Source organism: Salvelinus namaycush, chromosome 2 (genome assembly GCF_016432855.1).
Source record: "Salvelinus namaycush isolate Seneca chromosome 2, SaNama_1.0, whole genome shotgun sequence".
Classification (NCBI taxonomy): Eukaryota; Metazoa; Chordata; class Actinopteri; order Salmoniformes; family Salmonidae; genus Salvelinus; species Salvelinus namaycush.
The window spans coordinates 52,971,148-53,115,326 of NC_052308.1; the positions used below are offsets into that span (position 1 = coordinate 52,971,148).

Genomic DNA, 144,179 nt, shown 5'->3' on the forward strand with positions numbered 1-144,179 from the left:
GCCTCAGCATACGACACCTTCTGTACTACTCTGATCCTGGCAACCGGCTTGAACTGCCTTTCTCTCACCGGACACTCCAGCACCATGGATAACCCTACAGTTAACACATACAGCTTTTTCTTCTCACATATAGGAATCTCCCTTCTACACACTGATGCTTGTCACATATGGATAGGTGCAGTGACAATGCGTTGTTTTTACAGGGTCAGCCATAGTAGTACGGCGCCGCTGGAGCAAATTAAGGTTACATGCCTTGCTCAAGGGCACGTCAACATTTTTCACCTTGTCGGCTGGGTATTCAAACCAGCAACCTTTCAGTTACTGGCCTAACATTCTAACCGCTACCTGCCACGTTATGGCTTCATAAAATTAATCCCATACATCATGCACTTCTAGTTCAAACACAACCTACAATGTTTTAAGTTTTGTTAATCCTGTGCAGTTTATCAGACAAGTGTAAATTGATAAAACTTCAATAATTAAATCACTTTGATAAATGATTTACTCATGAAAGGACAGATATATCATTTATGATGTGTCTGTATGTCAGGAGGTGTGTCTGTAAACCATATCTGCAAATGTGGGAAAAGTCACAGTCCCAATACACAGCTCTGTGGTGCACCTATTTAGGTATCCCCCTAAACAATTGTCACTTCATGTAGTGAATTCATAACATGCATGTAACACAGGTTTACTTGAAATAACAAAAATTACTAGCCCTCAGCAATATTCAAACTGAGTGTGGAACCATCTCCCAGTGATACACATACCTGAAGTGTATATATATAGCCAGAGGGCTGGCTGTCACTGGAGCAAGAGGACCTATTACTTAACACTGTCACTATCTCCCTGAAGCACATAAGCACACACACCCTCCAAGGTACACTACATGACCAAAAGTATGTGGACACCTGCTCGTCGAACATCTCATTCTCAAATTGGTCCCCCCTTTGGTGCTATAATAGCCTCCACTCTTCTGGGAAGGCTTTCCACTAGATGTTGGAACATTGCTGCAGGAACTTGCTTCCATTCAGCCACTAGATCATTAGTGACGTTGGGCACTGATGTTGGGCGATTAGGCCTGGATCGCAGTAGGCATTCCAATTCATCCCAAAGGTGTTGGATGGATTTGAGGTCAGGGCTCTGTGCAGGCCAATCAAGTTCTTCCACACCGATCTCGACAAACCATTTCTGTATGGACCTCACTTTGTGCACGGGGGCATTGTCATGCTGAAACAGGAAAGGGCCTTCCCCAAACTGTTGCCACAAAGTTGGAAGCACAGAATCATCTAGAATGTCATTGTATGCTGTAGCGTGAAGATTTCCTTTCACTGGAACTAAGGGGCCAAGCCAGAACCAGTCCCAGACCATTATTCCTCCTCCGCCAAACTTTAAAATTGGCACTATGCATTTGGCCAGGTAGCGTTCTCCTGGCATCCGGCAAACCCAGATTAGTCCGTTGGACTGCCAGATGGTGAAACGTGATTCATCACACCATAGAATGCGTTTCCACTGCTCCAGAGTCCAATGGCGGCGAGCTTTACACCACTCCAACCATGCTTGGCATTGCGCATGGTGATCTTAGGCTTGTGTGCAGCTGCTTGGCCATGGAAACCCATTTCATAAAGCTTCAGACGAACAGATCTTGTCCTGACATTGCATCCAGAGGCAGTTTGAAACTGTGTTGCAACCGAGGACAGATTATTTTTATGCTCTTCAGCACCCGGCGGTCCCGTTGTTTGAGCTTGTGTGGCCTATCACTTTGCTAGCCGCTGTTGCTCCCAGACATTTCCACTTCACAATAACAGCACTTATAGTTGACCGGGGCAGCTCTAGCAAGGCAGAAATTTGACGGACTGACTCGTTGGAAAGATGGCACTTATGATGGTGCAACATTGAAAGTCACTGAGCTCTTCAGTTAGGCCATTCTACTGCCAATGTGTGTCTATGGAGATTGCATGGCTGTGTGTTCGATTTTATACACCTGTCAGCAACAGGTATGGTTGAAATAGCTGAATCCACTGATTTGAAGGGGTGTCCTCATACTTTTGTATATATAGTGTAGCTCTGGTCCAGGGAGGTAGTGTGTTCCTCTACTGTCTTAGAAGAGGAGTGTGCTCCTACGCCCTTGACCAGAGCTACCACCAAGGTATTCTCAGTCCAGCCCATTAGACTGTATCCACACACACCTTCCTTTAATATCTTTTTTTATTATTAGTAAACCCTTTTAGACATTTAGCAACTCACTGCTAACAAATGTTTTCAGGCTTTTTATTTATATTTACAATCATTATGAGAAGTATGAAGGCCAAATGTGGCAAAATACTAGTGGAATTATTTATACTGAACAAAAATATAAATGCAACATGCAAACATTTCAAAGACTTTACTGAGTTACAGTTCATATAAGGAAATCAGTCAATTGAAATTAACAAACAAAAATAAACTAAAATTGCATTTGTCACGTGTGCCGAATACACCAGGTGAAATGCTTACTTACAAGCCCTTAACCAACAATGCAGTTTTAAGAACAACAAGTGTTAAGAAAGTATTTACTAAAATAAAAATAATATTTATCAGTCAGTTTTCTCTGCGGTAGCTGTTAAGAAGCCCTTTGAACCTAGACTTGAAACTCCGGTACCTCTTTCCGTGCGGTAGCAGAGAGAACAGTCTATGACTAGGGTGGCTGGAGTCTTTTAGGGCCTTCCTCTGACACTGCCTGGTATAGAGGTGCTGGATGGCAGGAAGCTTGGCCCCAGTGATGTACTGGCCCATGCAGCTGTAAGGATCTGAGGACCCATGCCAAATCGTTTCAGTCTCCTGAGGGGGAATAGGCATTGTCGTGCCCTCTTCATGACTGTCTTGCTGTGTTTGGACCATAATAGTTTTTTGGTGATGTGGACACCAAGGAACTTGAAACTCTCAACCTGCTCCACCACAGCCCTGTCGATTAGAATGGGGGCGTGCTCGGTCCTCCTTTTCCTGTAGTCCACAATCATCTCCTTTGTCTTGATCACATTGATGGATAGGTTGTTATCCTGGCACCACACTGCCAGGTCTCTGACCTCCTCCCTATAGGATGTCTCATCGTTGTCGGTGATCAGGCCTACCATTGTTGGATCAGGCCTAATGATGGTGTTGGAGTCGTGCTTGGCCATGCAGTCATGAACAGGGAGTACAGGAGGGGATTGAGCACGCACCCCCGAGGGGCCCCGTGTTGAGGATCAGCGTGGCAGATGTGTTGTTACCTACCCTTACCACCTGGGGGCGGCCCGTCAGGAAGTCCATGATCCAGTTGCAGAGGGAAATGTTTAGTCCCAGGGTCCTTAGCTTAGTGATGAGCTTTGAGGGCACTATGGTGTTGAATGCTGAGCTGTAGTCAATGAATAGCATTCTCAGGTAGGTGTTCCTTTCATCCAGGTGGGAAAGGGCAGTGCGTGGAGTGCAATAGATTGCATCATCTGTGGATCTGTTTGGGCGGTATGCAAATTGGAGTGGGTCTAGGGTTTCTGGAATAATGGTGTTAATGTGAGCCAAGACCAGCCTTTCAAAGCACTTCATGGCTACAGATGTGTGTGCTATGGGTCGGTAGTCATTTAGGCAGGTTACCTTGGTGTTCTTGGGCACAGGGACTATGGTGGTCTGCTTGAAACATGTTGGTATTACAGACTCGGTCTTGGACAGGTTGAAAATGTCAGTGAAGTAATTCATCTGGCCCTGCGGCCATGTGAATGTTGACCTGTTTAAAGTTCTTACTCACATTGGGCTACAGAGAGCGTGATCACATAGTTGTCCAGAACAGCTGATGGTCTCATGCATGCTTCAGTGTTGCTTGCCTCGAAACGAGCAGAAGTAATTTAGCTCGTCTGGTAGGCTTGTGTCACTGGGCAGCTGTGACAGCTGCGCGGCTGTGCTTCCCTTTGTAGTCAGAAATAGTTTGCAAGCCCTGCCACATCTGACGAGCATCGGAGCCGGCGTAGTACGATTCAATCTTAGTCCTGTATTGACACTTTTTCTGTTTGATGGTTCGTCGTAGGGCATAGCGGCATTTCTTATAAGTGTCCGGGTTAGAGTCCCACTCCTTGAAATTGGCAGCTCTACCCTTTAACTCAGTGTGGATGTTGCCTGTAATCCATGGCTTCTGGTTAGGGTATGTACGTACGGTTACTGTGGGGACGACATCATCAATGCACTTATTGATGAAGCCAGTGACTGATGGGGTGTACATGTTCCAGTCTGTGCTTGAAAAACAATCCTGCAGCTTAGCATCTGTGTCATCTGACCACTTCTTTATTGAGCGAGTCACTGGTACTTCCTGCTTTAACTTTTGCTTGTAAGCAGGAATCAGGAGAATAGAGTTATGGTCAGATTTGCAAAATGGAGGGTGAGGAAGAGCTTTGTACTTGTCTCTGTGTGTGGAGTAAAGGTGGCCTAGAATTTCCCCTCTGGTTGCACATGTAACATGCTGGTAGAAATTAGGTAAAACAGATTAAAATGTTCCTGCATTAAAGTCCCCGGCCACTAGGAGCGCCGCCTCTGGATGAGCATTTTCTTGTTTGCTTATGGCCTTATATAGCTTGTTGAGTGCCGTCTTAGTGTCAGCATCGGTTTGTGGTGGAAATAGACAGCTATGAAAAATATAGATGAAAACTGTCTTGGTAAATAGTGTGGTCTACAGCTTATCATGAGATACTCTACCTCAGCAGATACTCTACCTCAGGCGAAACCTAGCGACTTCCTTAATATTAGATTTCATGCACCAGCTGTTATTTACAAATATACATAGACCGCCACCCCTTGTCTTACCGGAGGCAGCGGTTCTATCTTGCCGATGGACCGAAAACTCAGCCAGCTGTATGTTATCCATGTCGTCGTTCAGCCACGACACAGTGAAACATAAGATATTACAGTTTTTAATGTCCCGTTGTTAGGATAGTCTTGATCGGAGCTCATCCATTTTATTATCCAATGATTGCATGTTGGTTATAGGACTGATGGTAAAGGCGGATTACTCACTTGCCGTCGGATACTTACAAGGCTCCCCGACCTAAGTCCTCGATATCTCCGTCTCTTCTTCATACGAAAGACAGGGATTTGGGCCCTGTCGGGTGTCTGAAGTAAATACTTTGTGTCCGACTCCTTAAAGAAAAAATCTTCATCCAGTACGAGGTGAGTAATCGCTGTCCTGATATCCAGAAACATTATGTACAACATAAGTTACTAATAACGTGAAAAAACACACACAGTAGCACAATTGGTTAGGAGCCTGTAAAACGGCAGACATCTCCTCGGGCGCCATTCAAATGTCCCAAATCCCTAATTAGGCCCAAATGTATGGATTTCACATGACTGGGAATACAGATATGCCTCTGTAGGTCACAGATACCTTAAAAGAAAATGGGCCTCACAATGGGCTTCAGGATCTCGTCACAGTATCTCCGTGCATTCAAATTGCCATCGATAAAATGCAATTGTGTTCGTTGTCTGTAGATTATGCCTGTCTGTGGTTGTGAGGCCGTTGGAAGCGGCTTAGGGTAGAGAAATTAACATTAAATTCTCTGGCAACAGCGCTGGTGGACATTTCTGCAGTCAGCATGCCAATTTCATGCTCCCTCAAAACTGGAGAAATCTGTGGCATTGTGTTGTGTGACAAAACTGCACATTTTAGAGTTTTTTATTTATTGTTCCCAGCACAAGGTGTACCTGTGTAATGATCATGCTGTTTAATTAGCTTCTTGTTATTCCATACCTGTCAGGTGGATGGATTATCTTGGCAAAGGAGAAATACTCACTAACAGGGATGTAAAAAGATTGTGAACAAAATTTGAGAGAAAGGCTTTTTGTGTGTATGGAACATTTCTGCGATCTTTTATTTCATCTCACAAAACATGGGACCAACACTTTACATGTTGCGTTTATATATTGGTTCAGTGTACATGTGTTTGTCTATCTATGCCAGGTCTAGCATCTCAGACAATGTACAATAAATTATATTCAATCTTACAGATGAAATAGTCATTGCTTTTTGTGCAATGTACTGTACATGTTTGGTGGTATCTACATTGAAAAACAGACAATTTAAACATAGATTTTGCAGCAACACATTCCCAGGACCAGCTCAAGACTTGGTATTTTTCAAAAACATAATTCATGTAAAACTGCAGGTCTTTCTATGATACCCCCTAAACACTATAATGCCTCATATAATATGCCAAATGCAGTAACTTTATCTTGTCACATACCAGACATAATCAGTACAATTTAGACATTGCATTGTTATTTATGTATTACAAATACCCACTTTTCCAACCGTTAAGCATTAGAACAAATGTGAGCAATGAAATAGTGATATTATGATGTGCTATTAAAATGACTTTTTAAAATTTTAATTACTGCTGGAATGCAAAGGCAGCATGTTATGCAATGGCCTTACAGAAACAATGAATCAAGTTGATTAACTCAAACATTGCAAGATGTATTGGGACTTGTCTGGTTAGTATTTTTCAGATATATGTTTTCTTCAGAAAAATGGCAATTAATCGACTATTATATATAAATATATATATTTTTTATCTAGGCAAGTCAGTTAAGAACACATTCTTATTTACAATGACGGCCTAGGAACAGTGGGTTAACTGCCTTGTTAAGGGGCAGAACAGATTTTTACCTTGTCAGCTCGGGGATTTAATCTAGCAACCTTTCGGTTACTGGCTCAACGCTCTAACCACTAGGCTACCAGGAATAATATACCTGAAACGGGATAGGTTTTGGTGCACAAATCAATACGAATACTTGATCTGAAAGTGCAGTTGTAGAAGTACCAGAGCTATAATAAATTTCCCTTAAAAAAAAATGCATTGTCCTTGTGAAATACGATATCATTTCAAGTGGAAGTCATTGAGGAACACTTTAAAATTCCACAAAATCATTAACATTGAACTTTTAAAGGCCTTTTGAAGAATTGATGATCAGAAATCAACACATCACACCTAAAAGTAACATATAACCATATTATAAATCTCCTTGATCCCTAGGAATTCTTGTTTGTCACATTTGAGTAACCCTTGCCATAAAGACAATTATTGCACTGACATGGTTGTTAAAACAAATTCCTGAAGAATGTACAGTCTACCCTGCTATTTACACAACTCACTATCAACGCTTATTAGAATGCACAATGGTCAATAAAAAAAACAACATGTTGAGTAAAAAGGAAAGGACACAAGCCACTAAGACAACTTAACCTCAAGAGACCCACCTTGCATTCCAATTATCGGTCCACTTATTATTATCGGTGTGCACTTGTATACTCCTCCACACTCATTTAAATAATTGAATTAGATTGGTGTACAATGCATACAAAGAGAGTTTCCAACACATTTCTTAGACCAGTCATTAAATCCATGATGGGAAGTGAACAAATACACACATTAGGAGAAAGGACAGACAACTGGGAGGCATAGTGGCCAGTTTACAACTGGAGTTAAAATGTGGCCCATTTCTGTATTTTTGGCATGAGGGAAAGCCACTAAGAGGAAATCAAAAGGAAAGGGGAACAATTCCATTGACAACTCTGTGCTAAGTGTTATCCCTAAATTGCCAGTCAAATGGCAATAGCAATGGCTCATGAACTACTGTAACATGCGAGACCTAACATTAATGTGCTACACAGAGGAGCAATTTAAGACATAGTGAACATGTTGCTCATAGTGTTCTTTCAATGATTCTCTGTATTTCTGGACAAGGTGTTCCAGTTCCACTCCATATTCAAGCTCGACTTGATTGCTTGCATCACAGTGGATGGAAGGAAAGGCAGCCGGCGCCGGAAAGAAGGGGCGAGGGGAACGAATGAGACCGGTCTACAGAGTACAGCATATAATTCAGAGAGGAAGAGAGAGCACGGTTTGTTAGCGGGTCAGCATGTCAACAGAACGCAGTGCCTGGTTCTCTTCGTGTATCCTTTTCTTTAGAAAGATCTAAGCTCGAAGAGTGTAGTCAAGTTCTTCCCAGAACAAGTCAAGTTTCTAGATATGGCCCTTTTTTATCTCAGGCCAGGTAGTAAAACTACATTGGATGTGTGAGCCAGTGCTTATTCTGTAAAAGAATGAGAAAATAAAGTTGAAAAATGTTTATGGGACAATTAAAGAATTGGTAGGACCTCACAAAATCACTCTCCTGTAAAACGGTCGTAAAAGAGAAACAGCAAGAGATCAAGGACGGACGGAGTTGCCAACTCACACAAACAGTTAAAATGCCATTTCAGAAACATTGAAACACAATGAATACTGTAAAAAGGCTGGCAGTATTCTCCAAGCACTCCAGGGCAATTCATTTACAGAATTCCAGCGAGTGGCTCATTTGCTCTAATATTAAAATGTAAATGTGAGCAGTTTGAGAAGTTATATCGCACACTTAGTGACTGCCAGTCTTGTTAGCACTCAAATAGGCTGGCCCGTTAAGAGACGACCACAGGGCCCTAATCATGAACGCCTTCCAATCAGGGGTGTAGTGGAGGGTAAACGCAAGTAAACACAGTTTACCCAACTTTTTGTGGAAAAAATGCATTAAAAGTATAGGGAGTGTTACTTTTTTCACCGAGACTGGCGATAAGAGTTTACCTACTTTTTTTTTTTACCACTACATCACTGCTCTCAATGTAGAGGTCAGCCATAAAAGGACTGTTCTCTCCTTTTCAGTGGCAACAATCAACAAGCTTCGTTACCATCACAAAACCCATTTACCCTCCAAAATGTTGAGGCTAAAACAGATGGAATGAAAGTGACAACGATATTGATGAATACAAAATTGTAACAGAGCAACAAGACACAAAATACATAAAAAAAATAAAAAAAATGACTCCCATTGGGGATTTTCATTACTGTAGCATCAAACGGTTTGGTAAACACCTGCCTTAGTTGGCCATATGCTGCAAAGCACTGTGTGAGGGCCATTATAGGTCAGACTACACAAATACATTTCCCTTCATGCACTTCTGACTCATCAACCTGGATCACAATGATTAGATAGATCCATACAGGTGTTAATATTTTCAGACTGAAGTGGCACTCTTTGAAAATAGTTGGGCAAACCTGACGGAAATGTAAAAGAAAATGTTGGTACGCTCCAGATTAATGAAACTGTTGTTACTTAGGCCAGCAGCATACCACCCTGCATCCCACTGCTGGCTTGCTTCTGAAGCTAAGCAGGGTTGGTCCTGGTCAGTCCCTGGATGAGAGACCAGATGCTGCTGGAAGTGGTGTTGGAGGGCCAGTAAGAGGTACCCTTTCCTCTGGTCTAAAAATGCCCCAAGGCAGTGTTTGAGGACATTGCCCTGTGTAGGGTTCTGTCTTTTGGATGGGACGTTAAGCGGGTGTCCTGACTCTGTGATCACTAAAGATCCCATGGCACTTATTGTAAGAGTAGGGGTGTTAACCCTGGTGTCCTGGCTAAATTCCCAATCTCGCCCTCATACCATCACAGTTACCTAATCATCCCCAGCTTACAATTGGCTCATTCATCCCCCCTACTCTCCCCTGTAACTATTCCCCAGGTTGTTGCTGTAAATGAGAATGTGTTCAGTCATCTTACCTCGTAAAATAAGTGTAAAAATATATATATACTTAGACTTACTGTAGTTGATTTAGTAAGAGATTGGTATTAGTCCATTTAGAGGTGGAGAAAGTACATCTATACATGCCTACCTAGCCATTTTTTAAGAAGAAACTGAAAATATAAAGGTATGTTAAAAATAACCTCCATATTGTCTCCGGTTACAAAATAGACCCTGTAGCCATTGCAAGAAAAGAATCACAGCATGCTGTAAACCCGATGATGCCAGGACCCGTGTAGAGGTTTACGAGATCGAAACAGAAATAAAATCTGTGTTAACGTTCTTCTTCTTTTCAGAAGTATTACAAGACCTATAAAAGACAGGCAGGAGGGAGCGCTTATAACTTGGGCAAATCATAGCAATTGCTGTGGCTTTGGACTGCTAGATTAAGACATTTTACGTTGAAAACCTTTGAGGATGCATCTCAAATGGCACCCTCTTTCTCTATATAGTGCACTACTTTTGACCAGGGCCCATAGTGCACTATATAGGAATAGAACGAAGTGAACACAGCAAGAGAGCGGGTGATACTTCCATTGACCTTCTTGAGGAACCTAAAGGCAAAATACTAAAGGCTGTGAACTTTGGTTGAACCTTTTGGGGTCTGGATAGGGAGACAGGAAACACAAACCGACAGCTTCACAAAATCCAAGCCAAAGCAATACCCCAGTGAATTGCAATAGGCTTGCTCTTTAGAGTGGAGTATTAGATGGAGGAGACAATGGCTGTAGGAGTCAGTGGTCCCCGATGGAGGAGTGGTATTCTGTTGGAGGGACGATGGAGGCTGTAAGCAGAGAAAGGTCATTGCGTCAGGGGTCAAGAATCAGGGTGGGACTAAGATCAAAAGACCTCATGGATGTTAATGGCGTTCTTGGTGCTGGTCTCCACAAAGATGGCATGGATGGAGTCTGCGTAGTCCTTGGCATCCTTCTCCAAGACCTCCCTGTAAAAAGAGTGTTCAAGTCTTAAAACAGGGTGCATCTCAATAGTGGAGAGAGGTGCACTGATCTGAAAACACAGGATAGGTAACAGCAATATGGCGGACGTGAGCCAAGAAATCGTTGTTGCTTGTCCAGTTGTTTAACATCAGTGCAAATGAAAAAGAGGAGGCTCCAGGACACACCCCTTAAAAAATGTGACGGACCGGACCCAAACGGGAGATGAGCAGAAAAGAAGAGAGAAAGGGACCCATGCCAGCACCTCCCCACTAGGACTGACACAATTATGGTATAACCGTGTAACCAACGTTTATGGATGAAGACCGTCATGAAAATAAAATAACCAACATAACTGTAAAAAATGTAAAATACATGTGGAACGAACAGCTGATTGAAGATGGGACAATAGCTACTTTTCTATTAGAATGTACTTTTTAAGTAACACTGCATACTAGAATGGACTCTAACTACATGTGTAATTATCCTACTGTTTTCACCAAACAAATGTGAATGGGCATTTGTGCGGTTGAGTCCATTTCTGCGGTAACATGGACTCTAAACATGATGAAACTTAGCTCCTCGCTGAAACAAGCAAGGGGTTGTATTATGCCATCATTGACTTGAATGGGGATGCCTATTCTATCAATTATATTCTTATGGCAGCACATGCAGTCAGGAGCAGAGGAGAGGAAAACCAACCACGTGACGGACACCGATGTCTGCTCCCAGACAAGCTAAACAACTTCTTCGCGGGCCACTCCCGAGGACTGTGAGCTCTCGTTCTCCATGGCCGACATGAGTAAGACATTTGAAGCGTGTTAACACTCGCAAAGCTGCCGGCCCAGGTGGCATCCCTAGCCGTGTCCTCAGAGCATTTGCAGACCAGCTGGCTGGAGTGTTTACGGACATATTCAATCTCTCCCTATCCCAGTCTGCTGTCCCCACTTGCTTCAATATGTACACTATTGTTCCTGTACCCAAGAAAACAAAGGTAGCTGAAGTAAATGACTATCGCCCCGTAGCACTCACTTCATGCATGAAGTGAGTTGAGAGGCAAGTTAACCAGCATGGCTACCACAGCATTCTGCAGCGATACATCATCCCATCTGGTTGGCGCTTAGTGGGACTATCATTTGTTTTTCAACAGGACAATGACCCAAAACACACCTCCAGGCTGTGTAAGGGCTCCTTCAAGACTGTTGGAAAAGCATTCCAGATATAGTTGGTTGAGAGAATGCAAAGCTGTCATCAAGGCAAAGGGTGGCTACTTTGAAGAATCTAAAATCTAAAATATACTTTGATTTGTTTAATACTTTTTTGGTTACTACATGATGCCATATGTGTTATTTCATCGTTTTGATGTCTTCACTATTATTTTACATTGTAGAATATAGTAAAAATAAAGAAAAACCCTTGAATGAGTAGGTGTGTCCAAACTGGTACTGTATGTATGTATGTATGTATGTATGTATGTATGTATGTATGTATGTATGTATGTATGTATGTATGTATAGTGCATGAGTCAGATGTATGTATGTATGTTATTGTGTGTAACAGTGATAACACCAAGTAAAACTGAAATAACTTAAAACACAAAATATAAATATCCATTAACAAACTTCTTATAGCTTAGACTAATTTCCACTTCCTGAACACATACTACTTAAATAAAAAACATAGCCTTTTCTTAGTAAAACACAAAAGTAAAAATGAAATAATACAGTAGTCTTTCAACCATATAGTCATGGTGAGTCATGGAGAGTATTCAGACACCTTGACTTTTCCAGCCTGATTCTAAAATGGATTCAATCGTTTTTCCCCCTCATCAATCTACAAACAATACCCCATAATGATAGCCATATATATATATATATATATATATATATATATATATATATATATATATAATTTCATAGTTTTGAAGTCTTCACTATTATTCTACAATGTGTAAAATAAAGAAAAACCCTTGAATGAGTAGGTGTCAAACTTTTGACTGGTACTGTAATAATGGACCTCCCGAGTGGCGCAGCGGTCTTGAGGCGTCACTACAGACCCGGGTTCGATCCCAGGCTGTGTCACAGCTGGCCGTGACCGGGAGACCCATGAGGTGGCGCACAATTGGCTCAGCATTGTCCGGGCTAGGCTGGCCGCGATTTCCTTGTTTCATTGCGCTCTAGCGACACCTTGTGGCGGGCCGGGCTCCTGCCAGCTGACTTCGGTCGCCAGCTGGATGGTATTTCCTCCGACACATTGGTGCGGCTGGTTCCTGGGTTAAGCGAGCAGTGCGTCAAGAAGCGGTGCGGCTTGGCAGGGTCATGTTTCAAAGGACGCATGGCTCCCGACCTTCGCCTCTCCCGAGTCCGTAGGGGAGTTGCAGCGACGGGACAAGACTAACTACCAATTGGATATCACAAAAAAGGAGCATCAGTGTAGTTGAGGTGTTGTTGCCTACGTTGACCACCCGGGGGTGGCCCGTCAGGAATTCTAGAACCCAGTTGCACAGGGCGGGGTTCAGACCCAGGGCCCTGAGCTTAATGATGAGCTTGGAGGATACTATGGTGTTGAAGGCTGAGCTGTAGTCAATTAATAGCATTCTTACATAGGTATTCCTCTTGATGATTGTGGACTACAGAAAAAGGAGGACCGAGCATGGCCCCATTCTCATCGACAGGGCTTTAGTGGAGCAGGCTGACAGCTTCAAGTTCCTTGGTGTCCACATCACCAACAAACTATCATGGTCCAAACACACCAAGACAGTCGTGAAGAGGGCACGACAAAGCCTATTCCCCCTCAGGAGACTGAAAAGATTTGGCATGGGTCCTCATATCCTCAAAAAGTTCTACAGCTGCACCATCGAGAGCATCCTGACTGGTTGCATCACTGCCTGGTATGGCAACTGCTCGGCCTCCGACCACAAGGCACTACAGAGGGTAGTGCGTACGGCCCAGTACTTTACTGGGGCCAAGCTTCATGCCATCCAGGACCTCTATACCAGGCGGTGTCAGAGGAAGGCCGTAAAAATTGTCAAAGACTCCAGCCACCCTAGTCATAGACTGTTCTATCTGCTACCACACGGCAAGCTGTACCAGAGCGCCAAGTATAGGTCCAAAAGGCTTCTTAACAGCTTCTACCCCCCCTTTTACGCTGCTGCTACGCTCTGTGTATTGTCGATGCATAGTCACTTTAACTCAACCTACATGTACATATTACATCAATTACCTCGCTACTGTTATTTTACTGCTGCTCTTTAATTATTTGTTACTTTTTTCTTTTATTTAACACTTATTTTTCTTAAAACTGCATTGTTGGTTAAAACCTTTCTGGACTCCCCATCCCGGATCCGGGATATTTGTCATCAAAAACCCTGACTAGCATAGCGCGAACGGTATATAATAAAATATAATTTCATGAAATCACAAGTGCAATATTGCAAAACACAGCTTAGCCTTTTGTTAATCCATCTGTCGTCTCAGCTCAACAAAACAATAAGAACAGCTAGCGTCAGGTAACTTGGTAACAAAAATCAGAAAATCAGAAAAGCAATCAAATTAATCGTTTACCTTTGATGATCTTCGGATGGTTTCACTCACAAGACTCCCAGTTAGACAGCAAATGTTCCTTTTGTTCCATAAAGATATTTTTTATATCCAAATACCTCCGTTTGTTTGCTGCGTCATGCCCAGGAATCCACCGGAAAAAGCGTTCGCGACAACGCCGGAAAAAATTCCAAATTATATCCATAATGTCCACATAAACATGTCAAACGTTGTTTTTGATCCAACTTCAGGGTGTTTTTCAAATATCTATTCGATAATAAATCAACCGGGACAGTTGGCTTTTCACTAGGACCGAGAGAAACAATGGCTGCCTTTCACTTTGCGCAAAAATCACTCGGAGAGCCCCCACCTATCCACTTACGCAATGTGCCCTTTCACGCTCATTCTTCAAAATAAAGGCCTGAAACTATGTCTAAAGGCTGTTGACACCTTAGGGAAGACATAGCAAAAGAAGTCTTATTGATATCACTTTATATGGGCAATAGGAATGCATTGGAACAGAGAGGTCTCAAAAAGAGGGCCACTTCTTGGTTGGATTTTTCTCAGGTTTTCGCCTGCAATATCAGTTCTGTTTAACTCACATACACATTTTTTACAGTTTTGGAAACTTCAGAGTGTTTTCTATCCTAATCTATCCTATTATATGCATATTCTAGTTTCGGGGGCTGAGAAATAAGCAGTTTCAAATGGGTACGCCTTTTTAGCCCAAAGTGAAAACTGCGCCCCCTAGTTAGAAGAAGATTTATTAAGGGCTTGTAAGTAAGCATTTCACTGTAAGGTCTACCTACACCTGTTGTATTCGGCACATATGACAAATAAAATTTGATTTGATTTGTCCAGATGGGATAGGGCAGTGTGCAGTGCGATGACAATTGCATCATCCGTGGATCTATTGGGGCAGTATGCACATTTCAGTAGGTCTAGGGTGTCAGGTAAGGTGGAGGTGATATGATCCTTATGTGCCTTGAATTCTAAATAAATCACTGACAGTGTCACCAGCAAAGCATCCCCACACCATCACACCTCCTCCTCCATGCTTCCCGGTGGGAACCACGCATGCGGAGATCATCCGTTCACCTATTCTGCGTCTCACAAAGACACGGCGGTTGGAACCAAAAAACTCACATTTGAACTCATCAGACCAAAGGACAGATTTCCACCAGTCTAATGTCCATTGCTCGTGTTTCTTGGCCCAAGCAAGTCTCTTCTTATTATTGGTGTCCTTTAGTAGTGGTTTCTTTGCAGTAATTCGACCATGAAGGCCTGATTCACGCATTCTTCTCTGAACAGTTGATGTTGAGATGTGTCTGTTACTTGAACTCTGTGAAGCATTTATTTGGGCTGCACTCTGAGGTTTTTGTGACTGCACTTGAATAAACTTTCAAAGTTCTTGACATTTTCCGGATTGACTGACCTTCATGTCTTAAAGTAATGATGGACTGTCGTTTCTCTTTGCTCATTTGAGCTGTTTTTGCCATAATATGGACTTGGTCTTTCACCAAATAGGGCTATCTTCTGTATACCAACCCTACCTAATCACAACACACCGATAGGCTCAAATGCATTAAGGAAAGAAATTCCAAAAATTTAGATTTAACAAGGCACACCTGTTAATTGAAATGCATTCCAAGTGACTACCTCATGAATCTGGTTGAGAGATTGCCAAGAGTGTGCAAAGCTGTCACCATGACAAAGGTTGACTACTTTGAAGAATCTTAAATATATTTTGATTTGTTTAACACTTTTTTGGTTACTACATGCTTCCATATGTGTTATTTCATAGTTTTGATGTCTTCACTATTATTCTACAATGTAGAAAATAGTACAAATAAATAAAAACCCTTGGATGAGTAGGTGTGTCCCAACCTTTGACTGGTACTGTATATACAGTGCATTCAGAAAGTATTCAGACCCCTTGACTTTTTCCACATATTGTTACGTTACAGCTTTATTCGAAAATGGATTAAATACATGTTTTTCCACAGCAATCTATACAGAATACCCCATAATGGTTAAGCAACAACAGGTTTTTAGACATTTGTGCAAATGTATAAAACATATCCATCAACAGCAACTTCGCACAGCCATTGAAGAGGAGTGGACAACATTCCACAATCAACAGCCTGATCAACTCAATGCGAAGGAGAGGCAAATGTCGTACTGCATGAGGCAAATGATAGTCACACCACATACTGACTGGTTTTCAGATCCACGCCCCTTGTTAAGGTGTCTGTGACCAACAGATGCTTGTCTGTATTCCCAGTCATGTGAAATCCATAGATTAGGGCCTAATGATTTTATTTCAATTGACTGATTGCCTTATATGAAGTATAACTCAGTAAAATCTTCTAAATTGTTGCATGTTGTGTTGATATTTTTGTTCTGTGTACAGCTGAAGTCGGAAGTTTACAAACACTTAGGTTGGAATCATTAAAACTCTTTTTTCAACCACTCCACAAATGTCTTGTTAACAAACTATAGTTTTGGCAAGTCGGTTAGGACATCTACTTTGTGCATGACACAAGTAATTTTTCCAACAATTGTTTACAGACAGATTATTTCACTTATAATTCACTGTATCACAATTCCAGTGGGTCAGAAATGTACATACACTAAGTTGACTGTGTCTTTAAACAGCTTGGAAAAATCCAGAAAATGATGTCATGGCTTTAGAAGCATCTGATAGGCTAATTGACATAATTTGAGTCAATTGGAGGTGTACCTGTGGATGTATTTCAAGGCCTACCTTCAAACTCAGTGCCTCTTTGCTTGACATCATGGGAAAATCAAAAGAAATCAGCCAAGACCTCAGAAAAGCAATTGTAGACCTCCACAAGTCTGGTTCATCCTTGGGAGCAATTTCCAAACGCCTGAAGGTACCACGTTCATCTGTACAAACAATAGTACGCAAGTATAAACACCATGGGACCACGCAGCCATCATACCTCTCAGGAAGGATACGTGTTCTGTCGCCTAGAGATGAAGGTACGTTGGTGCGAAAAGTGCAAATCAATCCCAGAACAACAGCAAAGGACCTTGTGAAGATGCTGGAGGAAACAGGTACAAAAGTATATATATGCACAGTAAAACGAGTCCTATATCGACATAACCCGAAAGGCCGCTCAGCAAGGAAGAAGCCACTGGTCCAAAACCACCATAAAAAAGCCAGACTACGGTTTGCAACTGCACATGGGGACAACGATCGTACTTTTTGGAGAAATGTCCTCTGGTCTGATGAAACAAAAATAGAACTGTTTGGCCATAATGACCATCATTATGTTTGGAGGAAAAAGTGGGAGGCTTGCAAGCCGAAGAACACCATCCCAACCGTGAAGCACGGGGTGGCAGCATCATGTTGTGGGGGTGCTTTGCTGCAGGAGTAACTGGTGCACTTCACAAAATAGATGGCATCATGAGGCAGGAAAATTATGTGGATATATTGAAGCAACATCTCAAGACATCAATCAGGAAGTTAGAGCTTGGTCGCAAATGGGTCTTCCAAATGGACAATGACACCAAGCATACTTCCAACGTTGTGGCAAAATGGCTTAAGGACAACAAAGTCACGGTATTGGAGTGGCCATCACAAAGCCCTGACCTGAATCCTATAGAATATTTGTGGGCAGAACTGAAAAAGCGTGTGTGAGCAAGGAGGCCTACAAACCCAACTCAGTTACACCAGCTATGTCAGGAGGAATGGGCCAAAATTCACCCAACTTATTGTGGGAAGCTTGTGGAAGGCTACCTGAAACGTTTGACCCAAGTTAAACAATTTAAAGGCAATGCTACCAAATACTAATTGAGTGTATGTAAACTTCTGACCCACTGGGAATGTGGTGAAAGAAATAAAAGCTGAAATAAATAATTTCCTCTACTATTATTCTGACATTTCACATTCTTAAAATAAAGTGGTGATCCTAATTGACCTAAGACAGGGGATTTTTACTAAGATTTGTGAAAAACTGAGTTTAAATGTATTTGTCTAAGGTGTATGTAAACTTCCGACTTCAACTGTACATACAGTATATATTTTTTGAGCGGTTATTACGGTGACTGCGGTCATTTGGCTGGCCAATTACATCATCCAAAATTCCATGACCATCACAGCCCTACTCCCCACCAGTATCACATCACTCATCTCTACTAGACTTATGTGTTGCATGGGGCTTCCCCCAGTACTGCTATACCTTCATTCGATCCAGCTAATGCTCATCATATTACAATGAACTACACATGATGGAAGCAAACGAGCATCGTAAGCTGTGTTTCCACAGGGGCCCACTCTGATCGGAAAGCAATAGCATATACATGTTTCTCTTTATGAACTAGACCTGTGCTGTGTCCCATTTTGAGGTACAGTCATTTCAAATAATTGCTTAGCGAGTCAATAATGACTAATACTAATGGATGGACAGTAGATGGGAGATTATTTTAAGCATCAGTTCTTTCCACTGCTCCAATGCAATTAGGCTAGTCTAGTAGTTAAAGTCCTCTCATCTAAGCGAGCATGTTTGAGTGACATTACATACACATCCTCCAGTGTATCTCCAACAGAGAGCCGCAATGGCCGGCAGTTACTGTTCCATGGTATGTTCACATTGTTGGAGCCAAAAGTTTGAAGATACACGGTTGGCTCGGCCGTTGACGTCCCTTGCGTCGGCGAGTCATTTAATCTTCATTAGAAAATGTAGTACAAGCAAATCTCATGTCAACGATTCAGCGATTCGTCTGGTAAAATTACTCTATAGCGGCCATGCTGCTGACTTGTAAAAAATAAGCCAATGTCTGCGTCCCAAATGGCATCCTATTTCCTATATTGTGCACTACTTTTGACCAGGGCCCTGGGACTTGAGGGATTTATTTACCTGGCATCGGACAGGTCACACTTGTTGCCAGCGATGGCTACCACGATGTTGGGAGGGCCGTGTTGGCGAAGCTCCTTCACCCAGTTCTTCAATGCCTGGAACGAGTCCTGAGAAACACGGTTCAAGCTATTATTAATAATAAATAACTTATTCAACATTTATAGCGCTAATCATTTCATAAAGAATCCCAAAGTGCTTTAAAGCAACATAAAAATACATGAAATTTATAAAAAACATCACAACATGGACAGTCATTAGAAAGTTAATGGAGTGGTCATCTGAGGGAGGTGGTCAAGCTGGGAGGGAAAGTCCGGGGGCAGGCAGGCAGCACGGTCTCATCAAGGTGTCTCTCTGTCTCTGGCTTGTCCGTAGTAGGAATCAGGTTTGAGCTTAGCCAGTGGCACTGCAGTCCATGGACGCCATAGTAGGTAGCTAGCTACTCCTTCACTACTGCCAAAATGAAGCAACTTGGATGATGCTGTGTCAGTCACGTGGCTCCAGAAAGCACACGACATTTCAATAATTATTCAAGATTAGCCTCACCGCACCGATCTGCCGTCTTGCTTTCGGACTTCTCTCCATCCTCAACCTCTGGACACTAGCTTGCATTTCGAATCAAACAATTGCCAGCTAATGTTAGCTTGCTTGCTTGCTAGCTAGTCAAACAAAGAAATGAAACAACTTCACCTTCAGTCTTAATGCTGTGGTTGATTCTGATGATATTAATTAGTTATATTAATTGTTCATTCTTAAAACACAAAGATTATACAAAGAAATGCCTTAATTCATTAATTACAAAATATTTACAAATGTACAGGAGCTCTCTGCTTATGCTGCTACTAGGGTGCCATGGCAACTATATACTATAAAGTTATTACTACTTTATAGTATACATATAGTAAACATCTTACATTGGCATCCCACTGGTCACTTTGAGTCAAATATAGGCATGTCCAGTAAACATATACTGTCCATACTCATGTGTCTGCATGTCCTGTTCACATCTCCTATGTTTCACGCCTGTTTAAATCCCACACGCGCACACAGTTATGCGTTGCATAACATTATCTCAAACTCTAATATCTAACATTAAATAGTACCCGCAAAACACCAGTCTCAACGTCAACAGGGAAGACTCCGGGATGCTGGTCTTCTAGGCAGAGTTGCAAAGAAAAAGCCATATCTCAGACTGGCTAATAAAAATAAAAAAAAGATTAAGATGGGTAAAAGAACATGGACACTGGACAGAGGAACTCTGGCCTAGAAGGCCAGCATCCCGGAGTCACCTCTTCACTGTTGACGTTGAGACTGGTGTTTTGCGGGTACTATTTAATGAAGCTGCCAGTTGACGACTTGTGAGGCCTATGGCTGACCCTGTAAAACAGCACTTTTCACTGCACCTATCCGGTGTATGTGACAATAAATCATATTTAAAAAATAAACAAAGTCTTTGGACTAGGCGAGACAGCGATTCATACTTTGGTTTAATTTACCTGGCTGTTGTCACTAAATGCTAACCTTACCATGCTTTCCCAAAAAGTCCATATCCCCAAATTAGGATGTTATAGACTAAATTACCTGCACAAAGTATCTTCATTCACAATAACTTTCAGACACTAGGCTACGTGTCACGCCCTGACCGTAGAGATCCTTTTTATGTCTCTATTTTGGTTGGTCAGGGCGTGAGTTTGGGTGGGCATTCTTTGTCTGGTGTTCTATGTTGTCCTTGTGTTGTATTTCTGTGTGTTTGGCCTGGTATGGTTCTCAATCAGAGGCAGCTGTCTATCGTTGTCTCTGATTGAGAATCATACTTAGGTAGCCTGTTCCCGCCTGTGTTTGTGGGTGGTTGTTTCCTGTTTAGTGTTTGTTTCACCTTTCAGGACTGTTCGTTTGTCGTGTTTGTTGTTTTGTCAAGTGTTTCATATTTTAATTAAATAGTATGAACACTTACCACGCTGCACCTTGGTCCTCTTCTTCTCCTCCAGACGACAAGCGTTACACTACGTTTACACAGGCATCCCAATTCTGATATTGTGCCCAATTATTGGCAAAATATCTGAACTGATTGGTCAAAAGACCAATTAGTGGAAAAAATATCAGAATTGGCCTGCCTGTGTGAACGCAGCCTTTGGGATGATTTGGGCATGTATATTTGGGTAGAAACGCTGCAATGTTGAATATTGAACTCAAGTATTTGCTGTTGTTGAAAAGGCATGCAGTATATGTTTCATTTGGTATGATTGTAATAATTTATACTGACAAGTAACAATGAGTGACATTCAGACCATCAACTGTATGAGATACAAAAGAAATCTGCAACAGAGACAAGTGAAAGGCAACGCACCTGTCATTAGTTAGACTACCATTTAGGGTCAGTCCTTCTACATTTTAGGATAATATTCAGCATAACTCTTCAAACATAATTAGCATATTTAACCATGATGGGAATAATAATCAGGCATGCCACATATTAGTTAATGAAATAAAGAGATTAGCTTTAAAAACAAACAGTCAAACGTTGACTTGGAACGACCCGGCCTTTCCCACCAATTCCCATTTTCCGTTACAATAAAAAGGAATAAACTATCCCGGCTTGGAATCACACAGTTACCTCAGGAAAAGCACACATTCCGTGCAATTACAGTTGTTACTGGCCCCGAGACTACCGGAGGGAGTCCAATTTGGGATACTTGGCAGATGGCGGGAACTGGATGCTGCCTGTCTGACTAGCTAGCGCTGTGTTGCTAGCTGCAGTACAGCCAGTACCTGACAGCATAGACAGTCTTGTGTGGAACCCTCGCAAAAGTGTGCCCTGGGAGCATTTTGCACCGAGAGCTAGACCAGACCAAAAAAGCTTCCCTTATTTTGCTAAGCGTGTGCAGGTTAATTACTGAAATGATGAGCCTGGCACCCAATGAAAGGTGTCTGTCCTTGCCAGGGAATGCAGAGAGCGAAGGGGAACCCAGCTTCTTCCCGGGGGGGGGGGGGGGGGGCATCAGAGATTGTGTAGTAGCCTAATCACAACTCTTTCTCATTCCATCTCCATCAGCTGCTCCTAAATCTCTCTACCGAACTCCACTAACTGTTAATATACCAACTGGTTCTGATGTCCACAACTTCTCAAGAAGTGATCAGCTTAGAAATAGAGCTGCTGCCTCTTACAATAAAGGAAAACAACTGCCAGAAATGTTGCTACCTTCTCGTTCACAGCTGTGGAACACTTGGTAGACTGGGAGAGACAGAGTGTGTGAAAGGAAGAGTCCCAGTTCGTTCCCTACCCCTTCCTCTTGGCCCTACCCTTTGAAAACTGTAGCTCTGTAAACCTAAGCAATATGGTGTAGGCTCTACCACTACCCTGAATAAACCTATCCAGAGAGAGAAAGAGTGAGAGAGCGAGAGAGGAAGAGAAGCAGGCAGGGACAGTGGCAGTGGATCAGTCAGGACTGGGGAGCAGGCAGAGACAGCTCGGGTTTCATCAGTCTGTCTTATCTTAAACAAAGCTTCATTTCATTTTACCTCAACGCCATGGCCCCGGGCAAGCTCAGAGAACAGAAGACAAACACTGTTTTATCTCACCCCTCTCCAGTGGACAACAGATGTCACGTTCGTCGTAATGTGGAAGAGAGGAGGACCAAGGCGCAGCGTGATATAAATACATTCTTCTTATTTATTTACCGAAACGAAGAACACTAAACACACTATCAAAATAACAAACGAACGTAACGCTATATAAACAATAAGTGCAGACACAGGCAACTTACACATAGACAATAACCCCCAACCCACAATACAAAACAGGCTACCTAAATATGGTTCCCAATCAGAGACAACCCAAAACACCTGTCACCATATCAGGCCAAACACATAGAAATAGACAAACCAGACATACTACATAGAATGCCCACTCAGATCACACCCTGACCAAACAAAACATAAAACATACAAAGCAAACTATGGTCAGGGCGTGACAACAGAGGGGAATAGACCATTGTACTAGCAGGAGATTGTAGAAGAAAGGGCACACACAAAATAATAACAGGGCAGGATTATGAGCGGTACTGTTTAAAGCCTACAACTAGCCTGGTCCCAGATCTATTTGTGCTGTCTTGCCAACAAATTTGCCTCAAAGACCCATAAAGTCTACCATGATGGATTTTCCGCCATTTTGAATTTTGTGAAAAACACTTAAATGACATCTCCTCCGGAACAACTGGGACGATCTTGGTGAACATTGACATATGGCATCTATGGACCAAGGTCTCTCAACGCAAATTTTCCAAGACTAGTATGTCAAAATACATTCATATGGGCGTGGTCTGGCACATGAATGCATATAAATCAGACACAGATATTTGTATTGTATCCAAAGTTGGTACACATGTTCCAAACACTGTCAAAACTCAACATCTGCAAGCACATTCAGATCCACCACACAGTGGCACTAAAACCGGCATATGTTTATATAGATCTGTTTGACTCAGAGTGATGAAATTCGGCACACATGCTAAGAGATACGAGTCAAGCTAATCTGTAAAGTATGGGAAAAAATTATTGGCTTATTGAGACCATATTGTTTGAGCAAGAGTCTTGAAGATGTGCATCCATAGATGCTATGGAGAAGAAGACATTTAAAGTAGTCAACATCATTGAAAATAGTCCAAAATATTCATATTGCATGACCGGTTTAATTTTGAGTTGTGATATTTGGCAAGTGTGGTAAGGAGTACAGAAGTACAGTGCCTTGCAAAAGTATTCACCCCCCTAGGAGTTTTTCCTATTTTGTTGCATTACAACCTGTAATTTAAATGGATTTTTATTTGGATTTCATGTAATGACATACCCAAATATGTCCAAATTGGTGAAGTGAAATTTTAAAAATTACTTAATTTCAAAAAATTGTAAAAATTAAAAAACTGAAAAGTGGTGCGTGCATATGTATTTACCCCCTTTCCTATGAAGCTCTTAAATAAGATCTGGTGCAACCAATTACCTTCAGCAGTCACATAATTAGTTAAATAAAGTCCACCTGTGTGCAATCTAAGTATCACATGATCTGTCACATGAACTCAGTATATATATATATATATATATATATATATATATATATATATATATATATATATATATATATATAAATAAATATATACACCTGTTCTGAAAGGCACCAGAGCCTGCAATACCACTAAGCAAGGGGCACCACAGAGCAAGCGGCACTATGAAGACCAAGGAGCTCTCCAAACAGGTCAGGGACAAAGTTGTGGAGAAGTACAGATCAGGGTTGTGTTATAAAAAATATATCCGAAACTTTGAACATCCCACGGAGCACCATTAAATCCATTATTTAAAAAATTGAAAGAATATGACACCACAACAAACCTGCCAAGAGAGGACCGCCCACCAAAACTCACAGACCAGGCAAGGAGGGCATTGATCAGAGAGGCAACAAAGAGACCAAAAATAACCCTGAAGGAGCAGCAAAGCTCCACAGCGGAGATTGGAGTATCTGTCCATAGGACCACTTTAAGCCGTACACTCCACAGAGCTGGGCTTTACGGAAGTGTCCAGAAAAAAATAAGCAAACATGTTTGGTGTTTACCAAAAGGCATGTGGGAGACTCCCCAAACATATGGAAGAAGGTACTCTGGTCAAATGAGACTAAAATGGAGCTTTCTGGCCATCAAGGAAAACGCTATGTCTGGCGAAAATCCAACACCTCTCATCACCCGAGAACAACATCCCCACAGTGAAGCATGGTGGTGGAAGCATGGTGGTGGCAGCATCATGCTGTGGGGATGTTTTTCATCGGCAGGGACTGGGAAACTGGTCAGAATTTAAGGAATGCTCGATGGTGCTAAATACAGGGAAATTCTTGCGGGAAATCTGTTTCAGTCTTCCAGAGATTTGAGACTGGGACGGAAGTTCACCTTCCAGCAGGACAATGACCCTAAGCATACTGCTAAAGCAACACTCGAGTGGTTTGGAATGGCCTAGTCAAAGCCCAGACCTCAATACAATTGAGAATCTGTGGTATGACTTAAAGATTGCTGTACACCAGCGGAACCCATCCAACTTGAAGGAGCTGGAGCAGTTTTGCCTTGAAGAATGGGCAAAAATCCCAGTGGCTAGATGTGCCAAGCTTATAGAGACATACCCCAAGAGACTTGCAGCTGTAATTGCTGCAAAAGGTGGCTCTACAAAGTGTTGACTTTGGGTGGGTAAATAGTTATGCACGCTCAAGTTCTGTTTTTTTGTCTTATTTGTTTGTTTCACAATAAAAAATATTTTGCATCTTCAAAGTGGTAGGCATGTTGTGTAAATCAAATGATACAACCCCCCCCAAAAATCTATTTTAATTCCAGGTTGTAAGGAAACAAAATAGGAAAACTGCCAAGGGGGTGAATACAGCAAGCCACTGTAGCTCCTCCTATGTGTGAAATTTGTCCTGATGGTGGCACAGTGGGGCCCCAGCATAAACTCCGGCATTGCTGCTTGGAGCTATATTTCTTTATACTTATTTTATAAATCCTTAGCCCCTCATATGAAGGCATAGAACGCCTTCATTGTTCCCCACTGTGTTTGGGTTAGTAATCATTTGTAGAGTGGCTCTATTTGCCTAGGGCATGCATTTTTTCTCTACGGTCTCGGTCTCAACTCAGTCTCGTCCCCCCACACCCCACCCCCCCTCTTCCAGTCTTGGTGTTGACTCCGACTCTACTTGCTCCGGTCTTGGTCTTGAATCGGTCTCGCTTCAGGTGGTCTCGAAAACAACACTGGCTAGCTCTAATTGGCTGTATCTGCACGAAAACTCAGATATTTTTATCCTATAGCTTGTTCTCCATCTTCTTTTTAAATAGTGAGACAACATGTTTTCAGCACTTTTATTTCCATGACTCAAAACTCATTTTCTCATGCTCGCTCTCCTCTCACTGCAGCAGACCTATAGTGAGCAATATGTTTGGAACATCAAATTGCAATAAAATCGCAGTATTGTATCTCTATACATACACTGTGCCTTCAGAAAGTATTCATACCCCTTGACTTTTTCTACATTTTGTCAGGTTACAACCTGAGTTTAGATTAAATTTAGATTTTTGGTCACTGGCATACACACAATACCCCATAATGTCAAAGTGAAATTATGTTCAGACATTTTTACAAATTAATTAAAAATTAAAAACGGAAATGTATTGAGTCAATAAATATTCAAGCCCTTTGTTAGGGCAGGCCTAATTTAAGTTTAGGAGTAAAAATGTGCTTAACAAGTCACATAATGAGTTGCATGGACTCACTCTGCACCTATTGGTAGATGGGCAAAGCATTTCAAAAAGCAGACATTGAATATTCCTTTGACCATGTTGAAGTTATTAATTACACTTTGGATGGTGTATCAAAACACCTAGTCACTACAAAGATACAGGTGTCCTCCCTAACTCAGCTGCAGGAGAGGAATGAAACCGCTCAGAGATTTCACCATGAGGCCAATGGTGACTTTAAAACAGTTACAGAGTTTAATGGCTGTGAAAGGAGACATTGACAGAGTGAAAAGAAGGAAGCCTGTGTAGAATAAAAATATTCCAAAACATGCATCCTGTTTGCAACAAAGCACTACAGTAATACTGCAAAAAATGTGGCAAAGCAATACACTTTTTTGTGCTGAATACAAAGTGTTATGTTTGGGGCAAATCCAATACGATACATTACTCAGTACCACTCTCCATATTTTCAAGCATAGTGGTGCCTGCATCATGTTATGGTATGCTTGTAACCGTTAAGTACTGGGGAGTTTTTCAGGATAAAAAAGAAACAAAATGGAGTTAAGTACAGGAAAAAATCCTAGAGGAAAACCTGGTTCAGTCTGCTTTCCACCAAACACTGGGAGAATAAATCACCTTTCAACAGGACAATAACCTAAACCACAAGGCCAAACCTACACAAAAGTTGCTTACCAAGGAGACAGGGCATGTTCCTGAGTGGCCGAGTTACAGTTTTGACTTAAATCTACTAGAATATTTATGGCAACATCTGAAAATGGTTGTCTAGCAACGATAAACAACCAATTTGACAGTGCTTGAAGAATTTTGAAAAGAATGGGCAAATGTTACACAATCCAGGTGTGGAAAGCTCTATAGAGACTTACCCAGAAAGAGACTCACAGCTGTAAGCATTGCTAAAGGTGCTTCAACAATGTATTGACTCAGGGGTTTGAATACTTACAGTACCAGTCAAAAGTTTGGACACACCTACTCATTCAAGAGTTTCTTTATTTGTACTATTTTCTACATTGTAGAATAATAATGAAGACATCAAAACTATGAAATAACACATTGTTTTAACCCCCCCAAAAATTCTACAAATCAAAATATATTTTATATTTGAGATTCTTCAAAGTAGCCATCCTTTGCCTTGATGACAGCTTTGTACACTCTTGAAATTCTCTCAACCAGCTCCATGAGGTAGTCACCTGGAATGCATTTCAATTAACAGGTGTGCCTTGTTAAAAGTTAATTTGTGGAATTTCTTTCCTTCTTAATGTGTTTGAGCCAATCAGTTGTGTTGTGACAAGGTAGGGGTGGTATACAGAAGGTAGCCTTATTTGATAAAAGACCAAGTCCCTATTATGGCAAGAACAGCTCAAATAAGCAAAGAGAAATGACAGTCCATCATTACTTTACGACATTAAGGTCAGTCAATGCGGAAAATTTCAAGAACTTTGAAAGTTTCTTCAAGTGCAGTCGCAAAAACCATCAAGCACTACGATGAAACTGGCTCTAATGAGGACCGCCACAGGAAAGGAAGACCCAGAGTTACCTCTGCTGCAGAGGGTAACTTCATTAGAGTTACCAGCCTCAAAAATTGCATCCCAAATAAATGCTTCACAGAGTTCAAGTAACAGGCATATCTCAACATCAACTGCTCAGAGGAGACTGCATGAATCAGGCCTTCATGGTCGAATTGCTGCAAAGAAACCACTACTAAACGACACCAATAATAAGAAGAGATTTGCTTGGGCCAAGAAACACGAGCAATGGACATTAGACCGGTGGAAATCTGTTCATTGGTCTGATGAGTCAAAATGTGAGATTTTTGGTTCCAACCGCCATGTCTTTGTGAGACGCAGAGTAGGTAAACGGATGATCTCCGCATGTGTGGTTCCCACTGTGAAGCATGGAGGAGGTGTGATGGTGCTTTGCTGGTGACACTGTCTGAGATTTATTTAGAATTCAAGGCACACTTAACCAGCATGGCTACCACAGCATTCTGCAGCGATATGCCATCCAATCTGGTTTGTGCTTAGTGGGAATGTCATTTGCTTTTCAACAGGACAATGACCCAAAACACACCTTCAGGCTGTGTAAGGGCTATTTGACCAAGAAGGAGAGTGATGGAGTGCTGCATCAGATGACCTGGCCTCCACAATCACCCGACCTCAACCCAATTGAGATGGTTTGGGATGAGTTGGACCGCAGAGTGAAGAAAAAGCAGCCAACAAGTGCTAGGCATATGTGGGAACTCCTTCAAAACTGTTGGAAAAACATTCCAGGTGACGCTGGTTGAGAGAATGCCAAGAGTGTGTAAAGCTGTCATCAACGCAAAGGGTGGCAACTTTAAAGAATCTAAAATATATTTAGATTTATTTAACCCTTTTTTGGTTACTACATGATTCCATATGTGTTATTTCATAGTTTTGATGTCTTCAGTATTATTCTACAATGTAGAAAATATTAAAAATAAAGAAAAACCCTTGAATGAGTAGTTGTGTCCAAACTTTTGACTGGTAATGTATGTAAATTAGATATTTCTGAATTTCATTTCCAATACATTTGCTCAAATTCCTAAAACCATGTTCTCACTATGTCATTATGGGGTATTGTGTGTAGATGGGAGAAAAAAATAAAATATTTAATCCATTGTGAATTCAGGCTGTAACACATCAAAATGTGGAATAAGTCAATCGTTAGAATCGCAATACATATCGTATCGGCACCTAAATATCGTAATGTATAGTGAGGTGTCTGGCAATTCTTAGCCCTACTAATGTACAACAGATTTGGAGTTTTGTCTTTAGTGTTTTGTTAGCAGAAATTATTCATGTTTCTATATGCGCATCTCATTACTCATATACTGTATAATTTGAAAGATAATCTATTTTAGTCATGTCGTCTTTCTGTGTGGGCTATAAAGCAGTCCAGATCTAGCGCCACATAGCGGCGTAGACAAACATCGCAGCAGATCATGTTGCAAGTGGTCCCTAGACTCTCGCCTGTCATGTTATGACTGCACTCATCTACAGTTCAAAGGACATTGCACATAGAAGGTATGCTTTAGCATAATGTGGACTGCGCTCCTTTGATGCAGCACACATAGCTAAAAGTTCAAGTTTGTGGTGGTGTGTGTGTGTGTGTGTGTGTGTGTGTGTGTGTGTGTGTGTGTGTGTGTGTGTGTGTGTGTGTGTGTGTGTGTGTGTGTGTGTGTGTGTGTGTGTGTGTGTGACAGAGAGAGAGAAAGGAGAGAGATAAAGAGAATGGAGAGAGGCAGGACAGATGAGAAGTTGCATGACAGACATATTTATGTCATCTAGTTAACTAAACCGACAGCAGTGGTCTTGAGAGTGCACATACCATGATAGCATAACCTGCCACTCAACTACAGGAAAGGGTCTTATTAAATGAATGCAGAAAATGAGGGAGCCGGGGATGTTTTGGTGTGGGCAGCTAAATGTAAGCTAAATATTGCCCTATAAAAGGCACAATGCATTACTGCACTTGCAAGAGTATGCCCTCAGCATAGACCTCTATGGCCCTGTTCAAATTCCTTAAAATTGTCCTTCCTGGGGCCTCCCGGGTGGCGCAGTGGTCTAGGGCACTGCAGCGCTAGCTGCGCCACCAGAGACTCTGGGTTCGCGCCCAGGCTCTGTCGCAGCCGGCCGCGACCGGGAGGTCCGTGGGGCGATGCACAATTGGCCTAGCGTCGTCTGGGTTAGGGAGGGTTTGGCCGGTAGGGATATCCTTGTCTCATCGCGCACCAGCGACTCCTGTGGCGTGGCGGGCCGGGCGCAGTGCGCGCTAACCAAGGGAGCCGGGTGCACGGTGTTTCCTCCGACACATTGGTGCGGCTGGCTTCCGGGTTGGAGGCGCGCTGTGTTAAGAAGCAGTGCGGCTTGGTTGGGTTGTGTTTCGGAGGACGCATGGCTTTCGACCCTCGTCTCTCCCGAGCCCGTACGGGAGTTGTAGCGATGAGACAAGATAGTAATTACTAACAATTGGATACCACGAAAATTGGGGAGAAAGGGGGTTAAAATTAAAATAAAAATGGTCCTTCTTTTCTTGGCGTAATCTCTGATTTAACCTACTTGAATAGGTCAGTGAGAGCAATGATATGTTGATCTCACCCATCATGTGAGATCTATAATTAGATTAGCTCAAGGAAGGGAGGAAGGATGTATTTTTATTCAAACATGGCCTATGTCGCTGTCTAATAAGGACCATTTGGAGCAAAGAAATGGTTGAATATGGAAGAGAGATATGATAACTAACCCTCTCTTGCCCTGCCGTGTCCCAGATGAGGAATTTGTGCATCTCATTTTGATACTGCACCGTCTTTGTCATGAAGGATGCCCTTGAAAATAGAAATACAACCATACCGTGTGAGTCACATTTAAAGAGCATGTTAACATGGCATACCCTTAGGCTCACCCCTTTACCCCATCACAAAATAAGAAGTACAGAAGTGATACATTGATTACCCTGTGATAAATTGATTAGCCTAATCCCAGATCTGTTTGTGCTACCATAACAATTCCTTGCCACACACTGTCATCAGTTGACATGATAGCACAAACAGATCTTAGACCAGGCTATAAATTGATTAGACGGGGTTGACCTCACTGAGAATGCAGCATGACCACAACACCTCCCCCTCCACATACACCAACCCCACCATCTCTCCATGATAATTACAGTGTGTGAAGGACTAAAATAACTTACCCAATAGTTAGATTAATGTTGGGGTCAAAGCTGTCCTCCACAAACCTCCAAACAATGCTTGACTTTCCAACCCCAGTGTCCTGAAGAATCACAAGAGAACCGAGTTAGAATCCATCCAACAATCCACCCATACTTGCTTACTGCCAAAGCCACACAGACCATTACTTTTCATCAGGATGCCATCATTATGTGAAGAGAATATGCCATTGGTTGAAGAAACAAAATATTCCTGCCACTATGCTGCAAAGATTGAGCAACCCCTGTCCAATACATGAAAATGTAATATGATCAACATTAGCCAAAACTACTATTGATGAGGAAAATAGACTTGAAAAAGAGTTGCAACTGAACATGCAGGTCGTAGGCTATTTGTCATTATAAACTGGGTGGTTCGAGCCCTGAATGCTGATTAGCTGAAAGCCGTATATCAGACCGTATACCATGCGATGACTGTTATCTTATCAAATCAATTAACTATGTTTAATTGATTACGTGATGAAATTAATAATGTAACAATTTACTCAGTAATTTGGGGCACCATGGGAAAACTTATTTAATGAGTTACTATCTCCCAAATTAAACTCGTATAAGATATATTCATATCTATAGATAACAGTCACTTATTAATGTATTTTTACCCCATATCAGTCTCATTCTGAACATCGTAATATTCTATAAATCTGCACGAACCCTAGTCTTCATGATGACTCAGCTTACACAAATTGGCTTAATTATTTATTTACTAACTGACAAAATAATTACACAGAAATACATAAACACACACAGTATAGGTTGAATTGATTACTAACATAATGCAATGAAAAGTTCCTAGTGGACTAAGCCGATATGACGGCTGGTTACACAATGAAAGAGGTGGGGAAAGAAAGAGCGGGAGAAGGAGAGACAAAGGAATTAAACTATCGTACATACAGTTGAATAATACGCTCATCGTAAATATGGATATTTAGCACTCCAACAACCACTCATTCGGATTTAGAAATGCAATGTACATATTTACGCTTGTATGTCTTTGTCGTCTCGCTCTGTTGAAATCGCCAGATCCGTCTGTGACGAATAGTTTGACGGTCTCTGGTTGTGTAAGTCTCTGATTGTCCACTAGAGGTCACAATGTCTTTTGATTTGGAAGTGTTCGTTAGACTGGATATATCAGACGTTCCAATGGTCGTTTGAAAGATCTTCCTTGTGTCTTTGGTCAAAGTTCTAGACTACTTTACATTATCCAGCTGCAGACTGAGTATGTTTGGTATTGTCTTCATCTTTCTTCACTCGTCGAGTTTCAGAGGGTCTTACCATTTTCTGGTCTGGTAGAGTCTAACCATTCGTCAGCCGTGTAGCCACCGCTCCACGCTGTCTGGTCTCAATGGTTGATTATTCAGGGTACAGCTGGAACCACTCTACACATCGGCAGCAACCCAGCATGTTTTGGTCTTGTAATTGTAAACCATTTGTCATGTATTCAGCTCGCGCTGCAAGTATACTGGTCTAGTAGTTTTAAACAATTTTACACGCCAGTAGCAACCCGGAAATGTACTGGTCTTGTAGTTTTAAACCATTTGTCAGCTGTGTAGCCACCGTTCCACGCTGTCTGGTCTCAGTGGTTGATTATTCAGGGTACAGCTGGAACCACTCTACACATCGGCAGCAACCCAGCATGTTTTGGTCTTGTAATTTTAAACCATTTGTCATGTATTCAGCTCGCGCTGCAAGTATACTGGTCTAGTAGTTTTAAACAATTTTACACGCCAGTAGCAACCCGGAAATGTACTGGTCTTGTAGTTTTAAACCATTTGTCAGCTGTGTAGCCACCGTTCCACGCTGTCTGGTCTCAGTGGTTGATTATTCAGGGTACCGCTAGAACTACTTTGCACACCGGCAGCAACCCGGCATGTTTTGGTCTGTTAGGTTCTGAGAATAGGAAATCTACTTATTCATGTTACTGAGGGACAGAGGGTAATGTATAACGTTTACATTATGTCAGGATATGTTATTGTTAGCCATCAGGGATCCTCTGGGAGGAGAAGAGACACAGTCTGGTACCAGTCACACTATGACAGCCGTGAGTTGGGGAGGAGTGAGTAGTTTGGGAAGAAGTCAGGTTCGATGAAGCGAGGAAGAACAGATATCACTAAAGGTTCTGTCTGGCAACAGATATGCATTGGCTGTTCAGATGTGTAGGAGGAGACTCAGCATAGGAGAAAGTGTTAAATACTAATGCTTGTGTGAATATGTTTTCGGTGATTCAGCTGTTCGACTCTTTGGGAAGAATAAACTTGGTTTAAGCTTTCAGTGTCTGTCGAGTTCTTACTCTAATAATTAGAACCTAACAGGTCTAATATGTTAATTATTTATGAGTCCTTTATTAGCACTCTGGCAAAAGGAGCGTTCCATCTTTGTGAAATAATGTCTGTGCTCATGTGGGCGTGGTTACTGACTGGGTAAAACTTTACATGAAAAACAATTATCTAATTTAGAAGGCTAAATCACATTTCATCTTCTCACAAATAGTTTCATATTTAATCATATAAGCTTTACAACATTTAGATGTAACTCTGACATATACAGTTGAAGTCAGAACTTTAAGTACACCTTAGCCAAATACATTTAAACTCAGTTTTTCACTATTCCTGACATTTAATCTTAGTAAAAATCCCCTGTCTTAGGTCAGTTAGGATCACCACTTTCTTTTAAGAATGTGAAATGTCAGAATAATAGTAGAGAGAATGATTTATTTCAGCTTTTATTTCTTTCATCACATTCCCAGTGGGTCAGAAGTTTACATACACTCAATTAGTATTTGGTAGCATTGCCTTTAAATTGTTTAACTTGGGTCAAATGTTTCAGGTAGCCTTCCACAAGCTTCCCACAATAAGTTGTGTGAATTTTGGCCCATTCCTCCTGACATAGCTGGTGTAACTGAGTTGGGTTTGTAGGCCTCCTTGCTCACACACGCTTTTTCAGTTCTGCCCACAAATATTCTATAGGATTCAGGTCAGGGCTTTGTGATGGCCACTCCAATAACTTGACTTTGTTGTCCTTAAGCCATTTTGCCACAACTTTGGAAGTATGCTTGGGGTCATTGTCCATTTGGAAGACCCATTTGCGACCAAGCTTTAACTTCTTGACTGATGTCTTGAGATGTTCCTTCAAGATATCCACATCATTTTCCTGTCTCATGATGCCATCTATTTTGTGAAGTGCACCAGTCCCTCCTGCAGCAAAGCACCCCCACACATGATGCTGCCACCCCATGCTTCATGGTTGGGATGGTGTTCTTCGGCTTGCAAGCATCCCCCTTTTTCCTCCAAACAAAAAGATGGTCATTATAGCCAAACAGTTCTATTTTTTTTTCATCAGACCAGAGGATATTTCTCCAAAAAGTAAGATCTTTGTCCCCATGTGCAGTTACAAACCGTAGTCTGGCTTTTTTATGGCGGTTTCGGAGCAGTGGCTTCTTCATTTCTGAGCAGCCTTTCTGGTTTTGTCGATATAGGACTCATTTTACTGTGGATATAGATACTTTTGTACCTGTTTCCTCCAGCATCTTCACAAGGTCCTTTGCTGTTGTTCTGGGATTGATTTGCACTTTTTGCACCAAAGTACCTTCATCTCTAGGAGACAGAACACATCTCCTTCCTGAGAGGTATGATGGCTGCGTGGTCCCATGGTGTTTATACTTGCGTACTATTGTTTGTACAGATGAACGTGGTACCTTCAGGCGTTTGGAAATTGCTCCCAAGGATGAACCAGACTTGTGGAGGTACAGCTCCAATTGACTAAAATTATGTAATTTATCCAAACAGAATCTTCGAAAGCCATGACATCATTTTCTGGAATTTTCCAAGCTGTTTAAAGGCACAGTCAACTTAGTGTATGGAAACTTCTGACCCACTGGATTTGTTTTTAGATACTGTGAATTATAAGTTGTTGTAAAAATTAAAGTAGATGTCCTAACCGACTTGCCAAAACTATAGTTTGTTATAACAAGAGATTTGTGGAGTAGTTGAAAAACAAGTTTCAATGACTCCAACCTAAGTGCATATAAACTTCCGACTTCAACTGTACATTGTGAAAGCTCTTAAAACTTCTTATGGCTTGGGGGCAGTATTTTGACATCTGGATGAGAAGCGTGCCCAAAGTAAACTGCCTGTTACTCAGGCCCAGAAGCTAGGATATGCATATAGATTTGGATAGAAAACACTCTAAAGTTTCCAAAACTGTTAAAATAATGTCTGTGAGTATAACAGAACTGATATGAAATCCATCCAGGAAGTGCGATTTTTTTGATGTGAGTAGTTTTCAATTGAATGCCTATTGAGTATCTAATGGGTAAGGACCCAGATTGCAGTTCCTATGGCTTCCACAGTCTTTAGACATTGTTTCAGGCTTGTTTTCTGAAACATGAAGAAGAATGAGACCTTTCTGTCAGTGGACTGAGGAAGCATGCAGTGCTGGTTTTGCGCGTGTGATCAAATGCGCGCCCTTTGTTGTTTTTCTTTTCTATTGAATACGCTATTGTCCGGTTTAAATATTATCGATTATTTAGACAAGTGACAACCTGAGGATTAATTATAAACATCGTTTGACATGTTTCGACAAACTTTACCGGTACTATTAGGATGTATTCGTCTGCATGTTTGGACCGCCTTTGAGCCAGTAGATTACTGAACAAAACGCGCCAACAGTTTTGAGTTTTTGGGATATAAAGAGGGACTTTATCGAACAAAACAAACATTTATTGTGTAGCTGGGACTCTTGTGACTGCAACCAGATGAAGATCTTCAAAGGTAAGTGATTAATTTTGTCGCTATTTCTGACTTTCGTGACTCCTCTACTTGGTTGGAAAATGTTTGTATGCTTTTGTAAGCGGGGCGCTGTCCTCAGATAATCGCATGGTATGCTTTCGCCGTAAAGCCTTTTTGAAATCTGAGAAAGCGGCCGGATTAACAAGAAGTTAATCTTTAAGCCGACGTATAACACTTGTATTTTTATGAATGTTTATTATGACTATTTCTGTATTTTGAATTTGACGCTCTGCAATTTCAACGGATATTGTCGAGGTGGGTTGCTAGCGGAACGCCTGCGCCAGAGAGGTTAAAGTTACAATGTTTCCGTTATACCGTCTTTAATGACATCACAAATGATACGACATAATCATTGTTTGGATCCCCACCGACCATTTCCCACATTCTTTATGTTTAGAAATATTGTTTCATTATCCACTTTTGGATGTTGAAGTTCTTTGGGCAAGAGTCTCTCTATACCACTCAGACATTCCATTCTTGGATACTGCAAAGGCAAGAGAGAGAGAAAGTTTTACTACCGGTCATTAAAGTCCTAGAAACATCCCACTCCCTCTCTTCCTCTCTGGTGGGAGAGAGGGGGATCTCTTTGATCCATGTATTTTTACTGCTCTAATTTCATTGGTAACCAGTTTATAATAGCAATAAGGCACATCGGTGTTTGTGGTATATTGCCAATACAGTGCCTTCGGAAAGTATTCAGAACCCTTGATTTTATCCACATTTTGTTACGTTACAGTCTTATTCTAAAGATAATTTAAAAACCTCAGCAATCTACACACAATACCCCATAATGAGAAACGAAAATAGGTTTTTAGAAATGTTTGCAAACTAAAAAAAACAAAAATACCTTATTTACATAAGTATTCAGACCCTTTGCCATGAGACTCAAAATTGAGCTCAGGTGCATCCTGTTTTCATTGATCATCCTTGAGATGTTTCTACAACTTGGAGTCCACCTGTGGTAAATACAATTGATTGGACATGATTTGGAAAGGCACACACTTGTCTATATAAGGTCCCACAGTTGACAGTGCATGTCAGAGCAAAAACCAAGCCATGAGGTCGAAGTAATTGTCCGTAGAGCCCCCCGGGACAGGATTGTGTCGAGGCACAGATCTGGGGAAGGGTACCAACACATTTCTGCAGCATTGAAGGTCCCCAAGAACACAGAGGCCTCCATCATTCTAAATGGAAGAAGTTTGGAAAAGCATTCCAGGTGAACCTGGTTGAGAGAATTCCAAGAGTGTGCAAAGGAGTCTATTTTGACAGAATTATTTTAAATATTTCATGACTTCTACTTGAACATAAAGCCTTTATTTGAGACACTTCAGTCAGTTTCAAAGTAAAGTGAGTTCAATTTAGTGCACAAAACTTTTAGCAAGCAAGATGGAGGCTTCTGTCACTTGTCACTTGACATACTGTAATCTCGGTTACCCAAAGGTAAAATTATCTTGCCAAAGTTTGTTATTTCCTGTTTTACTACTGGGGGGAATGCTGTTAACAATAGAGAGAAATAGTAATGGCATCCTTTTTTTGGGCACCAACTCCGTCAGGGTTCATTTCACAAAGCCTACGGGGACAATAATGGCATTTTTGGAAAAACTTCGAAAATAAGGTCTGTGGTAAACACAGGCGTAGGAGATCGTATACGTTTTGTTCCATGAGATAATCTTCATCAGCTAACTTCAATGTGAATTTTGAAGAATTTATGTAATAATTTTTAAAAAAGCTCATAAAGGCTTCATAATTCATAAAGGTCATGTTAACTGAATGATATTATCTTACAGAACAAAATGTATAAGATCTCCTAAGCCTGTTTTAATCTCATAACTTATTTTCGGTGTTTAACCCAAAACCCTATTCTTTCCCCATTAATTTTCCCCATTATAATGGCTAAACGAACCAGCGGGAAGTCATTTCAAGTTTTTGGGACTACAAGCTGGAGAGCTCTATTATGTTTACCTTTGTTCAAAGGAAGGAAGCAAAGTCTCCTCCCTTGCAAATGCAAACTCTAGGCCAAACCCTTTCCATCCACTAATTTTACCCATGTTTATCAAAAAGCACATTTTTGTTTTCATGAATTTTTATGATACAGACAATTTTTACTTTTGGTTATGGAATCTGTTTATCATCCACATCACAGGAGGCTGCTGAGGGGAGGACAGCTCATAATAATGGCTGGAATGGCGCGAATTGAATGGCATCAAACATGTATTTGATAGCGTTCCACTACAGCCATTACCACGAGCCCGTCCTCCCCGATAAAGGTTCCACCAACCTCCTGTGATCCACACATGCATTTGAAAATCACCGCACCAGTTCACGCACCGCCTTAAAACCCCACTGAAGATGCGCCTTAGCCCAATCCTTATTAGTCCAAATAATCAATGACGAAATCCCCAAACCAGGAACTACTACTGCTCGTAAGACATATTGCAATCTGACTGAACAGAGAATCGATAGTTCAGTCACATGAATACAAATAAGATTGGCTTACCCCAGGAAGGCACATTTTTAACTCTCTCTGAGCCATATCGATCTCCAAATTAATTGAACGTTAATGAACATTCCAACCACGTGACTGATTGCTAGCTAGCAGATGTTTCAGTTACTGACACATTTCTAGCAAATAACTTATCTTCATCAAATAACATACCGCTCGAAAAGAAACAAATACAAAGTAAGTCCTCAACTTCTGAACGTAAAAACTAATTGATATAATTTGCCATATGTTGATTACTGTAGCTAAGAAGCTATAAAATAGTAGCGCATCGACTCCATCTTGAACTACGATCCAATGTGTCACGTGACATTTGTTTATTTTTGGTTTGGAAATATAGCAATGAAGCTATTATGTTCGTTGCAATAATCATGAAGTAGATTCCATCACAAATTAAATTATTGTTGATTAACACACGTAAAAAAACAACATCAGGAAGTACTTTCAGGAAGTAGTTTTGCTTACGTTGAGTGACAGCCCACACGGTAGCTCGTCGAGCAGATAATCAAGATGGCAGGTAATGTGGCTATCATAATAACATATTCGAAACTTTAACAAAATAGCTGTTGTAAAAATAAGTATTTTATGAAAAGTTTCATGTATTGGCATGTCATTTCTGGTTTTGTGTGTTCTTTTCAATCGATTACAATACCTTGGCAGCAAGCTGGGTTTTCAAGCGAAAAGGCTAACTCGTTAGCTATAGCTAACTGTTAGCTAATGTCGGCTAACTTTGCTGTTCTAGTATTTCTAACTATATGCTTGTTGTTGACAACACTGACACTACAAATGTTGTTCCTATGTATTGGTTGTAGCTATAATGTATTTTGTATTAGGTCTAGCTACTAGGTAGGTAGCCAATGCTAGCTAACCTTAGTTAAATATGTCAGGTCGACTTGCTTTCATGCCTAAGCTAGTTAGCTACGTTAGCCGGTTGACCTAGCAAGCTAGCCTCTCTACGCCGATATCTTTGCATACCAAATCCTGCTCAAAACCAAAACAAAGACGTATAGTAGCGTTAGCTAGCAAGTTACCTTGTGATTTGGCAACCTTATATACAGTAACGTTAGCTTGCTAGCAATGTTAACGTTTGTTCGATCATTTCCTTGGCTGAAACAGCATAAACAAGAGTTGTTATGGGAAGGATTTGTTTTTTAGTTTCGTTATAGAATTAGCCCAGAAATGTCCCTATGTTATATTTTGTAAACATAGGCAGCTAGCCACTGCACTCTGTGGTCTTACTTGTTACCACTGGATTAGGCTAAAGCTAGCTAGCTAGATGTCTCCCTGGCTTCAACCAAATAAAATGTATTAACTAGCTAGCTAACGTTAGATCATTGAGGCACTTGGCCATTTTCTCCTACATAGTAACAGTTGACGTATTAGCCAACCCTCTGATCCCCAGGGAGCGATGTAACTATATAATTACTAACGGTATGTTGATAACATGTTTGTAAAATCAGTACTCTACACCATTCCATTTTGCAGGTCTGTCTTTATATTTTGAAGATGGTCATGATGATTTGGATGACTGTGAGTATTCCCCCTCCATCAATATGTTTCAAACGCCATGTTCAATTATTGTGTAGTTCATGTAGAAAGAGTTACTGAGACTAGGAAACATATGTTGCAGGCTTTTCTGACACCTTCCACTGTTTGAAGCTTTTAGGGAGCCTGCCGTTTCTGGTTGACCCTGTTCATCCACATGAAGTGTAACACTGTTAACAGTCACCCCCTAACATTATATGTCAGATGCCTCCCCCTGGGTTCAGGCAAGCTATTATTAGCAATATAGACCATATATCCCTCTTGTTTAGGGCAATTAAACAACATACTAGGCCCCCTTATGCAAGGCTATCACATAGCCAATTTTATAACTGAAACAGACAGCGGTCACTTTTTCACTTGCTTACTCAGGTTAAAAGTCTTAATACTTGTGCCCGGATCACTTCAAATCTCACTTATACCAATATGATAATTGCAACACTGAGCTTATTTTGACAGCAGTGGTTCCTTGTTGAAATTAAAGTGCTTACTTACCTCGTCTCCTCACTCACTAACTTCATCTTGAACAATTCTGATTGATTGATTCTGAATTTGTGATTTTTCTCCTGGACAGTTGGGTTCGATGACTATGGATCAGAGTGTGACGGAATTCGGATCACAGCTTTCCTGGATGCCGGGCAGGACAATCTCACCCCCCTGGGGAGACTAGAAAAATATGCCTTCAGTGAAAACGTCTTCAACAGGTAAGACTGAATATGATGACGCACTTGGATACATGCCACAGGGAAGCAATAGGAAATATTTAGAGATAATGTGATGTTCAAGATGACTGCCATTTGTTTTTGCAATGTTTGACCGCAATACAGTGTTGATTGAAAAGTTCTGGTTCTATGTGTTCTTGTGAATTCAACAGACCTGGGCTCATGGCTTGGCATGGCGAGAATGTAACAAATTATGTCGGGGCGTTAGTGAATGGGCTGAGTGAAGGCCGGGCATTCAGTACTGCCAGGTCTCTCACTCACACTGCGTCAAGACATGAACTTGTTAGGAACCACTCTTGTTAAGACGGGCCTGGTTTGACCTAAGTGTTTCTGATGTGGGTTCTTGCTTTCTGCCCAATGAAAGATAAAAGCTTGCCAGATGCCCTCAGTGGTTTTAAAGACCTCAGTGTGTGCTTTTGGCATAGCTTGTGCACATCGCCTCTGCAAACCTTTAACAGCACCCCATCAACAGCCCTCCATTGCCCCCAGTTGAATTCAACTCATGGAAAAGGCTGTTTTCATGCTCTGCTTGTTGAGTTCAAGTCCTCAGTCGGGTGATTTCCAAGTTCGTCAGTTACGGGCCATTATGCTGCTTTGGCTAGATGTTGGCACAGATATTAACTTGGGGCTTGTGTTGCTTTCTAGGCAGATCGTGGCACGCGGGCTGCTTGATGTGCTTCGAGAGTTCAGTGACAATGAGAATGACTTTATTAGTGTCATGGAGACAGTTGCCCGAATGTCAGAAGACGGAGGTAGATGTTATTTTTTTTCTGTCCCCTATATTATATTGTCTCATTATTTTACAATTATGTAATTTGTTTGTGAGATTGGGGTCAATTCCATTCCTATTGCGGTCACTGGAATTGGACATGGAAGGGTAGCTATCAATTGGAGTGCAATTGAATCATTGAATTGACATTTACATGTCTGAATTGATCCCCAAATTGACATTTATGTGCAATTGACCCCAAACCCCCAATACAAAATAAATTGTATTGTTAGGACTTTTTTATGCATGTTTGTGACCATCATCTCCCTGTGTCTGTGTCATCTTCGTGCATGTGCGTGTCCTCAGAGCCCACAGTGCGTGCCGAGCTGATGGAGCAGGTTCCCAACATTGCCATGTTCCTGCACGAGAGCCAGCCCAACTTCCCAGCAGCCTTCTCCAGATACCTAGTGCCCATCGTGGTGCGCTATCTCACAGACCCCAATAACCAGGTAGGAACAAATGACTCCCACTCTAACTGCAAACAATGGATCACAACGAAATGTTGATATTATCTTAAGCAGTTAAGACACTTCTGAAACACTGTGCCTGTCATTTGTGCCTTTGGATTATAAAAGTTGATTGTTAGGCCTAAATGTAATTCAACAAGTTAAACGCAACATGCAAGAATATCAAAGATATTATAGAATTACAGTTCATATGAGAAAATCAGTCAAAATGAAATACATTCATAAGGCCCTAATCTATGGATTTCACATGACTGGGAATACAGATCTGCATCTGCACCTAATACCTTTTTTGCACTATTGGTTAGAGCCTGTAAATAAGCATTTCACTGTTGTATTCAGCGCACGTGACAAATTAACTTTGATATAATCTGTTGGTCACAGATACCTTAAAAGTAAAGGGCCTCAGGATCTCGTCACGGTATTTCTGTGCATTCAAATTGACATCGATAAAATGCATTTGTGTTCGTTGTCCGTAGCTTATGCCTGCCCATACCATAACCCCAACGCCACCATGGAGCACTCTGTTCACAACGTTGATATCAGCAAAACACTCACCCACACGACGCCATACACAGGGTCTGCTGTTGTGAGGCCGGTTGGATGTACTGCCAAATAATCTAAAATGATGTTGGAGGAGGCTTATGGTAGAGAAATGAATGTTCAATTCTCTGGCAACAGCTCTGGTGGCCATTACTGCAGTCAGCATGTCAATTGCACACTCCCTCAAAACTTGAGACATCTTTGGCATTGTTGTGTGACAACTGCACATTTTAGAGTGGCTGTTTATTGTCCCCAGCACAAGAGTGTGTAATGATCATGCTGTTTAATCAGCTTCTTGATATGCCACACCTGTCAGGTGGATGGATTAACTTGGCAAAGGAGTAATGTTCACTAACAGGGATGTAAACAAATTTGTGCACAACATTTGAGAGAAATAAGCTTTTTGTGCGTATGGAGAATTTCTGGCATCTTTTCGTTCCGCTCATGAAACATGGGACCAACACTTGATATTTTTGTTCAGTGTAGTCCATGTTCGTTTTAACTTGTTAGCATTTAGCTAACAGTGTCTGTCATTTTGCTATTAGTTTGTGCTAATTTTGTTAGCATTATAGTAATAGAGGCCCAATGGTCTTTGTGTTTTAGCTCCCCTTGTGTGCTATGCCGGTAATACCGTAAATGCTGGGATAAGAGAACGACGGAATGACAATATGAAAATCTGCATACAGTCCAAGCCAAGAAACAAATGTGTGGAGTACAATAACCGCTAGCCCGGAGCTGTAATCAGTCTGGATTTCCAGGCTAAACAAACACTGTATTGTAAAGATGTCAGTACTGACAGATGTCGTCTTTTCCCTAAGGTGCGGAAGACCAGTCAGGCGGCCCTGCTAGTGCTGTTAGAGCAGGGGCTCATCTGCAAGGGCGACATGGAGACCAAAGTGTGTCCTGTTTTACTAGACCTCACCGAACCCAGCAGCGACGATGACTACAAGATAGAGGCTGTCGCGGTAAGATAAGATTGCTTTGGGTTTATTGATTCAAGCTCACATTTTGATTTAGTTCACTAAAACTGAAGAAATGCAGAATTTACTTTAATTTACTTTAATTAAATGTAATGTAAAATGCACTCGGAGAGAAACCAGAACCACTAATCTTGCCAGTATCCATTGGTCATTGTTTGTAATCCCTGTTTGTCTTTGTGTCCTGTAGTCTGTTACCATGTTTTTCTTTAAGTGTGTGTTTTTCCCCCAACTTTGATAAAGATATACAGGGCAAAAAGACATACAGGGTATAAAGATGAAAGATTAGTGGTTCTGAGCCATAATACCAAAAACAAATGTCAAACAAAAAGGATATAGGCTGATCTCAAGAAAAAGGATAGTTGTTCGTGGACCCTAGCCAAAATATTTAGGTCAATATGAGATCAATACAGCTGCAGTGGATGGGCAGTGGCTAGACAAGTCTGCATTAATCTATGGTCACTAGCAGTACCATATGTGTTATAGAGGGTTTTATTTTTTTGTAACCTTGACAAGTGCAATAGTGTTTTTTTTTTAACCAAGCAATGTGCATCCTTTGTGCTTAGAACCGTAGGGTGAAGTTGACACTAGATGCTGATCTTTGGTCAGTTTTAGAATTTTTCCCACTAATGGTTAAGGTTAGGATTGGGGAAGGGAAACTGATCCTAGATCTGTACCTAGGGAAAACTTAATCCTCGAGCCCCCGTGGATTCCGTTACAATAGCATTGATTCCCGTGTCCTCTTCTTTCTCCTTGTTCTGTAGATCATGTGTAAGCTGGTAACCATGCTGAGCAAAGACACAGTGGAGCACCTGCTGCTGCTGCGCTTCTGTGAACTGTGCAGTGATGCCAGGCTCTTCCAAGTCCGCAAGGTGAACACACACACACACTTCTCTGTATCCAACTTGAACCCGCAGAAAACATGCTCCCACATTAGATCACACTTTTGACAATAAACATTGCACACTGTTTATGGTAGTCGCTAAAGGATTGTGTTTCCCATCTCGATTCATCCAACATTTTCACAAACTGAATCATTGCAGTTGCCCAAGAATGTGTTTTGTGATTCAGTATGAAGGCCTACAGTAATGTTGTTTTCTGTTTTGGAATTTTAATCCTCTCGTGAAGTTGGTGCCAGTTGGGAAGGTGTATTTGGGAGTTGGAAAGGGAGGATTTTATTTGAACCCCTGTGGATTTCCCTGAGTTTGTGATGCCTGTAATGTGCCTCAAAGACTGTGTCCCAATGATGCCCACTTTGTACTGTTGTATTGGAATAAGTAGTCTGTAAGACTGACATGCATAAACATTTTATTGGATAAAACGTTCATCAAAAAATGTCTGGTACTCCAGAATTTGTGAGCCACAAAAGGTTACATGAACAACTTTAAAAATATATATATTTTTTTTACTCTTTTCCTTCAGGTTTGTGCAGCCAATTTCGGAGAGTTCTGTTCCATTGTGGGTCAGGATGCCACAGAGAAACTACTGGTGAGAAACATTTGAAAAATATTTCACTAGAATGTTTATTTCCTCCTCACAATCTCAAAGATATGTACATGTCTATCATTACACAACATACTGTTGTGGTATTGGTCGTAAATGACTGGTGGTTTTAACCACCATTGTGTTTTTCACATTCCTTAAAGGAAAATTCCACCCCAAAACTATTTTGGTATTTGTTTCATTAGCCCATTGTTGACCCTAGTCCCAAAATGTTTTTCTTATGTTAACAATTGGCTAATGAAACAAATACCAAGAGTTTTCCTTTAACATATGTTCATTGGGACACATCGTAGCAAAACGTTAACAGCTAAAATATCTTTGAATTTCGCTCCGTTTAGGATTGTTTTCTTCCATTTCGTACCTAATGAACACAATCATGTAGTTAGGGAACTGGGGTATATTCATTAAGAGCCAAATGAAAGCCAACTGGATGAAACGGGGCGGGATCTACCTGAATTTGACAGATGAGAAACTTGTTTGCTACAGTCTCCACTAATGAATACATCCCTGGTAATCATTATCTTCTGTCACCAGATGTCCAAATTCTTTGACCTGTGCTCGGATAGCCTGTGGGGCATCCGGAAGGCGTGTGCAGAGTGCTTCATGATCGTCTCCAACTCCACCTCCCCAGGAGTGCGACGCACCAAACTGTCCCCCCTCTTCATCAGCCTCATCAGTGACCAGTCTCGCTGGGTAAGAGCCTACGCCAGACGCACACATATAAACACCATACTATTCTGGTGATGTTTGTATGAAACATATTTTCTGCGAGAATGGCCTTAATTACAATGATAAGTAAATCTCTTGATAATGAATTGATGGTGAACATCATAGAGATGCATATTAATTATGTGTGTGTTACTATGTTTTATTCAATGATGTGGTAAACATACTCTCTTGACCCTCCAGGTGCGCCAGGCTGCCTTTCAGTCTCTGGGACGCTTCATCTCCACCTTTGCCAACCCCTCCAGCACAGGCCTCTACTTCAAAGAGGACGGCACACTACTGGAGGTCCCCAGGTGTCCCTTTGACAGGTTAGGACCCACACACTGTCACCGTTTGACTCGGGGTCCAAAAACAATATTCAAAATGAACCATATTAGTCAAATGTAACAAAACTCATTGTGATTTTTTTTTTTAAATATATAAAACAATGTTTGTAATTGAAAAGGGAAATAAAGGGGTCTCTCTGGTTGGCTCTCTGTTGCAGAGATTCCTCCCTCAGTATCGAGTCCTCCATGCGCTGCTCCTTCAACGGCCCCACAGAGAGACCCTCGCACCCACCCATCAACCAAGATGGCCGCTCCACCCCAACTCTAGAATGCATGTCTGGCGGAGACCGCGGCAGCGACTCCACACACACTCCCCGAGACCGACACGAAGGCCAGGAACGCAACAACAACCATCCCACAAACAATGAGGAGACGGAACAAACGGACGAGAATTTTAACTCTTTCCACTACTGGAGGCCTCCGTTACCGGATATCAGCGAGGAGCTGGAGATGCTGAAGGACCAGGTTCCTCTGCAGAACCAGACGGGGGGAATAAAAGAGGGAGAGAAGGAGGAGATGGTGGTGCTAGATGACGGGGAGATGGAGGCAAAGGAGGAGATGGCTAGTCTGCAGCCAGTCACCAGCTCTCAGATCCAGAAGGTGTTGGACTGCCTCCAGCCCCACATGGATGACCCCGATGCACAAGGTGAGGGTTGAGGAAAGCATCTCAAAGGTTTTAATAAAGTTATTTTCCCATTATAATTGGTGCAATAATTTAGAACAAAGTGTTTTATGGTGACACAATGGGCTGGATATCATCCAACCATCACAGCATTATTTGACTCCGTGAACTTAGTGGAACTGACAGCAATTTAGCAACATAAAATCATATACACCCCCAGGAAGAATGACACCTTTAAATAATTTGAAGCAAGCACTTAAATATTGACATTTTCAGGTTTTCATACTATCATCAATTGTTTGGAAATGACGTAGAGTAAGGCATTTGTGAAAATTATATAGCAATAGAGTGGGAGAGCGGCCGTGCGTTTGGACAGTTGATAGACACTGCAGTAAATAAAAACCAGGACCGGACTCAGACACAGACCTATATGCAAATAAGCCATACGGGCCTGCCATCATCATTCGATTAGCAGTTCAGGGAACTCAGTGTGGAACGATGTATACGGCCCAGGAGGCCTGTAAACAGTAGCTATAAAAAGTGATTAAGTAGGCTGCGTAGTTTGACTAGAAGCTCAAGACGAAAACGCAGTGTTCTTTGAAGGGGTAAATTAAAATGTGCAACACATCCGCCTTTGCGTGATGCGCGGGGGATGGTCACTAGTGTAACCAGGAGGAGAGGCCTCATTTAACACAGTAAATTCATCAGGTTTGAGCCATGTTTCAGTGAGGCCAATCACATCAAGTTTATGATTAGTTAAGTGACTGACTGCCTTGGAAGTGAGGGATCGAACATTAAGTAGCCCTATTTTGAGATGTGCGATCACACTCTTTCAATAATGACAGGAATGGAGGTATTTTATTCCAGTGAGATTGCTAAGGCAAACACCGTCATGTTTATTTTTGCTCAACCTAGATCAAGCCACAGACGCGGTCTCAATGGTCAGCTGCGCTGACTACACTGACTGTGCTAGTGGCAGACTCCACTAAGCTGGCTGGCTAACAGCCTGCAGCCTCTCATTGTGGAGCTAGAGGAGTTAGAGACCTGTCTATGTTCATAGATAAGATGAGAGCACCCCTCCAGCTAGGATGGAGTCCGTCACTCCTCAGTATGCCAGGTCCTGTTTGTGGGTGAGTCCTAGAAAGGGGGCCAATTATCTACATATTCTATATTTTTGGGAGGGGCAGAAAACAGTTTAACCAGCTATTGAGTTGAGACTCTGATGTAAAGCTCATCACTCCCCCTAACTGGGAGGGGACCAGAGACAATTACTCGACATCTTTCTAGCTAATTTACACGCTAGAGCTATGTTGCGCTTGGTGACCTCTGACTGTTTCATCCTAACATCGTTGGTGCAGACTTGGAAAACAATATCTCTATACTCTCTACACTTGCCTGTTTTAGCCTTAGCCAGCACCATCTTGGGGTTAGCCTTTACGTTGGTAGCCCTGCACAATGTGTATGATCGCTGGATGATTATTTTTAAGTCTAATATTGCGGGTAATGGAGTCACCAATGACTAGGGTTTTCAATTTGTCAGAGCTAAAGGTGGGAGGCCTGAGAAGGCTCGGCCTCTGAATCGTTGCTAAGTGGGGAGAACCTGTTTGAAAGTTTATCGGCTAAATGAGCGACACCGGTTGAGCATGCCAAAAGCATTTCTTTCCAGAAGCCTTGAGATAATTGTCCGGCTACAGAGACTTTACAGGGGATTTATACTACTGTCTGTACTTACTGGTGGCACAGATACTGTTTCATCCTTTCCTACACTTAAATTGCCCTTGACTAACGATTGCATCTGAAGTTGTGCTTGCAACACGACTATCCTCACTGTAAGGTGATAGTTCTCATGTATGTTACGAGTACAGCGACTGCAATTAGATGTTAATGTTACTATTTAACTTTTTCGGCTGGTGGAGGTCCTGTAGAACCATGTCCAGATAAAGCGTCCGAGGTGAAAAAGTTGAATAAAAAAAATTGTGCTAAGGAAAAAAACTAAGACGTTGGTAAATCTATTTAAAATTAAAAACCGAAAAGTTTGGCAGATAGCCAAGTCACAACACAGCAGCACAGAGACAAATCCGGAAGTTGATAAGTGTTAGCCAGAGCGAGATGAGCTAAAATCAGTAGAGTGAACAGTAGATGAACCCTAAAACCTTTTTTAGCTTATAGTTGGCTGTCAAAATTGGACTGATAAAGTTGGGGGAAAGTAGCCTGCTCGCCCTTCTGCAGCTTGCCTGCTAATGCATACTTGTCCCAAGCCACATTTTGACAACTGAATGAGAACTTGCCAGCCTACCCTCCCATTTGATCGATGCCAAATACATTTGATTGACAATTAAGAGATATGTTACTGTGGATAACAGTCCAAGTTTAGCATAGCTAGCTAGCTAAGTGATTCACATTTCTTGCTAGTGTAACGAACCGGGTCATAGCCCGTAACAAAGAGAGACAATGTGGAGATCAAGGAATAAAACATTAACTAAAGTAAACTATATACAATTAAACAATGGTGTGTGTAGTGTAAGTGAGTGGTTGTGTGCATAGTTGGTGAGGGGTGTTGAGGTGCCAAAACAAGCCACAAACTGCCACAACCAAAAATAAGTGTCTGCATGGAGAGTTTCCTCAATGAATGGGGGAAAGGTGTACTTGTCCCCGGAACACACCTGCGCCCAGGTGTCCCATTTCGCTGACGACCCTCCCAGCTCCGCCCACCAACATTCTAATAAGGAAAGCAAGACAAACAAACAAAATACTGCCCTGGCTAACACTATCCCACTGCCCCAGCCAACCTCGTCCTCTCCAGACCTCAGCAACCTTTGCACACAGGAAGCAATCTTTAAGAGTAAAGAAGAACGAGGACAGCAGGCAACAGGACAATAAAAAATACAAAAATAAACAGTGGTCTGTCATGTGGACGACACACGTGCTCGGGGACCACGCATATGAGAATGCGTGTCCACTGATCAATAGGACCAGATGCGTTCAGGAACAGGGCGCACGAGAGAGCGAGTCAGCAAAGACATTATCAGACCCCCTGCACATCGAGATGGTGTTTGTTTTTACAGGCATTCCATCTCCTTTTCCTCTGGTTAGGACACATCATAGACCTCAAGGTAAGAGGGTTATGGTCGGTGTAGACCACAATAGGTACTACACCCGAGCTGAAGTACACCTCCGTGTTGTAGCGCCCATATAAGTGCTAGCACTTTTTCCACCACAAAGTAGTTCTGCTAATAATGGTTAAACTTCTTGGAAAACAAACTAACAGGCCTCGCAACACCAGACATATCTGCTTGCAGCAGGACTGCACCTGCCCCCACGTGACTCGCATCCACCTGCAAGGTGAATGACAAATCCATGCAAGGCGCAGCCAGCACCGGAGTTGAGATAAGCAACCTCTTTGCATCCTCAAAAGCCTGTTGACAGAGGGGAGACCAGATGTAAACCGCATTAGTCGCTCCCCTGACAGATTTGTTGAAACCTACGGTAGAGAAGTTCCTACAGAAACTACGGTAATAACCAATCATTCCCAAGAAACGCATCAGTTCCTTTTTAGTAGTTGGTGGCGGAAAAGCATCAATAGCTACCATTTTAGCCCAAACAGAATGCACTTCACCCTGCCCAACCACCTTACCAAGGTACGTAACGGTTGCCTGAGCAAACTCACATTTAGCCAGATCGATAGTGAGGCGACCCGCAGCCAGGCAGTCGAACAAGGCTTGAATACGGGACAGATGCTTCTCCCAGCTATCTGCATAAACCATTATATAGTCCAGAAACCAGCACAACCGACCAGACAACCCTATTTATAAGGTGTTGAAAAGAGGCATATGCATTACGCAGGCCAAAACTCATAACTGAATAGGAGTACAGACTGGAGGGGGTAGTAAAGGTAGAGATTTCACGTGCCTACTCATCAGTGGCACCTGCCAATAGCCCTTTAACTTCTTATGGCTGGGGGGCAGTATTGAGTAGCGTGGATGAATAAGGTGCCCAGAGTAAGCTGCCTGCTACTCAGGCCCAGAAGCTAAGATATGCATATTATTAGTAGATTTGGATAGAAAACACTGAAGTTTCTAAAATGGTTTGAATGATGTCTGTGAGTATAACAGAACTCATATGGCAGGCAAAAACCTGAGAAGAAATCCAACCAGGAAGTGGGAAATCTGAGGTTTGTAGGTTTTCAAGTCTTTGCCTATCCAAGATAGTGTAAATTTGGTCCGATTGCACTTCCTAAGGCTTCCACTAGATGTCAACAGTCTTTAGAACCTTGTTTCAGGCTTCTACTGTGAAGGGGGAGCGAATAAGAGCTGTTTGACTAAGGGGTCTGGCAGAATGCCATGAGCTAAGTCTCGCGCGCAGCCGTGAGAACGAGCTGCGTTCCCTTTAATTTCTAAAGACAAAGGAATTGTCCGGTTGGAACATTATTGAAGATTTATGATAAAAACATCCTAAAGATTGATTATATACATCGTTTGACATGTTTCTACGAACTGTAATGGAACTGTTTTGACTTTTTGTCTGGACCTAGTGCTCGCGCCTTGTGAATTTGGATTTGTGAACTAAACGTGCGAACAAAAAGGGGGTATTTGGACATAAATGATGGACTTTATCGAACAAAACTAAAAAAAAATGTGGAACTGGGATTCCTGGGAGTGCATTCCGATGAAGATCATCAAAGGTAAGTGAATATTTATAATGCTATTTCTGACTTCTGTTTACTCCAACATGGCGGGTATCTGTATGGCTTGTTTTGGTCTCTGAGCGCTGTACTCAGATTATTCCATGGTGTGCTTTCGCTGTAAAGCTTTTTTGAAATCTGACAGCGGTTGCATTAAGGAGAAGTATATCTTTAACAGGTCAAACTTGCTCAAACTTTGTTTCTCCGACCTGATCAATGCAGTCCTCCATCCGAGGAAGAGGAAATGAATCTGGCTTAGTGACACTGTTTACCTTACGATAATCCGTACAACATCTGTTTGTCCCATCCGGTTTACTGACCAAGATACAGGGAGACGCCCAGCTGGAGAAAGAAGGCTCTGCAATATCACTCTCCAGCATGTATCTGATCTCAGCATCAAGACAATGCAGTTTCTCTGAAGAAACTCTATAGAACCGCTGACGGATGGGGTCAGCATCCCCAACGTCAATATAGTGTTCTATTAAGTTAGGTGTATCAGAAAACTGAAACTCAGAATCAGAACGACCAACTCGTCTCGCCTATCAGCAGGTAGATGAGCGAGAAGGCTGTCCAAAGCATCCAGTGACTGACTTTTTCAGAGAAGAACCCAGCGATGTAACAGTACCAGGTTTACTGTCCTCTGTGGATTCCCACTCCTCAGACCCAGAGGAACGTGTGCAATAGGGTTTTAGCAGATTTACATGGCACAGTTGGTGCCCTTTCCTCTGTTCCAGAGTGGCAACTAGATGATTTTGCTCAGTGCACTGGCGCACAACCGTATGTATGGACCTTGAAAATTGTCTTGAAAAGGAGAACCAACAATTGTCAGCAGAGCAAGAACCTGGACTAAAGGGACGAGGCTCAGCTCGCCGATCAAATATTATTTTCATCCTCCCCTGTGAAGATGATAGCTTCTCTTTAGCCATCTCACCAGCAGCGTCACCGGAAATTACAAGCATAAGATAAGAGGAACTGAGGTGGCTTGGGAGACTTCCAGTCATCCTGGAGCACCGCCAGAAGCTCACGCACACGATGTCCAGTCATTTGGACTGAAACCTGTGCTCTCCTGTGAAACCTCCCTGGCGGCTAACGGTAACCATGGCAACCCCTCAATCCTTATCCATCTCTGTACAATAAACTTTCAACAAAGGCTTCCAGCGCTCCTTGAGTCTGCACGTGATAGGCACCAGACAAATTGTGTTTAATATGGAGCTGTTGGAGAACCTGACCAAACAGATTAGAGGTGAAATTAGAATATTGGTCACTTTGAATAAGTTTAGGGATTCCAAACAGTGAGTAACTGAGTCAAAGCTTTTAGCACAGACTTAAAGAGACCAGAGAGGATAGGCAGCCGGAAACCTAGTGGTCTGACGCATCAAAGTGAACCGGTAACTACTACCATTCTTAGAGTGAGACAGAGGGCCAACACAGTCAATAATCAGATACTCAAGAGTACGGGAATAGGAAACACCGGTACCGGCTTGATTATGTTTACCCATTTTATTAATCCTCACGTCCAGATGTCCAGCAGTATCGCCGTGGGAAGTTTAACACCAACTCACAAAACGTAACTTGTACAGCAACCGGACTAATAACCGCCAACAAAACTAATATGAGGCACCCACTTTCTCATCAGGACAACTGTTCCACAGGCACAATTTGGTCACACAACTCTTCTAATGTGGGGTCAGCCCATTGCTCCTTGATTAGATCGGAGCGGGGCACAGATAACAGGGTCACAGGGAAAGTAGTGACATTTCATTTACATTTACGTCATTTAGCAGACGCTCTTATCCAGAGCGACTTACAAATTGGTGCATTCACCTTATGATATCCAGTGGAACAACCACTTTACAATAGTGCATCTAAATCTTTTAAGGGGGGGGGGGGGGGGGGGGGGGGGGGTTAGAAGGATTACTTTATCCTATCCTAGGTATTCCTTAAAGAGGTGGGGTTTCAGGTGTCTCCGGAAGGTGGTGATTGACTCCCCTGACCTGGCGTCGTGAGGGTGGGGTGCCATTGGGGTGCCAGAGCAGCGAACAGTTTTGACTGGGCTGAGCGGGAACTGTACTTCCTCAGAGGTAGGGAGGCGAGCAGGCCAGAGGTGGATGAACGCAGTGCCCTTGTTTGGGTGTAGGGCCTGATCAGAGCCTGAAGGTACGGAGGTGCCGTTCCCCTCACAGCTCCGTAGGCAAGCACCATGGTCTTGTAGTGGATGCGAGCTTCAACTGGAAGCCAGTGGAGAGAGCGGAGGAGCGGGGTGACGTGAGAGAACTTGGGAAGGTTGAACACCAGACGGGCTGCGGCGTTCTGGATGAGTTGTAGGGGTTTAATGGCACAGGCAGGGAGCCCAGCCAACAGCGAGTTGCAGTAATCCAGACGGGAGATGACAAGTGCCTGGATTAAGACCTGCGCCGCTTCCTGTGTGAGGCAGGGTCGTACTCTGCGAATGTTGTAGAGCATGAACCTACAGGAACGGGCCACCGCCTTGATGTTAGTTGAGAACGACAGGGTGTTGTCCAGGATCACGCCAAGGTTCTTAGCGCTCTGGGAGGAGGACACAATGGAGTTGTCAACCGTGATGGCGAGATCATGGAACGGGCAGTCCTTCCCCGGGAGGAAGAGCAGCTCCGTCTTGCCGAGGTTCAGCTTGAGGTGGTGATCCGTCATCCACACTGATATGTCTGCCAGACATGCAGAGATGCGATTCGCCACCTGGTTATCAGAAGGGGGAAAGGAGAAGATGAATTGTGTGTCGTCTGCATAGCAATGATAGGAGAGACCATGTGAGGATATGACAGAGCCAAGTGACTTGGTGTATAGCGAGAATAGGAGAGGGCCTAGAACAGAGCCCTGGGGGACACCAGTGGTGAGAGCACGTGGTGCGGAGACAGATTCTCGCCACGCCACCTGGTAGGAGCGACCTGTCAGGTAGGACGCAATCCAAGCGTGGGCCGCGCCGGAGATGCCCAACTCGGAGAGGGTGGAGAGGAGGATCTGATGGTTCACAGTATCAAAGGCAGCCGATAGGTCTAGAAGGATGAAAGCAGAGGAGAGTGAGTTAGCTTTAGCAGTGCGGAGCGCCTCCGTGACACAGAGAAGAGCAGTCTCAGTTGAATGACTAGTCTTGAAACCTGACTGATTTGGATCAAGAAGGTCATTCTGAGAGAGATAGCAGGAGAGCTGGCCAAGGACGGCACGTTCAAGAGTTTTGGAGAGAAAAGAAAGAAGGGATACTGGTCTGTAGTTGTTGACATCGGAGGGATCGAGTGTAGGTTTTTTCAGAAGGGGTGCAACTCTCGCTCTCTTGAAGACGGAAGGGACGTAGCCAGCGGTCAAGGATGAGCGAGGTAAGGGAGAAGGTCTCCGGAAATGGTCTGGAGAAGAGAGGAGGGGATAGGGTCAAGCGGGCAGGTTGTTGGGCGGCCGGCCGTCACAAGACGCGAGATTTCATCTGGAGAGAGAGGGGAGAAAGAGGTCAAAGCACAGGGTAGGGCAGTGTGAGCAGAACCAGCGGTGTCGTTTGACTTAGCAAACGAGGATCGGATGTCATCGACCTTCTTTTCAAAATGGTTGACGAAGTCATCCGCAGAGAGGGAGGAGGAGGATTCAGGAGGGAGGAGAAGGTGGCAAAGAGCTTCCTAGGGTTAGAGGCAGATGCTTGGAATTTAGAGTGGTAGAAAGTGGCTTTAGCAGCAGAGACAGAAGAGGAAAATGTAGAGAGGAGGGAGTGAAAGGATGCCAGGTCCGCAGGGAGGCGAGTTCTCCTCCATTTCCGCTCGGCTGCCCGGAGCCCTGTTCTGTGAGCTCGCAATGAGTCGTCGAGCCACGGAGCAGGAGGGGAGGACCGAGCCGGCCTGGAGGATAGGGGACATAGAGAGTCAAAGGATGCAGAAAGGGAGGAGAGGAGGGTTGAGGAGGCAGAATCAGGAGATAGGTTGGAGAAGGTTTGAGCAGAGGGAAGAGATGATAGGATGGAAGAGGAGAGAGTAGCGGGGGAGAGAGAGCGAAGGTTGGGACGGCGCGATACCATCCGAGTAGGGGCAGAGTGGGAAGTGTTGGATGAGAGCGAGAGGGAAAAGGATACAAGGTAGTGGTCGGAGACTTGGAGGGGAGTTGCAATGAGATTAGTGGAAGAACAGCATCTAGTAAAGATGAGGTCAAGCGTATTGCCTGCCTTGTGAGTAGGGGGGGAAGGTGAGAGGGTGAGGTCAAAAGAGGAGAGGAGTGGAAAGAAGGAGGCAGAGAGGAATGAGTCAAAGGTAGACGTGGGGAGGTTAAAGTCACCCAGAACTGTGAGAGGTGAGCCATCCTCAGGAAAGGAACTTATCAAGGCGTCAAGCTCATTGATGAACTCTCCAAGGGAACCTGGAGGGCGATAAATGATAAGGATGTTAAGCTTGAAAGGGCTGGTAACTGTGACAGCATGGAATTCAAAGGAGGCGATAGACAGATGGGTCAGGGGAGAAAGAGAGAATGTCCACTTGGGAGAGATGAGGATCCCAGTGCCACCACCCCGCTGACCAGAAGCTCTCGGGGTGTGCGAGAACACGTGGGCAGACGAGGAGAGAGCAGTAGGAGTAGCAGTGTTATCTGTGGTAATCCATGTTTCCGTCAGTGCCAAGAAGTCGAGGGACTGGATGGAAGCATAGGCTGAGATGAACTCTGCCTTGTTGGCCGCAGATCGGCAGTTCCAGAGGCTGCCGGAGACCTGGGACTCCACGTGGGTCGTGCGCGCTGGGACCACCAGGTTAGAGTGGCAGCGGCCACGCGGTGTGAAGCGTTTGTATGGTCTGTGCAGAGAGGAGAGAACAGGGATAGACAGACACATAGTTGACAGGCTACAGAAGAGGCTACGCTAATGCAAAGGAGATTGGAATGACAAGTGGACTACACGTCTCGAATGTTCAGAACATTAAGCTTACGTTGCAAAAATCTTATTGACTAAAATGATTAAAATGATACAGTACTGCTGGCTGGTGAAGTAGGCTAGCTAGCAGTGGCTGCGTTGTTGACTTTGTTTGAAAGTGTTGCTGGCTAGGTAGCCTCGATGACTGGCTAGATAATTACTCTAAACTACACAATTATCTTAGATACAAAGACAGCAAAGACAACTATGTAGCTAGCTAACACTACACTAATCAAATCGTTCCGTTGTAATGTTTCGGTAGAAGTTGGCTAGCTGGCTAGCTAGCAGTGTTGACAACGTTAGGACGACGAAAATAGCTGGCTAGCTGACTTTGTTTGAAAGTGGAGCTGGCTAGGTAACCTCGATAACTGGCTAGATAATTACTCTAAACTACACAATTATCTTTGATACAAAGACGGCTATGTAGCTAGCTAAGAAAAAAGTGCTAAGATCAAACAAATCAAACCGTTGTACTGTAATGAAATGTAATACAGTACACAGTCATTTCTTTAACATTATCATTAGCCGTCTCCGTCACCAGGTCGCCGCAGCTCATGGAACGCGTCACCGCGCACGCAGAGAACACCTCTGGGAAAACTCTGCGTGCTCTTCTGGAATCCCTACAAACGACGGCTTAGCGGAAACCACTAGAGATGGAGACACGTCAGGCCATACACGCTCACCAGCCAAGATATTCCCAAGAATAACGTCGATACCCTCAACAGGCAACGAAGGACGCACCCCTACAACAGCCTCGCCATTCACCAGTTCAGAATCCAACAGCAGTTTATGCAATGGAACTGACAGTTCAACCCAATTCCCCTAATTAAAACACTATTCCCCGAATCAGTCTCAGCAGCGATGTCCCTCAGGATCTACACTGGCTCGTTACTTCCTAACAGAGAAACAAAACCCTCCGTAATGAAAGGTAAATAATCTGGGTCAATTGGTACTTTCACATGCACCTGGGCATGCGAGTGACAGGAGTGAACTGATGTGTGACAGGCGCTGCTAACGCCCTAGGCTTAGGTTTAACGTTAGCGCGAGTACTGAATTTACCTTTAGCCCTGAGAACAGGCTATTAGTTTTTTCCAATGACTTGAACCTAGACAGTAGTGACACTTGACTGAAGTCAGCTTTACAACAGGAGCCAGGCTCAACCCTAGAGGAATGAATCTCTGCCTGTAAACCACTCACTCCAAATACAGGGCTCTGCAAAGTCACTTGTGAGTCAAAACATACTCATCCGCAGAAAACCGCAGCTTCAGAGACGGTCTTCACTTTCCGTTCATTAATGTATGTGGCTATACGATCAGGGATTGTCCTTAAATTGCTCTAGCATAATCAGATCACACAGCCCCTGGAAAGTCATAACCGCAGAGGTAGAACACCAGCGATTAAACTGAAAACTCTCGCGCAAACTCAACATGAGTCTAACATATTTTTTGTGTGTTTTATATCGTTGACGGTAAGCCTCAGGAACAAATTCATAAATCTGTAACAGCCATTTTAACCTTATCATAGCTGATACTGTCGGCTACACCAAGAGCTGAATTTGATTCCTGCCCTTTACCTGTCAACACACTGTAACATTTAAAGTATGATCAGAATCAGGCCAACTCCTAGCGTCAGCAACACGCTCAACCAACGAAAATAACATCTCAGGTTCCTTTATAAAATTTTGGCAACAAACGTAACTTTACAACATTATGAAAATTGTCCGGGGCACTACCGAGAGAGGAGCGACCCCCTAGGTAAATCTTGGTCACCTTCCCAGAGCAAACTCTCCAGAGGGCTTTCTTTCCCTAACCAATTCTAACTGCTCGTTGCAGCTTGATTTTAGTACACTCCAAATCCTGTTTAAATTCCAATTCCTTTTCATACTTAACACGATCATGCTCACTATCATGCTCCAGCTTAACACATTGATACTCTAGCTGTAACAGAAGCAGTTCTTTCTGCTGTTCAAAAGACTACTAGGGCTAACAGTCGGAGGGGACATTCTAACAAAACGGTGAGGTGGCGTGTCCTCGGCAGAGGCTGCCCCACTCCATCAAATTGGCCTTCAATATCAACCTAACATAATTTTTTTAGACGTTTATCACTAATTTCAACCTGGTAGTGTTCAGCGATCTTCAACAGCTGTTTTAGTACATTATTTTAACAGTTCCTCTGTTGGAACGCAAATTAACTCGTCTACATTAGACACCATACCATAGTCACAAGTAACTACTAAAAATAATCTCGCTCTTCCCCTCCGCTGAGCACACCAGACCAGACCACAACAAGAGAAACGCCAATCACGCTGGGCACCACAGGAGAGAGATGATACATAAGGAGCTTCCCCAAATCCTACAATAACTCAACCCTAGTCTTCGTGCGGATTCGTGGTGGGTAATTACGCGCTGTACCCCGCTGGCATGGGGGGGAAAAACAGCACGCTGGCGGATTCCCCCCAAGCCACAGATGTGCCCCCGAGACAACTGCTCAGTCCACGGACACCACACAAAAATAAAATAACCATGCCCAACGTATTCTAAAGTGAAACCTGTCACTAAGCCTAACAGCGGAAAAGTAAGGCTCTAGATCCGGGTAGTAAATGGCACTACGCTACCCAAATCTCCCACTGAGGTACACAGCAGATTGTACTCACCTCCTTGGACCGATGTCCCAACAGCAGGTAGAGCAAGAGTTTCCAGCCTGGGCAGGGGCCTGGAAACTAACCAATGTTACACTCTCCAACGCAGCACACAACCAGCCATCCACCGCAGTGGAAAGTTTAACATTGGCAACCAACACTGTGCCTACCAAAACAGCGCAACTCAAAACAAATTAACAAAAGATGCAAACAAAGCACCTAACTCCAGTTTTTCTCCCCCCAAAAATACACTTACCAGTTAGCTTAACAACATTAGTATTAGGCCTACTGGCATACTTTTTCATGTAACGCACCATTTGATGATGTCACCGGACTACCAAAGTCACTGATATGTCTCCAAGGCTCTATACCGAACACTTAAGACTATGCAGTGAATACCAACCAATGCGCATCCCAAATAGCATTAACCCATCATAATGCAACAAAATACTATCCACCAAAATGTCTAGGAACCAACCTTATAATCCCGGACGAGCCCCCACTTGTCACGAACCGGCTCGTAGCCCATAACACAGAGGGAGACAACAAGGAGATCAAGGAATAACAAAAATATGTATTAACTGAAGTAAACTACATACAATTAACAATGTGTGTAATCAGTAGTGTAAGTGAGTGGTTACATGCATAGTTGGTGATAAGGAGGGGTGTTGTGAGGTGCCAAAACAAACAAGCCACAAACTGCCACAACCAAAAATAACAGTGTGTCTGCGTGGAGAGTGTCTCAATGAATGGGGATAGATGTATTTATCCACGCGGCACACCTGAGCCCAGGTGTGTCCCATTTCGCTGACGATCCTCTCAGCTCTGCCCACCGACATCCTATTAAGGAAAACAAGAGCAAAGAGAGAATTTGGCTAACAGAGTGGGAGGGTTGTCACACCAGCTAACCAAATAACACTTGCATCTCTAGCTTTAGCCACAGATAAACGATATGGGGGATAAATGTAAATAAAGTCAACCACTCACCCACTCGCTAGCTTAGCTAGCTAACGTTAGGCTCTGTGTTTCTAGCTTGCTAAATAAATAGATACATAAATTGATTAAACTAGCCTATTTGCCATATGATTAACTTGTGGTCATTCCCCTTGCTAGTTTGATTGTATTGACATTTCCAGCCTTAGTTACATTTGTCCGTTTTTGTGCAAAACATTGAGTCATTGAAACTAAAACAGTGTATCCCGAAGGGCTGGAGGCAGCAAAAAATGTACTAGGCCAGCTGTGATTTATAACCTGATAGCAATATTTGTTGGACAACCAAGAAAAGTATTGGCAAATTAACTATATTAATCATGCGTTGAACTGCATCCATCTATTCTGCCAACAATGCATTATTTTACCTCATTTGAAATTGTCAAATATATATAACCTATTTTATTACCTGTTATGAAGGTGGTTTTGTAGCATAAACTGGGAATTTTATAGTTTTGCCTAATATTATGATTGTCTGTTTGTCTCATATCTGCAAAGTAGTTAAAACGCTGTCAGTTCCACTTTTAATAGTCTGTACATTTGACCTGTGTATTAAACCATGAATTTGTGTCTGTCTTTCCGTATGTGTCTCCCAGCCCAAGTGCAGGTGCTCTCGGCTGCCCTGAAGGCTGCCCAGCAGGAGAGACTTTCTGAGGATACAGAGGGTCAGTCAGAGAGCCAGCCTCCAGAGGATGGGAATGGGGAACCAGATGAGGAGTTCTCCCAGAACGGAGGGACCGTAGAGGAGGAACAGACACCTAACGAGCCTCTCCAGCAGACCACAGATTCGGCACCCATAGAGGAACTGAGAGAGACCAAGGCTGAGACTGAAGTGGAGGCAGAGCCTCAGGTATCTCCCGAATCATCCCCCGACTCGCCTGTCCTAGTACGGGACGACTCGGACCACAGCAGTGTGGTGAGTAGGAATGTGCTTACAAGCATGATTCAATACACATCTAGATACATGGGCTTCGATACAATACTTTTAGCTTGAAGGGATTTGATTAGTGGAATGAATCGATGCAATGCACTAACAAATGTTGAATGAACACATTCATTTTCCATTCTAAATTATTATCTGATACTGATGGAACTGAGCGTGCGTGCGCGTCTGTGCGTCTACCACTATCAGATTAGGGGGGGGGGCAATTTGTTTTTGTCCCCCTACTTTTTATCTGAATTTTTCTAGGGCTGGGCAGTATACTTTATTTTACTATATACCGGTATTGATGTAGGAACCAGTTTGGCTTTTTAATTACTTTCTATAGTTTTATTCACCCACCCCTACTCGTTAGATGAGCACACGTTAAGTTAATTTACAGTGGGGCAAAAAAGTATTTAGTCAGCCACCAATTGTGCAAGTTCTCCCACTTAAAAAGATGAGAGAGGCCTGTAATTTTCATCATAGGTACACTTCAACTATGACAGACAAAATGAGAAAAAAAATCCAGAAAATCACATTGTAGGATTTTTAATGAATTTATTTGCAAATTATGGTGGAAAATAAGTATTTGGTCACCTACAAACAAGCAAGATTTCTCGCTCTCACAGACCTGTAACTTCTTCTTTAAGAGGCTCCTCTGTCCTCCACTCGTTACCTGTATTAATGGCACCTGTTTGAACTTGTTATCAGTATAAAAGACACCTGTCCACAACCTCAAACAGTCACACTCCAATTCAATTGATTGGACATTATTTGGAAAGGCGCACACCTGTCCAAATAAGGTCTCACAGTTGACAGTGCATGTCAGAGCAAAAACCAAGCCATGAGGTCGAAGGAATTGTCCGTAAAGCTCCGAGACAGGATTGTGTCTCGCACAGATCTGGAGAAGGCTGCCAAAAAATGTCTGCATCATTGAAGGTCCCCGAGAACACAGTGGCCTCCATCATTCTAAATGGAAGAAGTTTGAAACCACCAAGACTCTTCCTTCACCTTCTTTCATTTAAAAATGATGTACAGTGGCTTCAGAAACTATTGTCACCCCTTGACATATTTTGTTCTTACAAGGTGGGATTAAAATGTATTGTAATTTTTTTGTCAATTATCTACACAAAATACTCTCAACGTGGAATAAAGATTCTAACATTTGTAAAAAAAATATATATATATATAAAAGTTTGGGGTAACTTAGAAATGTCCTTGTTTTTTAAAGAAGAGCAATTAAAGCATTAAAATAACATCAAATTGATCAGAACTACAGTGTAGACATTGTTAATGTTGTAAATGACTATTGTCTCAACGTCAACAATGAAGAGGTGACTCCGGGATGCTGGCCTTCTAGGCAGAGTTCCTCTGTTCAGTGTCTGTGTTCTTTTGCCCATCTTAATCTTTTATTTTTATTGGTCAGTCTGAGAAATGGCTTTTTCTTTGCAACTCTGCGTAGAAGGCCAAAATCCTGGAGTCACATCTTTACTGTTGACGTTGAGACTGTTTTTTTGTGGGTACTATTTAATGAATCTGCCAGTTGAGGACTTGTGAGGTGTCTGTTTATCAAACTAGACACTAATGTACTTGTCCTCTTGCTCAGTTGTGCACCGGGGCCTCCAACTCCTTTCAAATCTGGTTAGAGACAGTTTGCGCTGTTCTGTGAAGGGAGTAATACACAGTGTTGTACGAGTTTCTTGGCAATTTCTCGCATGGAATAGCCTTAATTTCTCAGAACAAGAATAGACTGACGAGTTTCAGAAGAAAGACTTTGTTTCTGGCCATTTTGAGTCTGTAATCGAACCCACAAATGCTGATGCTCCAGATACTCAACTAGTCTAAAGAATCCAGTTTTATTGCTTCTTTAATCACACAACAGTTTTCAGCCGTGCTAACATAATTGCAAAAGGTTTTTCGAATGATCAATTAGCCTTTTAAAATGATAAACTTGGATTAGCTAACACAACATGCCATTGGAACACAGGAGTTATGGTTGCAAATAATTTGCCTCTGTACGCCTATGTCGATATTGCATAAAACATCTGTCGTTTCCAGCTACAATAGTCATTTACAACATTAACCATGTCTACACTGTATTTCTGATCAATTTGATGTTATTTTAATGGACAAAAGTTGCTTTTCTTTCAAAAACAAGGACATTTCTTAGTGACCCCAAACTTTTGAACGGTAGTGTATATGAAAAAGGAAATATATCTTGATTACATACAGTGCATTCGGAAAGTATTCAGACCCCTTTACTTTTTCCGCATTTTGTTACATTACAGCCTTATTCTAAAATGGATTAAATAAATGTTTTCCCTCAATCTACACACAATACCCCATAATGACCAAGCAAAAACAGATTTTAGAAATGTTTGTAAATGTATTAAAAATCAAAAACGGAAATTACATTTACATAAGAATTCAGACCCTTGTTGCTTTGTTGAAGCACTTTTGGCAGCGATTACAGCCTCAAGTCTTCTTGGGTACGACGCTACATGCTTGGCACACCTGTATTTTGGGAGTTTCTCCCAGTCTTTTCTGCAGATCCTCTCAAGCTCAGTCAGGTTGGCTGGGGACGCTTCGCTGCACAGCTATTCTCAGGTCTCTCCAGAGATGATCGATCAGGTTCAAGTTCGGTCACTGAAGAACATTCAGAGACTTGTCCTCGAAGCCACTCATGCGTTGTCTTGGCTGTGTGCTTAGGGTCGATGTCCTGTTGGGAGGTGAGACTTTACCCTCAGTCTGAGGTCCTGAGCGCTCTGGAGCAGGTTTTCATCAAGGATCTGTCTGTACTTTTCTCTTTTCATCTTTCCATTGATCCTGACCAGTCTCCCAGTCCCTGCCACTGAAAAAACATCCCCACAGCATAATGCTGCCACCACCATACTTCACCGTAGGGATGGTGCCAGATTTCCTCCAGACGTGACACTTGGCATTCAGGCCAAAGAGTTCAATCTTGGTTTCATCAGACCAGAGAATTTTGTTTCTCATGGTCTGAGAGTCCTTAAGGTGCCTTTTGGATAACTCCAAGCAGGCTGTCATGTGCCTTTAACCATAAAGGCCTGATTGGTGGAGTGTTGCAGAGATGGTTGTCCTTCTGTAAGGTTCTCCCATCTCAACAGAGGAACTCTGGAGCTCTGTCAGAGTGACCATTGGGTTCTTGGTCACCTCCCTGACCAAGGCCCGTCGCCCCCTATTGCGCAGTTTGGCTGGGCGGCCAGCTCTAGGGAGAATCTTGATGGTTCCAAACTTCTTCCATTTTAAGAATGATTGAGGCTATTGTATTCTTGGGGACCTTCAATCCTGCAGATATTTTTAGTACCCTTCCCTAGAGCTGTGCCTTGACACAAACCTGTCTCGGAGCTCTACGGACAATTCCTTCAACCTTACATAGACAGGTGTGTGCCTTTCCAAATCATGTGCAATCAATTTAATTTACCACAGGTAATTTACCACAAGTATTGGCACCGGAAGAAATGGCAGCGGTTTTACGGGGGCCTAACCAATTGTGCTGCTATGTTTTTTTGGGGGGGGGGGGTTTGCGTTATTTGTAACTTGTTTTGTACATAATGTTTCTGCCACCGTATCTTACGGCAAAAAAGAGTTTCTGGATATCAGGACAGCGATCACTCACCTCGGATTAGACAAAGATTTTTTTTCTTCAACATGCAGGATGCACAGACAACTGCGAACACCCGACAAGGCCAATATCCCCATTATTGGCATGAGAAAGAGACGCAGGTACAGAGGACACAGAGTGGGGTGCCTCGTAAGGATCCGCAGAAGGCGAGTGGGAAATCTGACGTTACCGTCAATATTACTCGCCAACGTACAATCATTGAACAATAAATTAGACGCGGTACGATTACGAATATCCTCCGAACGGGACATCAAAAACGGTAAAATCTTATGTGTCACGGAATTGTGGCTGAATGATGAAATGGATATTCAGCTAGCAGGATATACGCTGCACTGGCTAGATAGAACAGCACACTCCGGTAAGACGAGGGGGGGCGGTATGTGCATATTTGTAAACAACAGCTGGTGCACATTCATTGTAAGGTTGTATTCCTGCTAGCTACACCTGTTGTATTCGGCGCACGTGACAAATACACTTTGATTTGAAGTATTCAACCCCGTGTCAATTCGTTAGAATCACTTTTGGCAGCGATTACAGCTGTAAGTCTTTCTGGGTAAGTCTCAACGAACTTTCCACACCTGGATTGTACGATATTTTCACTTTGTTTTTATAATTCCTCAAGCTCTGTCAAGTTGGTTGTTGATCAAGTCTTGTCATAGATTTTCAAGCTGATATAAGTCAAAACACTCAGGAACATTCAATGTCGTCTTGGTAAGCAACTTCAGTGTATTTTCGGCCTTGCGTTTAGGTTATTGTCCTGCTGAAAGGTGAATTTTTCTCCCAGTGTCTGTTGGAAAGCAGACTGAACCAGGTTTTCCTCTGGGATTTTGCCTGTGCTTGGCTCTAATCATTAATATTTTTTTATCCCCCCCAAATTACCTAGTCCTTTTATTTAACCTTTTATTTAACTTGGCAAGTCAGTTAAGAACAAATTCTTATTTACAATGACGGCCTACCCCAGCCAAACCCAGATGGCGCTGGGCCAATTGTGCGCTGCCCTATGTGCGCCGCCCTTGTCAATCAATGACAAGCATACCTATAACATGATGCAGCCATCACCATGCTTGAAAATATGAAGAGTGGTATCCTGTTATGTGTTTTATTGGATTTGCCCTAAACAGAACACTTTGTATTCAGGACATAAAGTTAATTTCTTTGCCACATTTTTTTCAGTTTTACTTTAGTGCCTTATTGCAAACAGGATGCATGTTTAGGAATATTTGTATTCTTTACAGGCTTCCTCCTTTTCACTCTTTCATTTTAGGTTAGTATTTTGGAGTAACACATGTTGATCATCTATCGCAGCCATTTATCTCTAACTGTTGTCATGTCACCATTGGCCTCATGGTGAAATCCCTGAGCAGTTTACTTCCTCTCCAGCAATGGAGTTAGGAAGCATCTTTGTAGTGACTGGGTTTATTAATACACCATCCAAAGTGTAACTAATAACTTCACCATGTTCAAAGAGATTTTTAATGTCTACTCTTTTTTTTGACCCATCTACCATTAGGTGCACTTCTTTGCGAGGCATTGTAAAACATCCCATGTCATTGTAGTTGAATCAGTGTTTGAAATTCACTGCTCGATTGGGGTATAGAGAGAAGGCAGTCATTCAGAATGAATGTTAAACCCTATTGCACACAGTGACTCCATGCAACTTATTTATGTGACTTGTTAAGCACATTTTTACTCCTTAACTTATTTAGGCTTGCCATAACAAAGGGATTTAATACTTATTGACACAAGACATTTCACTTTTTAATTAATTTGAAAAATGTCTTCCACTTTGACATTATGGGGTATTATGTTTAGGCCAGTGACCCAATTTTCTTTTTAAATTCAGGCTGTAACACAACAGATTGGAATAAGTCGAGGTGTGCAACTACTTTCTGAAGGCACTGTATCTCCGTATATGGGTGTATCTCTGCTAATTGTCTTATATGTCTGTGTGTGCTAGCTGACTTTGTGGTTTGTGTCCTAGATGACTGGTATGTTTATATGTGTGCTAGCTGACTGATATGTCTAACTGTGTCTCCTCCCTGTTTTGGATAGGAGTCGGAGCTGATCGAGAGTGTGGAGGAAGAGGGGAAGGAGGACTCAGCTCCCAACCAGGTGTGTGAGGAGGAGAAGTACATGGTCCAGGTCAGTTAGTCAGTTCTGCCAAACACTGACTTTCTAAGCCTTTCTACTTTACATACTGTACATACATCGATGGGACATTTATTAACATTTAGGATTCATTCAAGTCTGGGGTACAACTACCTTTACGCTGCCATACGTTTTGTCTGAGAATAGTTAAAGCGACCCAATGTCCAATGATCTAGGGCCGGTTTTCTGATACCAGATTTAGCTTGGACTAAAATGCATGCTCAATGGAGAAGCTTATGCCCAGTGCGGATCTAACAGCTGACATAAGGAGAGATGATGCGAGACCAGTGTTGTAAAATGTTTAGTTGTGGAACAACTGACTAGAGAAGTGTGGTTGAGCCTGGTTCCACTGTCACGTGGAAGCACAATGTATATATTTATGCAGGTTCTTTAAAAGTTGCTAGCTACTTTTAGCAAGGTGTTTAACAAACAGGTTTCATGAAATACATGCAACCACTGTCTGGCTCACTAGAAAACACATCACCAGCCTCCTGCTCACAACCCGTGTCTAGAGGAGCTGAAGAGAGGATCATCAAGCTAGGATAGCAAAAAAAAAAAAACATTACTCTTCAATATTGTGATGGGAAATGCATAGCGCAAATAATTAGGTTTTGCCGGATATTATTCATCCCGACCAAACAGGTTTTTTACATGGACAATACATTGAAGACAATTACTTGAAACAAAAGAAAACAATGTGACATTGAAGAAACCAGGCCTGGTCTTCATAGCATATTTTGAAAAGGCCTTTGATAAAGTATGACTAGAATTTATATATAAATGGCTGGACTATTTAAATGTTGGTGTAAGTTATGTGTAGGAACCTCAGATGTTAATAATGGTTACTTCTCAGAAGGTATTCAACGGTTGTCCACTGTCTCCGTATATGTTTGTTGTGGCCATCGAAATGTTGGCTATTAAAATCAGATGCAGCAATAATAATAATAATATCAAGTGGTTAAAAATAAGTGTCAATGACTCTAGTTTTTCTTAAATCTGCATTCTGGATCCTTGCGCAATCTCATTTGGCAACCAAGATCATTTCTCGAGCCTTTCTGGACTAAAACCTAATTATGTTAAGTGTACCATATTATGTATTGGATCGTTAAAATACACAACTTTTACATTGCCGCGTAGTATACCAATAAAATGGTCAGATCAAATATTATAATTAATCTCAAATATACTGATTTATGAAGAAACCATATGGAAACATTTCAATTTTTTGTTGTTGATTATCTTGACTGTTATTGTGAATAGCTAGCAAACATACAGTGGGGAGAACAAGTATTTGATACACTGCTGATTTTGCAGGTTTTCCTACTTACAAAGCATGTAGAGGTCTGTAATTTTTATCATAGGTACACTTCAACTGTGAGAGACGGAATCTAAAACAAAAATCCAGAAAATCACATTGTATGATTTTTAAGTAATTCATTTTCATTTTATTGCATGATATAAGTATTTGATACATCAGAAAAGCAGAACTTAATATTTGGTACAGAAACCTTTGTTTGCAATTACAGAGATCATACGTTTCCTGTAGTTCTTGACCAGGTTTGCACACACTGCAGCAGGGATTTTGGCCCACTCCTCCATACAGACCTTCTCCAGATCCAGACCTTCTCCAGAGGTTTCGGGGCTGTCGCTGGGCAATACGGACTTTCAGCTCCCTCCAAATATTTTCTATTGGGTTTAGGTCTGGAGACTGGCTAGGCCACTCCAGGACCTTGAGATGCTTCTTACGGAGCCACTCCTTAGTTGCCCTGGCTGTGTGTTTCGGGTTGTTGTCATGCTGGAAGACCCAGCCACGACCCATCTTCAATGCTCTTACTGAGGGAAGGAGGTTGTTGGCCAAGATCTCGCGATACATGGCCCCATCCATCCTCCCCTCAATACGGTGCAATCGTCCTGTCCCCTTTGCAGAAAAGCATCCCCAAAGAATGATGTTTCCACCTCCATGCTTCAGGGTTGGGATGGTGTTCTTGGGGTTGTACTCATCCTTCTTCTTCCTCCAAACACGGCGAGTGGAGTTTAGACCAAAAAGCTCTATTTTTGTCTCATCAGACCACATGACCTTCTCCCATTCCTCCTCTGGATCATCCAGATGGTCATTGGCAAACTTCAGACGGGCCTGGACATGCGCTGGCTTGAGCAGGGGGACCTTACGTGCGCTGCAGGATTTTAATCCATGACGGCGTAGTGTGTTACTAATGGTTTTCTTTGAGACTGTGGTCCCAAATATTATGGTGTTTCTATTCCAAGAAAAACGAAACCCTCAGAAAATATGGCGCTGTGCAACGTGACCGGTCAGGAGTAGGCTACTAAGAGCAAAATAATCCTAACATTTCCACACCCTAATTGTAGGCTAACCAATACCCAAACGGAGATTCAGTGAAAATAAAATGCTCATCGATTTATCAGTCCCTTGTCTCAGAGCAGCACGAAACGGTGCTTAAATAGTTGACCACACGCGGGTAGGCTATTGCTTCAAATCCTATTATAACAATTGTACGACTTTGGGTGTTCCAGTAAGCAACAATTTGTTGCCTACTTTATTCTGAAAAATGAATCCGTAACTCTGCCAAGCCTACAAGCAAAGATGAACTGGTGAAGGCCATCAAGACGTATTGGCTTGAGAAACTGATGATACAACAAATACATTGATCATCTCAGCAAGGTTTTACCCGTGGTCGTGGAGCTGGGGAGAGCTGGGGAGTCTCTCTCTCACAGGCACTCACACACGCACTTGCTGTCTTGACCTCTGAATGCTCGGCTATGAAAAGCCAACTGACATTTACTCCTAAGATGCTGACCGGTTGCTCCCTCTATAACCACTGTTTTATATTATTTATTGAATTCGATAAAAAAAACTGTTTAAAATGTATATGTTTATTAAGTAGTCGTGCTTGTCTCAGAGCAGCGCGAGACGGTGCTGAAATAGTTGACCACACGCGGGTAGGCTATTGCTTCAAATCCTATTGTAACAATTGGATGACTTTGGGAGTTTCAGTACGCAACAATTTGTTGCCTTCATTAGCCTACTTTATTCTTAAAAGAACTCCAGCACAGAGAGCCTTAAATAATTAAACAATACATAGATTGAATTCACAAATGCATTCGACTGTATTTAATATTGGCCATCAACCAAAAACACACCGTGGTAGAAATATGTTATTGAGTTTGAGAGAAAAAAATTTAGATTTTGATCCAAACCCATGAATGAGTGAGGCACTCAGCTTTATGTACAGTAGGTGCTGAGGCTATATGACTGCGCCATCAACTTGATTATTTAGCAGGCATCACTTGCTGCTTATATTCAGTCAACACATATCTTAAGAATATAATTTGAATATAATTGAACATTTTCATTTCTCTTAGAATAAAAACCTTTAGTGTAACAACCGTTTTAGTAAGTAATTTGCTACAGTCCAGTTACAGCTTCTTCTGACCAAGTAGAAACAAAAAAATAAGTGTATTGTTTTCGGGTTTGCGTGCAGGACAGTGGAATAGCAATTCTTACACTATTGTTCTAAATTCAATCACCTTCTTCATCCTCCAGTTAATTTAAATTCAATTTTGAAGTCGTGCACAATTATCAGTTTCATATCCCCCATTCATTGACAGCATTCATTCAGTTAGAGATACATTAGTGCCTTGGGACCCAAAAGCATAATCGGTGCTCTAAATCTCCCTTGCGCTTGTCTGGAGCAATGAAGCAGTGACGCAGGGTAACGTACTAAACCACAAATTACCTTTAACTCCCGAGGCATAATCTCAAAACTTTTTGAGGAACCACTGTATGTGGGGAACTCGTTCAAGACTGTTGGAAAAGCATTCCAGGTGAAGCTGGTTGAGAGAATGCCAAGTGTGCAAAGTTGTCATCAAGGCAAAGGGTGGCTACTTCGAAGATTCTAAAATATATTTTGATTTGTTTAAAAATGTTGGTTACTATATGATTCCATATGTGTTATTTCATTGTCTTGATGTCTTCATTATTATTCTACAATGTAGAAAATAGTACAAATAAAAACCCTTGAATGAGTAGGTGTGTCCAAACTTTTGACTGGCACTGTATATATGGGGCATACAACCATCTCAGCTCTGCCAATTTTGCTGCAAAGAGAACGAATCATTAGAACATTTATTCTGGTATTGCCCCCATGTAGATTAGTTGGTCACATGTGCGAGAATGGCTGAAAAATGAGCAATTTGGAAAGCCAGAGTGAATCAATTAACAGTATAATAATACTGTTTGCAAAAATATCAGTTTTTAATTTACAATCTGTTGATACTATGAGATTAGAAAGGTTCAGAATTAATTTATGACATCACAGCACAGTTATAAAAATATATGGCACATGGAAAACAAGAGAGGGTGGTCTATGGAGATCAGTTGGATGGGCTGAGAGTAGCTGAGGGGTGGGATTAAAAACTCATGATCTGTAGTGGCTGGGGCTGAGAGCGACAGGTATCATGTGTGCCGCATATGTCTAAATACCTTTTTGTGTGTGGTGTATATTGAACTGTATTTTTGTCATGTAATACTATGTGGGAAAAGTGCCATGTACAGTGCCTTCAGAAAGTAAGAATATCATTGACTTTTTCCACATATTGTTGTTACAAGCCTGAATTTTAAATGGTTTAAATTGAGATCGGCACTGATCTACACACAATACTCAATCATGTCAAACTGGAATTGTGTTTTTAGAAATGTTTACTAATTAATAATGAAAAGCTGAGTCAATACCTTTTTGTTATAGCAAACCTAAATAAATTCAGGAGTAAAGATGTGCTTAACAAGTCACACAAAAGTTGCCTGGACTCTCTGTGTGTAATATTAGTGTTTAAGTAACCCCCTAGAGTCGATGTCTGCGCCCCCGCGGAAATATAATTAGCATAATAATAAAAAATCCCCATCATAATCCGTCTGTTGAAGCTAGATATGTATTATAGCATGTGCTGCGTCTCAATCCACTGTATCTGCCAATTGCGGACTTCCGCATCTGCGGTGGAAGGTTGCCAGCTACAGCGGTGTTTGTCAGACCATGAGACATCCCGAAAATTGGTCTTCTCACGAAAGCGTCTGTAGTGTCCAAACGGTTTGGCATACAAACTAATAAGACCACTCTGGAAAGATGACTCTCACCACAATGACGGTGTTCTCCGTTTTACTCTACAACCCCCCCCCCCACAAACCTCACTAGACTTGTCTGAAGTCGGTATTGCCGATCTGCCAATTTCTGTCTGTAGCGTCCGATTTAGTTTGGGCTACACACTAATATGACCCCTTTATTTAAAGGTGATACAGGTGCCCAACCTAACGCCGTTGCTGTAAAGGAAGGAAACCGCTCACGAACATGACGGTTAGCCTGGTAGTTAGCCTGGTACCAGTTTAAAACATTTATGAAAGTGTATATATAGAAGTCATTTATTGCCAAAATGTTTTGTTAAATATTCTTATATCTGATAGAAGACAGGGCCCGGTTGCACAAAATATCTTTAAGTATATTTTCCCTTGATGTTTGCTGAGCTTTAAGTCAGTTGCACAAAACATTTTAAGGCACATTTCCCCCTTTTAATTAAGTTAAAAAGTTAAAGGTGCCCATGAGTTCACCTTAAGTGCTTCATTCAGTATAGATATCAAAGTAAACAGAATTTGTGGCGGTAAGTACTGTAGCTAAACGATGAAAGGTGCACAATCCATGGCTACAAAGCTTGCTTTCTAGCTAGCTGCCTACTATGTGTGCTAGCTTGACATGCTAAAAAGTAATAGAAACAAGTTGAGAAAAAAGTAACACGTTTTATCTTATGAATCAATTTGTTTCTCCTGTCTTAAACGTAGAAGTTCTATTTTGCGATCTCAAAATAAATGTGATCTCTTTGAATGAATGTCTCAAGTCTTGAATGAATGTTTTTCCATGTATTAATCTGTTATTCAATGCATTTCTATGGGCTAATAGCAGTAAGGCAACATTCAATGTTTTATTTTTTGATACCTAAAGGGGTTCTAAAATTCTAAATCAAATAGCTAAATGATCCTTGGTATGACCATCCTAAATCAATACCAAAGGCTAGCTTAATAGAACCCAAACCCGGCTTAGACTCTTAAGGATTAACATGATTTTTAAATGACTACCCGATCTCTGCACCCCACACATACAATTATCTGTAAGGTCCCTGAGTTTTTGTTCTGAATATACAAAGCGTTATGTTTGGGGAAAATCCAACACAACACATCACTGAGTACCACTCTTCATATTTTCAATCATGGTGGTGGCTGCATCATGTTGTGTGTATGCTTGTCATCGGCAAGGACTAGGGAGGTTTTTAGGTTAAAAAGAACGGAATAGAGCTAAGCACAGGAAAAATCCTAGAGGAAAACCTGGTTCAGTCTGCTTTCCAACACACTGGGAGACATTCACCTTTCAGCAGGACAATAACCTAAAACACAAAGCCAATTATACAATAATATACACTGGAGTTGCTTCCCAAGACGACATTGAATTTTCCTAAGTGGCTTAGTTTCAGTGTTGACTTAAATCAGCTTAAATCTATGGCAGGGCTTGAAAATGGTTGTCTAGCAATGGCCAACAACCTACATGACTGAGCTTCAATCCAGGTGTGCAAAGCTCTTAGAGACTACAGGCGTCCGTCCGCCTGTTTCCCAGCCGAAACAGTTCGGTAGAGTTCGTGCATATATTATAACAACATTTTGTTCATTTTTGACTTTGGCTAGTTTTTGGGGGGGATGTTCGGGCACATAAAACATTCTCTGGAGGCAAGCCGAAGTTCGGAGCCAAACGCCTACGCCCCTTTGTCGGTCATTGGTCAACAGTAGGGATTCTTCAATAAAGTCTGTCATTCAATGAGAGACGACTCGTTTTCATTTAAAAAAATGTTTTAGAAAAATACTGCACCAAACTTACTTAAATGTAAAATTGGTTGTATACATATCTAATCAAGATATATTAGTGTTATCTTTTTTTATTTTATGACGATTGTTGACAAAATGACACAACAAACACAACAAAGTGTGGAAAAGAGAAGGGGTGTGTGAGTTTAGAAACAAATAATACTTTTCCCAAAGTTTTATGTATGTGTAATTTAAAAAAAAAAGCTATGATAGCTCACTGCAGCTAACCCCTCAGAAATTGATAGTTGGCTGTCAGCTTGACTTAAACACTTAACTTTAGCACACTGTTCTCTGATTGGCTAAACGGACTGTCTCCTCTCAAGTCTTTAGCTAAGATTTGACGTGTTGCATTTTGGAAACTCCTCCAGCAGCCGACATGAGATGTTCTAAAACTACACCATTCAGATCAAGCAAACTTTGTTCTAAATCTGCATCAAATAGTCTCGGGTGTTAAATGTGAACCGGGCTTTAGTCTGTGTCCGGGAAACCAAACCAGCCTCCTAACATTTTCTACTGACAGCTGCTGTTGCAATGGCTAGGATAGTGACAGGTTTTAACCACTCCTCTTACTCTTGTCCCTCTCCCCCCTCTCCAGAATGTGATTCCCCAGCAGCTGCTGGACCAGTACCTTTCCATGACGGACCCGGCACGGGCCCAGACGGTGGACACAGAGATTGCCAAGCACTGTGCGTTCAGCCTGCCCGGCGTAGCCCTCACCCTGGGCCAACAGAACTGGCACTGCCTCAAGGACACCTACGAGACCCTCGCCACTGACGTACAGGTGTGTGCTTTTTGGGGGGCACTCCCATATCTTTATTTTGGGCTATACAGGTGGGGCCCTGACCTGGGTTGTGTTCATTAAGCACCAAAACTGACTGAAACACGAAGGGTACAATTTATTGTTCAACAAGAAACGCTAATTTTCCATTGCGAAGCGTTTTTGTTTTACAAGTTTTCAGTTGCGTGCCCTAATGAACATGACCCAGGACACTGGGTTCTAAAGGCACTGACAGTGGGCGGGGTGACCCATTCATTTTCAATGAAGCCTATGCAGGGTTGCAATTGTATCGAAGCGGAGCGGTCAATGGTGCGTGTGCCTATGAAAGAAAAATAGGAGGCGGAGAAAATAGGATCCTGCTCTATTTTTAAAGCTGTTGTTAATGAACAATCACAGTAGAAAACGTAGCCTGCGTGATGATACGTCAGCACGTACCTGTACATCCAACAGCAGGACCAGCTAACTTGCCTGCTAGCTAGTTGGCTAACACTCCGTTTACAGAGTCACGTTTAACAATAATAAAAAATATATATTGTTTGCTAATCCACTTTTGGAATAATAATTTGTGTTGCATGTAAATACAGTTGAAGTCGTAAGTTTACATACACTTATGTTGGAGTCATTAAAACTCGTTTTTAAACCACTCCACAAATGTCTTGTTAACAAACAATAGTTTTGGCAAGTCGGTTAGGACATCTACTTTGTGCATGACAAAAGTAATTTTTCCAACAATTGTTTACAGACAGATTATTTCACTTATAATTCACTGTATCCTAATTCCAGTGGGTCAGACGTTTACATACACTAACTTGACTGTGCCTTTTTAAACAGCTTGGAAAATTCCAGAAAATTATATCATGGCTTTAGAAGCTTCTGATAGGCTAATTGACATCATTTGAGTCACTTGGAGGTGTACCTGTGGATGTATTTCAATGCCTACCTTCAAACTCAGTGACTCTTTGCTTGACATCATGGGAAAATCAAAATAAATCAGCCAAGACCTCAGAAAAACTATTGTAGACCTCCACAAGTCTGGTTCATCCTAGGGAGCCATTTCCAAACGCCTGAAGGTACCACGATCATCTGTACAAACAATAGTTTGCAAGTATAAACACCATGAGACCACGCAGCCGCAATACCGCTCAGGAAGGAGACGCGTTCTGTCTCCTAGAGATGAATGTACTTTGGTGCAAAAAGTGCATATCAATCCCAGAACAACAGCAAAGGACCTTGTGAAGATGCTGGAGGAAACGGGTACAAAAGTATCTATATCCACAGTAAAACGAGTGCTATATCGACATAACCTGAAAAACCGCTCAGCAAGGAAGAAGCCACTGCTCCAAAACCCCCATTAAAAAAGACAGACTACAGTTTGCAACTGCACATGGGGACAAAGTTCGTACTTTTTGGAGAAATGTCCTCTGGTCTGATGAAACTAAAATAGATCTGTTTGGCTATAATGACCATGTTTCTGTTTGGAGGAAAAAGGGGGAGGCTTGCAAGCCGAAGAACACCATCTCAACCGTGAAGCACGGGGTGGCAGCATCATGTTGTGGGGGGTGCTTTTCTGCAGGAGGGACTGGTGCACTTCACAAAATAGATGGCATTATGTGGATATATTGACGCAACATCTCAAGACATCAGTCAGGATGTTAGAGCTTGGTCACAAATGGGTCTTCCAAATGGACAATGACCCCAAGCATACTTCCAAAGTTGTGGCAAAATGGCTTAAGGACAACAAAGTCAAGGTATTGGAGTGGCCATCACAAAGCCCTGACCTCAATCCTATAGAACATTTGTGGGCAGAACTGAAAAAGCGTGTGTGTGCAAGGAGGCCTACAAACCTGACTCAGTTACACCAGCTCTGTCAGGAGGAATGGGCCAAAATTCACCCAACTTATTGTGGGAAGGTTGTGGAAGGTTACCTGAAACGTTTGACCCAAGTTAAGCAATTTAAAGGCAATGCTACCAAGTACTAATTGAGTGTATGTAAACTTCTGACCCACTGGGAATGTGATGAAAGAAATAAAAGCTGAAATAAATCATTATCTCTACTATTATTCTGACTTTTCACATTCTTAAAATAAAGTGGTGATCCTAAATGACCTAAGACAGGGATTTTTTACTAGGATTAAATGTCAGGAATTGTGGAAAAACTGAGTTTAAATGTATTTGGCTAAGGTGTATTTAAACTTTCGACTTCAACTGTAGCTCGTCTATTTTGTTATCCATTGATTGTACATTGTCTAACAGATTACCCACTCGCCGTCGGATCCTTACAAGGCACCCTGACCTATGTCGTCGATATCTCTGTCTCTTTCTCATGCGAATGACAGGGATTTGGACCTTGTCGGGTGTCTGAAGTAAATCCTTCGCGTCCGACTTGTTAAAGAAAAAAAAATTGTCAATTAATAGCTGTCCTGATATCCAGAAGCTCTTTTCGGTCATAAGAGACAGTGGCAGAAACATTATGTACAAAATAAATTACAAATCACGCGAAAAAACACCCACAATAGCACAATTGGTTAGGAGTCCGTAAAACAGCAGCCATCTCCTCCGGCGCCATTCTTTTAATTGTAACTGCTTGGTTTCCAACAAAAATAAATACAGCTTTTAAAATGTATCAGACTGTGAGGTGTGAAAGTGAACAACACGCCATGTGTTGACATAATCTCATCATTAGAGATTGATGCACTGATACCCGTCAGAAAGCAACGGTTAGATTTGTTTGTATGTACGTTGCTATGCAAATGACAAGTACAGTGACTGCTTGGTAACAGCGCTCATTATGTAATATGGAGTTATTAGTTTGCAACCAAAATCAATACAGCTTGTCATTTTCACTTAAAAGTTCAAACCTCCCAACAAACTATAATGAGAAACATGAAACCTTCCTAAATGCTGGATGATTCAAATGCTAAGAAACCTGGCGTGATCACAGTGTTTGAGTCTCAGAGAGCCGTTACTCCTACCTAGGCAGAGAGACACACCATAGCAGAACCATTATTACATCCGCTTAATTTAGCCCTAAACACTTTCCTCATCTCATGATCTTGGTCACACAGACTTCACAGAGGAGGACTCAAAGGGCTCTTCCACCGAGGCAGTGTGTGGGGGTGGATATATGGCCTTACAAAGTCTGGCCTGGATGTGGGTTAGGAGAAGAGGGTCTGTTCTGTTTGTACTGTAGTAGAGTGTCAGGTGAATAGTGGAGGAATCTGCTGTCTCTGCCGCAAACTAAAGAGGTTAAGGCTTAACTTCAGTTACTTTTGTGAAGAATAGTGGATTGTTAGATTCATTATTCAATGAGTGGTATTGCAGCTTGGCTGAGGTATGGAGTGGCTGTGTTAGCCTGTGTAGTCGTTGACCGAGTCATATCAGCCATTTCCTTTGTGTTTTAACTCACTGACATGTGGAAAAGTCTTATTTTGGTGTCGGGCCAAGCTAATCTTCTGTCTTTATATTCATTACCACTACAGTGGAAGGTGCGCCGTACGCTGGCGTTCTCCATCCACGAGCTGGCGGTGATCCTGGGAGACCAGCTTACGGCGGCCGACCTGGTGCCCATCTTCAACGGCTTCCTCAAGGACCTGGACGAGGTGCGCATCGGCGTGCTCAAACACCTCTATGACTTCCTTAAGGTGAGACCACCATACATGTAACAAGGAAACTGTGAAGCGACTCTAAATCATCTATCTACATGTTGGTCCACTTGCTGTGCTGTTTTACTAGCCTGGTCCAAGATCTGTTTGTGCTCTTGCCAACGCCATTCCTCATTGTCAAGCCAAACATTGACAATGAGTTGGAATTATAGCACAAACAGACTGGAACTTTTAGCTGCCACATGGTTAATCTAGATTGGATTTATACTGAACCAAAAATTAACACAACAATTTCAAACATTTTACTGAGTGTCCAGCTCATATAATTGTATTGCAGTTTTTTTTTAATCCAGGTAAATTGACAGAACACATTATCATTTACAGCAACAACCTGGGGAATAGTGATAAATTAGCCAATTGTAAGCTGGGGATGATTAGGTGACCATATGAGTACCAGATTGGGAATTCAGCCAGGACACTAGGGTTAACATCCCTACTCTTACGATAAGTACCATGGGATCTTTAGTGACCACAGAGAGTCAAGACACCCGTTTAACGTCCCATCTGAAAGACGGCACCCTACACAGGGCAATGGGATATTTTTTAGACCAGAGGAAATGGTGCCTCCTACTGTCCCTCCAACACCACTTCCAGCAGCATCTGGTCTCCCATCTAGGGACTGACCAGGACCAACCCTGCTTAGCTTCAGAAGAAAGCCAGCAGTGGGATGCAGGGTGGTATTCTACTGGCATATAAGGAAATCAGTCAATTGAAATACATTCATTTTACCCTAAACTATGGATTTCACATGACTGGAAATACAGATATGCAGCTGTTAGTCACAGATACCATTAAAAAAAGTAGGGGTGTGACCACATTTGCCACATGCAGCGCGACACATCTCCTTCACATAGAGTTGATCAGGCCTGTGTAATGTTGTCCTATTCCTCTTCAATGGTTGTGCGAAGTTGCTGGATGTTGGCTGGAACTGGAACACGCTGTCATACACATTGATCCAGAGCATCCCAAACATGTTCAATGAGTGACATGTCTGGTAAGTATGCAAGCCATGTAAGAACTGGGACATTTTCATCTTCCATTAATTGTGTACAGATCTTTGCGACATGGGGCTGTGCATTATCATCCTGAAACATGAGGCAATGGCGGCAGATGAATGGCACGGCAATGGGCCGCAGGATCTCGTCATTGTATTTCTGTGCATTTTAAATCGCCATCGATAAAATGCTATTTTGTCCGTAGCTTATGCCTGCCCATACCATAACCCCACCGCCACCATGGGGCACTCTGGTCACAACGTTGACATCGGCAAACCGCTCGACCCACATCACGCCAGTTGGCCGTACTGCCAAATTCTCTAAAACGATGTTAGAGGTAGAGAAATTAACATTCAATTCTCTGGCAACAGTTCTGGTTGACATTCCTGTGGCCAGCATGCCAATTTCACGCTCCCTCAAAACTTGATACATCTGTGGCATTGTGTTGTGTGACAAAACTGCACATTTTAAAGTGGTATTTTACCCAGCAGAAGGTGCACCTGTGTAATGATCATGCTGTTTAATCAGCTTCTTGATATACCACACCTGTCAAGTGGATGGATTATCTTGGCAAAGGAGAAATGCTCACTAACAGGGATGCAAACAAATTTGTTCATGTAATTTGAGAGAAATAAGCTTTTTGTGCATATGGAACATTTCAGAGATTTTATTTCAGCTCATGAAACATGGGACCTACAATTTACATGTTGCGTTTTTAATATTTTTGTTCAGCGTAGATTTAGATGGCTATCTGATGCACTGCATGATAGTCACCTTTTTATGTGAGGCATTTGTAGAATGCTGCCTGACTTGACCTGTGTACTGAGTTTATATGGTTGTCACAGAACAGATTGTCTTTCACAATAACAATATGGTTGGTCTAGAGGTGGAGAGACATTTGTATTTGTGTCTTTTCACTCTTAAACGTGTTGCCTCCATTTCTTTTGAAACATGTGCCTTTTGTCACTAATAAAAGAGAATGTGTTGTCCAGGGGTTTTGTAACAATGAATACGGCTCACTTTGGTGAGACATGATAACTTGGATCTGTGGTATTTCAGCTGTCTGTATCTTCTGTCTTGTCTGTGGCAGTTACTCCATGCTGAGAAGAGGAGAGAGTACCTGTACCAGCTGCAGGAGTTCATGGTGACAGACAACAGCCGCAACTGGAGGTTTAGATACGAGCTTGCCGAGTAAGTCTCCCGTTAATTTAGATCAGGGCCAATCTTTGTCATTCATTTAGGATTGAGTCCTCCATATTTCTCCCTAGAGGGCCCACTTGCCACAAGTCTCTGATGGCATGCACCATTTTAGTAGTCAACTTGCATGGGCCTTTCAATGGCTTAGGGAGGGATCACAGAGTTCCATCCAGCCGCGTCCTCAGAGCATGCGCAGACCAGCTGGCAGGAGTGTGTACGGACATATTCAACCTCTCCCTATTCCGGTCTGTCATCCCCACTGGCTTCAAGATGTCCACCATTGTTCTGGTACCCAAGCAAGCAAAGGTAACTGAACTAAATGACTATTGCCCCGTAGTACTCAATTCTGTCATCATGAAGTGCTTTGAGAGGCTAATCAAGGACCATATCATCTTCACCTTACCTGACATCCTCGACCCATTACAATTTGCATACTGCCCCAACAGATCCATGGATGACGCAATAGCCACTGCACAGCACAATGCCCTATCCCACCTGATTTAAGAGAAATACCTATGTGAGAATGCTGTTCATCGACTACAGATAGGCTTTTCAACGTCACTAAGCTCAGGGCCCTGGGACTAAACTCCTCCCTGTGCAACTGGGTCCTAGACTTCGTGACGGGTCTCCCATAGGCGGTGAGGGTAGGCAACAACATCTCTGTCCCACGCTGATCCTCCACACAAGAGCCCCCCCCAGGGATGTGTGCTAAGCCCTGTTCGGTAACCCCTGTACACTCATGACTGTGTGGCTAAGCACGACTCCAAATCTTGCTGATAACACAAGTGTTAGGCCTGATCACCAACAACGACAAGAGCCTACAAGAGGTTAGTGCCCTAGCTGAGTGGTACCAGGTAAATAACCTCACCTCTCAATGTCAACAAAAGCTGACAGTGGACAACAGGAGACAGCAGAGAGAGCACGCCTCCATCCACATCGACGGGGCCGCAGTGGAGGGTGTTACTTGCCCTAACAAGAAAAAAAATGTTGCTCAAACAGAAGGGGGAACTGAGTCACTGACAACAACCAAAACAAAACAGGTGGTGTTTTAGGAGGGGTTCTGAAAGACAGTCATGGGGGTGTCTACTTAACTAGCAACAACTCCTGGAACCTGAAAGACACCCACCATGAGCACCCACTGAATTTGCCCAAGAAGTGGCAATCAAAAGAAAAACCCACACCAATCGTAGACAGGAAGCAAACCAAAAAGGTGGAGCAAAACGAAAATCAGGGAAATCAGATAAAGGAATGTTTATCGAGAAATCAAAATAGGGAGAGCCAACTAAAGGTGTTAACCCTCTGCATCTACACTATACAGTGCATTCGGAAAGTATTCAGACTCCTTCACTTTTTCCACATTTTGTTATGTTACAGCCTTATTCTGAAATGGATTCAATAATTTTCCCCCACCTCGTCAATCTACACACAATACTCCATAAGGACGACGCAGTATTCAGACCTTTTGCTATGAGACTCAAAATGGAGCTCAGGTGCATCATGTTTACATTGATCATCCTTGATGTTTCTACAACTTGATTGGAGTCCACCTGTGGTAAATTCAATTCATTGGACATTATTTGGAAAGGCACACACCTGTCTATATAAGGTCCCACAGTTGACAGTGTATGTCAGAGCAAAAACCAAGCCATGGGGTCGAAGGAATTGTCCGCAGACCGCCAAGACAGGATTGTGTCGAGGCACATATATCTGGTGAAGAGTACCAAAAAATGTCTGCAGCATTGAAGGTCCCCAAGAACACAGTGGCCTCCCATCATTCTTAAATGGAAGAAGTTTGGATCCACCAAGACTCTTCCTAGAGCTGGCCGCCCAGCCAAACTGAGCATTCGGAGGAGAAGGGCTTTGGTCAGGGAGTTGACCAAGAACCCAATGGTCACCCTGGCAGAGCTCCAGAGTTCCTCTGTGGAGATGGGAGAACCTTCCAGAAGGACAACCATCTCTGCAGCACTCCACCAATCAGGCCACCAACAGGACAACGACCCTAAGCACACACCCAGGACAAAGCAGGAGTAGCTCCGGGACAAGTCTCTGAATGTCCTTGAGTGGCCCAGCCAGAGCCCGGACTTGAATCCAATCTAACATCTCTGGAGAGACCTGAAAATAGCTGTGCAGGTACGCTCCCCATCCAACCTGACAGAGCTTGAGAGGATTTGCATAGAAAAATAGGAGAAACTCCCCAAATACAGGTGTGCCAAGCTTGTAGTGTCATAACCAAGAAGACTCTAGGCTGTAATCTCTGCCAAAGGTGCTTCAACGAAGTACTAAGTAAAGGGTCTGAATACTTATGTAAATGTGATTTTAAAAAATTATAAATTTGCGCAAATTTCTCAACCTGTTTTTGCTGTGTTATTATGGGGTATTGTGTGTAGTGTAGTTCAAAACATTTTTTTAATCAATTTTAGAGTAAGCCTGTAAAAAAAAAAAAAAAAAAAGTCAAGGGATCTTGAATACTTTCCAAATGCACTGTAAATGCAGCAGCAATACCACCCTGCATTCCACTGCTGGCTTGCTTCTGAAGCTAAGCAGGGTTGGTCCTGTTCCATCCCTGGATGGGAGACCAGATTCTGCTAGAAGTGGTGTTGGAATGCCAGTAGGAGGCACCCTTTCCTTTGGTCTACAAAAAGATCCCAGGGCAGTGATTAGAGACATTGCCCTGTGTAGGGTGCCGTCTTAAACTAGTGTCCTGACTCTCTGTGCTCACTAAAGATCCCATGGCACTTATCGTAAGAGTAGGGGTGTTAACCCCGGTGTTCTGGCTAAATTCCCAATCTGGCCTTCATACCATCATGGACACCTAATCATCCCCAGAGAAATAAAAGCTGAAATAAATCATTCTCTCTACTATTATTCTGACGTTTCACATTCTTAAAATAAAGTGGTGATCCTAACTGACCTAAGACAGGGAATTGTTACTAGGATTAAATGTCAGGAATTGTGAAAAACTGAGTTTAAATGTATTTTGCTAAGGTGTATGTAAACTGCCGACTTAAACTGTAACTACTGCTGTACACACCTTTTCTATTCATATACTGTCCATACACACCATTTATTTATATTCCGGGCTCTGACATTGCTCTCTCTGATTTCTATTATATATTTTTGGGGATTGTGTGTGTATTGATATTGTATTACTTGCACTGTTGGAGTTAGAAACCTAAGCAGTTCACTGCACCCGTGACAACATCTGCAAATCTGTGTACGCAGCCAATTAATTATACTCCTTAGCAGCACGGCATATGGCAGTAAATCACTAACATAAAAAAAATAAGGAAACTGACTACTTTTAAGATGGAGAAAGCCCTCCATGGTGCCTGCCTGGTCCCATAACTGATAGTACTGTTTCCCACTCCATTGCACATTGTCAAGCCAAACATGAAAATGAATTAGTGACAAGGACTATGTATGATAGCACAAACATGCTGTCACAAAAGCAGTCAATGGAAAAGATGGCAGATGCGCCATCTAACTTAGTGCTCCCAAATCATATAGCAATATTGTTGGGCCTCTTTTGTGGGGTGAAGACCTCAGAAAAACAGTTTTTTTTTTAGGATGACCCCTATACGTTAGAGCCCGCGTGTGTTGAACAGAATTTCTCCCATGTGTCCACAGGCAGCTTATCCTGATCATAGAGTTGTACAGCCACTACGATGTGTATGACTACCTCAGACAAATAGCACTGACCCTCTGCTCAGACAAAGTGTCGGAAGTTCGGTGGATCTCTTACAAGCTGGTAGGCATGCCGTTTTGTACTTGTGTTATTGGAACTGTAACTGTGTTGAATTATCTTCTTCTTTTATTTATTGAACAACTTAAAGTAGTAATTGTGCTGAATGATATAAGGTGTGAGTATGTCTGTATTGTGTCAATTGGGGTATTTCTGATGTTGCAAACTTCTGTGGAAGTAGACAATTATTATCCCATCTTAATGCAGTGGCCCTGCCTGCCTTTTTAGAATGGAAAGCACCAAAACGTTGCTTGTGTCCCAAATGGCACCCGAGTATTCCCTAGAGACGGGATAGCGGACATGTGTTGTTGTGATTCTGGATGGCCAGATAACTAGCGACAATGAGAAGAAGCTGCCATGTGGGGAATTGTAGGTGGCTCGTTTCAGTTAGTTGTATCTTGTTCTTGATACCATGCATTGTTTTGAGGTATTTTGACTGATGTCATACCTATGCTAAAATGGCCAAAATTCGCTGGCCAGTTAACAAATAACTAATGATGTATTTGAGAGACAAGTGCTCATTGTGCAAATGTATTTATGTTTTCAATAGAGAAAATATAGTTTACATATTGTCAACAATCTAAGCCAACCCTGTCTGTTTTGCCCCATAGTTGCACATGCGTCGGTTTTGTTGCTAAACAACCAACCCGTCTATAGTGCAGTACTTTTGACCAGGGCCCATTAGGCTCTGGTCAAAAGTAGTGTACTGTATAGGGAATAAGGTGCCATTTGGGACGCAGCCTCTGTCTCATCCTTGTCTCGTCCATCCTAGGTGGTGGAGATCTTACAGAAGATGTATGCATGTGGAGCCCATGACCTGGGCCTGAACTTCATCAACGAGCTCATCGTCCGCTTCTGCCACTGTCCCAAGTGGGTGGGCCGCCAGGCCTTTGCCTTTATCTGCCAGGTAAGGACAATGTTTTGTTCACGAAATGTCAATATATGAAAATCTGTACAAACACCATTTCCAATAGCTGCTGCGTTGATTTTTTTTTTTTTTGTGTGAAATTGCGTCAGCAGTGCTTGCCATAGCACTATTCTGAAAGAATGCAGGTGTGACGATTGTATGGCCATTGTTGACTGCTGGGTCATGTTCATTAGGCACCAAATGGAAATAAACTGACTGCAACAGGGAGGGACTACCTAGAGCAGGGGTGTCCAACCCTGTTCCTGGAGAGCTACCGTCCTGTAGGTTTTCGTTCCAACCCCAGTTGTAACTAACCTGGTTCAGCGTTTCAACCAGTTAATTATTATAATCAGATGTGGTAGATCAGGGTTGGAGTGTGAACCTACAGGATTGTAGCTTTCCAGAAACAGGGTTGGAGAGCCCTGACCTAGAGTAGTCCAATAAGAAAATCTTAATATTGTTTTCCATTGGAAAATAGTCAAACAAATGATTTAGCATTCCCTAATGAATACGACCCTGCTCTCCACGTGTCATCTGTCTTGTCTTGCTATTTAAGTTGGTTTGTATTAACTCATTCTCCGCTGTGTTCCCCAGGCCATAGTGGAAGAGGACTGTATGCCAATGGACCAGTTTGCCCAGCACCTCCTCCCCAGTCTACTCAGCCTATCGTCGGACCCAGTCGCCAACGTCCGTGTGCTGGTGGCCAAAGCACTGCGTCAGAGTGTAATGGAGAAAGGTAAAGACTGGGTGGTGTAGGATGACGTTGCCCCTAGATGCTGATATGTGGTCAGTTAAGCATTTTCCCAACTAATGGTTCAGTTAGGACTGGGGGATGGAGAGCTAATCCTAGATCTGTACCTAGGTAAAACTTCACCCCAAAGCAGACTGGGCCCTCTATGCACCCAAGAATAAAATACATATTTATTTGCCGCCGAGAGGGAATATGTCTTGTACATTTTTAAGCATTGGCTATATAAAAACCAATGGCACACGTTCAAGCTATTGCTTGACAAACTCCTGGGTATAAGCTAAAGATGGCTAAATTGGACACTGATGACAGTTGGTGTACTATAGTTGTAGTACGTTGTCTTTCCCAGTGCAACAAATGTATCTCTCGTGGCATAGTGGTGTTTTGGCTCCTCCCAAAATGTGTGATGCAGTATTTTCCATTATCCAAACGAGCATACAACTTAGAATATTGTTTTCCCTCTCTCTCTTCTGTGGACTATTTGCTCCCTTCATTTTGTTGGTAATGTTTTCCCTCATTGTTCCCCTTTTTTCTTTTTTTCATATTTCCCAATTTTCCTACGTTCTTATATTCCTTTTTAATTATGTAAAGTGTGTTGTGACCATAGAAATATTACTCCCCACCGGTCCACTTATTATGGCCTCATTGATTTGAATTGAATGGGGGCACACGTTCTATTCATTCTATTTCTAGGGTTGTGACGCATGTAAAATATACTTTAAATAAATGTTGACTTTACTTGGCTCTCTCTGCAGCGTACTTTAAAGAGCCAGGCAGTGCCTACTCAGACGAGCTGGAGGAGACTGTGATGGCCCTGCAGGCGGACAAGGACCGAGACGTACGCTTCTTTGCCAGCCAGGATCCCAACATGGCCCTTATGGACACGGCTGCCTTGATCTAGACCCAGCCAGCCAGCTCCGCACGCACAAAACAACTATCACCAGCAGCACTGATACCACTCAAACATACATGCATATACTCACATACATACAATCATTCATGTTCTCTCTCTCAAACATACACACACTATCATACATGCACACTCATGTGAATACTGACATGTATCATACATAAATGCATGCTCACCAACACACACACACGTACAGATGCACATACCCAAGTGTTTGCACATACACATCATGTGAAACAAGCACTCTAATCTCTGGGACTCCTCCCATTAGAGAACAATGAACAGGACTTGGGGATGGGGGGCTAGATGGAGCCCACTGTAGTAGCAAACAGTGTGACACCTCTTCCGGGACTCAAATTCTCCTCCTACCCACATTAGCATCCTAAGACTGAGACCCTGTAATCACAGACCACTTGTCGCTAAACCCGACAAGCATTCTCTCTCTCCAAAGCTAATAGTACATTTGTGATAATTGTGTGTTTGATTTCTATTTCCCGCTTTTCTCTGGATTTCTAAACGACTACAAAATGACAACTGACAACCTGATTATTCTGATGTGCGCTTAAACTCAGGGGGACTCGGTCTGAAAACGGCAACTAGTTAAGCTAAACCAGCCACTGCAAAATGGCGTTGGATCCCAGGTGGAAATCAACCCACTGAGCGGCTCGGCTCTTGTCCCATCGTCGCTTCACCTCCACCCCTCCGTGTCCAGGCGGCTCTCTCAGGTCCTTTTGACTCATCTCGGTTTATCTCTCTTTCTTCCTCTCTTCATCTTGTCTTCATGGGCCACTGTAACCACTACTGCTCAGGAGAAGGAACAACTGCATCACTCGGCACTCCTAAGTCATATTGGACACTTTATTGGCAGAACAAAAGATCATAATGAACTCATGGCTTCTTCCCCCTCTGTGTTTGCCATGCCAATAATGTGTACCTATCTCCCATTTTTGGCAGAGACCAATGAAATACCTCTGTCCGGACATGACTTGGGCCAGTTTTGTCGTGGAAGTGGAGTTTGGGGCTTTTAGAATTGGGTGCAATGTTTTACAATGTTGCCGATAGAAATATAATGTATGGACAGACATGAGAAAAATGCTTACACAATGCATCACAATCTGTACATTATATAAGGTTGCTGTCCCTGAAAAAGCCTTTGGTGTCAGCTGGACTTGCAAGTCCTTAACTGCATCCCAAATGACTTGTAGAAAGAAGAAGCAGAAAAAGAGAATTGGAGACTGATAGCACAATGTTGGTTATGCATGTGTTTTTTTCAATGGTCATAAAGGTTAAAGCCCTGTGAAAAGCGCTCCCCCTTATCCACTTCCACATTGTGGATTCCAATCCCATTTTGGTCGACACCATGATAGCAGATTTATGGTCAAATGGTAGCTTTTTCGGTAAGTCGGACCACTGACCACAATTGTACAGTATAGGAATGGTTGTGTGCCCTGGTTGTGCACCCAGGGTTTGTGTTCCAAGATGCTCTGACCGCTATGTACGTTCAAGAAGAAGTAACTTCCAAACATTGGCAAGCATTGTATAGCTCAACCAATGGAGCCAGTTTTTTTGAGGACCCAAGGCCAGTTTTAGGGGTTTCTGTAGAGACATGAGTGTGAATATAATGGGAGCAGTCACCAAGTCACTTTTGTAGTAGTTTGAATCTCTTTTTTTTCTTCTCCTGTGTTCATGGCAACTGATTTTTGACCATAGACACGACTTGAGAACTTAAAACTGATTTTGGTGTGGCGTGCATCACACGTCTCTCTTCCATGTTATGGAATAGTTCACTGCGCTATCGCAGTAGCCTACCTAACTCATCTCATCTGTCTGCAATTTGTGCCCATCTTGTTTTTTTTAATGTGGTAGAACTGTTAATATATGCATTTTATGAAATGTATTTTTATTTTCAATTATGTACCATTGTTCAAAGATTTTATATCCTAACTTTGCAATTCACAACCTTTGTAATATTCAATGGTTTCTTTTAAAGACGTTTTATGTATTGTTATTTTTAGTATTCTGTAATTAAAATGATAATATAAATCAGAAAAATCAAGATGTGGAATGTGTAGCCTGACTCCAAACTAACCTTGGAAAACCAACAAATGAGTCACAGCATTCTGTCACACCTGCAACACAGATTTTTTATAGAATATAAAACGCAAAAAGTAGGCCTATGTTCTGACCTTAAAACATTAGATATTTTTCAACTATGAGGCTGTGTTATTGTTGCACATCCACAAAATGGAAAATGGATGAAGGTTGTGATTGCGGCTTGCAATTCAAGGCATTCTTGCTGTATCTGCAGGAACCCTCTCTATACTTCTTTCTGTATGCTGGTAAAGTGGAACGTACCAACGCGTTCTAAACCGCTCTGGTGACAAAAAAACGTTGCCCTGTCTTCAACTATCCACATTTGGCTGCTTTGCTACCACTTGTGCAATCTTCCCGATGTTATCATTATTTTGTTTTTTTTCTAAGGACACAAACGGAGGCAGTGAGAACGTATTCTAGGTAACGTCTGAGTTGGGATGTCCCCAATGATCCCGGTTAACAAGAACCCTGAAACCACGCTGTGCGCCTCCTCAGACCTTTGATAATAGATCGTCAGCCTCTGCCACTGTCGGTGCAGGCGAAGCACGCCTCCGTTTCATGCAGCGTGCCAGAACAGTCCTTCCACTGTCGGGAGAAATGGTAACGCCTGTAGTGCTGCCGCGGCGCTCCCTCACTTTATTGGAGCTGCTAAAACTATTTCTGTAAAATGTATTCAAACAAATATATGTAATTACTCCAAAAATTATATGAAAGAATTATAGAATGACAAACCAGATAAATAGCCTATGGATAGCAGCCTAGAGAAATTGTGGTTTCTTCCCTGGTGGTGGTGAGAATTATGAACTGTAGGCTGTGTGCGAACTGTGGATGCGAATCAAAGGCTTGGCCACTTTGGCCAATCAGAGCGTTGAAAAATTATCACCTCTAAGTAACTTACTTTTTTTTTTATCCCCATCAAAAATCTGTCAGTTTAAGTTTAGAGAGCATTGCATGTGTCTCAATCCGCCAGTGTCGCACTTCAGCATCTGCCGTTGAAAGGTGGCAGAGCTACAACAGTGTTTGCCAGACCACGAGACATCCCGCAGATTGGTCATCTCACGTAAACGTCTGTAGCATCCGAGCGGTTTGGCCTACAAACTATTATGATCACGCGATGGAAAGAGGAGATTTGTTTTGCTCTACGACCACCACAAGTGTCAAGGTACTCGTCTGAAGGTAACCCGTACTGGTAAAAAAAACGAATGGAAGTATGAATGTAGTTTTGTTTCTGCCCAAAAAAGGGGTTAAATACACTACATAACCAAAAGTATGTGGACACCTGCTCATTGAACATCTCATTCCAAAATCATGGGCATTACTATAGAGCTGATCCCCCTTTGCTGCTATAACAGCCTCCACTCTTCTGGGAAGGCTTTCCACTAGATGTTGGAACATTACTGCGGGTACTTATTTCCATTCAGCCACAGCATTCGTGAGGTTGGGCACGGATGTTGGTCGATTAGGCCTGGCTTGCAGTCGGCATTCCAATTCATCCCAAAGGGGTTCGATGTGGTTGAGGTCAGGGCTGTCAAGTTCCTACACACCGATCTCGACAAACCATTTCTGTATGGACCTCACTTTGTGCACGTGGCATTGTCATGCTGAAACAGGAAAGGGCCTTCCCCATACTGTTGCCATGAAGTTGAAAGCACAGAATTGTCTAGAATGTCATTGTATGGTGTAGCGTTAATATTTCCCTTCACTAGAACTAAACGACCTAGCCCGAACCATGAAAAACAGCGCCGGGCCACTTTTCCTCCACCAAACTTTACAGTTGGCACTGTGCATTGGGGCAGGTAGCGTTCTCCTGGCATCCGCAAACCCAGATTAGTCCGTCGGACTGTCAGATGGTGAAGGGTGATTCATCACTCCAGAGAACGCGTTTCCACTGCCCCAGAGTCCAATGGCGGTAAGCTTTACACCACTCCAGCCGACGCTTGACATTGCGCATGGTGATCTCACGCTTGTGTGTGACTACTCGGCCATGGTAACCCATTACATGAAGCTCCCAACGAACAGTTCTTGTGCTGACTTTGCTTCCAGAGGCAGTTTGGAACTCGGTAGTGAGTGTTGCAACAGAGGAAAGACAAGTTTTACACGCTACCTGCTTCAGCACTCGGCGGTTCCATTCTGTGAGCTTGTGTGGCCTACCACTTCGCACCTGAGCCTTTGTAGCTCATATACGTTTCCACTTCACAATAACAGCACTTTCAGTTGACCAGGGCCGCTCTAGCTGAGCAGAAACTGACTTGTTGGAAAGGTGGCATCTGATCACAATGCCACATTGAAAGTCACTGAACTCTTCAGTAAGGCCATTCTACTGCCAATGTTTGTCTATAGAGATCGCATGGCAGTGTGCTCGATTGTATACACCTATCAGCAACAGGTCTGGCTGAAATAGTGTCCACATTTGTGCATACAGTGCATTTGGAAAGTATTCAGACCCCTGCCCTTTTTCCACATTTTGTTACATTACATCTTCTCTGCAGATCCTGTCAGCATCCTGGAGAGGCACGCTGGGAATGGACAAGATAAATATTTTGTGTCCCTACCTTTGACAAAGTGGGCACTGCATATCACAGGGTAGCATCAGTGCACGCCTAAAAAGCCCATACACCACTGGTTGAGTTGAGGATGTTGAAAACCTCCTCCATAGCGCTCAGGACCTCAGACTAGGGCGAAGGTTCACCTTCCAACGGGACAATGACCCTAAGCACACAGCCAAGACAACGCAGGAGTGGCTTCGGGACAAGTCTCTAAATGTCCTTGAGTGGCCCAGCCAGAGCCCAGACTTGAACCCGATCCAACGTCTCTGGAAAGATCTGAAAATAGCTGTGCAGCGACACTCCCAATCCAAATCTGACAGAGCTTGAGGATCTGCAGAGAAGAATGGGAGTAACTTTGAGGCACCATAGATCAGGCAAGAGGATTGGAGAGCTCCAATGCCCGTGGTAACATACGTAACCTTCGTTATGTTGCACTATATTGGAACACTCCAACATGGTATCACAATACCAAATTAAATGCTGTAGTAATAGTGTCCTCAATCCAATGTGAGAGTCTCTGTTTCGATAGGCTCTTCCCCAGAACTCTGGTTAGGCCGGAGGATAACACTCCCCTTGTCTGTACCCATTTGGAAAACATTCAGCGCTCACTGAAATAGCATGAAGTTCACCAGCCCTCTAAGTAGACATAATAGCCGACAGGAATACCACCTTCATGGATAGGTGTTTCAAAAACACTAACCCCAGGGGCTCGAAGGGTGGCTTAGCAAGTGCTGACAGCACCACATCAAGGTTCCAGTTTGGCACCAAATGGGCCTTCGCTGGACGCAGATGTCTAATTTTCTTCATAATCTCGGAGAGCAATGGGTGGCCACCCATGTGTCCCTCCGGACCATTGTCATGGCAAGCCGAAATTGCAGCCAAATACACTCTCAAAGTAGATGCTGCTCGGCCCACATCAAGCAGTGATTGTAAAAAGTGTAAAACCGTTCGTATATCACACGTATTGGGGGCAACATTATGACCCTCACACCAAGTACAGAATATGCCCACTTTAATGGCGTATTGGTGGAGAAAAGCCTGGCATTCTGCAACGTGTTCACCACATTGTCCTGAATGCCTAGACTTGCCCATTTGACGCCTCTCAAGCCCAAAGCTGGAGGTGGCACAGGTCCAGATGCCAGAGCGTCCCCTGAGCCTGAGAGAGCAGGTCGGGTCTCCGTGGCAGCTGCCATGGGGTCCCAGAGAGGAGGGACAACATGAGGCTGTACCATGGTCATCTCGGCCAGTATGGGGTTATCAGGAGTAGCCGGTGGCCCTTAAAACTGACCCTGTCTAGCATAGCTGTGATCAGGGGAAATGGTGGGAATGCATAAAGTGTCGTTGCCAGCCAATCATGAGCGAGGGCATCCAAACGCAGAGGGCCTGAAGAGTCCGACATTGAGAACGAGCTAGGACAATGACTGTTCTCCTGAGATGCAAACAGGTCCACCTGCGCTCTCCCGAACCTTTCCCACAGCTGTAACACCACCTGAGGGTCTACTCCAGTCCCCCTCCAGCGAGCCATTTCTCGAAAGCATGTCCACTACCCAGTTCAAGACCCCGGGAATGTGTGCTGCCCGCAGCAACGTTAAGCGGGTCTGAGCTCACAACAAGAGCCCCACGGCACCTCCACAAAATGACTCGGATCTCAGTTCCCCCGATTAATAATATACGCCACTGCCGTGGTGTTGTCTGATCTGACCAGGACATGCTTCCCCTCCAAGTAGGGCAGTAACTGTTGGAGTGCCTGGCGAACCGCCCTGAGCCCCAGCACATTGATGTGCTTGCCACTCCGCTCGCTGCCATGCCTCTGAACACTGCCCCCCAACTTGGTAGCGAGGCATCGGTGTACACTAGCTCCCTGCGGTGGACTCTGTTTAGTATCACTCTCTCCTACAGGAAGGAGTGAGAGTGCCATTTCAAAACGATTGTAAAATAAAAAGGTACGGCCCAGGCCTGGCCTACATACTGCACAAAGGTATGGCTGAGTTCCCGCCTAGGTCCCCGGTCCAGAGGGGGGCCAGATGCAGGCTGCCACACAGACCCTATATGGAGCTACATTAAACCAGCTACTCCACAAGTTAAAGGGGAATTTCACCCTGGTGGAATCTGGGCTTGTTTTCATCATGTCTGAGGCATTTCTAGGACAGTGAGATGTGTTTCACACATAATTGCCCAGGAGGAAGGCAGGTCAGGGCTTCACGCATGATACATGATACACCCTATGATGGCTTCCAGTGTATTGATGAGGAAGGGGGGTGAGATGAAAAAATGTATGTAATCTTGCTTTGTGCCATTTTTGTTATACTGATTGCACTATACGTTTTTGTGGGTTTAGATATGGTTTGATAGAGCCATTAGACGTCTTTCAGCTATGTTCCTATCAGCGGATTCATTGCTATATATACAAGCAGACAATTTTTTATTCTCTGAAAGACTACAAGTTGTGATGGGCAGTGCTTCGTGCTCTAGCCCACATCCCTCAATGCATACTTTTTAAACAAGGAGGCAGACACTAACAACAATCCTTTGGGTAAAACCGAATGAACTGACCAAACGCAATGGCTTCAACTGATTCCTCTCATCAACGCGATGTTTTGTGCTGCTGCCATGTTGTTGCTACCATGCTGTGTTGTCATGTGTTGCTGCCTTGCTATGTTGTTGTCGTAGGTCTCTCTTTATGTGGTGATGTGTGTTTTGTCCTATATTTTTAATCCCAGGCCCCGTCCTAGCAGAAGGCCTTTTGGTAGGCCGTCATTGTAAATAAGAATTTGTTCTTAACTGACTTTTGTGGGGTTTTTATAAGGTTTTTTGACATGCTTAACTAACTATAAGCTAGTAGGGCTTCTTATGCATTAAAGTTTGAATTGCTGACTCTTGTGAACCTGCATTTTCCATTGTTCTCACTTGTACCAGTGCTCAGGGCCTAACCATGAATATCAGCCTGAAATGTGTGTGTGTTAAAGAGAGCGCTGTACTGTGTGAAATATGTGTGTGTATGCAACAAATGTATCAGCCTGAATGTGTGTGTGTATGAAATATGTGTGGGTATGAAACAAATGTATCAGCATGTGGGCGCTGTACTGTGTGACCGAGACTGTGCTAATCTTAGAGAGACACAGGAGGGGGTGAATCATGAGATTGCTGACTGTGGTGTACAATGGACAATAACCGATAAGCTATACACACGAAGAACATATGAGGTTCTGAGTAATACTATAACAAACGTGATTAGCAACTATATCATATGTGATTGGATATTGACAACCTGTTGGCCTGGGCGCCTGGATGTCTGTGTGTGTGTGCTGGAAGTAACAGTTAGCTCAGATAAGAAGCTGGGAAGCTGTAGTTAGCCTTGAGCGAGAACAGTGGACAATGTATACAGGTGCCGATATCTCAGACAATGTTATAAAACTGTCTGACCCCAGTCTCTGGGGTGAAGGAGCGTAATCTACACAGCAACAGCGAAAGGACACCAGAAAGCGCAAAGAAGCTGGGACCAGCTTGTGTGCCAACATCAACGATAGGCTGGGTAAGTTTAAACCACGCCCAGTCTCTACTCTGACAGGCCGGCTCGGAAGTGGGAACTAACCTCTGTCAGAGTATAATATAATATCTTTGTCAGAAACAAATCAGTTCTCTGTCTTATCCTGCGTGATGAAACATTGAACCCGTATATACGGAAATTGTATTTGCCATTTATTAACTTTTGAATTAAACAATTATTTTAACCAAGTTCAGGTGTACTATTGTTCCTATCTCAGTTGAACTTTCGCAACCCTAACACTTTCCTAGTTAAATAGAATAAAAAATAAATAAAAATGACGGAGCATCTATTAGCTACATGGTGACATTTAACCATACATGTTTCAACCGGAATATAGAATTGGATTTAGCTAATGTTAGAAGCTCAGCTACAGCCGATATCAGCCCCAAGAGGGCAGATGACAAATACGCTGCCTAGCTAAGTAAGTTATTTTTCCTGCAAGCCACCTAGCTAGCTAGGTAACTTTTTAGTTTATCTACTGAAACCCATATTGTGTATTACTGGCTAACATACTACTGTGTTACAGTGGGGGGAAATTGTTCTGTTTGCTAACTAGCTTAGTTAGCTACCTAAACAACTACTGGTAGTCATATCTATGACTAAAAATAGAAGAGGTTTTACAAATCGGAGCTCTTTTGTAAGGCTAGCTACTAAACAAAAAGCTATAACGTTACAACCAGCCACCTAAAGCTAGGTTCACCAGTAAATGTCTGACTGGAGCTGGCTAGCTAGTTAACCTGGTGTCTACTGACTTGTTATGCGCCATGCCTCACATTTGTAACTTGTTAGCAAATATGTGGAACATAAGCAACAGTACATTTTACTAGCTAGCTATGTAACATAATTGACGAGGGTTGACATTGGTTATGATTATGACCTTGGATACATTTCAATCTCACAAAATTATAGGCATGATGCAAGATAGGATTCCAAACAGATGTAAATAACAAGTATTGCATATCCAGCAAGCTAGCTAGCTAAGTCTATGAGCAAACAGTGAGGAGAAACAATAATACAACAATTTACTGTTGTAAATCTCTACAACTGAAGCTGGTTTTACTATAAAACAATTGCTGAAGCATCCCTGACAGACATGGCTGTAGGTAGTGGTGGAAAAAGTACTCAATTGTCATACTTGAGTAAAAGTAAAGATGCCTCAATAGAAATTGACTCAAGTAAAAGTGAAAGTCAGCCAGTAAAATACCACTTGAGTAAAAGTCAAAGTATTTGGTTTTAAATATACTTAAGTATCAAAAGTAAAAGTATAAATCATTTCAAATTCCTTATATTAAGCAAACCAGACCGTACAATTTTCAATGTTTTTATTGACGGATAGCAGGGGCACACTCCAAAATTCAGATATAATTTACAAATGAAGCATTTGTGTTTAGTGAGTCTGCCAGATCAGAGGCAGTAGGGATGACCAGGGAAGTTCTCTTGATAAGTGTGTGAATTTGACAATTTTCCTGTGAAAATGTAAGTAAAAAGTACATGATTTTCTTTAGGAATGTAGTGAAGTAAAAGTTGTCAAAATATAAATAGTAAAGTACAGAAACCACAAAAAACAACTTAAGTTAAAATACTTTAAAGTACTACTTAAGTACTTTACACCACTGGCTGTAGGTAGATACTGACTGCCTACCTACCAAGGCTCATTTGTATAGTCTGGTCACTGTGCAAGGGTTGAGGGTTATGCCATATTTATTTATATTAGGCTAGATATTATTGTAAATGTTATCTCTGTGCCCGTGCACATGTATGCATGTTCAACTAGACTACCCTAATGTTGGTGATATGCTGGGGCACGGTTCAACTGTTGTTCAAACTGTACAATGGAGTATATTTTTTATAGTTTGTTGTCTTACATTCCAATACCGTGATCGGTAAGCTGCTCTGACAGCTGATGCTTAAAGTTAGCTGGACGGGCACTCTATAGGCCCGGGTCACTCACAATACCACTCCCATCAACCTACAGGAAGATCATGTTTGTCGTCATAAACATTTTGAATTTTACCGTTATTTAACTAGACAAGTCAGTTAAGAACCTGAGGAGACTTAATCAGCATAAATTGGATTGCCTCGCAATAGTTCCCTGACACTCGGGTCAGGGTTAATTTGTCACACTGCTTTGCTTTATCTTGGCCAGGTTGCAGTTGTAAATGAGAACTTGTTCTCAACTGGCCTACCTGGTTAAATAAAGGTGAAATCAAATAAAAAATGAAACAGGTCAAAACCTCAAAATTCTACCTAGTGTTAATAGGGTTAGTGTATATTTTCCAAGCTGCTGGAAGGAGAGACAGGAAAGATGTCTATCCTCAGCGTCGGATGGACACATCCTCCCCATCTCTACTCCCAGTAGATAGCACATACCATCCCTCACTCCATACCATTCTCCAGCCTCAAAATATACCCCTCTTCCCAAGTCCATCATGGCGCAGGTGCCTCCGCACCCCTGGCTCGTCTCCTCTCCCTCCTTTCCAGTCTGCTGATTGCTGCAACCGCCTTTTCATGACCGACTCTACTTCGCTCTCGGATGCTTCAGGACGGCAGCCGATGAACAAGAGCACAAATGGTTGCAAATTTGTGAAAATGCAGTTGCAACAGGGTGAATGGAATACTGTAAAATGTAATCTCTCAAAAAGAGCATTAGATACAAAGTTGAATGAGACTTACCAGTATCAGGTTGAAGTCAGCCCCCTGTAGTTTGATTTCTACTCGTCAAGACCAGTATGTAGGGGATCTAGTTTCAGGCGTGTATGTTATACCTGCTATTTTAGGTTAATGTTAATGCTACCATGATTATGCATTATGGATAATTATGAATTGTGAATGATAAACAGTGAGGAAGTTAGAGGGACAAATATAGCCCCCCCCCCAAAACATTTTTTAAAACAAACAATACTAATCTCCCTTGTTATTGGTAATGGTGAGAGGTTAGCATGTGTTGTAGCTTCTGACTTTCTCACTCATCATTATTCATACCTCATTTTTCTTAATCATGGAATTATCATGATTCATTTAGAAGTGTTCAGAAACTTCTTACTTTATATACTCACTTAGAAATAAAATTATTACATTCACCATTCAGTTTCAATTGGGCAAAACATAACATAACCCAAAACAAACTGCAAAAGTCTCTAACGAGTGTGTAGAGTCACAAGCTTAATGTAGTCATTGCGTGCCAGGAATATGGGACTTTAATAAACTTTGAGTGAATTTGTCCAAATATGTATGAGTTCTTCAAATAGGGTTACTATACTGAACAAAAATAAAAATGCAACATGCAACAATTTGAAAGTTACAGTTCATATAAGGAAATCAGTCAATTGAAATGAATTCATCAGGCCCTAATCTATGGATTTCATATGACTGGGCAAAGGCACAGCCATGGGTGGGCCTGGGGAGCTGTTGGCAGCCAGGCCCTCCCACTGGGGAGCCAGGCCCAGCCAATCAGAATGAGTTTTTCCCCACAAAAGGGCTTTATTACAGACAGAACTAATCCTCAGCACAGTCAGGCGATCCCGCAGGTGAAGAAGCTGGATGTGGAGGTCCTGGGCTGGCGTGGTTACACGTGGTCTGCAGTTGTGAGGCCCGGTTGGAGGCACTGCCAAATTCTGTAAACAACGTTGGAGGCGGCTTATGGTAGAGAAATTAACATTCAATTTTCTGGCAACAGTTTTGATGGACATTCCTGCAGTCAGCCTGCCAATTGCACGCTCCCTCAAAACTGGAGACGTCTGTGGTGTTGTGTGACAAAACTGCACATTTCAGAGTGCCTTTTATTGTCCCCCAGCACAAGGTGCACCTGTGTGATGATCATGCTGTTTAATCAGCTTCTTGATATGCCACACCTGTCAGGTGGATGGATTATCTTGGCAAGGAGAAATGCTCACTAACAGGGATGTAAAAAAAATTGTGCCCCAAATTTGAGAGAAATAAGCTTTTAATGCACATGGAAACGGTTGAATCTTTAATTTTAGCTCATGAAACATGGGACCAACACTTTACATGTTGCCTTTGTTTTTCTTCAGAATAGATATGTAAAGTGCTTTTATATGTTTATAGTGGATATGTACAAATGAATATGATATTTGAGGCTCTCTTTCCCCAATTGATAGTACAATGTACTACACACATACACTACCAAGAGTATGTGGACACCTGCTCGTCGAACATCTCATTCCAAAATCATGGGTATCAATATGGAGTTTGTCCCCCCTTTGCTGCTATAACAGCCTCCACTCTTCTGGGAATGCTTTCCACTAGATGTTGGAACATTGCTGCGGGGACTTTCTTCCGTTCAGCCACGAGCATTAGTGAGGTCAGGCACTAATCGGCATTTCAATTCATCCCAAAGGTGTTCGATGGATTTGAGGTCAGGGCTTTGTGCAGGCCAGTCAAGTTCTTCCACACCGATCCCGACAAACCATTTATGTATGGATCTTGCTTTGTGTAATGGGGGCTTTGTCATACTGAAACAAGAAAGGTCCTTCCCCAAATTGTTGCCACAAAGTTGGAAGCACAAAATCATCTAGAATGTCATTTTTTGCTGTGACGTTAAGATTTCCCTACACTGGAACTAAGGGACCTAGCCCGAACCATGAAAAACAGCCCTAGACCATTATTCCTCCTCGACCAAACTTTACAGTTGGCACAATGCATTCGGGCAGGTAGTGTTCTCCTGGCATCCGCCAAACCAAGATTCGTCCATCGGACTGCCAGATGGTGAAGCGTGATTCATCACTCCAAAGAACGTGTTTCCACTGCTTCAGAGTCCAATGACGGTGAGCTTTACACAACTCCAGCCGACGCATGGCTTTGCGCATGGTGTTCGTGGGCTTGTGTGTGGCTGCTTGGCCATGGAAACCCATTTCGTGAAGCTCTCGACAAACAGTTATTGTGCTGACGTTTCTTCCAGAGGCAGTTTGGAACTCGTTAATGAGTGTTGCAACTGAGGACAGACGATTTTTACACACTACGTGCTTCAGCACTAGACGGTCCCGTTATATGAGCTTGTGTGGCCTACCACTTCGCGGCTGAGCCTTTGTTACTCCTAGACGTTTCCACAATAACAGCACTTGCCGTTGCCTGGGGCAGCTCTTGCAGGGCAGAAATTTGACGAACTGACTTGTTGAACAGTTGGCATCCTATGACGGTGCCACGTTGATAGTCACTGAGCTCTTCAGTAAGTCCATTCTACTGCCAATGTTTGTCTTTGGAAATTGCATGGGTGTGTGCTCGATTTTACACACCTGTCAGCAACAGGTGTGCCTGAAATAGCTGAATCTACTAATTTGAAAGTGTGTCCACAGGTGCATATCTGTAATCCCAGTCATGTGAAATCCATGGTGTTAGGTTCTAATTTTCAGTAAATAACTCACGGACACTAGAGAAGCTTAGCCAAGTTGAATTCTTCCCAAAGGGTCGATACACCTGTAAGTCAGCCACAGACATGGCTTCCCCCGTGGTAGTATACATACCCCACTTTGGGTGGTCTCCTCCTTATCGCTACACATTGTATCATTATTGCTAAGCAGGGAGCTAAGTGATATGAGCCTTCAACGGTTTCTCCCCTTATCAGTACTGCCACATGCAATCGTTTCCCTGCATTCAACACATTCCAAGCTTAGTTGCACCCACTATATACCTTCCTCCTATACCCCTTAACTTCTGGTGTAGACCCTCTAAACCTTAGCACTCCATCAGTGACATGAATAAGTATATTTCATATTCTCAGAAACCAACAATAGATTAGGACCTAATGAATGTATTTCAATGGACTGATTTACTTATATGAACTTCAACTCAGTAAAATTGTTGCATGTTGCGTTTATATTTTTGTTCAGTGTAGTTAGATTGCATCATAACTCATTTTGAAAGGTGATATCAACTAATATATCATCTTGAACATCGGTGTGTTTTAATAATATGCACTGGTGTGATAGTTGTGTGAATTAATCACAATGCAAGCCTACTCATTAGAAAAAAAACATTAGCAGTACTAATGCAATATTAGCTTCACAGTGAAACATCAGTGAAACATCACTATTCTGACTATGTGATATGGCTTAGAAGAAAAACATAGAATATTGCATGCAGTCATATATAGAGACAAAAAAAAGAACCACCAGCACCAAAAATGGTAATAGCAATACTGTATTTCTATTACTGAAGACTTGCTGCTACCTCCTTATTTGACGTGATGTGGCTAGCCTATACTTTATTATACTGCACATCATAGTATCTAAACAACAGTTATTACAACCTGTTAACCTTATTAACTTCACTTTTCTATTTTTTATTATTAACAAATTCCATAATTTATTTTAAACATAAAATTACTTTTCACAATATCAAAATCGAATACAATTTTATTTGTCAGGCCTCCCGAGGGGCGCAGTGGTCTAAGGCACTGCATCGCAGTGCTAGCTGTGCCACTAGAGATTCTGAGTTCGAGTCCAGACTCTGTTGCAGCCTGCCGCAATTGGGAGACCCATGGGACGGCGCACAATTGGCCCAGCGTCGTCCGGGTTAGGGGAGGGTTTGGCTGGCAGGAATGTCCTTGTTCCATCGCGCACAAGCGACTACTGTGGCGGGCCAGGGCGCAACGCACGCTGACACGGTCGCCAGGTGTACAGTGTTTCCTCTGACACATTGGTGCGGCTGGCTTCTGGGTTAAGTGGGCATTGTGTCAAGAAGCAGTGCGGTTTGGTTGAGTTGCGTTGCGTTTCGGAGGATGCACGGTTCTCGACCTTCGCCTCCTCGAGTCCGTACGGGAGTTGCAGCGATGAGACAAGACTAACTACCAATTGGATACCACGAAATTGGGGCGAAAAGGGGTAAAAAATAAGTTAATTAATTAAAAAACATAAAAATTGAAATGTATTAAAATTAATGTAAAATATTTGTTGCATGCTTCGTAAACAACTTGGCTATATACACAGGGTATCAGTACTGAGTCGATGTGCATGGGTACGAGGTGTTTGAGATAGATATGTACATATAAGCATGGGTAGAGTGACTCGGCAACAGGATAAATAAGCACTAGCAGCAGCGTATATTGTTGGTTAAGGGCTTGTAAGTAAGCATTTCCCTGTAAGGTCTACTGTTGTATTCGGCACATGTAACAAATACAATTTGAATAGATTTGATTCGAAAAGGGGCTCAATACAGATAGTCCGGGTAGCTATTTGATGAACTATTTAGCAGTCTTATGGCTTGGGGGTAGAAGCTGTTCAGGGTCCTGTTGGTTCCTGACTTGGTGCATCGGTACCACTTGATGTGCGGTAGCAGAGAGAACAGTCTATGACTTGGGTGGCTGGATTCTTTGACAATTTTTAGGTCCTTCCTCTGACACTGCCTGGTATAGAGGTCCTGGATGGCCTTACGCACTACCCTCTGTAGCAGCTTGCGGTCAGATGCCAAGCAGTTGGCATACCAAGTGGTGATGCAGCCAGTCAAGATGCTCTCAATGGTACAGCTGTAGACCTTCTTGAGGATCTTTTTCAGCCTCTTGAGGGGGAAGACATGTTGTCGTGCCTTCTTCACGACTATGTTGGTGTGTGGACTATGTTAATTCCTAGGTGATGGGGATACCTAGGAACTTGACGCTCTCGACCCGCTCCACTACAGTCCCATCGATGTGGATGGGGGATTGCTCGGTCCTCCGTTTCCTGTAGTCCACGATCAGCTCCTATGTCTTGCTGACGTTGAGGGAAAGGTTGCCCCTGGCACCACACTGCCAGGTCACTGACCTCCTCCCTGTAGGATGTCTCATAGTCTTCGGTGATCAGGCCTACCACCGTCGTATCGTCAGCAAACTTAATGATGGTGTTGGAGTCATGCGCAGCCACGCAGTTGTGGGTGAACAGGGAGTACAGGAGGGTACTAAGCACGCACCCATGAGGGGCGATAGTGTGATACGAGGCGATAGTCATTTAGACAGGTTACCTTGGCATTCTTGGCCACAGGGACATTGGTGGTCTGCTTGAAACATGTTGGTATTACAGACTGGGTCAGGGAGAGGTTGAATATGTCAGAGAAGACACTTCTGTGCATGCTCTGACTACACGTACTGGTAATCCGTCTGGCCGTGTGGCCTTGTGAATATTAAAAGTCTTACAACGGCTACGGAGAGTGAGATCACACAGTCATCCAGAACAGTTGGTGCTCTCATGCATGGTTCATTGTTGCTTGCTTCGAAGCGAGTATACACGGCTGGTTTTCCTATGAAATCTGGGATAGTTTGCAAGCCCTGCCACATCCAACAAGCGTCTTTTTTTATGGGGGGGGATTATCATATTGATCAAACAGGATTTTGTAATAAATTAGTAATTAAAGAAAAGAAACAAAAAAAGGTGGGCCTACACTCCCAACTCCCCATTCCATTCCCCCAGCCCAACATGTCTCTGTCCAACTCCCTGCATTTGCCAAAGGGAGAGCCTTGTTTGTGTTTCTGTTGTGAAGTAAAGGTGATCAAGAGTTTTGTCACCTCTACTTGCACAGGTGACATATTGGTAAAAATGAGATAATAACAGATTTCAGTTTCCCTGCATTAAAATCACTGGCCACATGAAGCGCCGACTCTGGATGTGCATTTTCTTATTTGCTTAGTCTTAGTGCCAGCATCGGTTTGTAGTGGTAAATAGACAGCTACGAAAATATAGATAAACTCTCTTGGTAAATGGTATGGTCTGCAGCTTATCATGAGGTATTCTAACTCTGGCGAGCAAAACCTTGAGACTTCTTTAACATTAGAGATTGTGCACAAGCTGTTGTTATCAAAGAGACACACCCCTTCACCTTACCAGAGGCTGCCGTCCAGTCTAGATGCATGGAAAAACCAGAGAGATGTACCAGTCAAAAGTTTGGACACACCTACTCATTCCAGGGTTTTTCTTTATTTTTACTATTTTCTACATTGTAGAATAATAGTGAAGTCATCAAAACTATGAAATAACACATATGGAATCATGTAGTAACAAAAAAGTGTTAAACAAATCTAAATATATTTTAGATTTTTCAAAGTAGCCACCCTTTGTGTTGATGACTGCTTTGCACACGCTTGGCATTCTCTGAGAGATCCTTGATGAAAAAATGCTCTACTCTGGAGCATTTTTTCATCAAGGATCTCTCTGTACTTTGCTCCATTCATCTTTCCCTTGATCCTGACTAGTCTCCCAGTCCCTGCTGCTTAAACATCTCCCCACAGCATGATGCTGCCACCACCACCATGCTTCATTGTAGGGATGGTGCCAGGTTTCCTCCAGATGTGACACTTGGCATTCAGGCCAAAGAGTTCAATCTTGGTTTCATCAGGCAAGAGAATCTTGTTTATCATGGTCTGAGAGTCCTTTAGGTGCCTTTTAGCAAACTCCAAGCGGGCTGTCATGTGCCTTTAACCATAAAGGCCAATTGGTGGAATGCTGCAGAGATGGTTGTCCCATCTCCACAGAGGAACTCTGGAGCTCTGTCAGAGTGACCATTGGGTTCTTGGTCACTTCCCTGACCAAGGCCCTTCTCCACCGATTGCTCAGTTTGGCTGGGCGGCCAGCCCTAGGAAGGGTCTTGCTGGTTCCAAACTTTTTGAATTTAAGAATGATGGAGGCCACTGTGTTCTTGGGGGCTTTCAAAGCTGCAGAAATGTTTTGATACCCTTCCTCAGATCTGTGCCTCAACACAATCCTCAACCTCATGGCTTGGTTTTTGCTCTGACATGCACTTTCAACTGTGGGACCTTTTATATAGACAGGTGTGTGCCTTTTCAAATCATGTCCAATCAATTGAATTTACCACAGGTGGACTCCAATGAAGTTGTAGAAACATCTCTAGGATGATCAATGGAAACATGATGCACCTGAGCTCAATTTCGATTCTCATAGCAAAGGGTCTGAATAATCGTGTAAATTAGGTATTTCAGTTTGACATTTTTTATATATTTGCAAAATTTTCAAAAAACCTTTTAGTCATTATGTGTTGTGTAACCTGTCCTCATACAGAACAGGATAGGAATGATCTTGCCCTTGGCAAATTGTAACCTACACACGGGAGGAATCAGAAAGAGACTACTGAAATTAAATCATCTGCCCAACGGTGCAACCTCAGAGAAGTTCAACTTGCACAACTGCTCAGGTCCCTTTCCTCAGGCAATAGCACAACCTTGAAAGGGGAAGTTCTCAAATTTTTACATGTAGCCTTATTTTCACTTTTCTGTGCTTGTAGTTGATCCCCCAAACGGTATTTATGTCATCACTTGCCATTGACTACAATGCATTATGAAAATGTGTCTACTCTAAAGCATGTTACAAAATGCTCCATACCAACTCATATTACATCAGAATCTCATTCTGGATAATATCTCTGCACTCAATTTAGGAATTATTTTCCACTGCCATAAATCCATGTTCGAATGATGCTGTTTACAACAACAACAACAATATGCAAATATGGATTTATGGAAGAGTGGAATTTTTTTTCTAAAATTGAGTGTGAACTTCCCCATTAATGTCAATCAATGACGTATGATGACTGAAATAATCAAGATTATGTTTTCTATTAGTGTACTTTAGGATCTCCACCTCTGAACCTCAAGATGGCGCTCAATACCTTTTTCTGCCTGGGGACATTTACACACGTTCATTCACATTACCTACTAACTTGTATTATTGTTCAAGTTACTGTACTGTTTCACTGCCATAGTGGTTGTCTGTGGTTAAAGGCATCCTATGATCAAATAATGTATTGAACCATGTAATAAAACCATAAGGAGAGTCGTATACCTAAAGCAATTAAATCTCAATGCTGCACTTAAACTCACATCTCTGGTTTAATATGAATGCTGATGTGGTGATATTTACTATGTAGCCTACTGGACACCTCATCAAACCACTACCTGGTCACTGTCTTCAGGCAGAACAATATAAGTCAGAAGCTATTAGAAAATAATATAAATAAAAATGCAATTAAAAAGGGAGTCTGTTGATTAATGCTCATAAACTGTACATTTAATGATCTAGGACCTAGGTCATGCTATGTCTTCAATATTGAGCGTAGCCAACTTGCCAAGGGAAAGACCATTCCTATCCTGTTCTGTATGAGGACCATTTCCTGCAAGGTAAGAAAGGGTGTGTACATTTCTAACTGTATGACGTTAGAGACATTCTTGTGATATGGGTAGGGCTCCTTTTAAAAGCTCTGGCATCCTTTCACTACAGTACTATGACAAGCAACTCGCTCCACTTGCAAACAAGTGGAGCGAGCAAACAGCTCTGGATAAGAGCGTCTGCTAAATGACTTAAATGTAAATGTAAATGTAAACATAACCACGTGACAGACGGCTTGAATGGATTTTGGTAAGTCAACTAGTACTGCTCTGTGCAAGATTTAAAAAAAAATCTAATTCAGATAATAAAAAATGTGGATATTGAAATGTCAACGTAGTCTATATCATGTTAAGTGACAGAGGGTCATATAGTACAGTGACTGGGTAATTGGGTGACTTGAAAAACTAATACTGAGTATGGTAAAGGTGTAGAATGTTAAATTGTCTTACACCAATAAGGATTTAAATATTTTGGATGTTCTGTTCATTTAATCATTTCTGACAGCTGTATAAAAAAAAAAAAAAAAAAATTGGCCTGTACAGTATATTGCAGAGAACTATATAATATTTACAGATATGGGCAGATCAGCAAATTATGTTATAGAAGGACATAACATGCGGATTTGTTCCTGTGTCTGTACATATTTTGTATACAGTTACACTGTAGTTCATTATACAATGTTATCAGTACAAGCTTCCTTTTTTGGATACTTCCTGCTGTTTAGGGCCTTTAATTTCCTCACTGCCATTAAAAAAAAACAGCTTTAACTTGAATTAAATGTCATAGGCTACTCTGCAAAAAAAGTGTAAAAATAGATTAGCTTTTTCATACTGTCCCAAAGTTCTCTTTCACCTATTTTTATGCATATTGTGCATGCATTATGCATGATGAAAGGCTGAAGTGTTTCTCATTCCAATGGTCTCAACCAGCCTGACTGACGACCTGTTTCTGCTTTGCTGCTGTCAGGCAAGACAATGACAAAAACAGAAACAGATTGATGTCCACATTGCACATTTTATGTGTTTGCAGACCACATTCATGTTAAACATTGCATTTGTTGGCTCAATCAGAAATTACCTTTAAATGGTGCATTGTCCAAATCAGCAATCCTGGCCTAAATTATATGATCAGGAGGACATGACTGATTATGACAAAAATGTGGTGCATTTCAGGAGGGCAAATAGTTAAGGTCACTAACGTTGTCCTGTGGACTCTACACTATGTTGGCCTGTGATACCATGACATAGAAATGCATTGTCTGTGTTGACAGATCTGACTATCCCCATCCCCTTCTGTGTACAGTGAGCACATGCTGGAGAACAGCAGCATCAAGGTTTTGGCTGTGGTAACAGACAAGGTCAATAGTGAGGAAGTGTACACCACAGAGAAAGACATTGCGCTAGAGGCCTTCACTCACCAATCTTTTGACAGACTTGACGATACCATTTATGTAGTCTGTCCATGAGAGATTATTGAGCTCTTGGCTAAACTAGAAAGGACATGCAGTTATAGCTTTGAGTTCTCTCATCTGTGATATTTTACACACAACCTTGTGTGTGTGTTTGTAGTTTAGAAGTCAAATGTTTTAGAGGTATAATTTGTTCATGTCTCCTCAGATTTCCTCTGCTAAAACCAGGGCATAGGTGCAGGTGCAGGTGCCCTTCACTCCAAAGAAGGTAGTGGCTGAATTCGACTGTGGCCAATTCACAGATATTAAGGCAAGCTGCAATGTGACCGGTGTCTACAGGCAGATCTTAAAGTCCTCGAAGAATAACGACAACCACTTCTGAAAAATAAATGTAATCCTGCTCATGTTTGAGTGCAAGGCGAGTTACTTTTATTTTGTATTTACAAAGTGCCGGTCATTATCATATTTTATAGCATGGTCTTCATTGTTGAACAATATTCAGCAAAAATTCTAATTTTCAAAAAGTGGGCAGCAGAAGTACACAGAAATCGCTTTCCCTCAATGTATAATACTGTAGTTTGACTGTGTACAAATTCTATGAAAACAGGTATATGCAAACGGCATCTTATTGTTATTGTTCTTTGCAAAGTCAAGCCTGTTGATTAAAGATCTCCAAACAGACTTATGCCACTGCAAAACATCCAGCTAGATGAGTGGTAAAGCCAAAATTAATCTATAAATATTTATACACACATGAATCAAGATTTTTATGTTTTGCAAATATGTCTGTCTTAATGATGTATAGAGTGTGTACACAAGGGGGAAGTAAACACACTTGTGTAACATTCAACAAAGTCCATTGAGCTCAGGGTCAGAGAGGATGCCCCAGTCCTCTTCACACATGCGCACACACCTTCCCTTTCTCCATAAACGTGTACACACACACACACACCTTTGTCTCCATTCACCTCACGCACACCCTCCACTCGTCATCTAGCTGGAGCCTTGAATCAGAGCTTTGATCTTCTGTAGGTTGTGATCCAGGGCCCCGTTCAGAAACTGCACCCAGTTCAGGTCTGCTTCTAAACACACGTGACTCGCTCTGAGGGAGGAGGACAAGAAGGCTGTGTCAAAGTAGAGTACACTAAAAAGCAATCATTTTCTTCCTTCCCTCATTCATCCACCTATCAAATCCTCTCAGACTGGTCCCCTTGACGGAAAACGAATAATATTGAGACACAAAGAGTTTAAGTGAGCGGTGATGTAAAGAGCAACTTAAGTCATTATTTCTCTCATGAAGGTGTAATGGCTGGCTTCCTCCCTACAACTATGATGCATCAGAAACTAGTGGCTCTCAGTAGACTGTAGCTCATCCGCTACCATTGTACAGTCGTGGCCAAAAGTTGAAAATTACACAAATATTAATTTTCACAAAGTCTGCTGCCTCAGTTTGTATGATGGGATTTTGCATATACTCCAGAATGTTATGAAGAGTGATCAGATGAATTGCAAATTAACTGAATCCCCAAAAAACATTTCAACTGCATTTCAGCCCTGCCACAAAAGGACCAGCTGACATCATGTCAGGGATTCTCGCGTTAACACAGGTGTGAGTTGACGAGGACAAGGCTGAAGATCACTCTGTCATGCTGAGTGAGTTTGAATAACACACTGGAAGTTTCAAAAGGAGGGTGGTGCTTGGAATCAATGTTCTTCCTCTGTCAACCATGGTTACCTACAAGGAAACATGTGCAGTCATCATTGCTTTGCACAAAAAGGGCTTCAGAGGCAAGGATATTGCTGCAAGTAAGATTGCACCTAAATCAACCATTTATCGGATCATCAAGAACTTCAAGGAGAGCGGTTCAATTGTTGTGAAGAAGGCTTCAGGGCGCCCAAGTCTAGCAAGCGCCAGGACCGTCTCCTAAAGTTGATTCAGCTGCGGGATCGTGGCACCACCAGTACAGAGCTTGCTCAGGAATGGCAGCAGGCAGGTGTGAGTGTATCTGTACGCACAGTGATGCGAAGACTTTTGGAGGATGGCCTGGTGTCAAGAAGGGCAGCAAAGAAGCCACTTCTCTCCAGGAAAAACATCAGGGACAGACTGATATTCTCCAAAAGGTACAGGGATTGGACAACTGAGGACTAGGGTAAAGTAATTTTCTCCGATGAATCACCTTTACGATTGTTTGGGGCATCCGGGAAAAAGAAGACAAGAGAGAAGACAAGGTGAGCGCTAACATCAGTCCTGTGTCATGCCAACAATAAAGCATCCTGAGACCATTCATGTGTGGGGTTGCGTCTCAGCCAAGGGAGTGGGCTCACTCACAATTTTGCCTAAGAACACAGCCATGAATAAAGAATGGTACCAACACATCCTCCGAGAGCAACTTCTCCCAACCATCCAGGAACAGTTTGGTAATGAACAATGCCTTTTCCAACATGATGGAGCACCTTGCCATAAGGCAAATGTGATAAGTGGCTCTGGGAACAAAACATTGATATTTTGGGTTTATGGCCAGGAAACTCCCCAGACCTTAATCCCATTGAGAACTTGTGGTCAATCCTCAAGAGGCGGGTGGACAAACAAAACCCCACAAATTCTGAAACTCCCAAGCATTGATTTTGCGAGAACAGGCTGCGGCCCAGAAGTTAATTGACAGCATGCCAGGGCGGATTGCAGAGGTCTTGAAAAAGAAGGGTCAACACTGCAACTATTGACTCTTTGCATCAACTTCATGTAATTGTCAATAAAAGCCTTTGACACTTATAAAATGCTTGTAATTATACTTCAGTATTCCCTAGTAACATCTGACAAAAATATCTAAAGACACTGAAGCAGCAAACTTTGTGGAAATTCATATTTGTGTCATTCTCAAAACTTTTGGCCACGACTGTACTGTCTGACATTAGAAGCCAGTTCTATCAGGTCTTTCCATAAGAAGAATTTATAGATAAGCCCTGCCAAGTGGATGTTTCAGTAGCCAACAGGTGAAAACACAACACTGTTTGCGTGGCTCACAGACAAACAGGCCCTTCTATACACACCTGATGATATCCAACACTTTCTTTAGCACCAAGGTCAGTTTACATGCCTGGAATGAAGACAAAGAGAGCGTTTGGAAGAAACATCATAAAAGTATATTTTAACAATTACAAGCCATCCCAAACATACTTCAGCAGAAAATAAATTAAGTGTATGTATACAACATGCCAAGTTGTCTGTCTCCTCCCCTATTGTGTTACAACTACTTCAACAAAGCCTTTCAATAAGGAAAACCTAATAGCATTAACAAAGTAAAACATTAAAATAATGTTATTATTCATTTGGAGCCACCACTTCCAATTAAACAGCACAACTTTCGTCATGACTGAGGTACAATCACTTAATTATATACACTGTCTATGACACAAATGATCCAAGCGCCTTACGTTTTGATCCACTCCTGAGTAATCCATGGGTGGGTAGAGACTGAGTACCAGGTCATCAACACTGGAAGCACAAAGAGAGAGTCAGAGGTCAACCCCATAAAACAAGCGTTGGTTCCTGAGTTAAGCGTATTGCAAAGATTACTAGATCTATCATATACTGTGACCTCGTCCAAGGTTCGTCCAAGGTAAGTGTCTGGTGTGGACACTATATACACTTTGTCTAATGATGCACAAGCATGAGAACAAACTATTCTCAGTCATTACATGAGCAGATCTGGCATTCAGTGTAGTTGTATCAACCTGCTTCCTAATTGTGCACCAATTAGCTATTAGCTACTGCATTTTTTCTTTAAAAACGACTTTTGCTGCTTCATGTACTTGATGGCAAGGGGCTTTGGAGGTACTAGGAACCAACCATTTATCAAACTTCTGCAGAGTAATGCCAAAACATTGTTTCTTTGAAAAGCAACATTCAAGGAAACAAGGTTTTGGCATGGTTGCAAAATTCCAGAAATTCACTCCAAATTCCCAGGTTTTCCAGAAATCCTGCTCATTGGATTCCAGATGACTTGCTCCTGATTCTGGGAATATTTCAACCGGCATTTCTGGAAAACAGTGGAATTTTGGGAAAGCTACCACCGCTCCTGCACTTTTCATTTCTCTTATATATAGATCTGTCAATAGCCCCCGGATCTAGTCTCTTGAGCGATGCATGTCATTTTTAGCTGACAGTACAGTCTGATTGTAGTGGGAAACTAGCTACACCGTTGCATTCAGAAGAAAACTACTCCTTTGATTTGGTAGACAGATTTTAGCTCACAAACAGCTTGTCCGTAGTTGTTTTCCTCAAGTATATGGAGTAGCCAGCCAAATAGAAAAAATAGCCAGCCAGGGAGTTCCGGGCATTGGATTCCATCCGAAATACACAGCAAAATTATTGAATAGTTGAATTACTTTACCTCCCAGATTGGTCAAATTTGTTGTGTTGAGTAGAAAGACATGACTTTACAATTATTGAACATTTATTAATTCAGTGTGTTGTTTTGGATATTGTCTAGGCCATTTTCGGTTTGCCAACCGTGCCAATTTTCCTCCAAATTCACTCGAAGCCGGTGTTATCACTTCACCAGTAGGTGTGTGTCACGGTTTTAATATGTCTGGGAGAAAATCATGCATTTACCTTATTTATTTTATATTAATAGACAATTATATACACTTAATAAATAGTATGACCTTTCTATTCTGTTTAGTTCTGTTTTTCTGTAAAGGGAATGGTTCCACTTTAGCTTCCTGCAGTTAGTCTGGGCTATAGTCAAGGAAATGGGTTTTTGCCAGGGATACAGTTGAAGTCGGAAGTTTACATACACCTTAGCCAAATACATTTAAACTCAGTTCCACAATTCCTGACATTTAATCCTAGTAAAAATTCCCTGTATTAGGTCAGTTAGGAACACCACCACAAAAAATGTGAAATGTCAGAATAATAGTACAGAATGATTTATTTCAGCTTTTTTGTTTCATCACATTCACAGTGAGTCAGAATTTTAAATACACTCAATTAGCATTGCCTTTAAATTGTTTAACTTGGGTCAAACGTTTTGGGAAGCCAAGCTTCCACAAGCTTCCCACAATAAGTTGGGTGAATTTTGGCCCATTCCTCCTGACAGAGCCGGTGTAACTGAGGCAGGTTTGTAGGCCTCCTTGCTCACACATGCTTATTCAGTTCTGCCCACACATTTTCTATGGGATTAAGGTCAGGTCAGGGCTTTGTGATGGCCACACCAATACTGTGACTGTTGTCCTTAAGCCATATTGCCACAACTTTGGAAGTATGCTTGGTGTCATTGTCCATTTGGAAGACCATTTGCGACCAAGCTTTAACTTCCTGACTGATGTCTTGAGATGTTGCTTCAATATATCCAAATAATTTTCCTTTCTCATGATGCCATCTATTTTGTGAAGTGCACCAGTCCCTCCTGCAGCAAAGCACCCCCACAACATAATGCTGCCACCCCCGTGCTTCACGGATGGGATGGTGTTCTTCAGCTTGCAAACCTCCCCCTTTTTCCTCCAAACATAAAGATGGTCATCATGGCCAAACAGTTCTATATTTGTTTCATCAGACCAGAGAACATTTCTCCAAAAAGTAAGATTTTTGTCCACATGTGCAGTTGCAAACCGTAGTCTGGCTTTTTTATGGTGGTTTTGGAGCAGTGGCTTCTTCCTTGCTGAGCGGCCTTTCAGGTTATGTCGATATTGGACTCATTTTACTGTAGATATAGATACTTTTGTACCGGTTTCCTCCAGCATCTTCACAAGGTCCTTTGCTGTTGTTCTGGGATTTATTTGTACTTTTCGCATCAAAGTACGTTCATCTCTAGGAGACAGAACTCGTCTCCTTCCTGAGCGGTATGACAGCTGCGTGTACCCATGGAGTTTATACTTGCGTACTATTGTTTGTACAGATAAACAAACATGGTACCTTCAGGCATTTGGAAATTGCTCCCAAGGATGAACCAGACTTGTGGAGGTCTACACTTTTTTCCCCCTGAAGTCTTCGCTGATTTATTTTGGTTTTTCCATGATGTCAAGCAAATAGGCACTGAGTTTGAAGGTAGGCCTTGAAATACATCCACAGGTACACCTCCAATTGACTCAAATGATGTCAATTAGCCTATCAGAAGCTTCTAAAGCCATGACATAATTTTCTGGAATTTTCAGAGCTGTTTAAAGGCACAGTCAACTTAATGTATGTAAACTTCTGACCCACCAGAATTGTGATACAGTGAATTATAAGTGAAATAATCTGTCTGTAAACAATTGTTGGAAAAATTACTTGTGTCATGCACAAAGTAGATGTCCTAACCGACTTGCCAAAACTATAGTTTGTTAACAAGAAATTTGTGGAGTGGTTGAAAAATGATTTTTAATGACTCCAATCTAAGTGTATGTAAACTTCCGACTTCAACTGTAGCTTGAGTTGACAATGACTGATAAAAACCTACAAACGGCATTCCAGACAAGATGTGGTGTGTGACCTGAGATAGAGATAGCCTGGAAGAGTTTAGAAGAACGCCTCATTGTCTCATCATCCTGGCATCTGGGAAACTAAGCCAGGGTTGGGGGTAAAACAACATCCCGTGTAGATAATCAGGAGATGAACCAACCACCATCAATGTCATCTGCCAAAGACCAAAATCAACCTTCTAACCTAGCTCTACACCCTAATAAGCACTTATGTAGACTAAACTCCCTTAACTTATCCATCCCTTTAAATGCATTTGGAATCGACCATCCTCTTTTACCTGGGGCTGATCTCCTTGGCGATATCAGCCAGGTCATCCAGCTGCGCCACAGTCTCTGGCATGCTTACGTTGCCATTGGCCTTGACGGCAGACACCAGCTTCTTCAGGCAGGCAGCAGATGCTTTCATCAGGCCCTGGCAGGGCGCCATGAGCTGGCGGTCCTCCTCGGACCAGTATGTGTCCTGGTTGCCCCGCGAGTCCTGGTCCTCGTCATCCAGCACGTCACTGAATGGGTCCTGGCTCTCAGCCTGCGCCTAGTGGGAGGGAGAGCGGATTTGAGGATATAAACTTGGGCTGTGTCACAATTATTGTGCCTTCCTCCCAAAGTGTGCACTTGTTCACTTCCTTTCACTGATTTAAAAGGAAATGACTGATACAAGACATATGGTGGAAACTCCCTTCAGCATCCACAAAGCCAATGCTTTATGGTGAACGAGTGTACACTTCAGGAGAATAAAAAACATATATATATTATTGGGACACACCCAAGCGAACACGAGGACAAGTGTAGGATACAAAAGGGACATATGGAGACAGACGAGATGGCAACATAAGGTGACATTACATTTTCAGCTCAATGAAAATGCTAATGTATTCATGGAAAACGTGTACAGCCATTTTTATTAAGTTAGCTACAACAATTATAAAAGGGTTATTTTCCTGAAGAAAATGTGGTGAGAAGTGAAATGAAGCCATCATTGGTGAAAGCGTAAAGGGCACCTGTTCCATCTCCTCTATGGCATCCTTTACCACCCCGATATAGGAGGCCAAGACCCCCAGCACTGCTGCCCGGTTATCTGCATGGACAAACACGACAGGCACAGACATGCTCTTATGGCCCTATGGTTTTCGGAACAATCAGATTGTTTAATACAGCCCTTTTTACACCAGCAGTTGCATGCCTAACCATGTATATTTATGGCTCTGGGCCAGACATTATATACACACTACAGATTTTTTTTTACAGGAATATACTGTACTAACATGGGAATGTACACAGTTGGGGATTGCTTTGGCATAGTTTTTCCTTGTACATAAAACACTTGATTACTTGGGTGCCAATCAAAATGTATCATCCTTTTCTTACACAGCTTATCTTTGTCAGAAAAATATGTTCTAGACTAGAGCCAAGTATTATGAAATGTCTGGTTTTCACCAGACATAATAGGACCCATCTCCCCAAAAAAGTTGACTCAAGTTTGCCAAAAAGCACCTGGATGATCTTGGAAGAATGTTCCATGGACAGAGGAGTCAAATATATAACTCTTTGGATGAAATGGGGCCCATTATGCCTGCAGAAAACCAATTACTACATTCCACAGTAAGAACCTTATACCAACGGTCAAGCACGGTGGTGGTAGTGTGATGCTTTGAGGATGCTTTGCTGCCTCAGGACCTGGGCGACTTGCCTTGATAGAAGGAACCATGAATTTTGCTCTGAATCAGATAATTCTAAGGGAGAATGTCAGGCCATGGGAGCTGAAGCACAGCAAGACAATGATCCAAAACACACAATCAAGTCCACATGAAAACAGCTAAAAAGCAACAAATTTGACGTTTTGAAATGGCCCAGTCAAAGTCCAGACCTAATCCCAATTGAGATGTGCAGGACTTGAAACGAGAAGTTCATGCTTGAAAACCCACAAATGTCGCCGTGTTAAAGCAGTTCTGCATGGAAGAATGGGCCAAAATTCCTCCACAGCGACGTGAGACTGATCCACAACTACAGAAAGCATTTGGTTGGAGTCATTGCAGCTAAAGGTGGCACAAGCAGTTAAGAGTAAGGGGGGGCAATTACTTTTTCACACTGGGGCATTGGGTGTTAGATAACTTTGTTTATGAAATAAGTATGTAATTGTTATGTTATTTGTTCACTCAGGTTCCCTTTATCTAATATTAGGTTTTGGTTGAAGATCTGATAACATTCAGTATCAAAAAGAGAGAAAATTAGAAAGGGGGCAAATACTTTTTCACAGCATTGTATACTTCAATGCCTCATGAGCTTTGATCAACCCAAAATATCAGCTTGTTTGATGACTCCAATGTTTGTAAACAACGTAAATGTAAACAAACTGTTTAGCCTCAATACAGTCAAAACTATAATTTTGATATCATGGATGATCAGTCCTTCCTTCCTTCCATAGCTGTCTATGAATTTGAGAAGTGTTACATTTCTCCAGGCCCATCCATTTTTAACTAAAAATGAAGCAGGGTGGCCACTTTGTTATTGCTACAATTAAGGATTCTTGCTTTAAAAATAGCCCTGTACTACAAATGTAAGTTGAGGAGTTAGCGAGACAACTTTAGTCAACTTTGAGTTCTATTTAGGATAACCGGTACCATGAAATTGGCTCACCTTTTATACAGGTAAATTTCTATGGCAACGAATCATTCAGATCTAACCTGCTCCGGGGTAGGCTAACTACATTTAACCGGAATGAAGAATCAGAGGCGCAAGTTGAGGACCAACGTAATCAGATTCCCTCCCTCTTACAAAGATTGCGTCATCATCCACTTGATTTGCGGAAGACTGATTAAATATTTATTAAATCAAATATGTTTGTGTGTGTTAAAAATAGTAATGTTAAAATACCTATCACATTACACATTTAGTAATGAAAAATGCATTGGAAACTTCACACACAGTAAAACTTTAGTGGGGAAGAAAGCTGCTCGTGCATTGATAACCACACCAAAGTAATAAAATAAAGACGGCACTTCTAAAAGTCAATTTCACACGATAGCCTGCTGAATTTGCTAAACTTTTTAATTGATGTTCCAACATCGTCTTACTGAAGAGTTCGGCGTTCGACTAGCCAGGTGTGACATGCACACGCAGTTACAAGCCTGCTAGAGTTAGCGGCAGGCAGACGAGCAATATCCACTGTCGTAGTACGCATGAAGCCTGAGCTGGAATGGAAGGTAACTGAAACTGGCTAGCTTTAGGAAACCCTGAGTAGATCTAGCTTGCTTCGTAGTATACTTTTCTGGACATGGAGGCTCAGGGCTGCATTCAGCAGGGCAAACCGTTGTGGAACATTCAGATAGAAATACACACATCTTGTTAACACAATCTATCTGACATGTACAGTAAGCAATCATGCCAGCTCTATTCATGGCATTTTTATCTGCAACGTTCAGTACATGCTGAACTAGATGAATTCTGGTAAGTTTACTCACCTCTTGGTAAATGTGCAAACTGGTCACACGCTGACCATACCCCACCTGTAGACTGGAGCTGTTCCTGTGATAAACTAAATAAAAAAGCTTTAGTAAGAATTGTAGGTCCTTCAATAAAACGGTATTATTCTACTATGTCTGACAGACAACAACTAGGATTCCATCCAATTGGCGACAGATTTTCATGCAAAAATCTGCATTAAAACAATACGTACATTTTCCCACCAGAGATGTTTCTATGAAATTGACTTGTACGGATAAAAGGCTGTGTGATGACGTACTGCACATTAAAAATAACTTTGCGGTTAAATTCCCATGTACCGAATAAAAAAAATACAAGTTAAGATGGGTTTCAATCGCATTTTCAACTCTACGAATGATTTTGTCACCAAAACTGTTGAGTTATATAGCAAATGTGCCCACTCCCATCTTTGCACATGCGCTTTGGCCAACAGCCCGCAGATACAGTGGAGGTAGGCTAGCCTAAATGATGATGCTATTAAGAGCGGGAGTATTTTTATTTGTCAAATGGCAGCCAAGCATCAATCGTCATGTCACCAGAACAGAACCCTCAATATTTATTGGAAAAGAGCATCAAGCTCATCACCATGCACTTTCACCACCCTGTGAAGTTCAGAACTTATTTTATCTGTTGCCTAATAAACCACATGCTTCCCAAGTAGTAGTGCGAGGACCACATATCATATCATTGTGTGATTGGAGCATAAAAAGCTGTTTCCAATCGCCATTTCACACATAATTAATTTTACTGACACAAAAAAATTCCACCATGTTGAACAAACAAATTGTGTTTCGGCATTTATGAAATTGTACTGACATTTCCTTTTTCCATCAGCCCAGCGTTGACTTTCCCATCTGTCAGGTAATTAATCTGCATTGAACTGTTTGGATCGAAACCTGCTTACTGCTATAGTTGACATGCTAAAAAGGCAAAGTTCACCCAAGTTGATCACCAAACACATCTATAGAAAAGCCAAGCGTATTTTTTTTTCTTGTGTTGCACTGTTGGTGGTAGCCACACCTGATTCAGAAGTCCTGCGCACCGGGTAGGCAAAGTGCTCCCATTTTGGACGATTTCGTTTTTCCGAAAAGACAAACTTCGCCGACCCAGCATACTGGGAGATCTGTGGCTAAGTGTACATAGTGCGCTGGCCAATCGGATAGCTCAAATCACTGTGCCTACAAGCTTCCACGACCTGGCCACAGCAAAGTTTGGTACCAGCCTAAGAGAATATCAAACTTTTAAAACCATGACCAGAGACTGTCAAAGAATACAGCAAAGAGTTTCTGTTTTTATGAGTTCATGTTTAAGTTTTTAATCAACACTATTACAAAACACACTTCTCCCAACTCCCACTTCAGCTGCTATGAATGAGTAGCCAAGTATATCGATATCCCTGCGTTTTTATTCATTATTAGCAGCTCGTCGTGTCCATTTTAGTATTGAGGAATATTTAACTTTCTCTGGTCATAGTAACATGAATTTGTGCATGAGGCAGATGCAGAGCGACTCAAGGTTTTCCATCAGGTGGAAGACTGTGTCCCCTCTCTGGTCAGTCTCACCGGATGAAAGGAAGGAGAGAGCAGGGACCATGAGCAGCCTCTGCTGCTCTATCCCTCCCTCCGCAGATACTAATGCCTTGTTCAAAACAAATGGGAACTCAGAAATCTCCAACTTCAGTGCATCCAACACAACTGGGAACTCAAAAACGGTCATCCAACTAGGCATTCCAAGTCAGAAACTCTGGGCTCTTTCTAGAGCAGTTGTCTTCAAAGTATGACCATCAGTCCAGTAAAATAAAAAGCTAATTATTTCAATTTATGTTCAGCTGTACCTCGCAATTGCTACACCAACTGATCTATTTTGCATCAAAGCTCAAGTTCTGAAATAATATGGTCTGAGAAGAACAAATATTGGCATATAGCCAAAATGCTGTAATAATATATTAGGCCTACTGCACAAACCTCATTCCTACAGAACTGTTTTTATTAGGGTAATGTTTTTTTTACATTACAAAAAATGTCTGATTATAAGATCTCGGCTTGCTTTTTGACTGTGAAAGTTATCTTGACTTATTTCTAAGTGACCCCAAACTTTTGAACGGTAGTGTACGTTGTCGGCAAATCTTGAATAATGACTACTGCCCGTCAAAAAAACATAATATTTTGTCGTTGCGACCTTGGAGCATGGCCTGTCTCCCAGGCCTTCGATTCCCACAACGCATTGCGGCCTGATCCCTCCACCTCTATCGAGCTAAATGAGGGCATGAAAACTGTCACTGGGTGCATATTACCTACAGCGATATACATGCCTTAGTAACAAAATTATTGTTTGTGCTTCTGCAACTAAGCTTGAAGCAGCCTCCTCCATTATCGCTCTTTAACTTTAAAACTGGTTGACTGCCTGTCGGTCCACCGGCTTTACCCAAATGCTGTCAAAGCGAGCAAAGTTGGCTGCAAAGACCACAAGATTTGAAGGCAATTGCCAAAGCAGAAACATTTCGCTTGACAGAGCTTCAAATAAGATTTCTTAAATAGGTGAAAGTTGTCAATTACATTTCCAGAGAGTAATAACAGTGGGTTGATTGAATACATGTGAGAAAAACAATTGGGAACCTTTTCCTTTAAGACTCTGCATCAATTCTACTAAGAACACCCTGAAAAATGTTTATTTTATCGTTTATGTTTTGTATCGATGAGAGAATATCTCCATAAAATTACTCTGTTCAATTCCAAACTCCTGCACTCCAAATGTAGGCAATAACAAATCCTACACAGTAAATAGCCATGTAAAAAAAATGTTAGTTGAAATTCTAACTAATAACTAGCCTTAACATTGTAATGCATATCGATGTAGATTGTTTCAAAGCTGTGGGCAGTGCTACCTCTGTAGTGGGGAACTGACGATGACGTCCACCAGTTGCACAATGCCATCTAGCACCTCAGCTGTGGCATCTCTCACCAGTCTCCTCAATGTGATACCTACAGGAGTAGGAGAGAATTGAAAGACAACTAGCTTCCGTAGAGTACAACTAAAAGGGGAGGGGGGGGCATTTGGGGTTAAAGCAACAACAAAACATGACTGAAAGTTAAGTCGATCTCAGATTGATTTTCTGAGGCCAGGTTAACCACCACTTTCATGTAAAAAAAAGTCATGACCATCATGCTTGTAAAGAAAGAGGGTCATTTTGTACATGTATTAAACTGCGAGTTTGACCAATTCCAGTCCCCTTGCATAGGGGTTCTGGGATCCTCTCCGGGATCATGTTTATGTAAAAGGACTGAGAATACTGGCACCATTTAAAATAGAATTTGCACCTCAGAAATGAGCCCAATAACATATTGGTAAAAATGATAATATAATTTTAACATATTGGACCATGTGTCTATTATCATATACATCATTAGCAATAAGCACTATAAGTTATAGCCCAACTGATGCAGCATAGTGGCTATAAATACATAGGCTGAAGAATGAGGTTTGTCCTTCTGCATTTACCCATTGGACACAACATCCTGATTATTATTATTTAAAATTATTATTCACTCTAAGAAAAAACATGGATTTCTATAATAAAGCATTTCATTGCCCTTGTAAGACACCATTGTCCCTTTATTAAGAGTGAGCCTTGAGAGGAATATTTATCTCGCATAGAACACACAAGCCGACTAGGTAAAAAGGTGGGGTTGTCTGATTTTGTTTTAATAACATGGCAAAAATAGTACCACTGGAAAGTTACACCCTGAGTGATAAAGTATAGGCTTTGAACCACTGTTTGAGTTGATGGCTGCGGCAGTGCATATTATAGACTATTTAATTCCCTTCATCTGAGTGTCAGCAACAATCATGCATGCCAGTTCAGTGCACACAGCATAACATAGAAAATAAAATATTGTAGAATACATTTGGGAATTTATTTCATAGGACAGACATGATTCTGTAATCTTCAGTCCCCCCCACAACCCACCCGGAGAATTGTATTGTGGATCTACACTGACCTCAAAGAGAACTCTAACCACCGCATATTATGTTGACTTCAAGCAATCCGAGTATTTCCCTATTGATCAGGGTAATAATTCCAACTAGGCATGCATATATATATATATATATATATATATATATATATATATATATATCCCGCTAATATCAGTCCTACATGCAGACACTTTCTGCATTTACTGTAGCTTACCATGGCTTTTGGGCAACCAGTAATACACAGTGGATAGTGCCAAAATGCTCTTCTGGATGGATTCAGCAAACTTCTCACCATCCTGATGAGGAAGAAGTGGAAACATTTACTAATGACAAAATGTTTACTAGCATTATGGTTATAACTCAATTAAAATTGAACTTCAATCCCATGTTTTAGAGACGCCGGGGAATGCAGCAGCAAAGTGTAAGAAGGGTTGAAGGGGATTGGTTATGGTTTCAGACTGTCAGTTTTGGGATTTGTTTGACGTGTTTTAATCTACAGTTTGAGGCATGGAGAATCACGATTGGGAGACTGCCTGTCGTGGTCTTCCATGCCTGACTGCAGTGCCTGTCAGCATTCACCCTATCGCTGGTGGCAGCTTCGCAGTAGTCAATATTTTGGGCCAATAATTATGGATGCGCCAAGCATATGGATTTATATAATCTACCACAGTGTCTATGAGGGATGACGACAACTATTGTACCCTTGAGTAACAGTCACTGCGGAGAACCATATTATTTAGCTAAACATTTGTAAACTCAGTTTTACCTCTTGTGTTGGCACGGGAGGCTTAGAGAAGGCAAGGCTGAGTTTAGTGGCTTCCTGTGAGGCTGCTTTCACTGCTTGCGCTGGGGATTGGAGGGTTAGCGTTATTCACTGCTTTTTAACATTTTTAATCACCGAAGCCTTAGAAAGAAAACCAAAGGAAATATTAAAGGAACTGTCAGCGCAATGGAGTCACACATCTTACTGTGTGTTAAAGAAAGCAAAACTCAACTCAGCGTATCCCAGAAGTTTGACAGGTTGAACACCCCATTGGACTCGTTGGACTCCCCATCTGAAGACAAACAAACAAACGTTACAACAATTTCTGAATATGCTAATTAGCTAGCTACTTAGATAATTCATTATAACTTTAGCAACCATGAGCTAGTTAGGAAGACTTGAGAAGCTAAAACAACACCCTATCCTTAATTAGCTCCCTCAGAAGGCACGCCATGTTTGCTATCTGCATCAAAACAGTGTTGTTAACGTTAGCTAACTAGCCTCCTAGCTAACGTTACCACCATGTTTCTAGCTAACAACAGCTATCACATGGCTCTAGATTGAAGCAAGCTATCTAAATGGTAAACATATCAATACAAAAAGCTGGTAACACCATTCAAATAGCTACCCTTTACTCGGTCTCGAATACACTGGACCGAGTTCAGAAGGTTCCGTAAAGGTACCGACACGTCCGCACAAGAATTATCAGCACTCATGGCACCATATATACTCGCGTTGAACGCACAACTTCATGCTATTCTGGAACAACTATTACTTAGAACATTTTTGTAATGGCAGTCGGAAGAAAATAAGTGACACACCATCATAGCTCTGTTTCTGACCCCACCTTGGGGCAGTCTCGTGTTACTGCAATCAGATTAGTTTATTTCACTAACAGTAGGCATACAATTAATTCAGATATGCCTAATTTCTCTGAAGTTCTGTCAATTAAAAAAACAAATGGTGGTGCTCCAATAAACATTTTGATGAACCAGATAACAATAAACGTCATTCAAATGAACAGTTGTTTATAACTAACCCAAGATAGACCACGGCCTTGTCGTTTCAAATCGGAGCAAATTAATCATAGTGGGCAGAGCCAATAGCCCTTATGCACATGCCAATAGTCCTTATGCACATTCCACATACTTGCTATAGCGAGATCCTATTACCGCGTTCTAGCACATATTTGCATATTTCGGTTAGTACCCAATTGTCATACTTGAGTAAAAGTAAAGATACCTTAATAGAACATAACTCAAGTAAAAGTCACCCAGTAAAATACTACTTTAGTAAAAGTCTAAAAGTATTTGGTGTTAAATATACGTAAGTATCAAAAGTAAACATAATTGCTAAAATATACTTAAAAGAAAAATCCACCCAAAACAACTCATTCCTGTCCACATATTAGTGTTATATAACATTTTTGTGAACAAATGTTTAATTTTGTCGTTAGAAAAAGGTTGGTAGCAACACGTGGAAATCTGTTGCAGCTCAAATCGACTACAAAGTCCACAATGCAATGCTCTCTGTGGTATGGCTGGCTAGCTAGCAAACGTAGCTACACACAACAATACCAAAGTCAATAACAGCATCTGAAGTAGCTAGTTAGCTGTAAAATCACCTAAACAAACTGCGCTATCAATTTAGGAGTCTACAATATCCCAATGTTCGACCTGCAGTACAGATCAATGTGCCTCATAGAGTGGAGTCTGGCATTCGTACCGCACCATGCAATGCATTCTGGACTGAAGAGGCAGACAAATAGCAGAAATGTGTTTGACCGTCTGTTATTAAAAAACATTCTCGAGGTAGGAATCAATGGCTCCTTCGAGAGAAGACAACCTACCAGCCAGTATAGATAATGTATGATATAAGTTTTCACGATCTAAACGTCGTATTTCTATATTTTATTACATTATTTATTAACAACAAATCAATACAAAATGTACATGGGGAACAAAAGTATATCTAAAGAATATACAAAGGACAGTTGGGTTAGGGGGTACAATATCACATTACATAAGGACGTTAAGGGACATACACACATTTATCATTCTAACAGTATTTAATTGTCTTAAAATATAGTTCAATTTATTTTTGTACGGTAATACAATGTGGTGTTTTGTTTGTAAATGTACATTTGTGAATATGAAATTTGGCCAAAAGAATAATGAAATTAATTACATAACATTTTTCTACTTATTTCTTTCAAAAGTAAATAATCCAAGCAGCACATCTCTCCATAATAGTGTAAAATCTTCATAAATGTGTTCAATTATAAATCTACTTACACGAATACAATGCCAAAAAAGATGCAACCGTGTTTCTGGGTGGTCATTTTTTTTTTTTTTTTTTACTTCTTCATATAGTGGTTGGCAGGATAATATTTATGAATAATTTTAAAATAAACTTCCTTAATTTTGTTAATAAGTCGTTATTACATTTTTTTACCTTTCGGTTACTGGCCCAACGCTCTAACCACTAGGCTACCTGCCGCCCCAAAGTTAACATCCAAACGCTTTTCCAACAGACATCAATAAAACCATTCCAATAAGGCATGACATAATGTATAGATCCTGTTGAAACAAGGCTCGTATAGCTCTATTGTTGTTGAATGGACTAAAAGAAAAACAAATATTTCCTACTGATGAGTCAACGGGGTTAATTGTAGGTATGTTCTGAGGGTCAGGTCTTGATACACATGGCATCAAAAACAATTGCAAAATCTTTAGGTGTTACAGGGATCTTGTAAAGTGATAAGAATTCCTTATAATTAAGTGAAAGACCCTCTGCATTTAAAAGTTGGCTCACCAATAGGATATTATTTGGGAACCAATATTCTAAAAACAAAGTATTTTTATACAATATGTTCCGATTATTCCATATATGTATTTGTGTGGAGAACAATTATGCTTATAAATTAAGGACCATGACAAGAAAACCTGCCAATGAAAAGCAGAGAGTTTCACTGGAACTTTGTCTGTCACACCCTGATCTGTTTCACCTGTCCTTGTGCTTGTCTCCACCCCCCTCCAGGTGTCATCCATCTTCCCCACTTATCCCCTGGGTATTTATACCTGTGTTTTCTGTCTGTCTGTGCTAGTTTGTCTTGTTTGCCAAGTCAACCAGCAGTTTTCTCTCAGCTCCTGGTTTCCCCCAGTCTCTCTTTTTCTCATCCTCCTGGTTTTGTCCCCTTTTTTAAGGTGTGGGTCAGCTTTAATATTGCGGAAAGACTGTTGCTTCCATCAATGTAAATGTCTGCATTTCTAATCCCCCATATATTTTTGGGGTGTGTGTATTCATGTATTACACATACTTTTTTGTAGAGTATACCTTTATTATTCCCTGCAAACCCTACCACCCCTCCCCCAATTGTAGTAAACTAATAAACAATAACACTTAGAAGCCTATCTTCAGTTTATATACATTTTACAGACACAATATATTTTACAATAGTCATATTTATTTTTAGTCCTTCCTCTATTTCTGATGTCCAACCAGTTTTTGTAACCGGTATTTCACAATTTCTGAACCTATATACATTTTACAGACCCTGTATCTTTTACAATGGTTGTTGTTTGTCCCACCCTTCAGCTCCATTCAACCCCTCCCATCTATCTCTTAACACCATCCATTTTGGCGGGCTCAGAGTCAGGACAGGCAAGGGTCAAAACCAGGAGGAAAAGAAAAAGATACTGGGAAAAACAGGAGCTGAGAGAAAACCGCTGGTTGACTTGGCAAACAAGACAGAAAACAGGTATAAATACATTTCTGTCGCCATTACCAAAATTACATTATGGCAAGCAATTATTATATTAGCAAACAATTATTGTGAATCATCCTATATTGTCCCTAACATCTTTTACTCCCTTATTTTTCAACTGTGCTGTGATGCTTCACAAAAGTACTGCACCTTTCTATTCTCATAGCTTCTGCAGATTGTAAATTATGATATCATTTACAAAAAGTATACCTTTTAAAAAGAAAATATTGAAAAATACGTTTTTTTATCAATTAGTATTTTTGAGTTTAACCACAATATTTGTTGTACTATTTGTTCTGTCTTTTCAGGTGGATTAAACTGAAATTGCAACCAACTTTCTATGGCTTGTTTAAAAAATAACGATATTTTGGAGATTTTGTTTTCAAACAACCGAAAGTGAGCAGTTGTAATCTGAATAAAGGGGAAAAACCCCATTCTCGAACATGGGGTGAGACATTCCTACCAATTTACTAGAGAACCATTTCAGATTTAGGTATAACTTTTGTATGACTGATGCCTTTAGTGAGAGGTCTAATGCTTTAATATTGAATCATTTCTGTCGCCATTACCAAAATTACATTATGGCAAGCAATTATTATATTAGCAAACAATTATTGTGAATCATCCTATATTGTCCCTAACATCTTTTACTCCCTTAAAACAGTTGTGGGATACACACTCAACCCCTTTCCCCCACAACAACCATAGACTCAGATTCTCAACTGCTGCACCGTCCCAGGGCCCAACTCAAGAAAGGTCTTGATTTACGAATACATATACAGTTGCAGCTGTATGAGAAGGCCTGTAAAAACTGTGCAAAAAAAATGGGCAGAAATTGAGAGATTTGATTAACCGTTGTCACGTCCTAGATGATGGAGGTCAGATATACCCCCTTCCCCAGAAACACCCACAACATGATCCCCCATATTGGCCATATTCCCAAGCATCTCCATGCAGTCAGACCTTTGGTTTTGTCCCACCAGGGCCACAATAATATGCCCTCCCTCTCTGAATGTCTGAGTGTGACGCCCTCCCTATCTGCATTTAAAAGTTGGCTCACCAATAGGATATTATTTCGGAACCAATATTCTTAAAAACAAAGTGTTTTCATACAATGTCCCGATTATTCCATATATAATATGTCTGGAGAAAAATTATGCTTATAAATTAAGGACCATGACAAGAAAACTTGCCAATGAAAAGCAGAGTTTCACTGGAACTTTGTCTGTCACACCCTGATCTGTTTCACCTGTCCTTGTGCTTGTCTCCACCCCCCTCCAGGTGTCACCCATCTTCCCCACTTATCCCCTGGGTATTTATACCTGTTTTCTGTCTTGTTTGCCAAGTCAACCAGCAGTTTTCTCTCAGCTCCTGTTTTTCCCAGTGTCTTTTTCTTTTCCTCCTGGTTTTGACCCTTGCCTGTCCTGACTCTGAGCCCGCCTACCTGACCACTCTGCCTGCCCCTGACCTCGAGCCTGCCTGCCGCCCTGTACCGTTTTGGACTGCCCTGGCTATGAACGCTTGCCTGTCCCCGACCTGCCTTTTGTTTATCCCTTGGATTTTAATAAATACCAGAACTCAAACCATCTGCCTCCTGTGTCTGCATCTGGGTCTCGCCTTGTGTTGTAATATTGTCAATATTATAATTGCAAACCAACATGAGGTTAAGGCCACCAAAAGTAAAGACATGATGAGGAATAAAGTTCCACATAGAAGTGGGTCTTCTTAGGAATTGGTTTATCCAATTAATCTTAAAAGTATTATTTAAGGTAGTAAACTCCAGAAAATTCAGTCCACCATACTCATAAGTGTTCATTTCAACAGTTTTCCTAATGTAATGGGTACGGCTTCTCCACAGAATGTTGAAAGCATCTGTTCTCTCTTTGCTTATTTTATCATCAAGATATAAAGAAATAGCGGCATATGTTAGTCTAGAGATACCTTCAGCCTTGGTTATTAGGACTCTTCCCTTTTAAAGATTAACTTAACTTCCAGTGTTGTGAGAGCAGCTTTCTCAATGCTACATCATACCGGCTGAATTTCTGCCTGCTTGAACAGCAATATCTCAGATGCACATTAAAACATGAATTGACCCAGGAAATCGATAGAACATTGCTCAGAGATGCACAAAAACAATAACATTCAAAATAGGTGAATCTTTACTTTGAGTATCAAAAGTAAAAGTATTAAAAAAATCTAATTCCTTATATTAAGCAAACCAGACAGCACTATTTGTATTTTTTTTTCAATTTACGGATAGCCAGGGGCACACGCCAACACTCAGACATCATTTGTGTGTTTAGTCCATCAGATCAGAGGAAGTACAGATAGGGATGTTCTCATGATAAGTCTGTGAATTGGACCCTTTTCCTGTCCTGCTAAGCATTCAAAATGTAATGACTACTTTTGGGTGTACATTATTTTCTTACGGAATGTAGTAAATTATCAGTTGTAAAAAATATAAATAGTAAAGTAAAGATACCCCACAAAAAATGACTGAAGTAGTACTTTAAAGTATTTTACGTAAGTACTTCACACCACTGACTCCTTCTAAACAACACCATTTTTTGAAAATGTTAGTAACAGATTCTAGTTTTGGGAACAGGAAACTGTATTGAGATCAAATGTTTCATTGATGAGAAAATGTGCAGAATGTCGGACAAAATCCATCTCGCTCCATCTTCTCCCACTGCAGGCCAGTGGGCTTCTCTCATCACCATATTTGGTGGTGAGAGGAAATGCCAACCGGATGCTTCAGATATCTACATGTGAAACATCTACGGTGAAACATGTAGCTCATTGTTCTATCTGTGGTTGTGTCCTTTGGGAGTTCTACCTGAAGCTTCATGAAGACTTTTTTACTTCTTATTTGACTTTTATCAGGCATCATGGGCAATTAAACATACAATTATGTAGTTTAAATAGAGAGAGTTTTACTTTTGACAATTGAAATTACTTAGGCTATTTGAAAATAGTAGAATATTATATTCATGTTATCGTAACGGCTTGCATGTAACGTTCACATGTTGCACACTATCAACCTTCATCATTAACTTTCCACACCATCAATCATCACAATACAACACATTCATGTATGTCTCCCTTACATATTTGTAAATATAGAGAAGTAATATTTTTAGTATCCCAGGCTTTTAAGACTAAGACTGAACTTGGCATAACCAGAGGCGATGGTTTTGTGAGTTGCAAAGCCCAGACCTACGTCATCGTTGACACTTTGACTCCAGCCTTCTATCAAAGGGCATGTTTGCTGTTTGAGGTGCACCTCCATGACGTGCATGCTCAATACCTCACTTCTGTCCAGTTACACAAACCCAAACTCTCAAGTCAAAAAAACGTGTTTTAATAGCAAAACACACTCAAGTTGTTTTTTTAACCTGTTGAACAAATAGATAATAGACACAGAGATTCTCAGAGAACAGTTCATGTTTACTGCTGCGCTTCAAATTCAAGCCCATATACTTATCCTCCTGGATATCTTTACTTTGCAGAGTCCATAAAGTTCTTCAACCATAAACTTTAGGAGGAAAATAATTTACTGAGATGATATGGATAACATGTACTTTATGTAATAAACAAGTAACTAAAAGCACTGCATTGAATACTATTGGATGTTCCTCTGCAATGTTTGTTCTTGTTGTAATGACAACGAAGTTGATGATAGGTGAGAGAAAAAGCGAGAGTTTTTATGTGAATTTAGAATCGGTTTGTAAAGAGATGATCAAACAGTCAAGAGATTATTTGTTTATATATGATATATATATGTTATATTGTAGGCCTACTTGATGTACACTGTACACAGTACTGCTAGTGTGGTTGTGTATGGGTCACTCTTACTTTTAAGCAAAAAAGTGTAATTTTTGGTCATGTTACAATCCACAGTCTAAATTTGACTTGGGTTAATTAAAAATGTTGACACCTAAAAAGAAGAAAAGTATGCTTCCAGCACACAAACAATACATAATCGCCTCCCCACCACTAAACTTGCTGAGAATCAGATAACTTATCCGTAGTTGTTGAGCAAATAGTCATGAAACCCATCCGGTTAACTTATTATCAGCTGTTAATGTTCTGTAACATCTGTAACACTGTAACAAGGATGTGTAAGGTCCCTTTCCGACTGATAACAATAGGGTTTCTTGTTTTTAGCGTAGCCTTTTTTCTTGTTTGCACGGCATTGTGAGTTTGAAATAAATATGTTGTGTAGGTTTTAATGTCAGATAACTGTTCCTGGAAATCTAATGTCAACATGTAGTGGAGCAGCTGAGATGAAATTTCTAGAACAATTGTTTGTTTTGTGATAAAATCATCAAATTTGGCAGATGTAGATTTAGATGTCATGAAAAGATTTAGATATCAGGCCATCACAGATTTGGCTCATGGAGAGCGTGGCACCCATTTTACAAAATAAAGGTTGAACAAAATAAATAAAAGTTTAATAAAATAAACACTTCCAGGAAGGAGCAGCATTACCCTTGATGCACAGGACTGACAGGAATGACTCCTGGTAAAATTTTCTAATATGGGGGAATGTTTTGATGGTATGTGATGAAGACATTGGCACTGCACTAGCTAAAGCATGTGAGCTGCTAGATAACGACCCCGATACATTTCACTTAGCACATGCTGCAAATATTGTTCATTTGTAACAGAGTCAGATTGTATCGGAGAAACTTACCCACAACTTTAAATGGCGCAAGTGAATAGTATAATTTTCAGTGTCACAACTGGTTAGTATATTGTCAAGCAGGGTGGTCATGTGTGTTGGCGAGGCAGAGGGCACAATATCAAGTACTGTAGGGTAGCGGAAGCAATACTGTGCGGAAGCAATACTGCTAGGCAGCACATTGACACCTGTCGTAGTGGTGCCGTAAAGACCCAGATTAATTCATCTACATCTGTGCCAAATTTGGTACTCATATCAAAAAATATTATGTTTAGCCACCTAAATAATATGACAGACTAATTTTCTTTAATTTTAGAATAAATCAACTTCATTTTCAGAATAGTCATGGGGCATAGTTTTGTCGAGATAATGACTTGGTAGCATTTTGTGATATGTACAATTTACCTAGTTGACATCAAATCATGGAAATGACTCCGGTACCATAAATGGCAAGAATAATCATCTTTAATCATGATAAAATTGGTGCAGAATAAATATACAAATGTCTGTTTACCACTTTTGTTTGTTTTTAATTGTGAACAATTTGATTGATCCACATTAGCTGTACAGGTAACGTTTCCCTATTTTATTTATTCCTACTAAACTCATAATTCTTTAACAAGAATAGGCCCAAGGGCAGGGCACTGATGCAAAAACAGGCACATCTGTGTGAATAGCCTGGGTTATAAAACATATACATATTTTTATACTGTACTTGATGTTAAACATAACACTCTCTCAGATATTCACTCAGATAGTTTGCCTACCAATTCCTTTGAAATATATATATCAAATAAATATTTATATCAATATAAAATAAATGTATCATCTACTATTCTTAAAACATATATTATCCTAAAAATAAATTGTTCAGCTGTTGTCTAGCCTAGTGTATCTTCTCAAGATTGACAAGATGCCTAAATTCATCAAGCCTTTTTTTCATTACATGATTTTGTATTGGGCCGAGAGCTCCAAGTTCCTCGGTGTCCACATCATTAAGGACCTAAAATGGTCCAAAGACACCAGAACAGTTGTTAAGAGGGCACGGCAACATCTCTTCCCTCAGCCTCAGGAGGCTGATTGGTTATTTGGTTATTGGTTATTTTTGCACTGTCTCTATGCACACTCACATGACTCGACACAGTCCAAAACACACATAACATGCACACAGATTTATACTGAATCTACAGTCATGCACACACTCACAATCTTCATTTATGCTGCTGCTACTCTTTTTATCATACATCCTGATGCCTAGTCACCTTACCCCTTTACATCTTACCCCATACCTCTATCACTCCAGTATCCTGGACATTGTAAATATGTTATTGGAACTGACCCTGTACGTGTTTTTGTTCTAAAAACACACAAGAAAATGTTAATAAGAAATCAAAAGAACACGAACACGTACAGGGTCAGCTCCAATAACATATTTACAATGAGTTGGGCCAGTAACCGAAAGGTTGCTAGATCGAATCCCCGAGCTGACAAGGTAAAAATTTGTCTGAACAAGGCCCCTGAACAAGGCAGTTAACCCACTGTTCCTAGGCCGTCATTGTAAATAAGAATTTGTTCTTAAATGACTTGCCTAAAGGTAAAATAAAAAAAATTGACGGCACACATTCACATACGCTGCTGCTACTGTTTATTATCTTTCCTGATTGCCTACACGCTTAAAAAAAAAATGTTATAGAACCAAAAAGGTTTCTATTGCTTGATTCATATATGAAACTCCTAAAAGTTCTATATAGAACCCTTGTATAGGGTTCTTTGATCAGAGCCCTAGAGGTTCTTCTTCACTGAACCAAAATGGTTCCATATAGAACCCTGCATGGTGCCATTTATGACGTATGGCTATTACTATTAAATAGTAATATTTTGAGCTAAAACACTGCAAAAAAGGGCCTCCCGGGTGGCGCAGTGGTCTAGGGTCTGGTCTGGGTTCGCGCCCAGGCTCTGTCGCAGCCGGCCGCGACCGGGAGGTCCGTGGGGCGACGCACAATTGGCATAGCGTCGTTAGGGAGGGTTTGGCCGGTAGGGATATCCTTGTCTCATCGCGCTCCAGCGACTCCTGTGGCGGGCCGGGCGCAGTGCGCGCTAACCAAGGGGGCCAGGTACACGGTGTTTCCTCCGACACATTGGTGCGGCTGGCTTCCGGGTTGGAGGCGCGCTGTGTTAAGAAGCAGTGCGGCTTGGTTGGGTGGTGCTTCGGAGGACGCATGGCTTTCGACCTTCGTCTCTCCCGAGCCCGTACGGGAGTTGTAGCGATGAGACAAGATAGTAATTACTAGCGATTGGATACCACGAAAAAAATTGGGGAGAAAATGGGATAAAAATTAAAAGAAAAAAAAGAAAAGATAAAACACTGAAAAAATATATAAATGCAACAATTTAAAAGATTTTACTGTTACAGTTCATATAAGGAAATCAGTCAATTGAAATAAATCTATGGATTACATATGACTGCGAATACAGATATGCATCTGTTGGTCACAGATACCTAAAAGAAAAATATGGCATCATGCAGGGCGACACATTTCCTTCGCATAGAGTTGATCAGGCTGTTGACTGTGGCCTGTGGAATGTTGTCCCACTCTGTGGCCTGTGGAATGTTATCCCATCAACCCAGAGCATCCCAAACATGCTCAATGGGTGACAAGTCTGGTGAGTATGCAGGCCATAGAAGAACTGGGACATTTTCAGTATCCAGGAATTGTGTACAGATCCTTGCGACATGGGGCCGTGCATTATCATGCTGAAACGTGAGATGATGGCGGTGGATGAATGGCACAACAATGGCCTCATGATTTCGTCACAGTATCTCTGGGCATTCAGATTGACATCAATAAATTGCAATTGTGTTTGTTTTTATGTGTTCTTTTATAGCTTATAACCACTGGTATAGGCTATATGTGTGCACTGCTGAGGCCCGTTGGAGGCTTGACGACTTTGGCCAATCAGAACGTAGAAAATAAATCTAAATTCACAGTGTGTCTGCCTTGATGTTTATAAAACTCCATGGACTAACTCCCTGCAGGACTATAGTCTGTTCAGACCCTTTGACTTTTTCCACATTTTGATATGTTACAGCCTTATTCTAAAATGTATTAAATACTTGTTTTCCCTCATCAATCTACAAACAATACCACATAATGACATTTTAGAAATGTTGGCAAAAAGAAAATAACGGAAATATCACATTTACATTGGTATTCAGACCGTTTACTCAGTACTTTGTTGAATCACATTTGGAAACGATTACAGCCTCGAGTCCTTCTGGGTATGACGCTACAAGCTTGGCAGACCTGTATTTGGGGAGTTTCTCTCATTCTTCTCTGCAGATCCTCCAGAGCTCTGTTAGGTTGGATGGGGAACGTCACTGCACAGCTATTTTCAGGTCTCACCAGAGATGTTTGATCGGGTTCAAGTCCAGGCTCTGGCTTGGCCACTCAAGGACATCAGAGATTCGTCCCGAAGCCACTCCTGCGTTGTCTTGGCTGTGTGCTTAGGGTCGTTGTCCTGGTAGAAGGTGAACCTTCACCCTAATCTGAGGTCCTGAGTGTTCTGGAGCAGGTTTTCATCAAAGATCTCTCTGTACTTTGCTCCGTTCATCTTGCCCTCAATCCTGACTAGTCTGCCAGTCCCTGCCGCTGGAAAAACATCCCTACAGCATGATGCTGCCACCACCATGCTTCACCGTAGGGATGGTGCCAGATTTCCTCTAGATGTGATGCTTGGCAATCAGGCCAAAGAGTTCAATCTTTGTTTCATCAGACCAGAGAATCTTGTTTCTCATGGTCTGAAAGTCCTTCAGGTGCCTTTTGGCCAACTCTAAGCAGGCTGTCATGTGCCTTTATCTGAGGAGTGGCTTCCATCTGGCCACTCTACCATAAAGGCCTGATTGGTGGAGTGCTGCAGAGATGGTTGTCCTTCTGGAAGGTTCTCCCATCTCCACAGACAAACTCTGGAGCTCTGTCAGAGTGACCATTGGGTTCTTGGTCACCTCCCTGACCAAGGCCCTACTCCCCTGATTGCTCAGTTTGGCTGGGCAGCCAGCTTTAGGAAGAGTCTTGGTGGTTCCAAAGCTTTTCCATTTAAGAATGATGGAGGCCACTGTGTTCTTGGAGACCTTCAATGCTGCAGACATTTTTTAGTACCCTTCTCCAGATATGTGCCTTGTAGTCCACCAATCAAGTTGTAGAAACATCAAGGATGATCAATCGAAACAGAATGCACACGAGCACAATTTCGAGTATCATAGCAAAGGGTCTGAATACGTATGTAAATAAGGTATTTTTGTCTTTTATTTTTAATACATTTGATAAAAATTCTCAAAACCTGTTTCTTTCGCTTTGTCATTATTATTGGGTATTGTGTGTAGATTGATGAGGAAACAAATGTATTTCATCCATTTTAGAATAAGGCTGTAACATAACAAAATGTGGAAAAAGTCAAGGGGTATGAATACTTTCAGAATGCACTGTATTTGGAATTTACATTAGGCTATAGCATACAAATAGCTACACCACATAGTTGTAAGCTTATTTGGCTATACTGCAAATTATTGTTATTTGTTCCTGAACTGTCTGAATGGCAGCACTGTCCTTCAGCATCACAAGTTGGTTTAACTTCTTTAACACCATCCCGTCCTTTCAGTACCACGAAGGGAGCTCCAATTGCTTAAACTCTCATTAAGATCTGTTGCCTACGCCTAATAGTCATACTCATCACATCACTTTGCATTTTACACAACAGAACCAAATATAATATCATAGCATAGTCAGCCTATAACATTACTGAATATCTAAATGCATATCCCCATAAAACTGATTGAGATCAAGCAATTGATTGGTATGGAGATGTAGTTTGGATGTTTCATTGGTAAAACGTGAAGCATTATCATCTTAGACTGACAGTGATGATGGCCTATTTTGAAATTAGGTAGACTATACCTAACTTGGTGTTTGAGGATGTTAAAAATCTAACATTTTCTTTAGTCAATGTGTGTGGGCATAGGCAGAAGTTGCAATTGGAGGATGGCTTTTATGCATGTTCTATAATGATAGGCTATTCAACGGTCAGTGCAAACTTTGATTGTGGAAATTATGACATCATAAAAAAATTTATTGCGCTCCCTCTCCTAAACAAATAGCACTATACCACTGGGTGTAACAGTATAACTTTATGGCCGTCCCCTCGCCCCGACACAGGCGCGAACCAGGGACCCTCTGCACACATCAACAACAGTCACCCACGAAGCGTCGTTACCCATCGCTCCACTACTTCTAGGTTTCAGAGCAAGTGACGTAACTGATTGAAACGCTATTAGCGCGTACCCGCTAACTAGCTAGCCATTTCACATCCGTTACACTCACCCCCCTTTCAACCTCCTCCTTTTCCGCAGAAACCAGTCATCCGGGTCAACAGCATCAATGTAACAGTATAATTTTAGACCGTACCCTCGCCCCGACACGGGCGCGAACCAGGGACCTTCTGCACATATCAACAACGGTCGCCCATGAAGCATCGTTACCCATCGCTCCACAAAGGCCGCGGCCCTTGCAGAGCAAGGGGAAACACTACTTCTAGGTTTCAGAGCAAGTGACGTAACTGATTGAAACGCTATTAGCGCGTACCCGCTAACTAGCTAGCCATTTCACATCCGTTACATGGGCATATCCCATAATAAAAAATAACATTTATTTTGTAAAATGTTGAATTAAAGTAGCCTAGCATTTTCTGTTTAGCTAGCTAAGCTAGCAAGTTTACAAACGTGCTCAAATTCTAATAACGTTTCAACTTTATTTACCTACCCTTAGCATGGTGAAGTTATTAATTACACTTTGGATGGTGTATCAATACACCCATCAATTCAAAGATACAGTCGTATTTTCTGAGGAAGGAAACCACTCAGGGACATTTGTGACTTTAAAACAGTTACAGAGTTGAATGGCTGTGGTTCAACAATATTGTAGATTACTCCACAATACTAACCTAAATTACAGAGTGAAAAGAAGGAAGCCTGTACAGAATACAAATATTCCCAAACATACATCCTGTTTGCAATAAGGCACTAAAGTGAAACTGCAAAAAATGTGTGGAAAGAAATGACCTTTTTGTCATGAATACAAAGCGTTCTTTTTAGGGCAAATCCAGCACGACACATTACTGAGTACCACTCTTCATATTTTCAAGTATGGTGGTGGCTGCATCATGTTATGGGTATGCTTGTCATCGGCAAGACTAGGGAGTTTTTTAGGATAAAAAGAAAAAGAATAGAGCTAAGCACAGGTGAAATCCTAAAAGAAACCTGGTTCAGTCTGCTTTCCAACAGACAATTTTTCTTATTTTTTAATTCTGCGTTGTTGGGAAAGGGCTCGTAAATAAGCATTTCACTGTAAAGTCTACACCTGTTGTATTCGGCGCATGTGAAAAACTATTTTTATTAGATGTTTTATATTTACATCCACAATTATAAGTTACATTTATTTTGACATGTCAACAATATGCAGAATTGTTAGAACTTCAAGGATCGGCACTTTCCTTTATAGTCTTGCAGTGTCAGCATTTAGATCATTGTCCATCTTTGGTGAGCCTCCAAAATGTGCCAGTCGCAAGAGTCAGCCAAAGATCAGCACACCAAATGATGCTCAGAGTGAAACTGTTGAATCACTTGCAATATGGATCAAAGTTCAACTCTTGAGAAATGCACGGTTGTGCGCAACTATCACTTTGAAAGAACAAGATGCTCAGTTGAATGATTAACTCCCCCAACTACGTATTTTCTTAGGATTAATGATTCACTGAGGACTGTCAAATAGTTTTCCAAGAGCTGAACATAAGGTATTATAAGTTCATGCAAATAACTTTGAGCACGGGCCACCTTTGGTCATCCCTTCCCCCAAAACATTCCCAAAGTATAAAAAGACAGACTTCTCCTAACTGGATACAATTCAAGAACAGCCCATCAGGGAACAACAAGCATCAAAACCTCACATCAAGACTAAGCTGATGAGGCAACGCTAACTCCTTCTTCATAACAAAGAAGAAAAGGTACTGCAATATTATACATCATATTTTTTGTAGGATTTCATTGTCCTGTTTCCATGCATTTAATTTGTGAAGAGACGTGGTGCAAGGAGATGTTGTCATCTTGTTTTGCTCCAAAATAGTTCTATTCGTTTTAGATGAATATTTTATTAAAATGCAAACATATGTAAAATAAATCATCCACTTATAAAGTTGTATATATTTGTTTATTAATATTATGCAGTCTCTATTCAGGACCATGGGTTCACAATCTACATTGTTCTCTGAATACATATGAGGAAATTAAAAATCATACCTCATTGTAACATTATGGAATAGTGATCCTACCATTGAACAGATAAAAATTAATCTTGGACAATATGTTTTCCTGACAAACACTCAATACCAGTCTTTTTTGTGGTTTGTGGCTTATTTGGCAACTGTACACCAACCAGAAAGATCAAACTGCCCATTTCTTTCAACATATCCCTTCTCCATCCTTCCCTCTCTCCTCTAGTTCTCCAGTGACATCCACTTCCAGCCAACAGAACCAACCATGCCTCCTCAGCTGCAGTCCCAGAACAAGACAGGCGTCCGGGTTGTCCAGGGGGACCTGGGGGCACTGAGCCCGGCCGTCAGGGAGTTTGTGGAGACTAACATCAACCTGTGTCAGCCCGAATCACTGCACATCTGTGACGGCTCTGAAGAGGAGAGCCACACCATCCTGGCCAAACTGGAGGAGCAGGGCATGATCAAGAAGCTGACCAAATATGAGAACTGGTAGGTCACCTCACCATTCAGTTTCAGTGGACAGAAGTCATGTTGAGTAGGGGACCCTGAGATAATTGAATGTTTCTGATAACTGTGGTTGTGTAGTGTGCTGGTCTGAGCATGATGAAGAGGCAGACAAAGTTTAAGACCTGTTATAATATTTAATGGATGTTGCAAATGTTGCTCTAGTATTACAATGGCATATGACCACATATATACAAGGATATGTACGATATGATTTGATATTTTTTCTAATAACTTATGGGCTGACCATTCCACATATAGTTATAGCTACAGCCTCCATTTCAAACTTGAAAAAACAATGTGACAATGGTGAGAGGTGGCGGTGGCTATATTATGAGTCTTGATCCAATGGTCTGTTTTTTTTCTTCTCTCCTTCAGCTGGCTGGCCCGGACAGACCCCAGAGACGTGGCCCGCGTGGAGAGCAAGACGGTCATCGTGACCCAGGAGCAGAGGGACACGGTTCCGTCTCCACGAGTAGGTGGCATCAGCCAGCTTGGGCGCTGGATGTCTCAGGAGGAGTTGGACAAGGCTATGGACCTGCGCTTCCCAGGCTGCATGAAAGGTACAGTCTAAAATCAACTGGGATGTTTTGCTGTATTACTGGTACATTGACACAAAACAATGTTAAGACTGAGAGTAGCATTATCTTCTCTTGTATTTACATGTTAATGGTGTTTACCGATTATATTATTGGGAGCATATTTATATGATGACTGTCTTTGTTTATTTTTACACAATGCTTTACCAGAAGGACATACACTAGCTGCACCATCACCATGAGTCCTAAAATCACTTCTGTTCACTCCTCTTTATTTTAGGTTGTACTATGTACGTGATCCCCTACAGCATGGGGCCTGTGGGCTCGCCCCTGTCTAAGATCGGAGTAGAGCTGACTGACTCACCTTATGTGGTGGCCAGTATGAGGGTGATGACCCGCATGGGCAAGGCTGTGCTGACCGCATTGGGAAACAGAGACTTTGTGCGCTGCCTTCACTCTGTGGGCTGCCCCCTGCCACTCAAAAGTAAGTCAGGCACAATGGTATGCTTTCAACATGTATGGAAAACTCTGAAAACGAAGGAACAAATTACATTATTTTTCTGTTCAATGCCGGTTATATTTAAATGTAAAATTAATGTAAGAATAAAGTCCTACAATACTACCGTTATCCATTCAAATCTAAGATCTCGCTCTCTCTCTCTCAGAACCCCTGGTCAATAACTGGCCGTGCAACCCCGAGCTCACCCTGATCGCCCACATTCCTGACCGTAGAACAATTGTGTCCTTTGGCAGTGGCTACGGAGGGAACTCCCTGTTGGGAAAGAAATGCTTTGCACTCCGCATTGCCTCCCGCATCGCCATGGAAGAGGGCTGGCTGGCCGAACACATGCTGGTAAGGTCAGAGTAACAATAAACATAACCCAATAGGTGCATAGTGTACTGTGAGAACAGCTGAGGTGCACAAGTACAGTATGGTTTCACTTGATTGTTTTAATTCCACATTGCAAAAAATACTATAATTTGTCAGTTACTTCTGGAATGTAAATGTAAAATGCACTATTCTTTGTTGTTGTTCAGATCCTGGGCATTACTAACCCTGCTGGTCAAAAGAAGTATATTGCAGCTGCGTTCCCCAGTGCCTGTGGCAAAACCAACCTGGCCATGCTCAGTCCCACACTCCCCGGCTGGAAGGTGGAGTGTGTTGGGGACGACATTGCCTGGATGAAGTTCGACGACGAAGGCAACCTGAAAGCCATTAACCCAGAGAACGGCTTCTTTGGCGTGGCACCTGGAACCTCAGCAAAGACCAACCCCAACGCCATGGAAACCATTTGCAAGAACACCGTCTTCACCAATGTGGCCGAGACTAGCGATGGTGGTGTCTACTGGGAGGGCATGGACCAGGAACTCCCTGAGGGAGTCACGGTGACCTCCTGGAAGAACAACCCCTGGACATCCCAGGATGGTAAGTCTCCGCAAGGCTGGTCAACACAAGGCTGACTGTTCCCCACAAGGCTGGTTCTTCATTAAACACACTTCTTGAAACACACTTCCCTTGATTTGTATACTGATGTTTTCTCCGCTCTTGTTTTGTCTTTCCATAGGAGAGCCCTGCGCACATCCCAACTCCCGCTTCTGCACTCCAGCTAGTCAGTGTCCCATCATTGACCCCCAGTGGGAGTCCCCTGAAGGCGTCCCAATTGAGGCAATCATCTTTGGGGGGCGTAGACCTGAAGGTGTCCCCCTGGTTTATGAGGCCTTTAGCTGGCAACACGGCGTGTTTGTCGGAGCTGCCATGAGATCAGAAGCCACAGCTGCCGCAGAGCACCAAGGTAAGTCAAACTCCCAAGTGTAACCTGCTGCATTGATGACTAAAGCAACTTTTAGAAACTTATGTCAAGACGACAGCGGAAATTACATGGAGCTGAATTGAAGAATGATATTTACCAAACTCTCTTCTTCTTCCGATCCGCTAGGCAAGTTGATCATGAATGACCCCTTCGCCATGCGGCCCTTCTTCGGCTACAACTTTGGCCGTTACCTGTCCCACTGGCTGAGCATGGCCGGGCGGCCCAACGCCAAGCTGCCGAAGATCTTTCATGTCAACTGGTTTCGCAAGAGCCAGTCCGGCAGCTTCCTGTGGCCTGGCTTCGGGGACAACATCCGCGTGCTGGAGTGGATGTTCCGCAGGCTGGATGGAGAAGCCGGAGCCATGCCCTCCGCCGTGGGCTACCTGCCCTGCAAGGGCTCCCTGAACCTGGAGGGCCTGGGGGAGAACCAGGTGAACCTGGAGGAGCTGTTTAGTCTGTCTAAGGACTTCTGGCAAAAGGAGGTGGAGGATATCAGGGCCTACTTTGACATCCAGGTCAATGACGATCTTCCCAATGAGGTGGCCAAGCAGCTAGAGTGTCTTGAGCAGAGGGTGAGGCAGATGTAGGGAGAGAAAGAGACGGAGGGAGATAAAGAGAAATGTGTCACTTCTGAGCCCAAAAGCCCTTAGACCACAGACTAGAGATCATTCTAGAATATTTAACTGAGCTAGTTAGCTATTTTCAAAAGACACTTTAGAAACCTGCTGTGTAGAGAACTTTAATTTTCCTCAAAGTTGTTTTCTAATTCTCTTGTAAAACAGAAATCCTCCACTGTTACATTAGCATATTTTCCTAGTTAAAATAGAGGTGAATTACACTTGAATAAGATTAGCGATGAATTTAAGAATATCTGGGAACAGTCTTTGTAGTCCCAATTGATCAGTTGCTCATCTCTGTTTTCAAAGCATATGATGCAGTCCAAACAACTGATGTCTGTGTTATTTAACAATAACTTATTAACGCACAATATCCAAAGCCATATGTTTATATGGTAATTCCATGTTGGTACAGTGGGTTAAAGGTGAACATTGCTGTACCATGGATCCAACCACCTACATGTATTTCACCCCTACACATCTCAAATGTGTGTAGGTCTTCACTGTTTCTGTTTTGTTATGTCCTAATTTATTTTTGCACTCTATCGTATTGCCTTGTTGTTCATTTGTTGTAATCTGAAATCTCAAAAGGAAGACAACAATAAACTTTATTTAAACTTTAAATCCACTCATGATTCTTCTGGTTTTTACACGTGGGATTTCTTATGATAGAAGTGGTTGAAGTATGACTGTCTTGCCTGATTTATACGGTGGGATTATATGCATGGTAATGATAACTACAAGCACATGTACTGAAACAAAACCCTACTGTATCTCACACACAAATCCCTAAACAATTAACCATGACCCAGAATCTAATTCTCCTGCCACAAGATAGTAAATTAGAAGTTGATACTGGGTGCATGCTGGGTGGACAGCTGAGCAAGAGGACAAGTACATTAGAGTGACTAGTTTGAGAAAGAGACGCCTCACAAGTCCTCAACTGGTAGCCTCATTAAATAGTACCTGAAACACCAGTCTCAACGTCAACAGTGAAGAGGCGACTCCGGGATGCTGGCCTTCTAGGCAGAGTTCCTCTGTCCAGTCTGTCTGTGTTATTTTGCCCATCTGAATCTTTTATTTTTATTGGCCAGTCTGAGATATGGCTTTTTATTTGCAACTCTGCCTAGAAGGCCAGCATCCTGGAGAAGCCTCTTCACTATTGACGCTGAGAGTGGTGTTTTCCAGGTACTATTTAATGAAGCTGCCAGTTGAGGACTTGTGAGGCATCTGTTTCTCAAACTAGACACTCTAATGTACTCTGCATGTAGATATTGCATAAAATATGCCGTTTCCAGCTACAATAGTCATTTACAACGTTAACAAGGTCTACACTGTATGCTTTAATTTTTGCTTGTAAGCAGGAATCAGGAGGATATAATTATGGTCAGATTTGTCAAATGGAAGGCCAAATGGAGGGCCAATATCACTCCTAAAAGATGTTCCTTTATATCAAAAGAGCAAAAAGACATGTTTCTAAACACCAACAAGCGACATAAGCAATGTTTAAATTATTATTATTATTTTTTTTTTTAAAGGGGAGGGTAGATCAGCTTTAATATTGCAGATAGATTGTGGCTTCTATCAATATAATTGTCTGCATCATTTCTAACCCCCATATATATTATTTTAAATATATATATTTTTAAATATATTTTCCTTATTTATTATTTTCCCTTAACCCTACCACCCCTCCCCTAATTGGAGTACCGTAATTGACCCACTTGGCAGCCAGGCCCACACATTGGGGAGCCAGGCCCAGCCAATCAGAATTCCCTTTTCCCCACAAAAGGGCTTTATAACAGACAGAAATACTCCTCAGCAAATTAAACAGCATGCTGTTTAATCAGCTTCTTGTTATGCAACACCGGTCCGGTGAATGGATTATCTTGGCAAAGGAGAATTGCTCACTAACAGGGATGTAAAGGCATTTGTGCACAAAATTTGAAAGTAATAAGCTTTTTGTGTGTGTGGAAAAAGTATTCGATTTTTTAGCTAAAGAAACACAGGACCAACACTTTACTTGTTGTGTTTACATTTTTGTTCAGTGTATATATACATTTTTACCGACACAGTGTATTTTACATTAGCTATCTTTTGTTTGTTTTTAGTCCCACCCTTCAGCTACCCTCAACCCCTCCCATCTATCTCTGAAGACCATCAAGTTTTGATTTCTAGATGCCATATATTTTTCCACTGTGCTGTGATGTTTCAAAAAAGTTCTGAACCCTTCTATTCTCATCGTTTCTACAGATTGTAAATTCAAGATAAAGATTTTTGCTAAGAGTATTATTATATTATTGATCAAGTGACTATGAATTTTCAATTCACCCAGCAGTGCTACTTATAGAGTTAGCTCCAAGTAATTGTTGCAATTTTTCAGCCATTCCTGAACCTGCGACCAAAAACAAGCTACATATGGGCAGTACCTGTCACCCTGATCTGTTTCACCTGTCTTTGTGCTTGTCTCCACCCCCCTCCAGGTGTCGCCCATCTTCCCCATTATCCCCGGTGCATTTATACCTGTTTGTCTGTTGCCAGTTAGTATTCTCTTGTCAGGTCTTACCAGCGTGCTTTCCCATCTTCCTTTTTCTCAAGTTCTGTTTCCTAGTTTTCCCGGTTCTGACTATTCTGCCTGCCCTGACCCCAAGCCTGCCTGCCGTCCTGTACCTGCCTGACTCTGACCTAATTACAAACCTCTTTCTGTTCTTGACCTGCCCTTTGCCTGCCTCGTGTTTACAATAAATAATCTGAGAACTGTACTATCCGCCTCCTGTGTCTGCATCTGGGCCATATCCTGAGTCGTGATAGTATGAACTGGCCATGACTGAACCAGCAGACTCAGACCAGCTCAACAATGCTGTCTACCAAAAGGAGCCACCATTGGAAGACCCGAGGAGTTACTGCAATGCCTTATGGAGGGACTCCATTACCCTGGTAGAACGCCATAACCAAGCATTCGAAACATTGCTGTGGCAATTCCGCGGATTCCCTACAAGGCAGCGGACCACACCAGTAATCCCCCAGACTCTCAGCAACCCCGTCACCAGCGGCGTTTCTTCCCATCCTACCCCAGTGTCCCAAGAACCCTGCTAACCTCCTCCGGAGCGCAACGCTGGAGATTCTGAAACCTGCCGGGACTTTTTCTCCCAGTGCTCTCTCATCTTCGAGCTGCAGCCTTCTTCGTTCCCCTCGGACTGCTCGAAGATAACGTACCTCATAACGCTGACATCCAGGAGGGCACTCGCTGGTACTACGGCGGTCTGGGAGCAACAGTCCGCCGCCTGCCTCAGTCTGGAGGAGT

The 144,179-nt window shown here is 42.0% G+C and overlaps 4 protein-coding genes across 5 annotated transcripts; 2 read left to right on the forward strand and 2 right to left on the reverse strand.

Moving 5' to 3' along the window:
- Window positions 1–9,551: 9,551 nt before the first annotated feature.
- LOC120064465 (ras-related protein Rab-22A-like) lies at window positions 9,552–38,557 on the reverse strand. The gene is made up of 5 exons (XM_039015059.1): window positions 38,275–38,557; window positions 30,955–31,034; window positions 30,505–30,586; window positions 18,971–19,077; window positions 9,552–10,553 (listed from the first exon to the last, which is right to left on the reverse strand). Exons 1-5 carry the CDS (start codon window positions 38,308–38,310, stop codon window positions 10,451–10,453), a joined length of 408 nt encoding a protein of 135 aa, XP_038870987.1. The 5' UTR covers window positions 38,311–38,557; the 3' UTR covers window positions 9,552–10,450.
- A 101-nt stretch (window positions 38,558–38,658) lies between these two features.
- On the forward strand, window positions 38,659–88,306 carry LOC120064472 (serine/threonine-protein phosphatase 4 regulatory subunit 1-like). 2 transcript variants are annotated; one of them, XM_039015081.1, is made up of 20 exons: window positions 38,659–38,794; window positions 39,763–39,807; window positions 40,394–40,523; window positions 41,187–41,293; window positions 41,617–41,759; window positions 43,136–43,282; window positions 44,059–44,166; window positions 44,717–44,782; window positions 45,332–45,490; window positions 45,707–45,831; window positions 46,008–46,495; window positions 60,286–60,605; window positions 66,310–66,369; window positions 73,917–74,102; window positions 77,579–77,740; window positions 79,847–79,947; window positions 83,581–83,701; window positions 84,468–84,602; window positions 85,197–85,338; window positions 86,106–88,306. In XM_039015081.1, the coding sequence occupies exons 1-20, from the start codon at window positions 38,788–38,790 to the stop codon at window positions 86,249–86,251; spliced, it is 2,898 nt and encodes a 965-aa protein (XP_038871009.1). In that variant the 5' UTR covers window positions 38,659–38,787; the 3' UTR covers window positions 86,252–88,306. The 2 variants fall into 2 exon arrangements, with proteins under 2 accessions (XP_038871009.1, XP_038870999.1); XM_039015071.1 differs by having other exon boundaries at window positions 38,729–38,794; window positions 66,310–66,399.
- Window positions 88,307–107,363: 19,057 nt separating this feature from the next.
- ccndbp1 (cyclin D-type binding-protein 1) lies at window positions 107,364–122,422 on the reverse strand. Its single transcript, XM_039015094.1, has 11 exons — window positions 122,263–122,422; window positions 121,867–121,926; window positions 121,638–121,717; window positions 121,086–121,167; window positions 119,781–119,877; window positions 116,875–116,948; window positions 114,415–114,491; window positions 113,695–113,948; window positions 110,390–110,450; window positions 110,006–110,052; window positions 107,364–108,059 (listed from the first exon to the last, which is right to left on the reverse strand). Exons 1-11 carry the CDS (start codon window positions 122,348–122,350, stop codon window positions 107,951–107,953), a joined length of 1,029 nt encoding a protein of 342 aa, XP_038871022.1. The 5' UTR covers window positions 122,351–122,422; the 3' UTR covers window positions 107,364–107,950.
- Window positions 122,423–137,004: 14,582 nt separating this feature from the next.
- pck1 (phosphoenolpyruvate carboxykinase 1 (soluble)) lies at window positions 137,005–141,503 on the forward strand. The gene is made up of 8 exons (XM_039015107.1): window positions 137,005–137,137; window positions 137,631–137,893; window positions 138,287–138,471; window positions 138,728–138,931; window positions 139,113–139,300; window positions 139,486–139,873; window positions 140,013–140,240; window positions 140,385–141,503. The coding sequence occupies exons 2-8, from the start codon at window positions 137,670–137,672 to the stop codon at window positions 140,843–140,845; spliced, it is 1,878 nt and encodes a 625-aa protein (XP_038871035.1). The 5' UTR covers window positions 137,005–137,137; window positions 137,631–137,669; the 3' UTR covers window positions 140,846–141,503.
- The last annotated feature ends 2,676 nt before the right edge of the window (window positions 141,504–144,179 follow it).

Bases quoted from the DNA above. Each gene is read 5' to 3' on its own strand.
- LOC120064465 (XM_039015059.1), bottom strand. From the start codon at position 38,310: ATGGCTCAGAGAGAGTTAAAAATGTGCCTTCCTGGG. The intron at 31,035-38,274 runs GTAAGCCAATCT...GTGATTCTTCAG, and splicing joins TAAAAATGTGCCTTCCTGGG to GACACTGGGGTTGGAAAGTC. The intron at 10,554-18,970 runs GTAAATAAATCC...CTCTTTTTACAG, and splicing joins TGTGACCTGTCCGATGCCAG to GGAGGTCTTGGAGAAGGATG.
- ccndbp1 (XM_039015094.1), bottom strand. From the start codon at position 122,350: ATGAGTGCTGATAATTCTTGTGCGGACGTGTCGGTACCTTTACGGAAC. The intron at 116,949-119,780 runs GTAGCACTGCCC...TTTTTTATTTAG, and splicing joins GTCAGTTCCCCACTACAGAG to TTTATCACAGGAACAGCTCC. The intron at 108,060-110,005 runs GTGTGTATAGAA...CTCCTCCCTCAG, and splicing joins AAAGTGTTGGATATCATCAG to AGCGAGTCACGTGTGTTTAG.
- LOC120064472 (XM_039015071.1), top strand. The intron at 41,760-43,135 runs GTAGGAACAAAT...CTTTTCCCTAAG, and splicing joins TCACAGACCCCAATAACCAG to GTGCGGAAGACCAGTCAGGC. The intron at 79,948-83,580 runs GTAAGTCTCCCG...ATGTGTCCACAG, and splicing joins TTTAGATACGAGCTTGCCGA to GCAGCTTATCCTGATCATAG.
- pck1 (XM_039015107.1), top strand. From the start codon at position 137,670: ATGCCTCCTCAGCTGCAGTCCCAGAACAAGACAGGCGTCCGGGTTGTC. The intron at 137,894-138,286 runs GTAGGTCACCTC...TCTCTCCTTCAG, and splicing joins CTGACCAAATATGAGAACTG to CTGGCTGGCCCGGACAGACC. The intron at 140,241-140,384 runs GTAAGTCAAACT...CCGATCCGCTAG, and splicing joins AGCTGCCGCAGAGCACCAAG to GCAAGTTGATCATGAATGAC.